The sequence below is a fragment of the Furipterus horrens genome, unplaced genomic scaffold (assembly GCF_987537825.1).
Source record: "Furipterus horrens unplaced genomic scaffold, mFurHor1.1.pri manual_scaffold_9, whole genome shotgun sequence".
In the NCBI taxonomy this organism is placed as follows: domain Eukaryota; kingdom Metazoa; phylum Chordata; class Mammalia; order Chiroptera; family Furipteridae; genus Furipterus; species Furipterus horrens.
In genome coordinates, this window is record NW_028327179.1 from 96,507,511 (window position 1) to 96,636,971 (window position 129,461).

General features: G+C 47.8%; 7 protein-coding genes across 8 annotated transcripts; 6 read left to right on the top strand and 1 right to left on the bottom strand.

The window, feature by feature from the left end:
- The first annotated feature begins 1,010 nt into the window (after positions 1–1,010).
- Positions 1,011–1,964, top strand: OR6B1 (olfactory receptor family 6 subfamily B member 1). The gene has a single exon (XM_090286917.1). The coding sequence runs from the start codon at positions 1,011–1,013 to the stop codon at positions 1,962–1,964; it is 954 nt and encodes a 317-aa protein (XP_090143043.1).
- A 24,175-nt stretch (positions 1,965–26,139) lies between these two features.
- LOC150002292 (olfactory receptor 2A5) lies at positions 26,140–27,072 on the top strand. The gene has a single exon (XM_090286842.1). The coding sequence runs from the start codon at positions 26,140–26,142 to the stop codon at positions 27,070–27,072; it is 933 nt and encodes a 310-aa protein (XP_090142968.1).
- Positions 27,073–44,179: 17,107 nt separating this feature from the next.
- Positions 44,180–45,112, top strand: LOC150002293 (olfactory receptor 2A25-like). Its single transcript, XM_090286843.1, has one exon. The coding sequence runs from the start codon at positions 44,180–44,182 to the stop codon at positions 45,110–45,112; it is 933 nt and encodes a 310-aa protein (XP_090142969.1).
- A 13,594-nt stretch (positions 45,113–58,706) lies between these two features.
- LOC150002294 (olfactory receptor 2A12-like) lies at positions 58,707–59,596 on the top strand. Its single transcript, XM_090286844.1, is given in 2 exon segments — positions 58,707–59,163; positions 59,166–59,596. Coding segments are annotated over 2 exon segments (888 nt in total).
- Positions 59,597–69,617: 10,021 nt separating this feature from the next.
- LOC150002295 (olfactory receptor 2A14-like) lies at positions 69,618–70,538 on the top strand. Its single transcript, XM_090286845.1, is given in 3 exon segments — positions 69,618–69,648; positions 69,651–70,164; positions 70,166–70,538. Coding segments are annotated over 3 exon segments (918 nt in total).
- A 9,511-nt stretch (positions 70,539–80,049) lies between these two features.
- On the top strand, positions 80,050–104,822 carry ARHGEF5 (Rho guanine nucleotide exchange factor 5). Of its 2 annotated transcripts, none has more exons than XM_090287625.1 (15): positions 80,050–80,372; positions 89,250–92,286; positions 92,812–92,869; positions 93,290–93,354; positions 93,552–93,805; positions 96,142–96,302; positions 96,705–96,857; positions 97,114–97,243; positions 97,383–97,457; positions 97,721–97,810; positions 99,183–99,340; positions 100,104–100,265; positions 101,866–101,936; positions 103,535–103,639; positions 104,288–104,822. In XM_090287625.1, exons 2-15 carry the CDS (start codon positions 89,262–89,264, stop codon positions 104,443–104,445), a joined length of 4,665 nt encoding a protein of 1,554 aa, XP_090143751.1. In that variant the 5' UTR covers positions 80,050–80,372; positions 89,250–89,261; the 3' UTR covers positions 104,446–104,822. The 2 variants fall into 2 exon arrangements, with proteins under 2 accessions (XP_090143751.1, XP_090143750.1); XM_090287624.1 differs by lacking the exon at positions 80,050–80,372 and adding an exon at positions 83,831–83,948.
- Positions 104,823–113,843: 9,021 nt separating this feature from the next.
- On the bottom strand, positions 113,844–119,114 carry NOBOX (NOBOX oogenesis homeobox). The gene is made up of 8 exons (XM_090286918.1): positions 119,078–119,114; positions 117,170–117,700; positions 116,662–116,768; positions 116,187–116,335; positions 115,836–115,921; positions 115,372–115,603; positions 114,789–115,063; positions 113,844–114,145 (listed from the first exon to the last, which is right to left on the bottom strand). Exons 1-8 carry the CDS (start codon positions 119,112–119,114, stop codon positions 113,844–113,846), a joined length of 1,719 nt encoding a protein of 572 aa, XP_090143044.1.
- Positions 119,115–129,461: the final 10,347 nt, after the last annotated feature.

Below are 129,461 nucleotides of genomic sequence, written 5' to 3' on the forward strand. Positions count from 1 at the left end.
CGCCGGGACCGAAAGCCTCCTGAGAGGAAGTGCTGCTTCCTTTTGCCCACTGCTCTGCTTGGCTCATAGTGTCGTTGATTCTCCTGCCTCTTACTAGTCCAAACCTATCTTCTTAATGCCTGTGTTGGGGTAAAAGTCTCTTTCACCCTGATTGTTATTTATAGTTTATACGATATAAAATTGCATTCACATTGTTGCTCTTGGGATTTGATCCACAATGACATAAGCTGAGTGGATATTAGGACTTCCATTCACAGAAGAGGAAATGGGGTTTCAGAGAGGGTCCTATTTCAAGGTCCCACGGGGCCGGGCAAAAGTAGATTTACCGTTGTGAGTATGCAAAACGGTTTATTGCTGTATGATTATTTATTAATTATTGTATTATTTTCCATACAAACAGCCGTAAACCTAATTTGCCCCACCCTGTATCGCAGGTGAAGGGCAGACGTGGCCCAGATCTTCAATACGCAGCTCGCAGCAATGACACCTGCAGCCACTCCCCATGGATGTCGAGGGAAAGGAAGTGATCGTAGGCGAGGGACAGCGAGTTGTAAGGAAGAACTTACCGAGCTCTGGGTAGGTGACAGGCAAGGACGCCCAGGTATATTCTTTGGGATTGGCAATGAGAACATGCACATGGAGGTTTGATCCTGTTTAATTTGGGGGTGGCTGTGAAGGACGATGTAGGGAATTCGGCAGCACATACGTTTTGGACTTAGACTTGAATGTGATTCCTGCCTTGCTACCAGTGGGAACTTGATAAGTTATTTAATACGTCCCTCTCCAAGACTTGGTGTTTTGTCATGAAAATAGGTATAATAACATACATAAAGAGGCTATGTACACAATGTACCCAGTGTACGGTCTAGCTTAGAATATGCTTTCACTAAGTGATACCGGTTACGGTCATGGCTAGGCAGAGAAAGTAAAGCGTGGATGATTCTAACTGCACCATGGCGTCTGACCGAGTGGCTTTTCTCCCCAGGAGAGCTAAGCCCAGTGTCTCCAATATGGAAGCGGAGAACCAGACGCAGGTCACCCAATTCATTCTGGTGGGCTTCCCCGGGACCCGGGGCGTGCGTGCAGCCATGTTCCTGGCATTCCTCATGGCCTATATCCTGACAGTGGCCGAGAACACCGTCATCATCCTGTTAGTGCGGCAGAACCGACCGCTGCACAAGCCTATGTACTTCTTTCTGGCCAACCTGTCCTTCCTGGAGGCCTGGTACATCTCTGTGACTGTACCCAAGCTGCTGTTTAGTTTCTGGTCTGTGCGCAACAGCATCTCCTTCACGCACTGTATGACACAGCTTTACTTCTTCATCGCGCTCATGTGCACAGAATGTGTGCTCCTGGCCGCCATGGCCTATGACCGCTGTGTGGCCATCTGCCGCCCACTGCACTACCCCGCCACTATGAGCCATGGGCTCTGCCTCCGCCTGGCGCTTGCTTCCTGGGCCCTTGGCTTTGGCATCTCCTTGGCAAAGATCTGCTTCATCTCTCGCCTCAGCTTCTGTGGCCCCAATGTCATCAATCACTTCTTCTGTGACATCTCTCCAGTACTTAACCTCTCCTGCACGGACATGTCCCTGGCGGAGCTGGTGGACTTTGTCCTGGCGCTGGTCATCTTCCTGTTCCCCCTGTGCATCACCGTCCTGTCTTATGGATGCATTCTGGCCACCGTCTTACGCATGCCCACGGGAAAGCAGAAAGCCTTCTCTACCTGCGCCTCCCACCTCGTGGTGGTCACCATCTTCTATTCAGCCACAATTTTCATGTATGCCCGGCCCCGAGCCATCCACGCCTTCAACATGAACAAAGTCATTTCCATCTTCTACGCCGTTGTCACCCCAGCTCTCAACCCTTTCATTTATTGCCTGAGGAACCGAGAGGTCAGAGAGTCTCTGAAGAAGCTCATCAACTGCCGGGTCGTCTGCTCTGACTGGTCCCTTACAAACCACTAGAAGCCAAGACGTGGTTTGGTTCACTGCCTGCCCTTCCGTCCTCCACCGTTTCCCCTCTGGTGCCCCAGCTGGGAAGGACTCCTACGCATCCAGCAGTGCCACATCTATATCCACCGCAGGCTCTGGCTTCTCTCCTGCTGCCTGCCTCTGCACGTGGGCTGTGCTCCATGGGAACAGCCCTGGTGTCGAGAAGTCTCTCTGGCTGGGGTCCAAAAATGAGGTTTCTAGACTGCGAGTAAATACGCACCTGAGTTAGATGGGGAGGGAGGTGGCAGGCTGTGGGTTAGCTGTTTTGGGATCGAGCATGAATGAAGGACTTTGAGACTGTAAGATTGGCGCTGGCTTCCTGGGTGCCCAGCTTCCCGACGGAGACAGAGGTAGCAGCTTTCCGACCATTCCTTTCTGGGTGGTGAGCTGGGAGTCGGTCCTGGTGGCGGAGAGCGTAGGCTGCTCCCCTAGGCCTTCTACCACATTTTGTTAGCACCCGCTTCCCTGTATTAAATACCTGCCAGCTTCCAATTGCAAGAGAGCTTTCTGTTACCTGTACGTGGGGTGTATCTGAAACAATTGCGTCCTATTTCGGACATGACTTATGCAGTTGGCTTGTCTTGGGTTCTACCTTTCTCTTCTGGATGCCACAGTAGGTTTGTTTGTATCCTCCAGTGGACGAGCACAAGATAGATGAGAAATAAAATCATCACATGTGCTGGTTGCTGAATGACTCGCCGTCGTCAACCATCTTTGTTTCTGAACTCGGTTTTTCTCCTTCCTCTTCAGTTTTCCTTCCCTTCCCCGGCCTTCACTCTCTCAGCACACATGTCACACACAAGCAATGAGGTCATTTTCAGATTTGACAGATTTTCATTCTATGCCACAGGGACTCTCGGTTCTCCTGCTCGTTTATCTGACTCCCCACATGTGTACACAGGTCCTTTTTGATCACACGTGCCCACATGCTCACAGAAGGGTATGCAGATACACCCACTCTCTCCCAGTGCATAGTTTTGCCAATGGCCCAGGGACTATGCTCTAAGCTGTATTTTCAAGATGGCATTTGGCATCTGCAGATTTTTTTTTAAATAATTTGCTTGTTTATTTTATTTTTTTATTTTTAGAGGGGAAAGGAGAAAGAGAGGGAGAGGAACATCAATGTGCGGTTGCCTCTCATGCGCCCCCAACTGGGAACCTGACGTGCAACCTAGTCATGTGCCCTGACTGGGAATCGAACCAGCGACACTTGGCTCGCAGGCCGACACTCAATGCAGATGTTTTTTTTTTAAGCTAAGAACAACTAATACTTTCAAGAATATTTTCTTTCTTTTAAAGTAAGAGGCTTTGGATGGGATTCTTTGCCACGTTTTACAAACTTCCAAAATAGAAGCTTAAGGAACTTCATGCTGTTCCGTCCCAGACGGTGGAGAGCAATGTCAGGAGCTTGGGTCTCCTGGCTCTGAGCCCTGGGTCCTGTCTTAGCTCACGGGTCTCCTTAGAGAGGAGATGTGCTTCTTCCGCAAGCCGAGTGTGGAAACTAATTGTGCAGTTACTACACCTAGAGAATTGCTGATAACATGCACATGGACAGATGTGAAGTACAGACCTCGGGGAAGAAAAGAAGCGCAAATAAAAGGCAAGCCTACCTCACTTTAGAGAATAAGTATTTTTTTAAAGGTTATGAATATATTGCCGTTTAAAACCCACACATATAGGCATCATTCAGTCCACTCTTATTAGGGATTTCTGGACCCAAGGGTAGGTAGGGCGACAACCATGCGCAGCTTAAAGCAGCCAGAGGAGCACGAGACCTTTGCCCATTGTCCTTTATGAGATTATAAAGGGTCTTAAGTCTGAGAGGAGGGAATTGTTATTTTTTATTGTTAAAATTAACTAATTAATTAATTTTTAGAAAAGAGAATAATATAGGAAAGGGTGAAGTTAAGGAACTTATATGCATCACCTGGACATGAACTAAGGGGGTGGGATTGCTGGGGGAGTGGGGGTGCCGGGCAGAGGGGAGCAAAGGGGAAAAAATAACATAAACAATAAAATATGCTTAAGAAATAAATAAATAAATAAAACCCACACGCATAAAGAAAAGTGATAATTTTCTGAGACAATTCATATGAATCAAAACACAATGGCCAAGTCATGTAGGCCCAGGAGATACGTGCGTGGAAAGCAGGCAAAGACATCATCGGCAGGAAGAAGGCGTAAAAACAACCAACTGGCTATCGACACTGAGTTTTAGTCCCAGATAGATTTTTATCACGTGACCTGGCACAGACTATCTCCACATTCCGAAACCCCGATTCTTCTTAAGCAAAATAGGGATACTAACGTGAGCACTGCCTCCCTTACATGATGCTTACATGGGCCAGCTGACATGTTGCAAACCTCGACTGTCCACGACCTGGGCCAGGGCTGAGACTCAGTGGTGCTTGCATGGGAAAACCAGCTGGGAAGGCTCCCAGGTCTGTCTGCAACCAGCCCACACCGACTGAGCTCCCCATTTGTAACCTGGGGGACGCCACATAGGAGGGGTGTTTGCCTCTTGATTACTTCCCGTAAGTGTCTGGGCGAGAGAGTGTGCGGAAGTAGTATTTCTCCATCGATTATGTTAAACTGAGTCTCAAAGAGCAGATGGGAATCAATAATGTCACCTTGACCTCTTCGTGAGAGGACTCAGAAGGCCCAGGTCAGCCCCGTGTGGGAAGCCGCAGAGAGAAGACCGACCGCAGTGTGATGGGCACCTGCACCCCGAAGAGAGCCACTTGCAAGGAAAGGGACATAGAGCGGGTCTGAAGCTTTGAACTGACCTTCTTGGGGGTAGGTAGCTGTGATCTAGGCTCTGGTAGTCACTTTTCGTGGATTATCCAGAGATTAAGCCTTCGGGCTTCAGTTATCACCAAACTCAAAGAAGTTAATAAAATAAAATAATTACACACATACTATGATTTTTTTTGAGTGACCATATTAACCCATTCATTCGGCTAATATTTATTGAGTATGTGGTACATATTAGGCACCATGTTAAGTGGTAGGGGTACAATAATAACACAGCACAAAAATGTACCACCCTCATGGGCAAGAACAGAGAGCAGAGAATATATTTGTACGTGCGTGATCCAGATACACATACCTAATGCAGTGGGTTGAGTGGTGGCTCCCAGAGGCTATGTCTGCATCCTGCACTTGGACCTTGTGGTGACGAACTTATCTGAAATGTGATTTATGTTAAGGATCTTGAAATGAGACCATCTTGGATGATCTGGGCCGGCACTAAACCCGATGACAAGTTCCTTAGGAGTGAGAGGAGTGGGCATTGGGAAGATATCCTAATTTTGCAACCTCGTTAGAGCAATTGAACCAAAGTTGGCAGGGATTACTGGGCTGTGTCAAGTTCACCAGGCTTCTATGGAACTCGGCTATCTTATTTTGCTCCTCCTTTCCTGACGGACTATATACATTTCTGTGCCTGAATGCTTTTGGGACAATCCCTTTTGTTTTCCTGCTCTTTCCCTTACTGGCAGGCTAGATAAATATTGACACACATTTGCGCTTTATTTGTCAGAGACCAGACGTGGGCAGAGGGCGGGGCGGGGCGGGTGTGGAGGGAGCAGCCTGGTGGGGGCCCGTGACCGGAGTTGCTCCCTAACAGCGTCAGCGAGGCCTAAAGCAGGCAGCACATCACACGGACCCTGGGTGAGAGGCGGCAGCCGATCGTGACAGTGTAGCAGCTGAAAGGCACAGGCTCTGGGGCTGTGTACGCAAGGCCAACCGTAACCTTTCCGTGCCTCAGTTTCCTCGTAGGTAAAACGAGGCTGATACGTGTACTTGTCCCACTGCTTTGTTTTGAGGGTTAAATAAGTAAATACAGGAAAACTGCTTAGACTGCTGCTTGGCATAGATTAAGTGTTTGATAAAGCGTATTTTATTTTTATTTGGGGCACTCGTTTTAAAAGCAGGACAGATACTGTGTGCAGAATCTTATGTCCATGAAGCAGGCTAATAATACTGGGAGAACAGTAAAACTTGTAATAATTCCAATCTAGACATTTATACTAAGGCGATGTATACATGTGGACGTGACTAATGAGATGCTCATTGTGATGGTTATAACAGAGCAAGTGAAAAAAAAACCTCTGGCATTTAGAAAAAAAGAGTTGGGTGGATTAAAATGTGGCGTGTCCTTATGAAGGAAAATGTTGTCGCTAGGAAAAAAAAAAGACATGAACAGTGGCTCATAAGATATTGCTGAGAAGAAAAAGTGGTTTACTAATAAGTATCTCCAAAAATGATGTGCAGTGTGAGCCCATAACAATACATGCGTGTGTAGGTAGCATAGGTGCGCGTCCATGAAAGGAGAAAGAAAGAGGAAGGAAGCATTGATAAGGTTAGAGATGCAGAGGAGAGGGTGGATGGGTCAAATACTAGTCAGCGGAGGGTGTAATAGTCCCGCAGAGTTTGAGGGGACCGAGGCAGTTTCCTCCTGAATCTACTGGTTCTCACATTTTACTAAGGATCTTGCATCAAGGCAGGTAACACTGAGTGGTGAACTACATACAGAACGATCTTCCTTTTGTCCTCTGTTCCCTGTCAGATTTCAGATTTCAGATTCTGGATGTGCGACAGAGGGTGCCAAAGGCTGGCTGGGGTGCCTTTGATATGAAGAATCCCAAAGAAAATCGAACGGCAAAGCGAAGCTTCCGGATCAGAGTAACTTCACCAACCTTGCCTTTTGCTGCGAAGGTTGTCGTGGTAACGGCAGGGCCCGGCACCCAGAGCCAGCCAGAGCAGCTGTTATTATTGCATAAAACATGTTTCACATTTCGAGCGTTTTGCTTATGTTGAGACGGAGACTTGGTATGCTATATGGTCAATAAGAATTGAATATGAAAAAAATGGGCCGATGTAGATAGAAATTTAAGAAATGTTTGTCTAGGAGTGGAGGGATTGCATGATTTCTGTATCTCTGCCTCCCCTGCCCCCTCTCCTTTTCATTTCCCTGGTATTTTCTGTCTGATAAGTGTTGTATTGCTGTTTTAAAAATAGAGTTTAATTCCCCCCTAAATTAAAATGCTAATGCGCTCTGTCTACTCGTCTTTAAGGAACATCGGTGTGCGTGGCCACCATCTGCAAAGACGGGCTTGTTCCCTCGGACAGTGGCTTTCGGCGACGCGCTCCTCCTCTGCCTCCTCTGCCTCCTCTGCATCTGCTTCCCCAGGGCAGTGCCTGGGCCTCTGCCAACACTTGCTGTTCTTCTCAGTCTTCCTCTCGTATCTCAGACACAACCCGGCCTCCCTGTCTTGTTTAGGCGATTTTCAGGGCTTGAGCCATTCCTCCATCTTCAGTTACGTGATTAGGTGTTTGTTTTTTTAATTAATTTTTTTATTCTTCTAATTCAATTTAGGCATCACCTTCTTCAGGAACTTCCCCCCCTCGGGCCTCCCACTCCTGCCAGAGGCACAGTCTGTGCCCTGTGTCTCTTCTCTGAACTCGAAGGAGCAGGAACCTAGCTTCCCTTTGTGCCCCTGGCGTGTGTCACGGCTGCTGGCACACAGTTAGAGCTTGATTAACATTGCTAATCTAAACGGGACTGAATTGAGGGAGAGTCTGTGCTTCTGAGGAAAAAGGAAAGGGACAGAAGGACAAAGATGTTTCCTGAGGGCCATGTAGGGTATTTCTTCAATACTCTCAATGTCTTGAAAAGGTTCCTTAAAAGAAGAAACCACAAGACTTACCCAATTCCGTGGCTGTTATAACAGATTCAACAGAGACCCAGCTGTGAATTACTGTATTTGTCACTCCATAAGATGTGCTCCCCCCACCAAAAGTGGGGGGAAAGGTCTGTGCGTCTTATGGAGCAAATATTGCATCACAGACCGTGATGTGTACTCCCTGACCTGTTAGCAGTGGCAACAGCTGTTAGAAGAGGAAGCAGTGGGCCCACACGAAACCCCCGGGGACGCTTAAATGTCCCACTTTACTGCTGAATCTTAGGGTGTCTGGTCAGTTGTCGTCTGCCTGTGCCCAGCACCCAGGACCTGGGAGAGTGCAGGGAGCCACCTGACGCTCCCAGCTACAACCACTGACCTGTGGAATCAGCTGGGGCTAATAACGGGTATGAGGCACAGGGCCAATTGCCAATTGTCTTTGACACTGGGCGGGGTCTGTGTCAGTAGAACCGCCTCCAATCACCAATCACTGCGTCTTAGGCTCTGCCAATCACGAGAGGCAGCTGGGCGGAGCTGAAGTAACATGTTCTCAGCTGGCTGCTGGCTCCCTTAGATGCTCCAGCTGTCTCGTCTACCTCCATACTGTTTCCTGTGCACCCCAGATTTCTGTGTGAGGAGGCCAGCAGTACCTGGGTGAGCAGCCATGAATGCTGAAGTTTGTGGTATATAAAGGGAGTTATGGTGGGGTCACTATTCTAGTAGTAACACAGGCACTGAGAGGGTTAAGGGGTATCACTAGCCATACTAGGCACTGGCGTCATTCAAAAACGGTGGCATTAGCAATGCCTTAGATGGAACTGAAGAGAGTATCATCTATGAAGATAGCGAAGAAAGGGATATCAGTGATTGTGAGCAACTGAGCTTCATAAATTCTGACACTAGCGATGATGAGTTCTTGGGGTTCCCAGAAAACTGGAAGAGCACTTGAACCTTCAAGTCTCTCCTCATTTGTTAATGACGGTGATGATGGTTCTTAATACCGCTGTTGACTGCTATTCAGTTTACATGGTTGAAATATTATTCTGTTGTATTTTATTAAATATTTTAGTACACCATTTGGTTCAGAATATTTTTTTTCTTGTTTTCCTCCTCTAAACCTAGGTGTGCCTTATGGTCAGGTGCGTCTTACAGTGTGAAAAATATGGTACTTGCTTTCAATGGTGCTACAATCATAACACTTCCTCAACAGACCTAGTAGCTTCTTAAAATCAGCAGCACATACGTAGCGTGCTGCTGTTACTGATCAGAAAAAAACAAACAGATTTATTGAGAGAGAAGCTGTCATGTCAGTTGTTAAAACTCAAGATGTTCAAAATTAATGACTTTTGCTTCCTTCATAATACATAAAACCAAAGCTGACTGCCACTTCCCCCAGTGGGGATCCGGTTCTCTCTGCTCTCAATTTCCTGCCCTGCACGTCCATCCATCCTCCACGCATGTCCTCGGTGCCCTCAGTCCTGCCTCACCGTCACCTTCATTCATCTTCAAGCCACCACAGCCTTTCAGCCAGTCGCCCTGTGTCCCCCTCTCATTCCCACCGAACGGCGACACCACCAGCAGCACCTTCTCGGAAAGACGCCACGGTACTGAGGTGTCATCAATATGAAAAAAGCAGCGCGTATTTCATGGGTACAACTCATGAAGCCACCACCACCGTGAAGGTCATGGGCATACCCTTCACCCCCCAAATTCTCTCCCAGCCCCCTTCATTATTGTTATTATTATTCATTGTGGCTTTTGTAATACGAGCCTTTAACATGTGGTCTACCATCTTAGACAATTTCAAGTACACACTGCAGTGGTGTTAGCTAGAAACACTGCTGTGTAGTAGATCTCGGAACTTTTCTGTTTTTCTAATTATTGAAACTTTGTACACTTTGACCGTCAACGCCCCATTTCTGCCTTCCTGCAGCCCCTGCCATTCGCCGCCCTGATCTCTGCCACCGTGTATTTGACTGTTTTACAGGTGAGATCACACCGCCTTTCTGTGGGCAGACACAGTTTTTACAAACACGGCTCTGATTATGAAACTCTGTGTGTGAAGTCTTTGATTTTGTCCCATCGTCTACAGAATAAAGTCCAAAGACCTTAGTTTGACATACAGCGTCCTCCACTGTCGGCTTCAACGTGCTCTTCATCTTATGTGACACAATTGAGCCCATAATTCAAAATTCATCTAAAATATCCCAGTTCCCACGGAGAGCCATGCTGATTTCTGCAGCGGAAGTCATATCGGCGCCCTCTGAACAGTCCCGCTTTTCACGTGTGTCATAGTTTCCTTCTAAGGACACCTGTGTGTGATCTGTCTTTGTGTGGCCCTCAAACATTATCGTGCTGTTGTGTACAGAGTAGGCACTCAGTGAGTATTTGTGAAATAATGTATTTTGGATTGATTTTATAAACAGCACTTCAGTGTTTTGTGGGGATAGTCATTAAATTATTTATTACCAAATGTCCCTCCAGTTAAAAACTAGAAAAAGAATCTATGATTCTCTACATTTCACAAATTATAACTTTTGTACCTAGCAGGCTATCTTTTCTGACCATTCTTACAACTCAAGAAAAGTCTTTTCTCAAGTAGCGTTTATTTGGTGTTGGCACCATCTAGTGGGCAGCGTGAGTAATGCTCCAACAATTAAACTGGCATTGGCGTTAGTCCGAGACAGGCCTTGAAAATCTTCATGTCTAACACTCTTCATTATATAAATTAATAAACTGGGATTTTGATAATTTAAGGAGTTTCTTAATGTCTGCGTAATTCAGAGCACCTATGATATGGAATAAACTTTTAGGTGTTATTATAACGCATGGTTCATAAACACGTAATTTACCACCGACGTGGGGACACAAGACGTTGGTATGTAAAGGGTGATGATTAAACACTTGAATTATTTAATATTAGCAAAACCTGCTTGATGAAACATACAGACAAAAACTTTTATATATTTATAAGATTAACAATGTGCTAGGAGTTCAGTGAATAAAAAAATGCACTTTTTAGAGGGGGTGGAATTTATGTTGAATCCTGAAAGCTGGGTAGGATTTGGGGAGCCAGAGAGGCAAAGAGTGTTTAATGTAACAGGAAGGACAGAGAAAAGACACAGTTAGGGGAAAATGGCCATAAGAATAAGATGACATAAGAAAGCATGGACTACTTTAAGTGAAATGAAGGCTGGTACAGATAAAATATTATAAAGTGCTTTAAATCAATTTGGTGTGAGAAGGTAAAAAAATAAACCATAAACCTGAATCACTAAATTAAGTCAGTATAGTACTCAAAGGTAGTATCTTGGAGCTTGTAATTTAAATTATTTTAAATAATAGTGGTTAGATTAAAAATTATAAATACATATTTAAAAAAGACAAATACTCTAATATTATATGACTGAGCCCTTATCGCTTAGAATGAGATTCACTAAATAATAATACATTAGTTCAAAAAGTGTACTTCAAATAACTGAAAGAAAAGTGAAAATGGTGTGCTTTAGAAAATTGTGTAAGATGATTTAAAAAGTAGCTCTGATGCCAAAGACAACTGATGCCAAAGACATAGAGTTAGAATGAAACTGTAGCATAAAACTGAGTTAAGGAGTATTATGTCAGCCCTGGCCAGGTAGCTCAGTTGTTTGGAGCATTGTCCCGATACACCAAGGTTGCAGGTTTGAACCCCAGTCAGGGCGCATGCAAGAAGCAACCAATGATGCCTCAGGAGGTGGAACAACAAATCAATGTTTCTCTTTCTCTCTCTTCCTCTCACTCTATGGCCTGCTCTCCTCTTCCCCTGCCTCTCTCTAAAATCAATCAATAAAAAAGTTTTTAAAATATTATGCCTAAATCATTCAATATTATTGAATAATATATTTGATTTAAATCAGTGCAATCATACTAAAGAGAAGCATAAAGGAGGAAATAACAAGGCTGTTTGCTTTTTATGGTATTTTCTGGGGCTTTTGTTTGAGTGTTTCCTACATGTTCTATAAACCTCACATTCCTATAACATGTTATTTTTATAATAAGAAAAATATACTATTTCAAAACAATATAGTAAAGGTCTCTTTTCATTTTATTAAAAAAAAAAAAAAAACCTCTATGACTTATATGGTTTAGAATACAAGAGTTTACCTTGCTTCTGCAGGTCCTGGGGATGTATTTGGTTATTTGGCAAATATAACTGTATGATGTGAGAGACATAAACTCTGTTTTATTATTTTTCCAGCACATTTAGTGGTTCCAGTATATTTATTGTGCAATCTATGTTTGCGTCACAGATTTGGGATACATTTCCATCAAAAACAAAATCCCAGTACACATTTGCCTGTTTTCAGTGTTTTTATTCTGACCTGTGATATATCTCTCTAGTCATGCACCAGTAACACCAGTCACACACTGTTTAATTACTAAAATTGCTCACGCTTTTGACTTTCCCATAGGATTTTATCATCATCCTCTCTGATTAAAGAACAAATCCTATTGCTACAAGGGGATTGCTTTGTATTTACCGCATTGCTCGGGGGGAATTAGAATACTTGCAATGCCCAGTTTCCCCTTTGATCAGGGGGTTGTTTCACGGAGTGCTCACACATTGTGTTAAATTTTAAAGATATTGCGGAATTCCATTGCTCTTATTTTAATAGTATTTTTCTATTTTTCAATTATGTTTAAAAATAGTGCTCGCATTAGTTCTACTTTTGAAACTAGTATTCTTTGGGGCTTGTTATATGACCCTTTCTTCTTTTGTTTTTCTTTCTCTTTCTTCTCTTTTTCAGCGGACGCTCTAGTATTTGGAAAGGAAGTTCATGGTCTGCTGCCAGGAGTGAGAGTCAGTGAAGTATCCATTATACCTGCTTTATTAATGATGCTATTTTTGATGCTCCATAGCTTATGTTTTTTCAATGCTCTGACTTGACTGAGCAGGGTGAATTAATGTCTCACTGCTGCTGTTCTTCCTTGTCATTTATACTCAATAGCTTGTAGTTTTTGCTTTACGGAGGTTGACCTTATTTTGTTGGAAGTTATATATAGTTATAACTGTAATATAGTCTGTGTTAATTTTGTTTCTTGGCATTATTGGTTCCCTTTAATGATTTAGTAATGTTTTGGGGTCTATGTTATACTTTCTCTGATATGGAATGACAGCTCATGCTTGACTTTTATTCATGCTGTTTCTCTGTTTGCCATTCCACACACTTTACTTTCTAGAGATTCTGGATCTCTCCGCTTTGACCAGGTTTCTTGTGAATAGCATAGAATTGACCTGTGTTTTCTTATTCAGTCTCTGAGTTCTTTTAGTAAGTGAGCTTAAGTCTATTTACATTTATTGCAATGATTAAAATGCTTGCTCTGGTTTCTATTACCTGATTTGATGTTAAGCTCGGTAGATTGATAGCTTTAAAAACTATGTTGTATTTTGCATGTGTGCAGATTATTTTATTTTTTTGTTCAAGCTTTGGGGGGACATTGGTTAGTAAGATTAGATAGGTGTTGAGTGTACATTTCTGTGATACATCATCTGCATAATGCATTGTGTGTCCCCCACCCCAAATCAAATCAGCTTCTGTCTCCATATATTTTCCCAGTTCTACCCTTTATAACCCCCATCCCCCTTCCCTCTGGTAACTGCTGCACTGTTGTGTGCCTGTAAGCTTTTGCTGGCTTTTTTCTTGTTTATTTGTTGCTGTCGGTTTGATAGGCCACCTATGAGTGAAATCATATGGTTCTTAACTTTTTCTCTCTGACTTATTTTGCTTAGTGTGATATTCTGAAGGTCCACCCATGTTGTCGCAAAGGGCAGTATTTCATCTTTTCCAGTGGCTGAGTAGTGCATTGTACCTGTGTGCCACATCTTCTATACCAGTGGTTCTCAACCTTCCTAATGCCACAACCCTTTAATACAGCTCCTCGTGTTGTGGGGACCCCCAACCATAACTAAAGCATAGTGATGAATCACAAAAACAATACGTAATTATAGATGTGTTTTCCAATGGTCTTAGGCGACCCCTGTGAAAGGGTTGTTCAACCCCCAAAGGGGTCACGACCCACAGGTTGGGAACCGCTGTTCTATAAGGCTTTAGAATTATGGTTTCATTCTAAAGGTTATCTTTTAGATCTATAATTTTGTATACCCTCTTTAATCATCTATTTCTTTGCACTGAGTTTAATAACCTGCCAAATGTAGGTAATTACCTAGTATGGGCAATGATGAAATTTGTCTATGAATTCTTTATCCTTCCTTTTTTCTTTTTACCTCCCCCACCTAACTTTTGTTGCTCTTATTATTATTCTTGGTACTTACTTTCATCAGTTAGATATACATCTATCTTTTTTACCTGATTTGTCATATTTAAGTGAAACACTTTTGATTTCACATATTAAGGATTAGAAATTCAGCATTATACGATCTCCTCTCTTTTCCTCTCAGCTTTTGCTGTTAATATTTGTTTCTACATTGTCAGGGCATGTTTTAAGCATTTGAATTCTGTTCTACCACCCTAATCCTCATGTTTTTATTCATCATTGTACAACTAAAAAGATTTAATGCTCACTGCCAATTCTTTTGCCATAGATTTTTAGAACTAATATTCTTCGAATTTTTCATTTTCTACACTACTTGTGCCTTTGCATTTGTACAAGCGTTTGGCTGGGTATAAAACTTGGATGATACTTTTCTCTCCTGAAGGATTGTGTAGGGTTCCTTCACAAACTTTAGCATTGAATATTGCTATGGAAATGTGTATATTCAGACTGAATTTTTATATTTGCTATATATAGCTTTTAATTTTTTTCCAGCTAACGACATAATTCCTCTTTTTAATCTTGTGATATTTGTAGGCTGTATTATCCTTCTATGACCATTCTGTGTCAGTTTACCAGGGACATAGTTTGCCTTTTCAATCTCTAAACTTATGTATATTTTTATACTTCAGGAAAATTTTCTTGAGTTAATTTTAACATATCTGTAGTTTATAATTTATATTTTCTAGAAAATGACTGTATTAACTCTCATTTACTATCTCCCATGCCTTTTATTTTCTTGCGATTTCATTTTCACTCCTTATTTTAACTTGATTATGCTTATTTTTATCATGTATATGCTCAATATTTCTTAGTGTGTTTCTACCACTGTCTCCATTCTCTTGTCTCCGTTCCAATTCCAACTTTATTTCTGGAGAATTGTGACATAGTTTTTCATTTCTGTTTTTAAGCTCTGTATTTTCATACTTCCCCTCCTTCAGCTACATGAACATATCTTTCCTAAATTCGTGATTCTCTGAAAAGTCTTGATTCTTTGCAAAGTCGTCTTTGTTTTTTGTTTTTTATTTATATAGAGAAAAGAGTTTCATTAATGCTTTACAAATGCATGGAGAAATGTTTGGTTACCGTGATCATGTATTATGTGGAGAAATTTCTTTTGTGAGTGTTCATTATCCACCATTGAATTTTCTAGGACAGATATTAGAAATTACTTCTCTAGTAATGCTACTTTTTTTTTGGCAGTGCTCACAGCCTGAATGTGAGGTGAAAGATGAAAAGACCATGGACTTGACCCAAGAATGGTGTATTTTCCAGGAAGTCACAGAAAGGACAATAAGATGAGATAGTTATTAAAAACACTGTTAAAATGATAGAACATGGAGTCTAAGCAGGCTAAGAGGGGAAGTGAACACTAATAGAAGAAAAGGGGGGACAATGGAAAGTGTGGAGATTCCTATATGCTCAGAGAACGAGGGTACGTGGACTTAAATGAGTGGGGAAAGCTGGTGAGAGGATTATTTAAAATTTCAAAGTTGTGGATGGTCACAGGGCTCAGCGTGTGGCAATGGCAGAGGGCGAGAAGAGGATGGGAAATGAAGGTGATTAAGAGGTAGGAAGTGTACCTCTTTGTTTTGTTTTGTTTTTTCTTTTAAAATCACATGAGTCTGATTCTTTAAAAAGCAGCATGACAAAATTATTAAGCTTAGCTTAAATGCCTGAATTTAAAATCAGCTGAAGATAAATCACCTTATCAGAAGCTTTAAATGTGGAAAGAGCCCTTGGAAAACATTTTAATTAAACTGAGGAGTTCCGTATGAGAGGAGAGATGGGCAAATGGGGAAAGCTGAGGAGACAATGTTAGCGGGAGAGGCCCCAGGCTGTTGGCCTGGGGGAGGTGGAGCCAACGATTGGGCTCATCCTTCATGATAGGGTTTCTTTTGTTTGTGCATTTGTTTGATTATTTTTCACAAATAGGACACTGTCTTCTAAAACCCAAAGTAGAACATGACCAGGGATGATGCCACTGGCCCTAAAAGTCTTAGAGTAATAATAACAGTTGACGTTGGATGGCCTCCGCCAGGTAACTGGTCTGTGTTGGATCATTTTTAAAAGTAAGAGATAGAAGATGTATATGTACAGATTTTTTTTTGTATGTTGGGCTACTAAAAATAAATCAAGGTCAATAGCGAGAGAAGAACCCTGTAGTTTATGAACCCCAAACATTCCCCTAAGCCTTGGGTATCAGGGCTTACAGAAGAACTGAAAGGGTTGAGTAATTTGGCGTCAATTTGGTATCTATACATTGAGAAAGATTCTATTGTCTTAGTGCACCATCAAGGCATCTAAGTGGCCTATGACAAGGACATGGTGACTCAGACCTGGGGTTAAAAGCAACTGGGACAGACACGTGCTAGCAGCAGGAGAAGTTTATGTTAATTTGAAGAAGTCCTAGCTTGTATCGTTGTCTGGAGTTCACATCACCCTTTTTTGTGTTCCTTGCTGTTATCATGGAAGAAATAAACAGGATGGTTGTTTCGGTAGCTGAACTAGGGACTATGAGTAGCTCTAGAGAGAGTTTGCTTGAATTCATGCTGAATTCTATCAGCTGAAAAACATAAAAGGCCTTGGACTCAGTTTTAAATTTGGGCGCTATCCCTTATATGACCTTGGATGAGGAGTTGTTGTTTTTAAACATGATGAAACTAGTTTCTTCTTTTATAAACAGGAAGGCAAGAAATATGCACTTTTAAATATTATTTTGATGATTGGTAATAAATAATTTATATACATGTCTTAGTATTATGCCTGGAATGCATTGCAATTTGTATAAATGTGTGAATGGGAAAAGAGCTCAGTCCACCAAGAGGAGGCTTGGAGCCTCAGCCTCCAAGGAGAGTGTCTCCAACCCCCCCATAAACATTAACTGTGGGCCTCACTGCTGAGCAACCAGGACTTTTCCCCCCAAGGCCAAGTGTCGCCATGGTCCCTTGAGCAGCTGCCTGCAGAGAGCGCTCCTGATGTGATTAACAGTGGCAAAGTTTTAATGAACCCCACAAGGAGATTGTTTTTCCCTGATACTTACTTTTTAGATCCTGAAATAGTTTCTATTCCTTTGAGATCAATTAAGAACTTTAAAAAAAAAAAATCTTTGTCAAGATGCCTGAGGCAACTTTCCAGCTGTTTTTTAATGAGTTCTCTCAATGGCTCCCAAGCCCTGAGGTTCTTTAGTGAAATAAGTGAAGTTACAGGAGCTCTTGGAATGGGGAGCGAGGGCTAGAAAACTGGGAAACCCTAAAGGTGACTTCCCCGGGCAGGCTCAGAGGTACAAATACCTGCCAATTTACCATCTCTCTAGATTCATGCACAGCCACTGAGCGAGGGAGGAAGGGAAGGAGAGAGTAGCCCAAAAGAACTGAGCAGGTCACTGATAGGTTGAGGCTCTTCAATTAGTTTCATGTTTGAGGTCAGACTTTGGGCCTCTCAGCGATGTCCTGTCAGTTACAAGCTTGAGCACTGGCCAGATCTGCGGTGAGGAGCCTAAACACTGTCCCCAACCCCGACCCCAGACTCAGGCTACCTGCCAGATCCATACCTTCGCCCCAGGAAATCAGTGCACACAGTCTGTGGATATAGGCTTACACGTTCACAAGCCAGACTGAATCTGTAACTGGACCAATTGATCAAGTGCCTCACGATGAGAAACATTTAATTCAGATTCTTTCATAGAAGTAAGTTAGGGTCCATGAAGCTAAGTAATGGAACAGACTGATATTGGTTACTGAAGTGACCCATTTTTTGGAGTTCCTTGACCTTATGTTTGCATTGGTTTTCACACTCACCATCTATCAAACATTCCAGAGAAAGTGTTGGGATAAATGGAAGAAGAACCTGGGATGGATTAGAGTTATTACAGACAGTTCAGACAGGAAAGGCATTGACAGGATATCTCTGATGGACTTGAATAGTCTTTAGTTATGACGTAAAGGTAAATAATTCTCCATTTCTCAAATCCCTAACCCCTAAAATAAGCCAGCAAGCTACTAATAATCTAAAGACTTTCCTGAATGGGCTAGGGCAATTTTCTTGTGTAAAAATTGAGATCAATTCAATTCAATTCATATTAGAGACAGAGAAATCTTTCAGAGTAAAGAAATAATTGATAGAAATATACAGTTTTTAGTGATAATAAGGGGTTTCTTAGCATGAGGAAAATACATTGTACACATTTATCTCTTCTCCCTTCCCAGATACCATTGAAATGGCAATAGAACAAAAGGAATAATCCAGAGGGGCAAATGGAATGGCAGCAGAGCTATTGGTGAATAAGAGAGATTGAAGCATGTTTTTTAAATATGGAAAGCACGCGGAGGAATGATACGTAACTTATTAGAGAAAAAGCTACCAATTAATGCGCATGCAGAAGGAGAAAAGCATAGGAAGTAAGGCAGGTTCCGTCTAAGAGCCCAGGGGCTCCAGACATGAAGTCGGGGGCCACAGTGGAGGGGTACACAGAAGGGCGAACACAGGGGATAAGACAAAAGTCTATTGTCACAGTGGTTGGATCTCTGACTTTGGCGCCACCCCCCACAGCCAGTCAGCACTACACCCTAGGCGGGAGCAGGAGGAGGCTCATTCTGTGGAGAAACTAAAGATTTTAGCATCCCAGACCAAGGAGAAACCAGTGAGGCTTGGTCCTGAAAACAGAGGAATTACTGTATTTTTCACACTATAACATGCACCTGACCATAAGATGCACCTAGGTTTAGAGGAAAACAAGAAAAAAAAATATTCCGAACCAAATGGTGTACTAAAATATTTAATAAAATATAACAGAATACTATTTCAACCATGTAAAGTGAACAGCAGTCAACAGCGGTATTAAGAACCATCATCACCGTCATTAACAAGTGAGGAGAGACTTTAAGGTTCAAGTGCCCTTCTAGTTTTCTGGGAACCCCAGGTCAGGGAATACACATCACGGTCTTTGACGCAATATTTGCTCCATAAGACGCACAGACATTTTCCCCAGTTTTGGGGGGAAAAACTGCGTGTCTATGGAGTGAGAAATATGGTAAGTGACAGTCTGAGCACTGAAGGATGAAGACCACGGCCCTTGTTACTCTCTGTGTACCCCATTCTCTCCGTCGGGGCCACTCTTCCCCTCCTGCTCACAATCAGACTAGAGGCTGATGAAGTCGTTGGATAGCTCATCATCCAAGAGACTTTCACACGGCAGGGAACCCCAACAAAACAGCCAGCCGGACCGTGCTATTCCCCACATACGGGTTCTCCAATGAGAGATGAAAACCAAAAGGAAAGAGAGGGTTCAATGGAGACATGAATGAAGAGAATATAACTATAAAATTAAATGATTAGCTAGTCCCATTTTCCCCACCTTCTTTTCCTGGAAGAAGTCAGCAGTTGGCCAGTTACTTGGGTGTTTAGTGGGTGATGATGCAGGAACCCACGGACAGGCACCGGCAACACCCAGGATGCAAACAAAGGATAGAGGTTGCAGAGTTGGGACATTGGATGCATTGAACAAATAAGCAAATACTTCGAGCACTTTCTGACAATTGAATAAGGTACTAATAACTACAGAATAGGGGTAAAAAGTACACAGAGGGGTACGGTTGGAATAGGAGCAATCAGTATGAAATTATTTTGTTTTTAAGCCAGTAGTTTTTTGAGGTATTATTTATATGCAATTAAATGTGCCTATTTTAAGAGTACAATTCCAATGAGTTAGAACAAATCAATATGGTCAGGATAGAGATGATTCCCTTCATTTAAAAAATTCTCCTAATAACCCTGTACAGTGGATTATGCCTCTTCACCCTCTGCCCAAAGCGACCACAGACATGCCACTGTAGATTTCTGTCGCTGTAGATTAGTATCGCCCGTTCCGCAGTTTCGCATGAACACAACCATACAGAATGTCTAGCGTCTGTCACGTAACTGTTGCTATGGCAACTCTAAACATTTTTGTACATGCCTTTGTGTCTCTCTCTAACATCGATGTTTCTCTTTCTCTCTTTCTCCCTCCCTCCCCCCTCGCAAAAGATAATAAATAAATAAAACCTTTTTAAAAAGCCCATAGGTCCATATAGAGAATACAACCAAGCAAAGTACACAAATTTAAGTGGGACGTTTTAAAATTTATTTCAGAATAATTTATAGAAGGAGGACTGAGGGGTAAGGAATTCGCTGCCACGGTTAATTCCCGCCCATCCTTAGCTGTTGTTCAGGTGGGAGCCGGAGCAGGGCGCATCGGATCTCAAATCCCTGACCCGCCCTGAGCAACGGGGATGAGTTGGCATTGGGCATATTGAAGATTCTGTGTGGGGGATGATTCCGCATCGGTAACCATTAAATCATGTGACTTTCACTTCAGAGCTCAACCTAGGACACTTAAAGGAAAACTTGCTTTGCCCTTCATGTCCTTGGCCCTCCTAAATTTCCCTTTGACTTGTCCCCATTCTAGTTATAAAAACATGAAACCCTCCTGATTCTCTTGATCAATGGTAAATCACTAGTCTTTGACTAATATAGAAGTGTTTCAGGATTTTTATATATTGTGCACGTTGTCGTTGAGATGAGGAAAAGGATTTTTTTAAAAATCTTGAGATTTATGGCTGCTACTCCACCTTAACCAATGGTAATAGCATGAGCCTTCTTGATATGGATGTGTTAGGTAGGGTGCATTAGCCAAGCAAGGCAGGGAGGAGAAGGGCTACATGTCCTACCCACTGATTCTTGATACAGAGAGGGACTACTGTACACTGAACTTGAGGTGCTTGGGTTCTTGTCTTAAATCTGCCTTTAGTCTTAAGCAGTCATACCTTTTCTAGCTTCAGTATTCTCATCTTCAAAATAACACCTTTGGTTACCGTGTTCTCTAAGGTTCCTTGCATGCATGAAAGATTAAAAAAAAAAAAAAAAAAAAAGACGACAACAACAGTACCTGACATTTACTTCGAGCTTCAGAATTTACAAAGTGCTTTTCGTTTCCTTATAAAGAGCGAAGTTCTCTCATCACACTGGTGGTCCTTGGACCAGGCTTTGAGAAACCCTTCTCTGTCACCTAAGGACTCTACAAGATGCTTAGCAGTTGAAAGATAAGAGGAGAATATAATGGTTTTCTTAAAAAACAAACAAACTGACAAATGAACAGGCATACAATTTGTCCTTCAGAACCATGTTTATCAACACATTGAGTACATAATACTGATTTTTCTGTGTTTAAAGATGTTCCTCCTTGTCTGTCCCCTTGAGTTTATACTGTGGTCCTGTAGTTATGAGAGGCCATGTTGAATTTTGTCTGCTAATTGGAGAAAAAATGAGAAGGTGTGGAATCCATGTCTTTCCCAATCTTCAGCCCTTTCTGAGTGTGTTGAGCAATTCAGAGCCAGGTGACACATTGCTGGAATACAGATGTGTGTCCAGGGCACAGACAGACATGGGTGCGGTATTGAAAAGTCGCATATTGGAAATCGTTGCTCATCTGCCCGCCCATCCTTGGCATCATAGTCTACCGGCTAAGTCCTCATTTTATGTAAGGCAAGATCTACTTTTCATTTTCACAGTGATGTTGCTGCCTGTTTGTGTGATATTTCTGGCTAACCTTTAACAGCTGGTTCTTTGTATATTAAAATATCCCATGCGTCTTGCATAATGTCACACTTGCACAGGTTAATGCAAAGGCAAAATGAAGCTAAAAGTGCTATATTTCTTTTTAAGGGTAATAATGTCTCTCTCGCTATAACTTTGGCTTTATTTTATTTTTTTCTGTAATATTAATGATACTGTAGCTCTGCAGAATTTCCTTGTGTCTAAAAAGTCGTCGGCAGCCGTCCGTCTCGAGAGACGATGGTGTAGCTTCTTAAGAGTCTATCTGCACCGCTGAGAATGGTTGTGCAGTCCGACTCTGGAGTGACACGGTATCTGTCTCCTCCCGTGTTGAATCGACATCTTGCAATGACGCTGGAGTGTCCTTTCCAGTGAAGCTGAAGCTACAGAGCCTGGGCAGGGTGATATGGAGGGTCTGCTGTTGCCCATGCAGCAGACGCCCCCTCTCTTCGCAGCTGAAGGGTCCAAGGGAAAGACGGAGTCAATACAGCTTGGCTTCAGGTGCGCCGCAGGAGTTGCCGGTGTTGACTACAACGTCAAACCGCCTTAGGGATTCCGGCTCCGGATTTTCTGTCGGGGTTTACTCCTTTAGCCTTTCCCCTGAAGAGGTATGCCGCAAGGCAGCGGAGGTTTTTTGGAATCAGAGTTTTCCTTCTCTGATGTGCCCTGACTGGAAGATCGAACCAGCGACACTTAGCTCGCAGGCCGACGCTCAATCCACTGAGCCAAACCAGCCAGGGAGTCTAAAAAGTAGACTGAGAATTACTTATAGGGTTAAATAAAGTATCTCCGTTTGTGTCCTGGGAGAGCATATAACAAGCAGAGCTCATCGATGTCCTTCATTCATCTTTTCTGGTTTGCTCCCCATCTCTCCTCTTGCTCTCTTTTGGAGATTGATCTTCCTCTGTCCCTCTATTCAATATTGATCATTCATACGTTACTGTTCTTGTCTTCTTGTCTTCTCACCGAACCTGCTCTCCTTAAATGACCATTTTCATTAACTTTGACTTCATCACCCTAATGCATGTGATTCCCAAACCCTTATCTTCGGCCTCGATATCTCTAATGAACTCTAAAACAGTTTAGTTAATTGCTTAACAGACATACGCAGCTATATATCCCACAGGCCCATCAAACCCGTCAGCTTAAAAACTATACTCTTTTTCACCCCCTGCCACAGATACTGTTCCCCAAGTATTGTCCACATAAGGGATTGAACCCACTCTTTATAGCCACATAAGCTAGAAACCAGGGAAACATCTGAGCTCTCCTTGTTTCCCCACCCCGCCATAAAAAGTCGTGAAATACTGATAACCAAAAGTCTCCTTTACATGTTGCAAGTACACTCCCTCCTACCTGTCCCCATGGCTCCTGCCTTTACGCGGGTGGTGATTATCTTCAGATAGCTTGGCCTCACAGCCTCCAACCTTATTCTTTTAAACGGTCCTCTACACTAAACAACGAGTCATCTTTGTGATCACATTTTCAGTCATTTCATTCTACCCTTGATTTAAAATTCAGTTCAATATCTATGGCATGGTACCGAAGTGTGTCTGTGAACACCCTTTCCAATGTCATTCTTTTTCTGTGCCCTTCTCATGTCCTCAGGTATGCCTGGCATGTCCCATCCATCGATGTCTTCCTGAAGAGTGTCTGAGTGTCCCATGCACTGGGAGGCCTGTCTCAACCCCCTTCAGAATAGTCTGGCATACCTTCCCTTCGTCCCATGGTATACTATGGACACTTCTAACGCAGCTCCTAAATTGTTGATTTGCATGGCTCACTCTACAGGGAAAACTGTAATGTCCTTGAAGTTCAAGACAGTATCTCATTAATGTTTGCTCCTCTACGTCTAAGACAATGCCCACATATAGCAGATACTCAATAAATGTAAAGTGAATTAATACATGAATGTCTCAGTTAAATTAAATATCTACATATAAATAATTATGGATATAAAGTATTCATATATGGAGAGATACTATGTAGATTTTGAAATTCATCTTGACAATATTTTATTTAATTCTCCAGTTAGATAGTCAATAAACTTGTCTAGTAAAGTGCTTCAGTTAGTTTTTAAACCACTGTACATGGCTTCTAAACTTTTCTTATCACTTCTTCAGAGATTTTTAGGATAATTATTCCTTGAGCTTCTTTATTTTGCCAATGGACACATGTGTGTTTTGAATTATTTATTAGGATGTGAATCAAAAACCATAGGCGTATTTTCTTTCCTTCCCTGTTGCCAGAGAACCATGCTGAATACATGTTAAAAACTGCTTTCTTTCTAAAGTAAAGAATGAAATGTGTTCTTGTAAATGAGTTTTGAATGTTTCTCTCCAAAACTGCCCAATGAGCAAGCACATAAATACACACATATACACACACCGGCCTGACCCATAAGAGAGGCAACCAGAAACATTATCAAGAAATTCCCTTTTTATATTTTGTGTTATATGAAATTGACACCTCATGCCAAGGCATCATTACATCGGAACATTCACTGAACTTCGTATCGTAGTAAAGATGTGAGTTTGACGATCCCTGTTTTCTAAACCCCAAGACACCTCTTCAAGGCCAGCTTTCCTCTGGTTTCCGTCTTCTCTTACTTCCAGTACTGTATACAAATGTCTCAGGTACCCCGTGGAAAAGTCTCAGCACCTTTCTAACCAAAGTGTGGGAAGGTTGATAAAAATGTTTTTCTTATTGGCAAATACCCAACTGAGAATTGTCTAGGAGAAAAGAAGAAAGAAATTAATGCCAGTGTTTGAAGTCATTATTTCATAAGGATGATGATCTGCCTCTCCCAAGCCCCACTAATTCCATCTGGGGCAAGGCTGAGATCCAGGAACCCATCACCATCCGAAGGCTTAGGGGTTATAATTTGCACTGTGGCCCCAGGAGTGTGTTTGTCCTTATTACTATACAAGTTCCATGTAGGGACCCCGCTGGGTATTAAGTCAATAATACCAGCTCCTTTTGTTCTGAACATCCATCCCCAGGGCCAAGAGAAATGGAGACAGAAAGACAAACCACTTCTGATTCTCCAGCTAGAGATGGTGTCTGTGTCCTTTGTGACCTGTGCCATCTCCCTCAGGGACCGTCAGGAACAATCCAGGAGGGTTTCGGTGGAGATGGCCTCACATAAGACCTTCAGAGCCGGCGCTCAGAGTGAGCAGTCCCAGTCCTTGTGTCAAGAGAACAAGGACAACTCCTACACCTGCAAAGTCCCTCTTTCTGAGATTGTTGGAGGGAACAGATCCTCCAGCTCCGACCTGCAAACTCTCTCCTCCTGTCCGTGCGATTTCCTCTATATCTAATATCTCTGAGCTAAGACCAGGCTGGAGCCACAGTGAGTAAAGGGCTCTTGGCAAAGTGCGGTAAGTCAGGGAAGCTGGCGTCTGCAGGAAGGAAGGGGTCCAGATCAGCATATCGAGTAGAAGATGCAGGGTCAAGATGCGGGCAGGCAGTTTTCTGGGCTTCAGACAGGGTTGGAATGTGCAGATCTGGGGTTATAAGCTGCCCATTGAGACTCATCTTGTTCATCATGATTTGTCAGGTAGCAGGTGTACACGTCTATGGAACATCTTAGGTTTTCCCTTTCAGTACCCCTGTGGCCATATGGCTGGTATAAAGGCAGCCAGAGAAAATGAAAGAAGAGTTAAAGAACTTGATTGAATTCCAAGACATATACTTTGGATGTTACTCCTAACGTAATGTCTTCTATCCAAGTATCCATCCATCCATCCATCCATCCATCCATCCATCAAACAAACGTATTGGTCACTATTCAAATGCAGTGGGGCCCAGAAATGTTATCTATTCAGAACCGAGGAGAAGCCCTGTAACAGGCTGGGATAATATTATATTGTTAACTCCTTACAGAGGTAACAGCTTGCCCTGACCATGTACCATAAATCACTTCTCTGAATGCCGACCAGATTAGCGATGTCGTTCTGCTTGTGCCCAGAAGGGAGACAGCCAGGTTTTCTTGCATAGTATCAGGAAGTAAAAAACTTACTGCGAACATTTACTAAAGTACTAAAGCCCTAAACCTAGTGGACACAGGGGAAAACAGAGCTCTTTGGCATTGCATTTGTAAATCTCGTTCCCTGATTCATTCATTCGTATATTTACTCTGTGATCATTTACTGAGCAGCTGCCACATGCAATGTACTCTGCACATGTTATATAGTAAGAGCAAATCAAATGGAAGGTGAATTTTAAAATGAAATAAATTAGGAAGTAAAACTGTGTGAGGATATAGCTGTGGGCCTTTCTCAAAAATAGAAGGGCTAGTCATTCTGGGAAACCATTCCTTTTGTGGCTGCCGTTATCATGGTGAAAATGTGGTTCTTGCAATCAAAGTTAACCGAATTCTGTAGAATTTCTACTTGAGTGTGGATGTAAGAAACTGACACAGTGACAAGGATGGCCAGCTGGGCCAACACACAGTGTTCCCCACAAACCCCCTCCTTCTGCTTGATAACTAATCCAGCTCTGCCTTTGCTCCTTAGCACACAGCATGCTGCAGTGACCCACACAGGTGCTGGCACCAGGGCATGATGCAAAATCAGACACGGGTCACAGAGTTCCTCCTCCTGGGATTCCCGCTCGGCCCAAGGCTGCAGTCGCTCCTGTTTGGGCTCTTCTCCCTGTTCTATGCCTTCACCCTGCTGGGCAACGGGCTCATCCTGGGGCTCATCTGGCTGGACCCCCGACTGCACACCCCCATGTACTTCTTCCTCTCCCACCTGGCCATTGTTGATATTTCATATGCTTCAAACAATGTCCCAAAGATGCTGGAAAACCTTCTGAACAAGAAGAAAACGATATCCTTTGCCCCATGCATACTACAGACCTTTTTATACATGGCTTTTGCTCACACTGAGTGTCTCATCTTGGTAATGATGTCCTATGATCGGTACGTGGCCATCTGCCACCCCCTCCATTATTCTGTCATCATGAGCTGGAGATTGTGCACGGTCCTGGCTGTCATCTCCTGGGCAAGTGGCTCCCTCCTGGCTCTGGTCCATGTGGTTCTCATCCTGAGGCTGCCCTTCTGTGGACCTCATGAAATCAACCACTTCTTCTGTGAGATCCTGTCCGTCCTCAGGCTGGCCTGCGCTGACACAGGGCTGAACCAGCTTGTCATCTTTGCTGCTTCTGTGTTTATCCTAGTGGGGCCCCTGTGCTGGGTGCTGGTGTCCTACACACGCATCCTCGTGGCCGTCCTGAGGATCCGGTCCAGGGAGGGCCGCAGGAAGGCCTTCTCCACCTGCTCCTCCCACCTCTGCGTGGTCGGGCTCTTCTTTGGCAGCGCAATTGTCATGTACATGGCCCCCAAGTCCCGCCATCCCGAGGAGCAGCAGAAGGTCCTTTCCCTGTTTTACAGCCTCTTCAACCCCATGCTGAACCCGCTGATCTACAGCCTGAGGAGCGCAGAGGTCAAGGGTGCCCTGCAGAAAGTGAAGTGGAAACAGAGAATCATGTGAGCGATGCCAGGGAGAGTCTTGAAGGTGGAGGATTTGTCCTTTGTGACATTTGGGGGACTGTTAATATAAATACTTAAAACGCTCATGTCTTAGCTTTCTGATATTGTCAGGTAGGACAGATAGTAAACCAAGGCAGGGAGGAGGAGGGACATATGTCTCACTCACTAACTAGCAGTCCTAAGCTGGTCTGATAATACTGCCAGGTGTTCCAGCATCACAGGAAACACCATGCTAACATGGGAGAAGGGGAGTCCTTGAAATTCTGTGAGTCCTTTCCACTACCTGGGAAGGAAAGCCTTTGAAACTGTGTCTTCATCCCAAGGTTTAGAAGAGGGAAGAGGAGGGGGTCCACAGTGCCCAAAGAAGAAGCCCACAACACTTTGACTAATTGCCTATCTCTGGTCACTATCTGTCTTATGAGGGAGTTCCTAGTGCTTACAGGAAGAGCCCATATGTAACTTTGGGTCACTGCCCCAACTTTAATTAACTGCCTCCTACCTTGTATCTGCTTTACAACAAGAAAAACAAATGGGGTCTGGAGTGAGATAAGGATTTGGGCTAACAGGCTCCCACACGTATCTAAGTTCGGGTAGGCTCATCCCCCTTGCCCCCGGGAGAAAGCTGGCACCGCCTTTACCACTCAATCAATATGTAACTCCCTCACCCCCATCCTGTCAACTGTACAAGTCCTCGGGACAAAGCACCTGATGCTTTTGCCACCCCAGCTCCTGCCCCCCTTGCCCTTGCCTCTTGCTGCCCTTACCTTGCCCTGCCCTGAACTCTGCCTTTCACCCCCACCTCGGCGAGGCCCGTTCTCTTCCATGAGAACATATCACTAATAAACCCAGCTTGCACACTAGCAGACTTGCTGATCTGTAGTTCTTCACTGTGTTGGCAAGAATAACCAAGTTTCTCCTGTACCAATATCAAGAATGTGTATTAATCAGGTTCTGTCCTTTTAAGATGGGGTCCTGTCCAGAATGTGGAGCACACTCAGGAAGTCACAGAGGGCACAGGCCCTGAGACAAGAGTCGTGTAGTGGGAAGCTCAGGGGCTGACAGCCACACACTCCAACAGCCAGTTCCCAGCACTGCCTAGCATCCGGTTTCTGTTCTGTTGGGGATCCTTCTCTCTCATCAGCTCTTAAATTCCGCTGTCATTCCCATCGCCCTTACTGCTGTGTGTATGATATGCTAACAATCGCATAATATATGCTCCTACAGGAGGGCACCTCTAACAAGATAGAATACTCACTTTGGGTAAGCGTCTTCTATAGGAAAATGCAGGAAGGATCATGCACTCCCTGATATAGAGTGTAATATCTACAGATGATATTTAATCTGCAAAAGCATCTGCATCTGAGCCTAGGGAATCTATTTCTGCAAAAAGCAAAGTTGAATGATACGAAGTTTTTATATGAGAGACAGAACTATCAGAATCTTTGTTTCATTCCATTTCATTCGGCACCGTCTGATTAGAAAGAGTTTGTGTAGAATACATGCGAGTCAGTTACCAGGGAGAGTTGTCTTTCCCAGAGTTCAGGTGACAGAGCTGCATGTAGGTGACAATTGCCCATTAGGATGATGAATACACAAGATATTATAGGAGTAAGAAAATATTGTGAAAGGAAGCAAGCGTCAAGGGAGGCTGATAGCTGCAAAGCGGAAAATACAGTCCTATCACACTTCTCCCAGAGCAGAGCCAGACTTAGTCAATGCAATGTATTGGTTTTCAAACCTTAGTGCCAGTCTGTGGGTAAAACACAGACACTTTGGTATCAAGCTTAGTGTGGATTTAAAACCAAGGTACTTTGCTGTAATGTCACGACAAAATGTAAATGTCACCAGCGGAAACAAACGCAAACACGTTCTTGACAGAAGTGAGTTGTACCAGGAAAAGGATAGCCAGAGGAAGTGTTGGGGCATGAACAGTCTTGTGCAGGGAGAGAATCATGGGATGAGGGAGAAACTTGATAAAACAAGAAATACCAATAGCTAATACTACTTGAGAGCTTCTGTGTGCTGGACACTAGCAGCTGTACATGCATGATGATTTGCATTATCATGAGCGGCCCCAGAGCACAGGGACTGCCCTTCCCTGGTCCACAGGGGGGGACACAGAGACACAGGAAGGTTAGGGGCTCATAAGCTAAAGGTCGAGGATTCCAGCCCAGGTGGTCCATCTGCAGACCCAGAGCTTCTAGCCTCAGTGCTACCACTTCCCTTATCAATAAAGGCAGCCAATGACAGGAAGTCACCAAAGAACAGCTAAATGAACCAGATGAGTAGGACGTGGTGGAGAGGAAGAGGAGGGGAAAGCAGTGAGAGGGAGGGTCGTCTTCCTCCCTGCGCTCGAATGACACAATGCCGCCTGTGGAAATGGCACAACACAGCAGGATGTTCAGAATGATGGGGTAACATCAACATAGGGAAAAGCTGTCTCTGGAGAGGGGAAGTGGGGGGAGAAGGGTTGAATTTCAGTGTTATTTGAGTTACTATCATGTTCATGTATTATTTTCATTAAAAAGTCGATTTCTGTTTAGAACTAGCTTGAACTGTGTGTAAGTGCATCAGAACATGACGTTAAAAATCACTTAAGCAACAGATTTTATTTTGTTTAGTTCTCGAGGCTAGAGAGTCCAAGATCAAGGCAGCTTCGTCTCCTAGTGAGGTTCCTTCTGGCTTGGAGATGACGACCTTCTAGCTGTGACCTCATGGGCCAGAGGGAGAAAGCTCTCATTTCTCCCTTTCTCTTCTTTTAACACGAGTCCCGTTATGGCAGCTCTACCCTTGCGGCCTCTTCTAAACATAATTACCACCCTAAGCTCCATCGCCAAATACCATCACATTGGGGGTAAGGGCTTCAACATCTCATTTTTTATGGAGGGACATAGTCTGTCACTGTACCTACTTACTACCTATTATTGATCTTTCAATCCATCTGTTCTTCTGTATAGAACGTTAACAACATGGCTTATAAGTCACTTCCCTACATTAATTTTTTATTTGTCCAAAAATCTTGCAGGCAATTAGGCCATAGAAAGTGCACCTAGTTAACCGAGGTCCGTGGAGGTGGAGTCACCTGGGATTCAGCAGAATAAACGGCGGTGCGGGGAATTCAGGCCACATCTTCTCTGGCCTCTCCTCCGCCCCACCTGATTCTGTTCCAGCCACATTTGTTCACTAACTGCTCCCTGAGGATACAGGCGTCCTTCCTCCGGGCCTTCGCAGGGATTATTCTCGTGGTCTGGAATGCCCTTCCCTCAGATATCTGACTCAGTCACCTCCCGACCTTCCCAGGGGGGCTTATCCTGTTCACTGTTTGGACTGAAACCCCTCCTTCTCTCTCCCCACCCTCTCAACCCCCAATGTACTGCCTTTCTTCTCCACAGCATTTGTGACCGGCCAACCTAGCAAATAACGTGCATGTGTTTGTTATTGTTTTTTCTCCCCTCCAACTAGAATATAGGCTCCACAAAGACAGGAATTTTGCCTTCACTAAGTCTGACCCTGCAGAACTCCAGATGTGTAGCTAAGACGAAGGGAAGGGGAGGGTCTATACCCATCATTGTCAGGGCTTCATTTTCACAGGACGGCCACTCTAAGGAGAGGGCTGAGGTCCTAGCAGGTGTGGGGTTGGTCAAAAGTAGCAGCTGTCGTGGTTATAAATGGATAATCAAGGGCTGCATTCCCATGCAGCAGAATTCCCAAAATGCGATTAGAATGAAGAGGCTCACTGGGAGCAGCAAGAGGAGAGTGAGAACGTGTCTCTTGTTTCCTGATCAATATTTAATGTCGGAGAAGATGGGGGACAAGCAGATACTGCGGGAGGCAAATAGGTGAGCCACGTTGTTGGTATCAGCAGGCACTGCCCAGTTTGAGTGACAGAGGACAGAGTGTGTGGTGAAGACAAGGAAGGGACAGTCAGAGTGGCACTGCAGTCAGCCATGCTCTGTTTTATTCTCCCACTTCTTGTTACACTGACGCTCAGTGTTCTCCCAGGTGACCAGGTTTTGGTCCAGAGAAATGCAGGGAAGTTGGGGAGGTGGGGCAGCTCCTCTCGATCCCACAGCAGTGGTGGCAGCTGTGACAGACGTGGTGTGGCCGTTGTTGTTTGCTTCCTGCTGGCGGGGGCCCGTGGACAATAGCCCCCCGATGGGAGGTCTGAAGGCTTTCGTGTGCATGTCCTTCTGGGCATCAGCCGCACTTAAGCTGTCCGTGGGTGCTTGGATGCAGATCCCGGGACCCGGGACTGCACTCTCAGGAAATGGGGGCTTTGTTGGTCTCCAGGGAACTGGATGTCAGTGGTAGGTCTGAACTGCAGTGGGGGCTCTACTGACTGTTTTGTCCGCTGGATTTTGAATGATCCTCTTGCTTCTTTGGGGGTTCTTCATGGGCCGTCCCTGGTATCTCCTTTGGGAAAGAAAATGGGATGATTCTGTATGGTCCCGGCTTTGCAATCTTGTTTAACCTGTTCCAGGTGGAGAGCGTGGGTGAGAAAATACTCGCCCTGGAGGAGGGATGGGGATAGTTCTTGAGCGTCCACACATCGTGGAATCAGGAGCAGACAGCATGGGCTTCTTGGGAAGGCTTTTCCGGGTCACTAAGGGGGGGGGGATCCCCAGAGGGGACCCCACGGCCTGCGGGCGAGGACGCCACCCCCCGGGCGGTGGATGTACGGCCAGGTGGTAAAGGTGCTGATCGTGGTGGTGCGTCCTGGGATCAGGGTCCAGCGCAGGTGCAGGGCAGGGGTAGGCCAGGCGCGGCGACATCGCAGCTGAAAGGGAAAACCACGAGGGGACGGCCACCGGGTGAGAAATGGCAGCCATGGCCCAAGAGAGCCAAGAGAGGCGAGACTCACAGAGCAAACCGTCCAGGCGCACCGAACAAGTGAAAATAGAGCAGCGCACGGGGGGGCTTCTCGTTCCCGCCCCAGCCAGCTCTCAGTGAGCCCAGGCAGCAACGTCTGCGTCTCCCTGGACAGCGCAGGAGACAAGTGCGCGCAAGTCCCGTGCAGAGAGAGGTCAAGGGCGAGGGGCGGGGCCTCAATAGCGGCCAATGACTCTGGGCTTTCCAGTACTCGGGACCTCCGCGGTGGTGGCAGGTGTTTGGCCCTCGATGGCCCGCGACGCGGGGACTGTGCCAGACCTCAGAGGCCCCCTCCCCAGAGCGCACCCGGCCTGGGCGCCGGCCGTGCGGCCCCTCGACGCCTCCCCGGGGTCCCGGAGGCCAGAGCGCGCTCAGAGCCCACGCTGGAGCCACCAGGCCCCTCCCGAAGTGGCCCACGGCCTGCGGGGACCTCCCAGCGTCCCGGGGAGGCCTGGCGCCAGGCGCACGTGGTATGTGGCCGCCGGCGACACCGGCCCCGGGGCAGAGGAGTCAGAGGAGGGGACACGGTGCCCTGAGCTGGCCGGGCGCTGCGCCCCACGGCGTCCCTTCCGGGCAGGGGGGTCTTCTCTTCTCCTCCCAGCGCCTTGGTCCTCCAGGTGCCCGTCTCTGCCTTCGGAAGGGGGACACTTCTTCCCAGGGAGAGGAGTCCTCACCCCCCTCATCCCAGGGGTCCTGGTTCTCTTCAAAAGTCTGACAAATGTATAAGAAACGAAAATGTGGCTCAGGGAACCCAGAATCGGAGATAACGGAACTGAACAATAGGGACGGTGTTTTCTCTAAACCGCAGGGAAAAATGACCCCCATGAGTCACAGTTCCCACAGCCAGACCCCGGGGGCTGCGGATCTTCTCAGTTCTCAAGATTCCGAGTAAAACGTCGAACTTTGGACCTTTCAACACACAATTACTCCGTGAATACAATTAATAACAGTTGATAATTATTTTCCATCAATTACATGATGCCATGACTTTTCTGAACATCCATTCACCCTTGAGTTGGATAGTTACTACATCAGTGAAAATCCAACAATTTGAAAACTAGTTTTCAGGTAATTTAGTTTGGGAGTTGTTTAAATGATCAGCGTGTTGATTTTTACTCATTCTATGTTCAGATAGAAAGTATATTCAAGTTCTAGAGAACCTGGCTATAACCATAACAGTTACAAATGCAGGTTGAAATGAGAGCTGTGATTACAGAAAATGCCCATTGCTGACAGAACATGTAAATACCTGAGAGCATATTTATTGCCGTTAAGAGCTGGCTGTGTTGTGTATGTTCAACTTTCCTTTGTATATATTTATGTTTGTACATGTGTATGTTTTACTCTGACCACTTTCGAAGTTGTCCCCAAGTTCAAGGGTTATCACCGTGATGATGCCCTAGAAGACATGTTATTTTGAGATGATGTATTTCCCTCGGTTAAAGATTGTTTGGTACCATAAGCATTTACAATTAATTTTTTAATGTCTTTATTCTAATTTTTTACTTTTTATAGTTGTCGGTCAGATGATAACAAACATAAAACTATTATATGTCCTAAACTACTGTTTTCACAGGATCAGTCTGGCTACTAATTTTGTCACATATGTATCAGTTCTCAGGTTTTCTGATTTCTGCAGACCACCTGTAACATGGAATGAAAACGGGAGAAGATAGATGCCGGCATGTATGGATTGCCTAGTATGCACCAGGTTTTTTGTACAATCAGAAGCCATTTTGGGTGTTTCTAAATGTGTGTTTCTTCTCCCCATGGTTATGTAGTTAGGGCGCAGGTGGACAATGTTCCCAAAACTTGATTAACTGCGCTCAGTGTTCCCAAGTTGATGTCATAATCCCAGCAAGTCAGGAATCACACTGTAGTGAATGAATTAGTCTGTAAATCGCATGATTTATTGATATGAGATTTCCAAAACCACACTTTGATTCCAGTATGTTCAGTATGAGAATACAGTAGAATACAAATAAGTCTGATAAAGTCTTAGGTAGCCAATCTCCCAGAAGAGGCATGGAGCCTCGAGGGGAAGCTGCCTTGGCGAGGGTCCTCTCCTCCCCTCCCCTGAGGGACTGGACTCAGAATCTCCCCACTTCAGAATGGAGACGAGAGGACACCTCCAATGGGTTTGCACCCTGGAAAACCCTGCCTCGGGCAGGTTCTAAGAAGCCCCACGGGGACAAATGGACCTTACTTAGGAGTCCCCAGTCTACCCCTGCCTCCCTAACCAGCTGCGTGCAGCATCTCCACACCTTGAGTTGTCACTTGGAATCAGCTAGGTTTGGGGGTTCCTTTCATGCCACTCCTGCCCCAGCACAAGGGACCCAGATTGCAGTGGGGAGAAGCTTAAATACCAAGGTTAATGCCAGGAACTTACTCATTGTCACACCTGTTCTGCTTCCTTATGGGGTCACCGGGACCTGATTTGGGGACGAGGGCCCTGCTGGGATTCATGAGATTCAAACAGCGCCGAGTACTGGGTTCTGTAACGAGTGATGTCATCTCTGAGGCGTGCCCTGTGGGCGCCTGCGTGTCTCCCTGCACGTCCTGCCGGGGGTGAGAGCAGAAGCAGGAAAGGAGTTGCTTTGTCTCCTTCCCAGTGGAGGTGACACACGCTGCATGTCACGGCCCACCCTCCAGTGAGCCTGTCAAAGAGTAAAACCCCCTTTTCTGAGGATTCTGCCCCATTTTCCATCAGGAACAAAAGAGAAGGTCTGCAGCTTTCACAAGAGCTCCCAGGAAGCAGGACCCTGCTGACCTCCAGGTGCTTCCCCTTCTGAGGTCGCTGAGTCCAAATGCAGGCGCTAAGTAGGTTGCCTCATTTTATTTTACCACCCTTTCCTCCTAGAGGTACTGTGGCACCTAGTCATTTGCTGACTGTCACTTTGGTACTGCCAGCCTTTGTTTAAGTATTGAAAAAAGTACTTCCTGTTAATGTTAAACATATAGGGTCATCATTCATAGTAGATATGAGTGGTTTCAGGGGAATACTAGATGTACATTTTATAGACCAACTATTTGGAGTTATTTAAGATTTGGTTAATTTTCTTATTGTTATTCTATTAAAATTTTTCCCCATTGCTCCCTCCTTAACCTCCCCCCTGCCAATCCCCACCCTGTTGTCCACGTCCCCGGGTTCTTTATACTTGTTCCTTGACGAGACCCCTCCCCTTCTTTCCCCCATTACCCCCCTCCCCTCTCCCCTCTGGTCACTGTCAGTCTGCTTCTTGTTTCCCTGCCTCTGGTTCTATTTTGCTCCTTTGTTTTGTTCATTAGGTTCCTCTTATAAGTGAGACATATGGTGTTTGTCTTTCACTGCCTGGCTATTCACTTAGCACAGTGCTCTCTAGTTCCATCCATGCTGTCATGAGGGGTAGGAGTTCCCTCTTTCTCTCTGCCACGTAGTACTCCATTGTGTAAATGTACCCCAGTTTTTTTGATCCACTCATTTACTGATGGGCACTTAGGCTGTTTCCAGCACTTGGCTATTTTAAATAACGCTGCTATGAACATAGGGGTGCACAGTTTCTTTTGAATTGGTGTTTCATGATCCTTGGGGTATAATCTCAGCAGTGGGGTCACTGGATCAAAAGGAAAGAAGAAAAAGCTGCAGTGAAGGGAAGTGATCCTGCAGACCTGAAGGGCCACCTGTCTACTCTCCCAGAACTGTCCTTGCCTGTTAAACACTGTCTCAGGGATCCTTAGTGTGTTGTGCTGCATGATGCTGAGACATTTCATGTGAAAATGATGGACTCCTGTTGGGGCGTGAATGAGCAGGCCCAGTGAAGGAGCAAAGTCAATACAAGGTGTATCGGGGAAAAGGGGGAAGGAGAGGCCCGCCGACGGCGTGGGAGCCGAGCTCATTGCTTACAGCCTTGGGGGCCAGTGACTGCCAGCAGCAGCCCAAGGGCGGAGCCGGGCCCTGGTGTCGAAGGGACAGTTTGGGTTGTTTGTCCCTTCTTTGGGAACCTCTGAGTGTTGAGCTGTGACCTGTGTAGATTCCCAGACTGTGTCCACGGTTCTCCAGGTCTTCTCACCTGCATGTTCACCCTGGTTAGGGCAGACCTGTGTCATCTCCCTCATTAGCATGCCTTGTCCTGAAATAGGACAATTTACCAGACACTGTATGTGGCTAGTATAGGGTAGCTGGCCCCTCTGCCTTGGTGGCAGATCGACTTCTACTGATTCATTCCAGTTCGCAAATCCAATGGTCGGGGATGTGCCCCACACACTGCAGGTGGCTTCTGAAGGTGTGACCTGTGACCTGGACTTTCTAACCCGCTTTGAGCTGCGATTGGCCACTTGCTTCCAGAGTCCTTCTCGATTTCACAGGAAGAGCGAACAGAAGACTTGATCAGAATAATTAAATGTGTGCCTTCACTTGGGGATTAATAATTACTCAGCACCACTCTTTTTTTTCCCACTAAAATTATTTTTAATAGTGCAAGTTGTAAACTCAATTTTAACAAAAGAATAAATTGATCAATTACGCCACATTAACTCAATGAACTATTATATAGTCATTAAAATGATGCTCAGAAAGATTTTACAGATACATAGGAGTTATTATAAAATTTAAAGGAAAGCGTGAACCAATAATTGCAAATGCTATATAATTACAATTATGGTACATATATAAGCATTAAGTAGTGAAATCTATGACATAAAATATTATAGTAATGGCTTTAGGGTGGTAGGATTATGATTGTTTTTAACTTTTAAAAATGATCTTTCATGCTATAGTAAGGTATGGAGATGTTGGCTGACTATGTTGTATACCTGAAATAATATAACCAATATGAACTTGTACACCAACTATACTTAAATTTAAAAATATATGAAAATTTTTAAAATGAAAATAAAGTGAGCATACTTAAATTCTTAAGATGTAAAAAATAAATCTCATTTTTACTCTGTCTTTATTTTAAATATTATAGTATAAAAGATAATTTTAAAAAATCAGCCCGACTCTTAATTACCATATGTGGGCAGCAGAGCTTATTGAATATAAAAATAAAATGGGCTTTTATAGTTACAGCCGCTCAGTGATTTACAAGCTGAGAGACCCTGGCCCAGCTCCTTCCCATAGTCCCTACACCCCCCCACCCCCACTATATTCTTGTAACTTGTTTATAACTCTTATAAAGTTATGTCTTACAGGATAGCTAGCCTTCTGCAAAGATAATTGCTTTACAGAGAATTCGACCCTGACTAAAAGCTGCAGATAACCTTACGGCCTTGCGAACCTCTGTTCCTGTTACTGCCAGACGATCCTACAGCACCCCCCAGCCCCCGCCTCCCAAAGCTGCCTCCCGCCGAAGAAGAAGCAAAGCCCCTATAAAACCCTATCCCAACTCCATCCGCCATCGGTGCCCTGTTAGAGACTCAGGTCTCGGCCCGGCCGCCGGCAATAAAACCCCTCTTGCTTGCCCTATTCACTACCTCAGAGTGTTCCGTCTCGCCTGTGAAGCCGCAGCATTATAATAACAGCTACCCAGTGCTGTATGCTACATACTGATCGTACTTAACACAGAACATCTCATCCCGTCATCAAAACAAATCCATGAAGAAAGTCCCACCGGCAGTCTATTGTATGCACGCACAGACCAGAGAGTAGCGAACGTCAGACTTGTATGTAGTCACTGTCCCTCCCAAGCCCTCCTCGCCTCCGGCCGTCAGCCATTAGCAAGCAGCACAGGATCTCCCCCGCCTCTCTGGGCTGTCAGTCTGACCGACCGGCTCTGAGAAGGAAGGCCCGTGGTTTAGGGTGCGGGAAGCTCAACTCAAGGCGAGGAATCGGCAAAACCTCCTTGTGTGGCACGTCTAGGCCTCATCCCCCAGGTAGTTCTTTGTCAGTAGTTCTCGTGCCTGTCCCTGTCCCTTTCTTAGTCCTCAGTATGCGTGATGTAGAGGTCGTTCTTTACTGATCAAGTTGAGAACTCTGGCATCCGGTATCCACCTTGTAATTTAGCTTAACCAAACTGGGACATTTGGATTATTGGTTTTTTTTTAACCCTCACCGCAGGACATGCTTATTGATTTTTTTAGAGAGAGGGGAAGGGAGGGAGAGAAGGAGAAGAAACATTCATTGGTTCCCTCCCGTATGTGTGCTGACTAGAACCAAACCCACAACCTAGGTACACTATGTGCCCTGACCGGGAACTGAACCTGTGACCTTTTGGTTTACGGGAGGACGCTCCAGCCTACGGAGTCACACCAGCCAGGGCGGATTGTTGACTTTAGTGGCGTACAGCTGCTTTTGATGTGTAGGTAGGGAGCTCTGAAGGAGCCTGGGAGCCTGGAATAGGGAACAGGACCTTGCTCCTTCTGTTTGCATCGCCCCAACTACTCTTGGCAGTGGCAGCTGACGCCCCTCTGCCCAGCCTTTATTGTTCAGCTTCCCAGAGTCGGCCTCATTGTTCCCCACTCGGGGCGCCGGTGCATCTGGGAAGCACCTTCTCCTCAGAGGGCTAAGTCTGAACCCTGACTCCTCTGACCTTCTCGTTCTAATCACACAGCCTCTGCTTTGTGTCGTTTAACCCAGGGTGGCGGCTTCATGCTGTTTTGTTTGTCTCTCTGGGAGCTCTGTTTTTACTGTTGTACTGCCCCGGTACCCTTTTAATCATGGTGCTATATTAAAATCCCTTCACCATTGTCAAATGCCAGCATGGTTTCTGTTTCCCCGCTGGAGTCCCATCTATTCAAAAAGATGTTAGGAAACACTCTGAAATTTAAGACAGGTACACAAATTATTACCAAAAAAATGTCTGAGCAGGTATGAGAGAGGAAGAACAGAATACTGTAAAATATTTCTAAAATTACCTGGTGCACTTCAAAGTGATCCAGTTCTTGTAAGTGTATGCATCTAGTATTTGTACCCTGACTGAAATATCCAAGAAATTTAGAAACTTAAACTCTCAGCAAAGGCAAAACAACAAAGGTAAAATTAAGTGGGAGCCAGGCCAGACACTGTTACAGCGTCTTTTTAGAGAGCTAACAGAAGAAAGAAGCATAAAAGCCAAGAAGAAGGATGCTAACCAGAAAACACAAATGCCAAAAGGTCTAAATAGCTCGATATTTACATTAAATAAAAATAGATTAGATCCTCTTATTTTCACATTGATTTTTAAAACTCATACAGCTCTATATAGTTTATAAGAGCCAAGGAAACACCATCACAAAGACAGGCTGGGATTGATGATAATGACCACACCCTATGCAAATATATAATAAGTTGATGCAACAATAGAAATATGAGGCAGATATTTGTATTTATGTTTATGTAAGGCAAGAAGAATTAGTGTAAAGAGACATACTAAATAAAGGTAATAGTCTACAAAGAAGATGTAACAATCATTAATATATATACCTATAACAACATAGTCACAATATAGAATTAAGGGAAAAAAAACCCAGAGAAGTCTAATGAAAAGATTTGTAAATCTAACTTCATAGTGGGGAATTTAGCAAAACGCTTTCAGAAACAAATTGATAATACTGAAAAAATTGGAAATAAAAGCTCTGAATAACAAAATTAACAAGCTTGCACTAAGAAAAATATAAGGAATCCTATGCCTGAGAAATAGAGAATATATATTACCTTCAACTTAATATAAAAATTGCAAAATTGACTATATACAAAGCAATAAAAATTGTGATTTTTCAAAGAATCAATATGACAAGGATTCATCAATTTATACCACAGTAATTATAAATTTAAAATTAACAGTAAAGATAATACAAACATTTGGAAACCTAAAAATGCACTGCTACATAATCAGTGTTTTACTGACGGTGTTCATGGTGAAAATTCTAAACATCAAACTTGACATGTGCAGCCAAAATGATAGACAAGAAGCAAATTTAGAGCCCAAATTACATTTATTAACAAAACAGGACAAATCTAATAAGTTAAATATTTAACTCAGGAAGATACAATGGTCAAGAATTAAAATAAAGATAGGATAGCCCTGGCTCAGTAGATTGGGTGCTGGCCTGTGAACCAATAGGTCATCGGTTCAATTCCCAGGCAGGGCACAAACATGGGTTGCGGGCCAGGTCCCCAGTTGGGGGCGCGCGAGAGGCAACCGATAGATGTATCTCTCACACATGGATGTTTCTCTCCATCTCTTTCTTCCTTCCTTCCCCTCTCTCTAAAAATAAATAAATAGAATTGTAGAAAAATAAAAAAATAATGAAGATAGGATATAATTTATATAAGAGCAAACTGTATTAACAAAAATAAAAAACCTATGAAGATCATTAAAATATAAACCTAGGTCTTTTTACAAACGGCAGTAAAATAGGTATGACGGATGGCAAAAAGGGGGAAAGGTGTATATTGAACAATGTCAGGAATAAATAGTTAAATAACCAAAAAGTAGAGATTTTAAAATGATACTATCGATGGGAGGGCACAGTGTCTTTCCAGTGCGTGAGGGTGCGGTCTGGACTCCCGTCACCGACGAGCCTCTTACTGGAGGCTCTTACTGGTTTCATGCAGACAAGCCCAGTTCAGAGCTACTGCAGCAGGTCATGCTCTCAAGGTACAAGATAGTCCCTCCATTATTTTCTCATTAGTTGGCATGTACACTAAAATAATTTTAGGAAATTATCTTCTACAGCCTTTATATGGGAGCGTAAGGATAGATGTAGATAAAAGAAGAAAAGAGAACTTTACATCACAAAGGCACCACCAAATTGTCTCAGTTGTATTCCCCAGGGTTGGAAAAGGAGGTCAGTTTCAGTTCAGGACGGGGAGAAAACAGTAGGGCAGTGGTTCTCAACCCTCCTAATGCCGCGACCCTTTAATGCAGTTCCTCATGCTGTGGTGACCTGCAACCATAAAATTATTTTCCTTGCTACTTCATAACTGTAATTTTGCTACTGTTATGAATCCTAATGTAAATATCTGATAGGCAAGATGTATTTTCATGGTTACAAATTGAACATAATTAAAGCATAGTGATCAATCACAAAAACAATACGTAATTATAGATGTGTTTTTCGATGGTCTTAGGCGACCCCTGTGAAAGGGTCATTCGATCTCCAAAGGGGTTGCGCCCCACAGGCTGAGAATCCCTGCAGTAGTGGTTAGAGTCCTAGGGGAAACTTATCTTTCTTTCCCCCTTGACTCGGAATCTCAGGAAGTGATAGAATAGAGATTATTTCCTGGTGAGAGTGTTCCTTCCCTTTTGGCACGGCAGTTACATCCTACCAAAAAGCGTTTACCAAGTGTCCCTGGTTTCCCTTATCCTATTACTGACTCCTTCCAGAGGCCCTGCTGCCTGGTCTCTGGTCTTACTTTATGAGTTGTATTCCTTTGTGGTGACTTGAGGAAAACATATTCAGGGTCCATGTTCCGGTTGGGTGTAGGATACATTTCAGCCAAGACTGGAGAGGATGGGAAAACCTAGGGGTCCCTCTGCCCTGGTCACCACTTACTCTACTTGGAAGGTTGGTAGTTAGGGAAACGGAGCTCTTAGACCATAATAAATGCAAGTGTGTGGTAATCATACTGTATGAAGGGGTCCCAGAAATCGTTCTAGAGCTTCTAAATGGGTGATCACGGACCCCACAGTGAGTGACGGAACCATCAACATCATTGTCTCGTCATAAGCGTCCCTCTGGAGAAAACCAGTGCTCAGTCCCTGGAGAGCCCCTCCCTTGGCAGGGAGCAGGTGGCAATGTGCCTGACATCCCTGTACCCCTGCCCTCCCCCCGACACTCAGAAGTATCTGGAGAGGTGGGGCAGCTAAGTAGAGAATAAATCATCTGTTCTCGTTCTTCTAAGAGAGCCGTGTGAGACAGGAACTCCAGCACTTAACTGGGAGGTACTATCCCTTCATTAGTGTAGTTTTGCTTAAACCAGTTCACAGTCACCCTGTCTTCTCCTTTTCAGCTCTAAGTCTGTGGTAAGTTTCTTATAGCGTCCAGTCTTTGATCACTGTCCAATCTCAGACAGGCTGTAATGAAAGTCACAATGCCAAATGGATTTGTTCTTGTCTCTCAGTGCCAGATGCTTGCTATTTATAGACATAGCTAATAGAATAATTTAAGTTACCATCTCTTTTTGATACACCTAATATGGAGCATTTACTTTGGTACATTTAGTGTTAAATTTCTTGTTTAAATTATAAGATACAATAGCTGTTTGAGAGACCTGTTTGAAAATCTTCCCTTTGTCCCATGAAATTAAGTCATGTTTTTATGAAATAATGGACCTAATTGACGACAAAATGAGTTTATTATAGAAGAGTGTCCCGAGGGTTTTGTTTTTGAAAGTGGACTTCCATTTGGTGTTATTTAAACATGAGAATTATCATCTTTTGAGTCCTTTTCACAGACCTGTCATTCCAAGCAGGTGATATACACCAGCAGACAGGAATTGTCTTGGTTGTCCTCAGCCAAAACATTGAATATGTTTAGTAAATATCTGTGGATTTCATGTTTTGTGTTTTAGCTACTTGCAGATGGGAGGACGATGAGATGACACTCATTGGTCCTTCTAATTTAGTTTATAGTGTTCCTTCATTATATGACATTTTAGAAATAGCATTGCTATCTTCATTTACACCAAGTGTTGCTAGAAAGTTGAAATGAAAATGGCTAACACTTTTCTAGACATTTAGGGCCAATGAATCCTATAGTTGGAAGAGACCTCAGCATTCTTCTGGCTCAACTTCTCACATAACATGGGAATCCAAATCTCTGATTTAAAACATTCACTGACATAAAGTTCAGTCCTGATAAAACAACCAGGTTTCTTCAGGAAGGTGATCCCAATAGTTATGAAGTTATTTCTTGGACTAAGATAAAATCATCTCCCAATATTTCTGTTGTAAATGCTGATTCTTCCTTTGAAGCAGGGTAAAATCTTCACACTTTTGCAAATATTAACTTATGAGGAAATTTGGATGGAGAACCTGATATAGGAACTCAATTGTGAATTTTTCTGAGATTCTTATTTTAGTGAAATTCAGATGGATTCTGGACTGAAGAAGGATACAGACTCAGACAGACAGAAAACAGAAGCAACGGTTTAATAGTTACAAGTCAAACCCCAGAACACCCACCCTGGCAGAATTACTTTTTGAAAGATTGATAAGCCACAAAAAGTAAAGATTCATGATAAATAATATTTTTATATTAGAGTTAAGCTATAAAATATGTTAAAGAGCCTATGAATGTGAGTATGTAGTTAGAGCTTTAGCTCTGGCCTTGGATATTGATCAGTATTTTTTAAATCCCAGGCTGTGGCCCATCAGGAAATCATGCAACCAGCATTTTTACTAGTGAAATAGAGTAGAAAACAATATAGAAAATACCAAGTACTATGCAGACTTGCACATAATAAGGATTCAAGTGCATGTGTGTGCGTGTGTGTGTGTGTGCGTGTGTATATATATATATACATATAAAACTATATATATAAATGTACAAATATATATATACATACACACACATATATAAATATACACTATCCACACACACACAGGCATAGAATTTAAACATTCGTATAAGGATAAGAGAGTGATGAGCAACACCCGATCACAAAACAGCATGATCAGAGTAGACCGTCTGTGGGTACAAAAGTCAGAGGACAAAGTGCTCCCTTTTAAACCCAGCTAATAAAAATAAAATAAAATAAAATAAACCCAGCTAACGTTGTGGCAGTCTGCCTGCCATTCTCTCAGCTTAGTTCAAGATCATGCTGTCAGTGAAAATTACCAGGCTAACAAATAATTCACGTAAGGAAGGCACGGATTTGTGAGATCACCTGATAGAAGGTCGCCCTTCTTCCCACCCTCACGCAGAGATCCAGGCACGGGACCACAGCCCCCACCCCCACGCGTGGCTGCGTGTGCGCTGCGGTGCGGGAGCCCTCGCGGGCAGGCGTCCAAGGCCATCACACTGGCTGAGGACAGTGTCCACTGCTAGGGAGCCAGTTGGAGTGTTAACGTATTTTGAATCGTGGAAGTTTAGAAATAAAGGTGAGATTTGCTGAACACTGTCAAAGGACCCTAGCATTTAATGTACCGTGGTGAAAAAAATTCCTTCTGTGTCCTGTGCAGTGCATAATATTCACTTAGTAAGTGACTAACAGGACAGAAATGTCACTGGAAGTATCTTCTGTGGAAAGAAATAACGACAGCCACATCTTCCACGTGAAACACGTCCCTCAGGCATTGCGACTTGGTGAGCTCCCTTGTCTCTCTCCCAGGAGAATGGGGGGAAACCAGACTTCTGTCACAGAGTTCCTCCTCCTGGGATTCCCGCTCGGCCCAAGGCTGCAGTCGCTCCTGTTTGGGCTCTTCTCCCTGTTCTATGCCTTCACCCTGCTGGGCAACGGGCTCATCCTGGGGCTCATCTGGCTGGACCCCCGACTGCACACCCCCATGTACTTCTTCCTCTCCCACCTGGCCACCGTCGACCTAGCCTATGCTTGCAACACAGTGCCCCAAATGCTGGCCAACCTTCTGAGGCCGAACCAGCCCATCTCCTTCGCTGGCTGCATGGCCCAGGCCTCTCTCTTCTTGACTTTCGCTCACACCGAATGTCTTCTCCTGGTGGCGATGTCCTATGATCGGTACGTGGCCATCTGCCACCCCCTTCGGTATCCTACCATCATGAGCTTGAGAGTCTGCATCGCCCTGGCAGTGACCTCGTGGGCTTTCGGAATCCTCCTGGCGCTAGTACATACAGTGTTACTCTTGCCGTTGCCCTTCTGTGGACCCCAGAAAGTGAATCACTTTTTCTGTGAAATTCTAGCTGTTCTCACACTTGCCTGTGCAGATACCCACCTGAACGAGACTGTGGTATTGGCTGGGGCGGTGTCTGTGCTGGTGGGACCCCTGTTCTCAATCATGGTGTCCTACGGCCACATTCTATGCGCCGTCCTGAAGACCCAGTCAGGGGACGGGCGCCGGAAAGCTTTCTCCACCTGCTCCTCGCACCTCTGCGTGCTCGGGCTCTTCTATGGCACTGCCATTATCATGTATGTTGGGCCCCAACACGGGGACCCCAAGGAGCAGAAGAAATATCTCCTCCTGTTTCACAGCCTTTTCAATCCCATGCTTAATCCGCTGATCTACAGTCTGAGAAACAGAGAGGTCAACGCTGCTTTGAAAAGGAGGCTCGGAAAGGAGCGAACTTCATGAAAGCCTTATAGAATCACAAAAGAACTGAGCTTAAAGGGCCCGGAGAAGTCACCTCCTCCAGTGCACACACAGGATGCAGACTTGCGCCGGGGCATCCTCTGCATCTTCCTGAACTTCTCACCTCTTCCAGGTGATTGCACGGTGCATGCATGTGTAATACGGTCCTGTAAAATATTCTGAATAAGAGGAAACAAGTTTGTATTTTCCAGAATCGGGACTTGTAGACAAAACTTTATTGACTAAAACAAGGTATTGGCAGAATACTTAAACTATAGGAGCTGAGACTGATTCCATGGTAATTATCTAAATGTTTTAAATTTAGCAACTGTCATCTTCAAAAAAGTAGGTCTACATTTAAAAGATTTGATTCCTACATATTTCTAGGGTAGTGATGTTGTCTAAGGTATCGTCAACATACATTAGGAAGAGCACAAGCCATGACTTCAAGGTAAAGAGAATTAAGGATGTGGCTCTGACGGACCCAACAACAAGCAGGAGACCCTGAAGGATGTCATGCTAAAAACATACAGACATAATGGGGCTTTCTCTGTCGCTGTTTTTCTCTGTTCCTGGAGAGTAGGTGGAGACCCATGGGTGGCAGAGACGGGAGAAAGAAGGAGAGTGGACGTCGCTGAGACTCCTCAGAAGGATATCCATTTTCTCTCATTGGTTCAGTCAGTGGTCTCCTGTGGAAAATGACCAAAACTTAGAACATTCTGGCAAATGAGAACAGACTGTATCATTGCTGTGATGACTATGTGACCAATGACACTAGAGCTATAAGTTATTGGTAATAATTTGCTCTTTAAGAGATATAAGTTAACCATTTTAATCAAACATGAAACTCCAACATAATTATGAAGTGATAGAACAATTAAGAAGTAGAAGGAAAAAATACAGAGATTTTTTTCAAAACTTTCCTCAAATTATATACTAAACTAAACCTGAATACTTAAACCATATCAAAGGGAAATATTTAACTTTTAAAATAATGTTTTGTTTGTGTGTGGGTGTGAAGTGTTTTTAAAGAGGAAAATATGTAGATTTCTTTCTTACAAAGCATCCGTTTGTAAGGAAGTCTGCTATCTAGACATTACTCTATGACAAAAAAAAAGTTTAAAATCTGATTTTGAATTCAGTTAAAGCTAGAATTTTCATGAAGTTCTGCTAGTTGCTAGATGTGTGGGATTATACAATATACTTAAATTCTTTGGAATTTAAATTTGTTACATGTAAAATAAATTCACTGAGTAAACTCACAGGTTTGTAGAGAGGAAACATTGTGTGCAAAATGCTTAACAGAATCCACATATTATAATAAGAGCTCAATAAATTGTAATTATTAATATTATACTACATACATTTATCATTTTTAAAGAACAAGGACTAGCACTTAAAAATGAAACAATGTAAAACGAGATTTGCTACTATCCTAGACAAAAGGAGGAATATTACAAAATGTAGCCCTTTATGTGATACATGCCAAGATTTCAAGTAATCTATGAAGTAAATGACTCACAGAGTCTTTCCTTTGCAGTCTGTTCCCTAAAGAAATAATACTTAAAAGTACATGGATAAATACATTTCAAAATTGTAAAAATTTATATCTATGTATATGTATATACACAAAATGGCATTCTTTGTTTCCTTTTTTCACTCATTGCTGTTTGTAAGATTCATTCAGGTTGTTACAAGTAGCTTTATTTCATTAATTTAATTGTTCCATACCATTACATTGTATAAATCTATCGCAATTCTGGTTCTGTATTTCTGGTTGTCTACAATTTTAGCTGTACTAAATAATTAGTCCATGAATGTTATTACACACATACTTTGGGGAACATATGCAATCATTTCTGTGGGACCTGTACTCGGGGAAATTCTGGGTCATGCGTGCCCTAGACTTGGATCTGCGTTAGCTTGAACATCTGATAGGCTGCCGATATCATTTATTCTTACCACTTACTCATCATTTACCATGTTCCTCACACTGAGCTGGATATTGGTAAGACAATCATGGACTAAATACGGCTGACCCTCGACCAGCACAGGGTTGTGCTGCTGGGTTCACTTTTATACAGATTTCTTTTCAATAAATACAGTAAATGTATTTTCTTTTCCTCATGATTTTCTTAATAAAGCTTTTTTTTTTTTTTTGCTTAATTTATTGTAAGAGTACGGTATATAGTATATATAAGAGATAGGAGGGGGGACCCAAAACAACCCAGAATTTATTTATAAAAAACTTATGTGTTTCTTCTTCCGTGTTTAAACTTCACTCACCTTTGAAGCCCTCTCCATTTGATGTAATACACCTATCGAGAGGTTTTTTCCACTGCTCAAAATTTTGAACTCATCGATTTTGATGCCGTTGAGTGCTTCTGCCTATTGTCACTACCTTAATATTCTTACTTAGCAGCACTAGAGGTCTGGGGAGTGGGGAAAATGAAGCTGTATGACATGAATTTGTAAGTGTTTCCACGGAAGCTCTTTCGGTCTCGCTTGCCCAGTTTAAAGAGCCTTTTTCTCAGGTCATTTCACCCGGGGCCGTGTGTCTGTCTCTCTGTGGGACCTGCTGTACCCTCGGTGAGGGCTGGCTGCTACCTGCTGAGATCTGGCCTCCCCGGAAGCATTCCAGGGCCTGCCTTGTCTCTGATCCTGGGGCGTGGGGTTGTGGGAAGTGTGTTCTCTTGCTGCATTGAGTCAGCCTCGGTTATCCATCCTTATCCCCATCCCGCCCCTTCACGGACGCCACAGACCTCTGAACTGTGGCCGTGCCTTTCCTTCTGACCTCGGGCCTCTCTGGACCAGCCTGACACCCTCGGGTGCAAGCTGTTTCACTGGCACCGTGGCCATTCCCCGTGGAAGCCACAGCGCTGCTTCTCCAATATTTGAACCCACCATCACCATCTGGGGACACGCAGACTGAATTCCTTCCGGAAACTATGGAGGCAGCAAGGAGCCAGGAGAGCTGCCTCGGGCTTGGCTGTCTAGACAAGTTCGTTCTTCAGCACTTGCCTCTCCTTGCTGTGATGTTTTATGCACTTGACCTGCACTTGGTCTCCACCCAGAGACACTAATGGGAGGTGTAGAGAAATACTTGTATGCTTCTCAGGTTCACTCCCATCAGCCCTAACAAGCTCCTATCTGTCATTTCAGACCCCCGTGGGAAAGCCAGGGTACACATGCGTCTGACCACTTACTTTTCTTACCTGTCTTCCTTTTCCCTTCTGCTTTATTGGGGCCAGAGAAACAGAATTTTTACCATATTAAGTTGGCAGAAAACACCCTTACATCTTAGGCTGAGTTCTCTCTGCCACTTGGTTTTGGCCACATCCGTGGTTTCCTTCGCCTGGGTTCTCCCCCAAATAAAACCTGATGTATGTAAAAGCTTAGGTACCAACATTTAATAATAACTGAGGAAAGAGTCAGACAAAGGAGTAGGGAAGGCAAGCTTGAGGGTGACTTACTGATGCTGCTCCCTGTGTGGCGTTAGAAACAACTAACTGTCCTATCTCATGGGATTCTCTTACGGGAGGCCTTAAGCAGCATGCGACTTCAGGCAGACAGTTACATTCAGAAAGAGTTAAAGTGAAAAACTTAAGCCCTGACTGGTGTGGCTCAGTTGGCTGGGCATCATCCCACAAAGTGAAAGGTCGGCGGTTCGATTCCTGGTCAGAGCACATGCCTGGGTTGTAGGCTCCGTCCCTGGTTGGGACACATACAGGAGGCAACTAATCGATGTTTCTCTCTCACATCGATGTTTCTCTCCCTTTCTCCCTCCCTTCCCCTCTCTCTCTCTAAAAAAAAAAAAAAAGGTGGAGAGCTTAACTGCTTAATCTTACCTTTCACCAGTAAAAGGATCATTTTACTCCATGGTGTGTTAATTATTCCACAGGACAAATTGTATGTACACTGTGGCCACCAAGTAATCCAGAGTGACTTTCCCCAGGGACAAAAGGAAAGCCTTGGGTCAGAAAGGAACAGGCATGAGAAGTGACATGAAGTGAGGTGGCCGAGGTGGGACAACTGAGTGAGGGTCCCAGAGAAATCTCGGAGGCCAAGAGACCTGAGGAGGTGAGAGGCGTCTGCTCTAAGGGTGAAGTCCCAGAGACACAGATCTTGATTTACTCATGACACGTGACAAATTTAGAAATCTTTCCTTTAGACAAAGCCTGCATTTTATGGCTTCTCTATAGGTATGAAGTCAAAATTTATTTTTGGTTGTCAAAAGCAGAATATAGAATGATTGAGGAAGTTTGCCTCAAGCGGGTCAGTTTTCTTTAGTAGAACATACTTGAGTATTTACATATGAAGTGAAAGGCTCAGTATAAACTATGTGGATTGATGTATCAATTTCAGAACCTTTTAGAGGAAGTCATGTTTATTTTCCAAAACAGTTGCAAAAACAGAGAAAGTCATGAAAAGGGGATCGCACAAAACTGTGAATATGGGGACCCCTGGGGGGCCACCTGAGATGTTGGCTATGGCAGTGTCCATACAGTTATGCAACTTAAGTTCTTCACTTAGTGATGCTCTGTGAATATTGTTCCATGTTGATACGAACAGGGATGCCTTAAAAACAGAGGAAGCCAGCACCATCCCCAGCAGCAAATAGACTCTGTAAGACCTCATGATAATGCATTCACGGTGGCAAATAGGAAAAGGGAACTTTCTTAGAAAGAAAACTGCTTGCCCAATTAGCATTTCCATATTCTTTCTTAAGCCTCCAGTTCTTAACTGGTTATCTCCTCTAAGTGAAGTTTTTGAACAACTAAGTTTCTTTCCCAAAATGTTTAAAGAGTTTCAAGAGAGAAAAAAAAAGACCAAACTTGATTAGAACACAACATTTAAGTTCCTTTTTAAGGATTTTCAGAACACTTTAAAAATAGTTTCCCAAATTACCAGGACAAATATAATAGTAAAGATTAAAGTAAAAAAGAAGATACAATTATCTGTAATTAATATTGATAACTTTTTCAGCTTTATTACCTTTAAAAAATTTTGTAATTGAATTTATTGGGGTGACATTGGTTAATAAATTATATAAGTTTCAGGTGTACAATTCTTTAATACATGATCTGCATACTGTACTGTGTGCTCACCACCCCAAGTCAGGTCTCCCTCCACCACCATTTATCCCCCCGTTACCCTCTCCTACCGCCCCCACCCCCTTTCCCTCTGGTGATATCCACACCGTGGACTGTATCTTTGACTTTTACTTATTTATTTATTTTTGCTTAATCCACCTTTTTCACCCAACCCCCTAACCCCCTCCTCTCTGACAGCTGTCAGTCTGTCCTCCATCAATGAGTCTTGTTTCTATTTTATGGTAAAGCTTTGAGAAAAACAGGTAATACCACACAGTGCTCATCTTGCCCAGACCATTTTGCTACATACTAACAGAGATGAACACCACAAGTTAGTTTCAATCCAGTAATTTCCATTTCAAGAATTTATCTAACGAAATAATTATGTGAGCAAAGATTCCTCACTGTAGTGTTTGTTTGTAGTAGCTAAAAATTGAAAACATCCAAGATTTCCAATTTTAGGAGACAGATAAAATATATATTTATATGGAACATACATATTAAGAAATATCTTCTTAAAAGTCAGATTTTGTTGTGTATTTATTGTCTTGCAATATATTTATAATTCATATTAACTGATAAAATGAAGATTACTAATGCCACATATATAATATCTAATTGTTGAGAGAAAGCTCAAATTGATAATAAAGAAAAGATTTTTCTCCTATTTGTTTATATGAATTTTCAGATCCGACCATGGTGAACTGTCTATATAATAAATAGACATATGTAATATATTGTCTATATAATAAATAGAAAAATTTTGAAAATTATAGTTTTGAAAGTAGGAAATCTATGAAACAAATTGAGGTTTATAAATCTGAGCATGTAGAGATAAGAAAAGATTATGGACTGGAATAATTGGAGAATACAAGAAAATAGGTATTGAGTTATACATTGAAGATGAAGACAAGACATTTGGAAAAGGGAGGTGATAAGGATCCCATGAAATAACACAAGTCAGAAACTGGAACGGGAGATATGGACAAGGGTAAGGAACACATGTCAGCTGAATAACAAGTGTTTGTAGGCAGGTACTAAGAAGGGAGCTTGTATCATTACAGTGCAGCTCTATTTCCATCAAGTACTTATATGCGAAGGGAAATAGCAGTTTTTTAACTCCCTCCCTAGAAAGGTTAGTTCTAGGATTTTTAGAATAGAAGCAATACATGGTACAGCAGAGTAGCTGTCCTGAAAACCATGCTAGGACAAAGCCCCTCAAAATACTGGATAAACAATTTTAAAAACTATACCTTTTAAATGTATAACTGGACTTGAAAGAGAGTAAGTAAAACTCTCCAAGGACAAAAGTGAGGCAGAGTCACCAGCTGAATGGTGAGATCAAAAGCCAGCACCTGGCTTAATGTCACCTTCAGCCCCTAAAGTCCTAGGCTGAAGTGATGAGACTGGGTGTGAGACAAGCCTTCCCTTGTGCAAGGCAAGGAATCAGAATAGGGGGCCTTCATGAATCTGGGCCCTCCCTCCATTACCATCAGGAATGCAGTAGTAATAATTACTACTGACTTCTGTGATGGAACTATGGAGGTCAGAGGACAATGAGTAATATCTGTGAAGTGTGAAAAAAAAACTGCCAATCAAAAAATTCATATACAGGAGAATATACTTCCAAAATTAAGATGAAATGAACATGTTTTCAGACAGAAACAAGTCAAAAATAAAACTAGCAAGCAAACAAATCAAAGCAAGCAAGTTGAAATCTTCATTGCCAGAAGGCTTGCATGCAAAAGATACTAAAGGATCTATCTTTTTCCAGCTAAAGGAATGAGTCCTGTTGGTAATGGGTAATAAATAGGTGTTTTTTCCTCTGAGTTTTAAGAATATTTGCTTTATCCTTGGTTTTCAGAAATGTCACTATAATAAGATCATATCATTTCATATAAATTTATTCTACTTGGTATTTGCTGAGATTTCTGTGCTTATGGGAGCAGAGCCTTCATCATAATTGGGAAATTCTCAGAAATAATGTCTTCAAAATTTTCTTTGTCTTCATTTTATTTTTATTTCTTCTTGAATATACGTTAGAATATTTTAAAACACTTTCCAAGGTATCTTTCTGACTCAATTCCATTTTTGCACTTTATGCCTTTATTTGATACTTTTCTATTAATCTTCACATGAGTTCATTGGTCCTGTTCTCTTTTGGGGGTGGTCATCTGTTCTATTTGATGTTTTCTTAATTTAAGATATTATATATTGCTGTTTAAGAATAAATAATTATTTTTATAGACTCTAATACATCACTGAGATATTTTATTTTTCATTCTTTATATCTTTGTTCCCCTTTTGACATAAATTATAGGTATTTGAAGTCTTGATTTGTAAGTTTCTCATTACCTGGGTTATGTCTGGATTCCCACTGTTGTCTGTTGTGTTACATTTGTCTAAAGATGAGCAAAGTTTGGTGATTTCCCTTGAACAAGCACTTTCTATGGGACCTCTTCAGTCCCAGAGATTTAATACATTTTATATGCTGATAGCACACAAATTAATATCTCATGCCAGGCCTCTTTCCAAAATGTAGGTCCCAGATCAATGCTTATTACTGCATGTCAATGGGAAACAGCCGTGCCCGCTGACTTCCAATCTCAAGACAGCAAACCAGCATCCCTGAAGTCCCCTAAAGGGCTCCAAGTATAAGAAAATAGGCTCAATCTCTACTGAGTTCCCAAGTAACAATAAATTTGCATTGGAAGTTTTTGAGAATTTATTTCGCAATAACACTTTTCAGCAAAGATTGCTCACTCCCTAGGGAGGCCACGGTCCCTTGAGGTGCTCACCTTAACAAGCTCCCTGGGTCCCACACACATCACACCATGAAACTTAAGCCATTCTCAAAGGGGCTACAGAGGCAGGCGTGGCCTCAGACCAGTTACTCAGAAGTCCAAGTGCAGACTGTGGAGCTTGTACTGTAATATCTGATTTATCTATCCATTACATTTTCATGCCAAGGTCCTCCTGGATAGGATCAGGCCAGCCACTTTTCCTGAGTTCTCAGTTCTCTACATTAGCACCACACACACACACACACACACACACACACACACTCAGAGAACAAGGCTGGAGTCAAGAGCAGAAGGGCAGCTTCGTTCTGTTCAGTAGGGAAGACAGAATGGTGGGGAGATGCGCTGTGATTAGTTCCCTGGACTCCACAGGTATGTGTCTAGGGAACTGGTTGGCTTCAGGGGGTCAGAGTGGAAAGCCCTCTCATGTAGAAGCCTCCTGGCACCCTGGCATCCTGTCCTCGCCACTAGGACAGAAAAGGTGGGTGGGATTCGTCACCCACTGAATCCACTTCAGGCAGCAGATGCTTCAGCTCCAACCCCCCTGCCCCCCGGACATTCAAACCCAGTCCGAGGAAAATACCACCAATAGTACCCTCCTGTGTACAGACCAGCATATATGAACTGGTTCGTGTCTTACAGAAGAGCAGGATAAAAGCCTGGCCGCAATCCTCAGGTTTAGGAGGAAGAAAAAGACACCTTTCTGAAGACCCTTTCCTTGCACTCTGCTGCTGGGGGTGTTTTGACACCCGTGCTTTCAAAACATAGGTGTCTTACTCCTCTTAGTCAGAACCCCTCCCTGGTCACATTTATGGGGAGCGACCGGTTTCACTACCGGTCTCTGTCTCATGGTATCAATCTGAAAGGGACCTAAAAGCCATCTGATACTGTTGTCTCCTTTCACAATGGAACGTGAAGCCAGAGGTGTTACACAATTTCCCCTTCATTTCTTCCTGGGCTGAGAGCCATCTGCTCTGCCGCCTCCTAGAAGTATCCTTTAGCTTAGAAAAGAGCACATGGGGTCCTTTTCTTTGCTGCTCAGGGCCGAGGGGTTAACACACGGCCACAAGCATCCTATAGGGAATTGTGAATTCCCGTTGTATGACCTTGTGCCGGTGAGGCTGGTGGTGATGCCAGCCCAGCTCTTCGTGACCCGGTGTTTCAGGCTTACTGTCCACGGACGGTTGTCCTGATCCCAGGGGCACCCTGTGTCCGATCCTAGAATGGGGTTACATGGCTACCATCGTCACTCACCCAAGCTTAGGGGAAAGGATTAGCTGGCAGAAATATGGTGAAACGATTCTACTACAAAAACAACTACTCTGTTTCCCTTCCTTTCTGTACCTGGCATCATCATCAGTGAAGATAATTGCTTTATAAAAGAATTTTAAATGTAAATGCAGTCTTATACTCCCTTTACTTTTTAAGTCATTTTTAAGAAGGGGTTTTTAAAAAATGCTACAGTGAAAATGTATTATTCCTAAATTTTAAAAAATACAAAAAGAAACGTGAGAGAATCCAGCCTGTGTGTGCAATGCTGTAATGAGACCATCTTTTCCATGTTTGGCTTCTATTTAAGAAATATCGCTACTCTCTGATCCTCTAGTTTGTATCCTGGAAGGTTTGTTTTTATCTTTTATATTTAGCATGAAACCCTGCCTGAAATTTATCTTGGGCATCATGTGTGGTAGGGGCTGAGTTTTCATCTTCTTTGATGGATAGCCAACTGACTGAGTGTAACTTATTGAAAGCAGTAGCACAGTCTCTGTATTTTTGAATTTCTGAGTTAACCAAGCGGTTTCATTGGTTTATTTGTTTTATTTTTGCCCCACTACCCCAGTGATTTAATCATTTTGGCTTTGTAATTACTATTAATAGTCAATAGGGTAAGTCCTTTTACTTCATTCTTTCTTCTCAAGGTATTTTGGGTATCCTTGACTTTTTACATTTTCATATTTGACATTTAGAATAAAACTATTAATTTCCACACAATAAAAACACCTGCTAAGATTCTGACTTGAAGATTCTGACTTGAATTTCATTGAAAGTATAGGCCAATTTGGAGAGACTTAGAATCTTTACAAAATTTCCAATCCTTAAACATATATACTTTTTTTTCATTTTGCACATTGACCTTGAATTCAGAGTTTTCATAAATTCACTTATGAATTTCAATAGTTGACCTATGGCAGTTTTTTCTATGTATGCAACTGTGTTTTGTGAATAACGACATTTTATATTCTCCATTTCAATTCTTATGCCCTTTACTTCTTCTTTTTGCCTAATTGCTGGCTAGCTGTTGAGTCAACATTAAATAGAAATTGTGTTAGTGGAGCATATTTTCCAACTCAGAGAAAAATCTCTTAATATTTCACCATTAAATATAATGTTTCTATAGGTTTGGGTGATACTCTTTCTCAGATTGAAAGTGACTTTGTAATTATAATTTTCTAAGTCTTTTTGTAGGGACTAGATCCTCAATTTTATCTTTTTGGTGGATTATTCCTTTTATTATTATTCTAGAGTAGCTCCCATATACCTATAAACGTGTTTTTGAATTTGAAATGATATCAATAATGCTGCTTCCGGTTTCTTTATGGCTAAACATGTTTGTTTGTTTGTCTTATTTCATATTTAACCTTTGGGTGTGTGGCTGTGAAAGAGAGAGAGAGAGAGAGAGAGAGAGAGAGAGAGAGAGAGGAAGACGGAGAGAAAGGGAGGATTTACGTATTTCAGGTGTCCTTTTTGTTAAGATTTTGTACCTTGACTTTTTTCTTCTACTGTGATTATCTCTTTATTTTAGTGTCTTTCATTAATGTGGTAATCAATATACATAGATTTATTAATACCAGCTTTTTTGTGTTTGTTTATCAAAAAGGTTATCTGCTTCTTTATTTCTCCTCTGTTGCCTTCTGCCTGCTTTTGGCTTAATTGTGCTTTTAGTTTCTTCCATTTTGAAGACCACAGATTCTGTATCTCTTTTTGATGAGTTACACTAACTGGTAATATCCCAGTTGAAGAAGTTATGCTAACAAATTGAAAGTCACTCACCGTTTCAGTTCTCATCATGACTCTTAGAACTTTTTACTGAATAAACATGCCTTCCTCTGCTTACTTCTTATTTTCAGAAGGTTTAATTGCATCCTTTTTAAATACCACAGTAATTATTTTAAACTCACAAGGTGTAAAATTTGCCAGCCTACTTTTCAAGTTATATTTCTACATTGTTTTCAGATATTGATTTGCCTGTGGCTTCACTTTGAGTCACACTGAGGATTATACTTTACAGATACACTGAGGGTCTGGAGGTCCTCAGTGCGTCCTTATTTGCATATTTAATAATCCCTCACTTTGCTCTCATCCATTCAGGAGTATTCTTGACAACTTAGAAATTAGAACGGCGGCTTACCCCTTCTTGGGACTTTAACGACAGTAGCTGATCGCCTTCAGACCCTTTCTTATTGATGAGAAGTCACTGTCATTTGAATTGCTGTTCCTGTAAACACAATCATAGTTTACCTTTGGTAACTCTTAGTATTTCCTCTTAATCCTGGAAAATGTAAATTATATAAAACTGTTGAACAAAGACTGCTTAAGAGGCAAAGGAAAGTATAGCTTCCATTAAATATCATAAAACTGAACAGACAGGAAAGGGACTGGAAGGAATCAAACAAAACTATGGATGTAAAAAGAATCCACTTAAAACTCTTGGAAAGCAAATATAAAGTTATTTTAAAATGTTCTTTTTTTTTAAATTAGGAAGATGAGATGGTGTCTGTCAGTCATGGAATAAGTATACAATTAGAATAAAGTTACGAAATGTCTAGAACAATGCAAAGACAGCAAAATAGAAAAAAATCTGAAAGGGTAATTAATTAAGAGACATAAGACAGGTTGATTGACTGCATCATTGTTGGAAGAGAAGTTCCAGAAGGTGTAGACACGGTGAAATGTAGAGAATTAAAAAAAAAAAGATGCTAGTCAAGGAGAAACTGTGATGAATTTACATTCATTTACAATTTATTTTTTGTTTATCCTATTCTGTCCTCAGAGTACATTATTATTTAAATATTTATGTTATCTTCAGTTATAAAAAAGTTTTGAGTATACGTTTTTCTTTCTTTGTTGCACTCATTAAATAGAATAATTTTTTGCAAGTTAAGGACTTAGGTCTATTTTCAGTTTTGTAGAGTTTTTGGTTAAGTCTCTTCAAGGAATGTTTCTTTACCATTTTCTTTATCTTTTGCTCTAAACTTTATAATATCTACGTTTAGTCTCTCCACCTAGTATTTGTGTCTCTAAACTGCACTTTCAAAAGTGTATCCTTTTGTCTGTGTGTATTAAATCTAGGTGGATCCTTAAATGTGACTTTCCAGTATGCTACTGCCCTTTTAAACATTAGATGTAGAAATTATTCTCTTTATTGAGTTTTTAAAAATTGTGTGGCTATATTCTCATTTGAAATGTCTTTAATTGATTTGTTTTTATACACTGTGTTTTCACGGCTACCTGGTTTATTTTTCTTAACCTAATGAGTATTTTAGTAAATATTATGCCTTTTTTAAATCTGTTGGGACATTCTCACCATTCTGTGTTAGAGTCTTTGGAAGATTATCCTATGCATTTAATTACATCTTGAATGAATTCAAGGTTCCAATTGTTTACTTTATTTTTCTTCTTTAACATGAAATTTGTGGGTTTTCAAATGTGTTTTTAGGCACACGTTTTGCGTGAAAGACTTTTTGTTTTTATTATCATTTGCTTTTGCCTTGCTTTTTCCACCTTCTCTTTTTCCCTGTCTCGGGATTTTGAGGTTTTGTAGTTTCTGACCAGGCTCCATGGCCCCTCGTGTAGAATCAGGTTCTATAATACGCATTAGGTGCTGTTGATGTGATGGGAGAACCAGAAAGCACGCTGACCTCTTTACAGTCACCACATTCTGCAGCCCCATAGATGCTTTCTACCCCCTTCTATGGCCCCCGCCCACGTGCTTGGCTTCAAGGAACCATATTGGTCCCCCGTCTCCCAAAGGTGCCTCGACTCCATACGTGCTGAGTTCCAGGTATGACTGCCTTCATACTGGAGCATGTTGAGTGTCTGATTCATTTCTGGTGTATGAAAGAATTGTCCCATTTTAAACTGCCACTGCCTCTATTTGGGGCTTTGCATTTTATATTTTGATCTGTCATTTTCCTGGGTTTCAAGTAGCGGAGAACTAAAGAACTCATCTTGAGCATAAATCTTTTCTTAAAACTATAGTATACAAACAATAGTATAAGTGCAGTGATAAAATTAAGTGTCATTAGGCTTCAATTTCTGGGAGAAAATAGAGAGCAGTAGAAATTGTGGTAAGTGAAAGGGGATCACTCTTCTTTGGCTTCAGCTGATTATTGCTTGCAATAAATTTCAAGGAGTATCAAATCTTCTGTTTAGTTAAAGGAAGCCAGAGACCCTAATTTTTATGTGAAATCTTTCAATTTTGATATTGGTCAACATCTACAGTTTTTAAACATCTCTAAAAGCCAAATTTACAGGTCAGCATCACGGGACTGTGGGCTGGATTAAATCCATGAATTACTGATTTGTGGCTTCTGGCATACATTCTCACTGTGTCTGAGCATGTCATCTTTTTTTTCCTTTTCTGCTTCTCAGCTCTGAAGTTTCTTTCATAAGTAAAGCATTGTTTTTACCTGTCAAAAGAAAATGGGAAGCAATCAGACATGGATCACAGAAGTTATCCTGCTGGGCTTCCAGGTTGACCCAGAACTTGAAGTTTTCCTATTTGGGTTCTTCTTGCTATTCTACAGTCTCACCCTGCTGGTCAATGGGGTCATCCTGGGACTCATCTGCCTGGACTCCAGACTTCACAACCCCATGTACTTCTTCCTTTCAAACCTGGCCCTCGTTGACATGTCGTATGCCTCAAGCACTGTCCCTAAGATGCTGGCCAATCTGGTGACACACAAGAAAACCATCTCCTTTGCTCCATGCATCCTTCAGACTTTCCTGTATTTGGCATTTGCCATCACTGAGTGCCTGATTTTGGCGGTGATGTCCTATGATCGGTACGTGGCCATCTGCCACCCCCTCCAGTACTCTGTCATCATGAGCTGGAGGGTGTGCACGGTCCTGGCCGCCACGTCATGGGTGTTCAGCTTCCTCTGGGCCACAAAAAAATCAACTACTTCTTCTGTCAGATCACGTCAGTATTCAAATTGACTTGTGCTGACACTAGACTCAATGAAATTGTCCTCTTTGTGGGCTCTGTGCTTGTTTTAGTGGGGCCCCTGTGCTGGGTGCTGGTGTCCTGCACACGCATCCTCGTGGCCATCCTGAGGATCCGGTCCAGGGAGGGCCACAGGAAGGCCTTCTCCACCTGCTCCTCCCACCTCTGCGTGGTCGGGCTCTTCTTTGGCAGCGCCATTGCCATGTATGTGGCCCCTAAGTCCCGCCACTTTCAAGAACATAGGAAGATTCTATCATTGTTTTACAGCCTTTTCAACCCCATGCTAAACCCAATGATCTACAGCCTGAGGAGTGCAGAGGTCAAGGGTGCCCTGCGGAGGTGTATGGGGAAAAGGGGGTCACTGTGATGGAAAGTTGGCAGGGTTTCGAGTGGATTCACTTGTCCTCATCATCCCAGGCCCTTGAATGTCCTTTTGAATCCTTTAATTTAACCAACCATGACTCTTTGTCCTTGGACTTCTTGTAAAATGAGAAAATAAATACTCTTACTGTTTAAGCCACTGATACCAAACCTGAGATAAAGCATGAAACAGAAAATCATGAAATAGATGCAAATATCTTAAAGAAAACATTAATAAAACAAGTCCATAAAATAATTTTACATTTTGATAGTTTCTACTTGCTGAATGCTAGAATTGTTTAACGTTAAAACAATGAAAGTAATTTGCCGCATTAACAAATTAAAGATACATGTCAGCAGATCTAATAAAGTGTTTGACAAAATTTAGCATTAATTCATGATAAAATTGTTTACAAGCTAGTAATAACAAACCATAAGCATTTCTAAAGAGGATCTACAGGAGAAAAGAAAATCCACACAGCCACCATCATATTTAATGATGAAACACTAACCTCTTTTCCTGCAAGTAAATAATGAGATAAATATGTACACCATCACCTTGTTTTCAGCTTTTTATTAGAGATTGTAACTAGTACAGTTAGAACAAACACACACACACACACGCACCCATATCTACACACACTCATATTTGTGAAGGAATAAACAAATTGTGATTATATGCAAATGACATGATTATATATGTTGGAAAACCAAAGCAATCTTTTTATATATTACTATGACATAAGAAAGTTGAACAAGGTAGCTTAACACAAAATCAATATGAACATCGATTGTATTTTTATATAACAATAACAAATAATTAAAAATGAAATTTTACAAAATGAAGCCATAAACAGCAAGACTTAATTTTTAAATGCTTATGAGTAAATCTAACAATGAATATACAAAAAATGATAAAGAGACAATTAGAAAAATGTATTGAGGCATTATGGTAATGAAATGCACAGGTACTCAGTGTGAGATATGTTAGATTCTTGCATTGGGAAATATATTACAAAGATTAGTGTAAATATATTACACTAATACATTTAGTGTAAACCTAATCAATATCCTACACTGTCTCAGCAGAATGTGTGGATATGTGCAGACCTTGACACGCTGATTCTGAAATGCAGAGGGCCAAAGCTAGCCCAAATACTATTTAAAAAATATGGGGTGGGGGGACTTCAGGCCAAGATGGAGGTGTAGACAGACACGCTGCATCTCCCTCCACTACTAAGAAGGAACAGAACTACCTCACAACTAGAAACAACCAGAAGTTCCAGAAAGTCAAGCTGCATGGAAGTCTAACAAACAAAGATATAAAGAAGGAATACTCATGCAGACAGGAGGGGTGGAGAGGATGTGGTGTGGTGGCAGCAGCAGCAGCAGTGGAGGCAGCAGCAGTGGCAGTGGCAGGCCAGAAGAAAGCACAGTCACACATTTTAAAAGGTTGGGAGGAACACCTGGGGAGCGTTCCCAGCTCCTCACCAGATCTCACAGCACATGGTCCTAGTGTCGGGGAAAATCAACCCTCATTGCTTCTGACTGTGCAGACCAGTGGGGGCTGGGGTGGAGGCAGAAACTGCCGGTCTCTCAGCAGAGTCTGCTTGTTTAAAGGGCCCCACGGTCCTAGAACATCTGTAGACCCACCCTCTGGGAATAATGGCTAGGGCAGCTAGAGGGGCGCTAGGCCCAGACGGAAGTGGGAGAGGTGCCTGGAAAAGGGGCGAGTGCTGGACAGGCGGCATTGTTCTCTCTCTGACCCCTCCCCCACATACAGCGCCACACGTGGTGAAATAGGTCGCCCGTTACTGACAAATTCCTAAGGCTCCATCCCTTACAACATAGTAGGAATGACAGCTCTCCCTGGGACACAGAGGCAAACAAACACAGGAACCTGTCAGAATGAGAAGACAGAGGAGTATGGCCCAAAAGGGGAAACAGATCAAGGTTCCAGTGGGAGAACTAAGCGACGAGGAGATAGCCAACCTCACAGATGAGAAGATAGCCAACCTAACAGATGCAGAATTCAAAACACTGGTGATAAAGATGCTCACAGGCTTGACAGATATGCTTGAGTATGGCAAATACATAAAAGATGAAGTGAAGGCTATGCTAAGTGAAACAAAGGAAAATCCACACAAAACCAATGGTGAAGGGAAGGAAACTGGGGTTCAAATCAAAGATTTGAAACATAAGGAAGAAAAAAACAGTCAACCAGTGCAAAAAGAGAAAGCAAGAATTGAAAAAAATGAGGAAAACTTCCAAAGTTTTACAAAAGAGATGGATATACAGGTCCTGGAAGCACAGAGGGTCCCAGGCGAGCTGGACCCAGAGGGGACCACACCAGAATGCATCATGACTGAGATGCCAAAGGTGAAAGATAAAGACAGAGTCCTGGGGGCAGCAAGAGAGAGGCGGAGACTTGCCTACAGGCGGGTGCCTATAGGACTATCAGCTGATTTCTCAGAGGACACTTTGCAGGCAGGTAGGGACTGGCAAGCAGTATTCAATGTGGTGAAAGGTAACCTGCAACCAAGATTACTCTATCCAGCAGAGCTCTCATTTGGAATGGAAGGGCAGATGAAGTGCTTCCCTGACAAGGTGAAGCTAAAGGAGCTCATCATTACCAAGCCATTATTATATGAAATGTCAGAGGGACTTACTTAAGAAAAAGATCAAAACTATGAACACTAAAATGACAACAAACTCACAACTATCAACAACTGAATCTAAAAAATAAAAACAAAATCCAACTAAGCAAACCGGAATAGGAACAGAATCATAGGTACGGCGATCATCTGGAGAGTTATCAGCTGGGAGGGGGGAGGAGGAGAAATGGGGAAATGGTGCAGGGACTAAGAAGCAACCTTTTTGGCCCCAGGGACTAGTTTCGTGGAAGACCATTTTTCCATGGACCCACGGGGGCTGGAGGGGGTTGTTTCTGGATGATTCAAGCGCATTACATTCAAGCTCACCTGCTGTGCGTCCTGGTCCGAGACTGGGACCAGGAGTTGGGGACCTCTGCTCTAGAGAGCTCAACTAAGACACACTTAGGAAGTTAGAACGGGAAGGAGCTTACAATCACCAAACATTATCAGTGAAAGAGGGAGAGGGAGCAGGAGAGAGAGGTTCATTTTAACCATGGGCTTTAATCCACGAAGGAATTAAAACGTGGCTCAGAAATCCGGAGATATTTGCAATGGCGGGCAAACTATAGATAGTTAAGGTAGAGGCCTCTCTCAGCTGCCAAGTCAAAAATACGTGTGAGAGATGTGCAGTGATTTTTTGGCACTCACGTCTTCTCTGTCAGGAGATAATGATTTCTCTGAGATGATGTCTTGGCAGGGTCCCTGGGGCCCCTGCCGTGAGAGATCAAGAAACCCCAGCCTTTCCTCTACAATGAAACAGGAGGAATCCGGGAGTGGAGTAGTTTGAACACTGATAAAATAAGTATTGAGAAAAAGTCATTTACAACATGATCTTGAATTTTCATTTTCTGTGCCAGGGCTTGCATACATCAGAGATCCTGGCCACACGAGTCCCACACGTGCACACGTGTACATGCAACTCCCAAATAAACACACGCAAATTCCCCTGGGCCTCTGAGAGAGTGGAATGCAAAAACATGGGAAATACATTCATTGGTTCACCCCCGTAGGAGCATAGCAAAGCCTTTCAATGTCTCTGGTGATGAAATTCCACAGGGGCTGTCCCCAAATCATTATTTATGTCTGTGGGGAGGGAGTTGGATTCAAGTGAACATGGAAAAAGCCTTCGCTTGCAAAAGCAAGTCTGTCATCAAGGTCTCTGATGAGAGCTGTGTCTGGGCATCACCTCCCGGTGAGTCCCCTTTAGAGAGGAGAATCAATCCCAGTGTTTTTCTCTGTGACGTCTCCTCTAAGTCCAAGGCCAGGTTTGGAGAATAGAACAGAGATTATGCCACTGTAAGTAATGAGCGCTCATTCGCCCTGAGGAGGGGTTCTCGGGTGGGCAATGGGAAAGGAGGGGTGAATGAAATCACCAGCTTTGAGTGTTGGTGACAAAAATGCCTTCCACGTGTGGTTCTAAGCCTGTCTTCATAACAAGGGCCCTGAGGGGACCACTAGGGACAACTCCCTCTCCCCCTGGTGTGGCCATGATGCCTCTGACCCTCTAAGACCCTCCTCGTCATCCTCGCGGAATCCGCTAACCACCCATGGAGGATATGATCTGGCTAAAGGGCCACAAAGGACTTCGGGGCCACTTCCTCTAATGAAAACCCCTGCAGTCAGAGATGAGGGGGTTGCTCACCCCTGAGACTGGCCTTCCTTTCCCACCCGTTTCCTGCTTGTCTCTGCAGACTCACAGGAACACTGTCTGGCTAAACACGACCCGCTTCTCACTTGTCCAGGAGAGAGATGGCATCTCTCACAGGTAAAGCCCAGCATCTGCTGGCATTAAGATTCTCTCTTTTGCTTTTATTTTTGTGGCAGGATATTAAGCATGTACCATGTTTCCTATGGTTATTGGATCCAGAAATTACTCTCCAATGTTGGCTTTTAAATTCCCTAGTAATATAGCTCTATGCGCTTATTAAGTGTCTTATGTCAGTTAATTCATTTTATTCCCTCAACTATCTTATGAGGTCTGGTCTATTGTTCACCCTGTTTTGCGGATGGAGAAGCTGAGGCACAGAGAGACCCAGAGGGTAGTAAGTAGCATAGTCGGGATTTGAACCCAGGCCGTTGAGCTCAGATTCCATGTTTGTTCTTTAAACTATGGTACTTGTTAGGGTCAAGCTGAGTGTCAAAGTGACTGCTGCATGTGGTAAATAATTTCTGAGTGTGAACATGTGACCCATCTGTACTGGCCCAAAATACCATCTCTGACGGACAGCCCAGGGCCCTCACTCTGAGTGACCCACAGACCCTTGTTCTTAAATGGCCTAAATCAACCCCCCTTTCCATTCAATAAGGTTTCCCCCTCTCTGCCCACACGCCCCACCCCCCCCCATTGGGATATTTTGTGTAGTAGAACTGCCTTTTGAGTTTTAAATCCTGTAGTTTCTTCTCCAGTCCTGGAGTGAGGTCACTTTAAATGATCCCCCCACTTCTTTAAATTCCTTTGAAAACTAACATAAAAATTCACATATAAAAACATTAATAGAAACAAAATTAAAATGGCCTGCTTTTTACTTAAACTAAAAAGAAAAGCAAGAAAAACCTGAAAGCATTTATTATACCATGATTTTCTTGGCTCTTTAATCCCAATGACTTGGGTTCTTCCTTGAATTTTGTGGTTTCTTTGACGCTATTAATAACAGCTAATATTTAACATCTACTATCTAGCAGCCCTTTAACTCCCAATCTGTAAATTTCATTACCTGTATCCCTCACACCCGCCCTTTGGACATCTGTTGTCACTACTTTACAGATGAAAACAGTGGGGCTTAGACTAAGTGACCCCCGTTCTTGGCATTCACCTTGCAGAATCGAGATCTGAATGACGGTCTGACCCACACTGTTAACCACGCTTAGTCAAGGGTCTTGCCCTTTTCAGCTCCGGCTGATTTTCATGCCATGAAAGAACAGAGAAATAGGTTCATGAAACTTTCCCCCTTGTTCTGTGCACTGTCCATCTTTCTTCGGTGTGTAGCTAGAGCGGTCGCTGAAATCTTCAGTTCAGGTACTTGTCTCCAGGCTTTTTCTCAGATTAAAAAAGAGCAACACCTGGCTTCTTAAATTGGGAAATTTTAAATGCAAAATCATGCCAACGTTTAAAAGGAAAACAAATTACTTTCGCCTTAGCCTGTCTTTTTCTGCCTTCCTCATGCTCACAGAGGAGCTGATCACCAGCCTGTGTGTGTTGATAGCCACCATGACAGGTGTTTCCTCCTGACCTTCCTACAAACCTGTAACACAGTGCACCTGACCTTCCGTAGCACCTAGGGCTTGTCTGTGGTTCACCTCAGACGAAACACGTTGTCTGACTAAGACTTCCCTTTGCCTCCTTATTTACCCCTGCCCTTTAGAAATAGTTTTTTTCTAGGTTATTGGCTGTTTCTTTCAAAAACATCTTACCAAAATATATGCAAAACTCTGTGATTCTACATTGTTTTAATTATGAACTTTGATTAGTCGATTCTAACCGTTTGGGGAAAAGAAGCTAACGACCTTGCTGTGCTAGGTCACTGACCTGGGTGGGGCAGGAACGCAGGTGAGCCCTCCAGGTTTTGCCTCTGCTGTGCTCCCAGGGCTCCATCCCAGGCTCATTCTGCCTGCCTGTCCCCTTCAAGCTCTTACCCCGCTTCACCCCCCCAGAGGTCTCCTAGGACTCATTCACCCAAGCACCGTCCTTGGAAAGAGATTTAGTCTTTCCAGCTTCCTGCATCCTTATTTGCTCTAAAGACACACAGGCAGGACTTTTTCTGAAGTCATTATCTAAGTTTTTACCATTACTTTTGTTCCTTACTTTCCATGCTTTTGTAACTCATCGTCCCTCTTTGAGTTTCTATCAGCAAGGTATGGACATTTCAGCTGCTCCACTTCCAGTCAGGGCACATCAGAGAAGGAAAACTCTGACCCCAAAAAACCTCCGCTGCCTTGTGGCATACCTCTTCAGGGGAAAGGCTAAGGGAGTAAACCCCGACAGAAAATCCGGAGCCGGAGTCCCTAAGGCGGTTTGACGTTGTAGTCAACACCGGCAACTCCTGCGGCGCACCTGAAGTCAAGCTGTATCGACTCCGTCTTTCCCTTGGACCCTTCAGCTGCGAAGAGAGGGGGGGTCTGCTGCATGGGCAACAGCAGACCCTCCATATCACCCTGCCCAGGCTCTGTAGCTTCAGCTTCACTGGAGAGGACACTCCAGCGTCATCGCAAGATGTCGATTCAACACGGGAGGAGACAGATACCGTGTCACTCCCGAGTCGGACTGCACAGCCATTCTCGGCGGTGCAGATAGACTCTTAAGAAGCTACACCATCGTCTCTCCAGACGGACGGCTGCCGACGACGACGACAAAACATAAATCAGATCATATTGTACATCTATGCTTTGGCTTTCTGCGGAAAAGTTTTATTTCACTGTGTATCTTATATTATCCTTTTTGTTCCATATTGTCCTTTTTAATGCCTGGTGGTATTCTGTGTTATAAAAGTAGCTAAATATTTTTATTCATCTCCAATTTACCAACTTTTACATCAATTTCAACAAATACTTACAACCTTGGTCACTATGGTTTGGATCCCCTGGATTTCTTCCTGTTCTGGGCTCCCCAAGTCCTTCCTGCCTGGGGGTTGTCCCTCTAGCACCCCCTGGGCAGACCACGGTCCAATGGGGCTGGAGGCAGGTGGGCGCCCCTTCGCCCTTCAGATTCTGCCCCTGCGTCTTCTCTTTGGGGAGACCTTTCCTGATAATCCCATCGAAAGAAGCCCCCTTCAACCAAGTTACTTTCTATCATTTTGGCCTGTTTCTTTCTTTCATGGTGCTTTTTACTCTCAACAAATGTCTCGTTGATTTGTTTACTCCTGGTGTTTGAGGGGTGGTAATTAACCAAGACTCTCCTTGTTCCAAGGCTGAAGAGAGAAACTGAGAAATAGACGCGAGCCTTGTCCCCAGCCTCTGGGCCGTGGACCGGTCCTGGTCCGAGCCTGTTAGGAACCTGGCCTCACAGCAGGAGGTGAGCTTCAATGTAACGCGCTTGAGTCATCCTGACTCCATCCCTCCCACCCAGTCTGTGGAAAAATTGTCTTCCACGCGACCAGTCCCTGGTGCCACAGAGGTTGGGGACCGCTTATCCAAGGAATCAAGTAGAAGTGCAATATAGGTCTTACTGAGGCTTATTGGGAAAACATGGTTTGAAGCTTTGACACAATTTCCCTCCAAATCACACCCTTTAGCTCACTCCTGCCCTCAAGCAGGACCGAACGTGTCCTTGTAGGCTTTCCTCTGAGGGAGCAGACATGGACGTGACCAAAAATGAGAGCAGAAGAGGGGCAGTATCATATCCTTCTTCCTGTTCCACAAGTCACATCAATTAGAGGACAGAGAGGGGCAGGTGTACCCCAAGGTGTCTCCCTCCCTGCAGAGAAGCTTTCCCCAAATGGAGAGGCGCAGACGACAAACACACCTCTTTCCCCTTTCACTGTCTGTCTCCCCTTCGGAACATGTCGCCTTTATCCACTGCTGTCCCCCCAGAGCCTAGAATGGGGTTGGGAGAGATGACGCACTCAAGGAATACTGTCAAGGAATTGTTGAAATATACACTTAAGCTGTATACAATTATTCACATATCCAATTCGCCTAGGGTGTAGATGCTAATACTTAGCACTGATAACCGCGTGCAAGGCAGTGGCATGGTCACAGCGCCACAGGGAGAAAGTGGTACCAAGGTCCTGCCGGGAAGCCGGCAGTAGGTACCAAACACTCCGAAACATCTGCATCTCGAGCATCTGCAAATTCACGTTCAGAATACATCCTAAGGGAACAGTCATGAGGCTAGACAAAACCCCAATTTGAAAGAATATTCATCTCAGGGCTGTTAAACATTAGAGAAATAAGAATATAAAAATGTCCAACAATAAGAAATTAAATAACTTGTGATAAGAGAATTTTGTACTAATGATAAACAACATCTGTAAGATATTCTTTTAATACATAAAATTATTCATTATGTTAAGTAAAATGGTCGTTAAAAAATAGTCTGTAGAGAGTAATCCCGATTTTCAAATATGAATCTAAGGATCTAATTTTTTTCTTAAAGAAAAATTAGAGTTATTTTTTCAATATTCTGCTGGATGTGAACCTGTAGCCTAATTTAAAAATAAAGATCGTTCAGGCTCTTTCTTGGAAAAAAAAAAACAATGTGAGAAAAGTGTAAGGGGACAGCACCAGGTCACGTGGCTCCTCAGCGTGATGACGCTGTCCAGCCCTTTTGTGACCCTTCCTCCCTCAGCTCCTGGACAGACCCGGGCACCTGCCAGGAGGGGCTCCTTAGAAAGAAGCAGCCGAATGATGCTCCAGCTGCTCCCACTCGCTGTCAGTGCTCAGAATCCGTCAGAGCAGCTGTAGGCGGTCACCATGGCGACAGGTCGTGAGGAAGGTCTGCGGGGGGTTTGACAACAAGAAGGCGCTGTGACGACAGAGGAGCGTGGCGCGCCGGACAATGAGACCAGCTCTGAGATCTGCCTTTATATTAAGTCTGAACGCAACACGGTGTTACACAGCTGCGCTCTTTCAATGGACCCACGGTTAACGTTAGTCCGCTTCCCCCTCTTGCTTTTCACTCTTGAAACGGCTGCAGACACGTCATCAGGCCGGACTGAACTTGAGACATGTGCGTGCGCTCCCTGCACGGAGCCGTGGTGCTCTTTCATCCAGGGCCAGCGGAGAGGCAGCCAAGACGCAGAGCAGAGCTACTGGGGGCGCCCAGAGGAACCAGAAGCTGCTTCTAGGAAATCCTCGGCAGCTGTTGAAAGGAGGGGCTTGCAACGTTGGAAAGACACTACAGAACGGAGACGTTGTCTCGGAGGGATTTCAAATCTGAAATAAGTGCGTGGGGAAGTAAGCAACTCAGAAAGAGCAGAGCAGCCTAGCCTCTCCGCACCTTGGACCAAGAAGGCAAGCAAGCCCAGAAGGGCAACTACTCCTATTGCAGGTCAGGGTCATTTCCCTTCTTTCTACCTAAACCATCCAGACTCACGCCCTCGAAGGGCAGCCGGATCCCTGAGTTCGCCAAAACAGAGCATGTCTATAGGCGTGCGCATCCTATTAGGTAGAATACATATAATCATGTATTATATTATCTTATATTTTATTATCTATTACTCTATTATTCCATTGATATGGGGGAATATTTCCTGATTTATATGAGTAAAAGTTAGCTTTTTACAGCATACCTAAACCCAAATGATAGAGAAACCATTCCAAGTAGTGCATTGCTAAATGGCCCGCAGTAACACTTGGTAAGCATTCTGTGTCTTGCTTGCCCTACAGCGGTGACCTTCCCGTCCTGGTCGCGGACGTGTGTATCTCTGCCACAGGAGCATGAGAGGCAACCAGACGTGGATCGCGGAAGTCACCTGCTGGGGTTCCAGTTTGAGCCAGCCCTGGAGTTTTTCTTCTTTGGGCTTTTCTCTCTCTTCTACACCCTCACCCTCCTGGGGAATGGCATCATCTTGGGCCTCGTCTGCTCAGACTGTAGACTGCACACCCCCATGTACTTCTTCCTCTCACATCTGGCTGTCATTGACATGTCCTATGCTTTCAACAATGTCCCCAAGATGCTGGCAAACTTAGTGAACCAGAATAGAGCCATCTCCTTTGTCCCGTGGCTTATGCAGACTTACTTGTATCTGGCCTTTGCTCACGCAGAGTGCCTGATTTTGGCGGTGATGTCCTATGATCAGCACGTAGCCATCTGCCACCCCCTCCAGTACTCTGTCATCATGAGCTGGAGGGTGTGCACGGTCCTGGCCACCACGTCCTGGGTGTTTAGCTTCCTCCTGGCTCTGGTCCATTTAGTTCTCATCGTGAGGCTGCCCTTCTGCGGGCCTCGTGAAATCAACCACTTCTTCTGTGAGATCCTGTCTGTCCTGTGCTGACACAGGGCTCAACCAGCTTCTCATCTTTGCTGCTTCTGTGTTTATCCTAGTGGGGCCCCTGTGCTGGGTGCTGGGGTCCTACACACGCATCCTCGTGGCCGTCCTGAGGATCCGGTCCAGGGAGGGCCACAGGAAGGCCTTCTCCACCTGCTCCTCCCACCTCTGTGTGGTCGGGCTCTTCTTTGGCAGCGCCATTGTCATGGACATGGCCCCTAAATCCCGCCGTCCCGAGGAGCAGCAGAAGGTCCTTTCCCTGTTTTACAGCCTCTTCAACCCCATGCTGAACCCACTGATCTACAGCCTGAGGAGCGCAGAGGTCAAGGGCGCCCTTCGAAGGGCACTGTGCAAGGAGAGGCCCACTTGAGCGGCATCAGAAAGCAGTGTGGGGAGAAGGCCTTTGCTCCCTGGGAAGCATGGGGAGAAGCACTTTTTGCCTCGTGCTATGATAAATGCCACGTTGAAATAGACTATTAGAGGCCTAAGCTGATCACCTGAAACCATACAGACTTCTGAAAATAAAATGGATGAATGTCTCCATGACCTTGGGTAGGCAACGATTCTCAGAGATAATCCAAAAGCACAACACATAAAATTTGAAAACTTGATAAATATTGGACCTTTTAAAAATAAATCATTCTGTTCATCAAAATCACTATTAAGAAAAAAGGAATGCAAGTCACAGACCATGTGTGTTATAGATATACAGTAGTGTAAATGGGATGCTCAGTCAAGTGCAGCCACAAGAGGAGGTACAGCAGAGCCTTAGGAACAAACCAGCTTTATCGTAATCACAGGTCCTAGAGACAGCTGGAGCAAGGGGAAGATTTAGACCCCGCAGCAAACACCCGGGGAAGGGGGTGTATATGAACAGGTTGGAGTTCTTCTAATAGAGAAATCTTTACCGTGAAAAGAAAGGGACCGTGGGGACAGATAGTGCAGGAGAATTACTCTAACACTCAGAGCCCGAGTTCTCTTACACTTAATAATCTCATTTTAAATCTAGCTGGCCTCTCTTCTCCCTTGAAACGTCAAGTGTGTCTAATAGCATATGCTGTTGTTTTCTTCTGCTTTTCTTGGTTCTTCTCGGTTTGAAAACCCACATGCACATTTCTGACCTTCCTGCAGCGGCACGTGCATCTCCTCTCCGTCTCTGCCCATTCCCTGGTATTAAAGTACCCCTGACAAACTGCTTCGTGATCCAATTAGAAATATCGCTTGCCCACTTCTAACAAAAAGATTGGGACATTTCTAGCTTCCATTGGCCGTACTCAAAACATTTATTAAAAAAGAAATATAATGAACAAATTTGTAAAAGAAAGAACAGTTGGCAATTGCAAACTTCAAGCCCATGAAACGGTGAATCCCTGTTCTCTAAAAGCAAAATAAAATAAAAATAAGTAACTCCTATAATTTTTACTTATTGAATTCTGACAAACTAGACAATATCTTAAAATCTCAAAGCAAATTTCTAAAATATACTGCTTCCCATTGTGAGAATAAAGTTAAAAAAAAATAACCTTTTCTGTTACCAAGTTATAGTTACTAGAGGGCCAGACGCGAACGGGGACTTTTCAGTGTGGCTGCGGAGAGAGAGGGAGAGAGGCGTGTGAGGGACCCCCCCCAACCCCCAGCCTCGCAGGCCGTGGCGGTGGGACCGCAGGCCTTGCTGACTGGCTCTTCAAGGTGCGGCAAAGCTCTAGAGTTCTTACGATGTATGAAGGTCATCAAGACCAGTGCACCCAAAAACCTTGTCACCGAGGATGGCTGTGAAATCACTACTAAGACCCCAACGGCATGCCACGAGGGGTACCAAAGCTGACACCCTGTAGGCAGCTACGGATGAATATGCTGGCCCTTGGCTGTGGTACCTAAAGACCTTTCGCTTCCTCCGGAGAGGCATACATCAGTTTATGGAGGGAAAATGAAGACTTGGTTAAGAAGACAGAAGAATAGAAGCAAGTGATGAAAACTCATCTTTTATTTGACATGACAACCTTATCTCACCATAAATTATGTGGAAAAAAATGAATAGGGACTTCTCATGGTATGGGAGTGTGACAAGCTCTGCGGACATGCTCCTCAGTGAAACGGGGAACAATGGTTTTAAACAACCAGTTAAAGTCTCTGGAAATGTCCCTGAGAATAAACAGCAAATGAAGAAACGTTTTTCAAGAAAATCTCCTAGAATTCAGTAAGGAGAGCGAGAGTCTGTGATAATGAACCAAGAGCAGCTGCCTCCTTCACCTGCTCGGCTGGTGGAGAAGGATATTCCGGGCACAGGCGGCCGAGACCACAGGGCCCCCCCTCCCTAAGTCCCCACCAGAGGGCTGTCTCCCAGGAGGGGCGGGGTATCAGCACTCCTCACCCTGCTCCCGAGCTACTTGCTGAGAGCTCAGTCCCTACAATGGAGATCCCACTCGGGGAGAAGTGGGGCCGGTCCCCACACCAGGCCAAAAACAGTGTCTCCGGAAATTTGACTGGAGGTAAAAGTAGGCCAGTCATTCAGAGCTGGTCATCTCTCCTAGAGGAGCTGACTTCATGTGCAACAGACTGTCGAGAAAATCAAGTCTAAGGGCTCCCTCAAAAGCAGCCGTAAGTTATAGTGAAAGACAGTCTACTTGTAGCTGGTAATTATGGACTGCTTTCTCTGTGGTAGACTCAATTTAAATGCTTTAAGATAATCTTCACATCAAATCTGCAGAATGGGTACCATTACTATCCTTATATAAGGATAACGAAAATGAAGTTTAGAGAAGTTTACCCAGGGTCACAGAATTATTCATTGATAGAAACATAATTCAAGACCAAGTGGTCTGGCTTTAAATGAACTCTGACCCTCTCTGTTACAGAAGACGCACGGACGTTCGTAACCCGAATGGCTGGTGTCAGGAGTTCATAACATGCACTTGATAAACTTCGAGGGATGTACAAATGAACAGTCACTGTGTCAAAATTTCTCCCCATAGTTTATGGGCCTGGGCATGTGTTCACCTCCATTCTTTTAAGTTAGATATCTTATTATCCATTAGATTTATCCAATTCTTGCTTTTAGTATATTCTTTTTATTTTTAGTGATTTGGGAGAGAGAGAGGAAGAAAGGAGGAGGGAGAGAGAGATTGAGAGAGAGGGACAGAGAAGCAGAGAAACATTGATTTGCTGGTCTAGTTATTTTTGCATTTGCATTCATGGTTTATTCTTGTATGTGCCCTGACTGGGGATCGAACCTGCAACCTTGTCATATTGGGATGATGCTCTAACAACTGAGCTACCCAGCCAGGGCCACTTTTAGTGTATTATTATGTGATGGATATTAATCATCAAGAATATGTTACTGCTCTATGATCACAGAGAAGAAATATAACACTTTTAAAAACATGCTGAAGAGCTTTTTATTCACTTCTATCGTCGAGAGCAGTGGTCATTGGCCTCTCAAAGGACTGTACCAAATTGCTAAGCCTGTAACTCAGGAAGGCCAGGATGGGCTGGTGTCTGGCGGGGACCTGTGTTAGGGTGTTGCCCTTGAAATCTCTGGCAAGAAGGTGGAGACAATTATGGGCAGAGACTACGGGAAATGATAGGATGGGAATGTGGACGTGGTAGCTGGCTCACCTGCTGCCTGAAATTGGCACCTCAAGCATCTCTGGCATGTGGACCAGGGATCGCCACCCACCGAGCTGTAAGATTAGTATTTACTGTTTGCTGCGAGTGTAGAATATTATTGTTAAGTAGGGGTTGTTGAGACAGAAACAAAAGGGGAGGTGGAGTGGCGTCCCACTGAGTGAAAACGTGTTTTCCCAACCACCAGGGAAGTGTCTTGTACTCCTTGCTTTCTTGGCCAATATTCAATAGCACTGTTTCATTTTGATCTTTTTTTTTTCTTTTTTTAACCTGTGTTTCTCTGTTTGTTTGCTTTTAATTTTTGAAATTACATTGGGCAAAAAAGAAGAGCTGGGTCCTTGAGCCCACTGTGACTTAGTCAACAGAATGCTGGCTCAGAGTCCAGATGTCTGGGTTTCCACCCCAGTTCCCCACTAATTCACTGTGTGACCTTAGAGAAGTTGCTTAACTCCTCTGGCCTTCAGTTTCCTCACCTGTAAGATCAAAAGTGGAACTAGACAGCCTGTAAGGTTCTTCCTTTTTTTCTTATTTTCTGTCTCTCTGTTGGTTTCCTGACTTTATATTGGAATTTGGGTTTTCACTTTTTGAAAGGAATATAGAATAAATGTCATGCAAAGAAGCTGAAATGGACTCTTAAAGATAATTGAACATCTTTGGCCTTAAAGACAGTAGGAACTCAAGAGTAACTGCTGAGTTAATAAATGACTTGGCTGTTTTAGACTCTAGGAAACTGGAATTGCAGAGGACTGGCTGGAGCGTAAGGGGAAATGCCCACCTAAGAAAAAGGAGTTTTACTGGACTTCTTGAATCTTATTAAGAGTAACTTTCACTGGGAAAGAAGGATTCTAGCACGTGGAATAAAACTCACACGTTTAATTCTGTGCCTGTATTGCCCACACTGTAAACAGTAATTTTAGTATCTACAGTTTATTGAATGCTTACTAAGTGTCAGGCATTGCGCTGAGATACCTGCCTTATTACCTTGTCTGTTTCATGACAACTCTCTGAGTTCAGTACTTTCGTTGCCCTCATGTGAAGCATGAGAAGGAAACAGAGGCAGCAGGATGGTAAAAACCTTCCTCTGCTGACAGGGGTGTGAGTCAGCGAGGGTTGTGCCCCAGGTCGGCCTGACTCCACGGACCACACCCGGAGCCGGGAAGAGCCCTGCCGTTTCCCTGTCTGTCGTCAAGCGAGGGGCAAGAAGTTCATCTGGAACGTTCTGAAAGTCCATTTTAAGGAAAAGAACAAAAGTATAGCCAACAGAGTTTTCAGTATGCAAGGGTGGGTGAACATAGGTTTACAGTTCGTGTGGCCAAGGGCATGCAGGTGACGATTTTTACAGGGGCTTTATTAACTCGGAAGAACGTCACAGTGGCCCAGTGCACTTACGCACAGTCTCATCAGCGGTCCCCTTGCTGGCCTTCGTTCCCTACATGTTCTCGGAGTCTGAAAATCAGTCAGCAAGCCTGACTTTCAGTGACTGCTTGGGTTTGCCCTGCTGCCCTACCTTTGCCCACCCCTGTGTGTGTGTGTCTGTGTGTGTAAACTAGTAATATATTAACCAGTTTATTATTGGGCAAAAATTACCTGGCTATAAGTAGAGACAAATGAACCAGGCAGAGTAAAACGAGGGAAAAGCACTCAAGACTGTGAGAGATGTACAGCCCCCTGGTAATTAGAGACACGAATTTTAAAGCACGATACTTTTTTTTCCCCCAGATGGTCGAAAATGAAAAGATGGATGGATTCTTTCTAGTGTTGCTGAGCATGTGGGCAAAAGGATATTTCTCCATAGTCTTGGTGGAAATATAAGTTAATTTGGTGGTTATTTGAGAATATATCTTTAAAAATTAAAAATATATACACCTTTTGATGCAGCAATTCTAATTCTAGGAACATAGCCTACAGACTTATTCACACATATATGGGCAAAATATCTACACAAAGGTACTTTAAATTGAAGCATTATTTATAACAGCAATGTCATAAGTTAGCTAATATCCTTCAATAGGTTGTTAAATAAAACATTATCAATCTATAATATGGACTATTACGCAACTGTTAATATAATCACATTTTATTTCTATAAGGTCCAGAGAAGAATCTCATAAAATAAGTAAGAAAAAGAAGTCATATTGATGTAGTACTTTATCACTCATTCAATTTTATGTGAAATACAATCCAAATAGTTCCAAGGCAGACCCCCTAGACCCCACTATAGAAGAGACATTTTACATTGCTACTGCTCCCCAGGCCCCTTCCTGAGGGACCCAGCTGGAGTCAACTGGGAACCATCAAATCTCTCATAGCGGGGAATACTGTAGACCTGGGTTCAGTATGCTGTGATCAGTTGTATCCTTGTTCTGCTCCCTCATGTATAAATGTTGGTAAGATACCACCCACCCTGTCTGTTCTCAGGGGATGTTGTGAGCTTCGAAGAAAGGCAACATATATGTCAACACTTTGTAAGTAGAAAAGTACTGAACAGGAAGGACTCTCAGTCCTAAAGCGCAGGGACTCATCCGTTCTCTTCTCTCACCTTCATCCCCCGCCCTGACTTCCCCAATTTATTATTTACCTGACCCCTTATTAAAAAGATAGAGGTCTTGGAGGTGTGCTCCCTTGAACTAAAACCCATTACAGTTCAGGTCTAGGAAAGATACTGGGAGAGCCAAGGGGAGTGTCTGAGCAAAAGATGAAACTGGGCCAAAGAGTTGGTTTGGGGCAACGATATTAGACAGGTGTGCGATGCTTTCCTCCCCAAAAGTAGGTGGTGATGGAAATAAGACAGCTGATAACGTAAGAAGGTGGGGAGAATGCAAAGGCTGCGTTTCCAGCTACTCCAAGCGTTACCCCCACGGCGTTTGCATTGAACTGGAAGAGCAGAAGTAATGACTGAAGTTGGTAAGGAGTCAAAACAGTAAGTGAGTGATTTTCTGGTGTGCAGAAGACACGTGGCACCCCATACCGTGGCACATTATCGTGGGTGGGTGAGCAGTGGGCATCTTTTTGTGGGCCGTCGTGATGGTACTGGCAGAGTGATATGACCTTTTGTAAAGCCAATGCCTGTTCTATATGATCTTGGAGGCACTCTAGGCATACAAAGGTCTCTCCCTCCTGCCTCCGGATACTCAGAATTTCTTTAGCAAGACGATCATTTGTTTCGCAATTAGAGATAAACTCAACATGCAGGTGCACGTGTTTATGCTGGGTTGTAAATAGCAGGTACTGGGGGACCTGTTTTGATAAGAGTTAGAGTCCTAGATACCTAAAGAGGGTGGGGAGTAAGGGAGGCTGGGACAACCCCCGCCAACGACACCTATTTTAATCCTTACCTCCTCTGCAACCTGTGGCCATCCCATAGTGTTCATTTCCACTTAAGTCTCTGAAACCTGGTAGGAGACCTAAGAAAATGGCAGAAACAAAACAAATATACACTATGTTCCCCCAATGGGAGGTCGATTAAGTAAAGCGCAGTGTCTCCACCCCTGTGCAATGAAGTGCTATGCAATTACCAACCAACCAACCAACCAACCAGCCAACCAGCGTGGTCATTCTCCATTCCTTGTGTCGCCATGATACATTAAGAAAGCAGGTGTAATAGAGAGATGGGTGGACAACCTGTGTGTGTGTGTACGGACTGACATGTATTCTGGAGGAAGACGTAAGACACCAAGGAGAGATGCCGGAAACTGAGATGATGGTGTCAAGCAAGAGAATAACTGGGCCTAAAGCTTATAAAATTTGGGGCAGCTTCTTTAAGAAAAAAAAATGTGCATGAATGACTACAAAATTAGTGCAGGGTCTTGCTGGGGGTCCTTGGCCGGGGCTTTGAAACTCCAGGTTTGCTAGCATCCTGCTAAATCCCGCTGGGGCCGAGCAAGGGAGGCAGAACGTCAAGGAATACTTCTGAAAGCTCCTAGAAATTTGAGCCATTTTACCTACTCAAAAAAACTGAATAAAAAAAAAAAAATCAGTCTGTGTGTCAAGGTAGCTTTGGAGAAAGAGAATTGACCTAGTGACCAAGCCTTGTGAAGCCTTGAGTTCCTTTAATCAAATTTATAACAAGTTGTGAAGACCACAACAGTCCCTACACTGATGTATCATATTTCACCTATCAGACTGGCAAAGATTTAGAAGTTTGAAAGACACCATTAGGGAGAGCATCGGGTGTACTACGTTGCTGTAATTTGGTATAAATGGCCTCCATGGAGAACAAGCTGCCAATGTCTCCCACAATTACAAATGCGCATACCACTTACCCAGCAATTCCACCACCAGGAATAGATCCTGCAGGTCGGCTGGCACACGTGCCAACCAACAGAGGTAAAGGTTACTCATTGCAGCATGGTTCGTACTGCCAAACCATTGGAGACCTCGGTAGGTGAACGGCCAACTCAATCATGGTACATCCATTCAGCACACGACTGTACAACTGAAACGCAAGCCAGCTTTTATGTACTGATATGATGGAACAATCTGCAATCTGTATTTTAAGTGAAAAATGCACGTTTCAAAATACACTGTGGGCTGTCGTTGGTGTGCTGTGTTTCCTAAATGCAGGGACTAGTTCTGGAAGCATTTCACCAACGACTTGCATTATAGGAGTGTGCAGGAAAGAGTGCTGGACAGAGGAGGAACGCGTATAAAAGGGAAAACGCAGACTTTGTACTTTCAAACTTTGAAACACGTCCATGTATAACCTTTGCCAAACACGATTTTTTTTTAAAAGTTAAAACAGGTGTTTTTCTTTTTTAATTCTTCAAAATGTCTAGTGACCTTAAACTCTAAGGAACCCTGAGACTGTTTGGAGGGCATCCTGTTCAAGTCCACGCCTTTGCAGGGAAAGCAATTCCACATTTCATGGAATACCGGGCATTTCCCCTCCACTGGAGCGTAGAGTTTAAAAGTCTCATTAGTGATTCAATGAATTTATGATCTTAATGGAAGCAGTTTCCCGGGAATTTTTGTTAGCGGACCTACTCAAAAAATTTCTAGGAAATGGTTGTGTAAGTTTCTGGCAGATATGAATTCCTCTCTGTAATGTACCCCATTACAGCACTTCAGCTCCTAAAAATTAAAGGACCCCCTTTGCCCAGCTCCTCTGGGGGAGACAGAACAGAACCGCGACACCGGTATCTCTTTCTTTGTGAGCCTTGTTCTCGTTGGGGACTTGGAGTTACTTTGCTCGGTTCAGAGAAGACTAGATCTCTCTGGACATGGTTAAAACTCCAACCTGAAAACGCACAGCGAAAGTGAATCAAGTCTGAGATGGGAGAATATTGGATCTTAAATATGTGCTATTATTCTGAAAATAGGAAAGCTGGCATTGACTGGGGGCCACTGATTCGGCCATCAGAGATTGAGAAGATGGGAGGAATCTTTTGTTACCCACAAACTGCATGTTTCAAGAATTAGTTAGAGCCAAGAATGTGTTTCAAGATTGATTTTTGTAAAAGATAACCCTTCTTTTCAGGACAAAAAGGCTGTGAGCAAAACCATTTACTTCCACAAGATGGTGCTCTAACTTCTGCCAAGCAAGAAATTCCCATTTCCTTCAGGAGCCAGAAATCCAAGATGGACTTCTGACTGGGGACCGAATCTGTGTGTGCTTTGGGGAATCCATCAAAGCAGCGCATTGGGCAAAAATGCCCTGGTGGAGGTTGATTTGGGGGGTGAGGGCAAGGGTTGTTCCAGGTAAGAATGCCTTTCGCTGCCTCCGCACATGCCCGAGTTGATGTCTCAAGGCTTCATGCTCAGCTTTCAGCCCACTCCTTTTCCAAAATGCTGCTCTTACCGCTGTCAGAATGGAACCTGGATACTGGGGAGTGGCACAGAGTGTCAGCTGTCATGGAAATGCATCTCCCACACCCACCCACACCCACACGTCCTACCTGGGGGCAGCTCAAGATTCAACTCTTCAGTAAAGCCTTTCTTACCACTCTGGCCCCCATTAACCATACTTTCCTTTGAGTTTCTTTGGCATTATTATTTGTGCCTCTTTCTTTAGAATGGGATTTTATCATTTCCATCTAAATGTCCTTTAGGGAGAGAGTCTATGTCGTAATTGTCTTTGCATAACCCACAACACGGAGCACCCTACCTTGACTGCATGCATATTAATGATGTTACGAATGCAGGCAACCTAAAGGAAGTTCCCGGCAACCTTAGTGGGCAGCCTGAGTAATTGGGAGGGTGCTAACCCCGGCTGGCCACTGCATAGGAGCTAGGAGTATGATCTTTAAGTCACATCCTCTCTGGCTGCTTGGCCATGTCGAAAAGGACAGGATTGAACTGTCCTCCGAACTTGGCTTTTCTTTTTAATGTTTGCTTCTCTTACTTTAATGTCTTCAGTGTCCCCGTCCTGAGGGAGCTGCGGAGGCAAGAATCTTTGCATCAGAAGGGAAACAGGAAGATGTTCCTACTGACCTGAATGGCATCTCCCTCTCTATTCATCTTTATTCTCATTTCCATTTCTGTGTCTTTGGCAATGAAACCTGTGACACAGTGATCAAAACAGGGCACTCCCTCTATCTTCTGTCACCGGGACCTCTCTACTCGCACTGGGAGATGAGGGCAGGTAAGTGGAAGCCTAGGGGCCCAGGGACCACAGGATCCTCTGGGCCCTCCCTTGGGAGCAGGACAGAAAACATGCTGCGTGGGGCAGGGGTCGGGACTGCGACTGGAAGGAGAATAAGTGATGTGGGTGAAAGTGAAGAAGGGATGCTTGGACGGCCTCTGGGACAGCCGCTGGGGACGTTGATAGCTGGAACAGGACACTTCCAGAAATAGGTACCAAGGACTTGCAATCAGGGACAAAGCCAGTAACTCTCTAGTGAAGGGAAAGACTGCGCTGGACCAAGCAGGGAAGGGCTAAGATCCTTTCTTTGTTCACAATGACCAGACACGGGGAAAGCGTGGTCAGGCAGCCCGTCATGAAGGGGCTTGTAGGCTGTGCGTGCTGCTGCTGCGTTGGGACTTCATACTTCCAGAGAGGTGGCACCTCTAAAGGATTTTTTCCCCATTTTATTAAGGTATAATTGACAAATATTATATGTATTTAATGTGTCCACCTTGATATTTTGAAATACACGTATGTTGTGCAATGGTCACGAGTGAGCTAATTTAACATGGCCGACACCTTACATGGTTGCTATTTTTCTCCCTTTCTTCCCTGCCATGTCTTCACCCGCCCCATGTTGAGCCCACACTCTTTGCTCTTCCCTGCACAGAACGTGCTCAGGCACCTACTTTTGTACGCCCCACTTCCGCTGTTGGGGCCCCTTTCCTCTGTCCTCTCCACCAAGGAACAATACTTTTTTAAGACAAGTCAACTCAAACCTCATCGTATCCCGTAAGCCTTCTCCTGTCCTCCAAGCAGCGCTCTCTCCTTTCTGCCACTATTGCACTGCGTGTGGGTCTCCGTGTGACACCACACTCTGCTGTCATTATTTGCTTCTTGCGTCTCTCCTCTGTTCCTTGGGGGCAGAGACTTGGTCTTTGTTAACATGCATACTGAGTAAATGAATACAGGACAACGGATGAGGCAATTCCTACTCACCCCCTGACTAGCACTAAATTTAGGCTCTTGACAATGTGCAAAGGATGAAAAAAAAAATACGTTCATCCGAATAGACTAGATAGTTAAGAACAACAGCAGCCAAGTCAAGGTGGACTTCAAGGAGGAAGATGGAGAGACCATGGTTAGCCAAGTTAGGAAAAGAACTGAATTTAAAATCAGTCCAGAAGGTTCGAATGTAGGTCACGGGATCAGGCAAAACACAGAGCCAGAAAGGCCAGAGCAGCTTCCAAAGAGCTAGCACTGGGTCTGCCAAGAGCCAGTTAACCAAGTGGGAGAGCACACCACCAGTAACGGGCTGGTGTCACCTGCAGGGTATCTGGTCAGGCAGTGCCCGCCCCGGGATAACACTGCTGAGTTTTAACTCTTACAGCTCAGTGCTACTTGGAAAGTCAGGTCAAGCCTTGCATGCTTCACTCTCTGGATAAGAGCCCAGAGGTCATGGACTCAAGGGTGGTGACTTCCAAAAACAGAAACAAAATGCTGATAGGCCAGAGCTGGCAGAGCAAGGGGAGGTGAAACCTACGAGACCTGAGAGGGGACACGAAAGGACAGAGAGCTGTGACCCAGGAGAGCCAAGCAGAGCCAGAGCAGAGCAGCAGGAACAGCCAGGCTGGCGTGGGAGGCCGCTCCCAGTAGGCAGCACCAAACAGCAGGTCTGCAACTCCTGCCCAGGGATCGGGGGTTCACTGACCTTGCAACGTGACCATCCCACTAATTCTAATAATCACCTGTCCCTGTGCAAAAACCATGATATTATGGGCAATATTCCCCTTCACCTTTTCCACTCATCTACCCAGGCCCCTTGTCTCCGCCAACCATCGCTTTGGACTCTGCTTATATGAATCTGGGTTTTTATTTTTTATTTTTTGTCTCATTTGTTCATTTGCTTTCTTTTTGGCGATTCCACATATAAGCGAGATCATACAGTCTTTGTCTTTGTTTGCCTTATCTCACTTAGCATGCGACCCTCTAGGGCCATCCACGTTATCTCAAAGGGCAAGATTTCATTCTCTTTACGGCTGTGTAATATTTCACTGTGCGTGTGTACCATCTTTATCCAGGTGTCTATCAGTGGACACCTAGGCTGCTTCCATGTCTTGGCTACTGTAAATAATGCTGCAATGAACTTTTGGACTCACTGCGCCTGCCACTTTTGTCCCCTTGCTGAGCTATGACACGTGGTGGACCTGCCCTTTGGTACCTGAACCCCGAGTCCTGGTTTTCCCCATTGCTTCCCACACCCATATGGAGTATAGCGTAGGCTGCTCAGGGCTTCATCCCAGGGTACTGTGGCCGAAGGAGCACTTCCTTTGAACATAGAGATGCTTCCGGACTTTATTAGAGAAGACACCTTAATTACATTCTATTCCAAAGTCCCGTTCAAAAAAACCTGGTAGGCACGGTCAGGGGCATCAGTGCAGCAGCCGATGGGCACAGTGATCGGGAAATGGTCTGACCCACTAGCTACTGCGGCTTATAAACTGTGGCGCTCCCAAGACCAGAACAGCCAGGGAGCCCATGAAGATTCCTCTTGACTTATGTCAGTATGAAACCTCTGGAGTAACGGGGTGGGGGGTGTCTGACTAAAATACCAAGAATCCAGGTCCCCTAGGTGAGAGGTCCTTGCTGTGTGCGTGTGGCTGCACCACAGGGACATCCTGGCATCTGTGAAGTCTGCGGAGAGGCATTACCCACTCCGGCCCGTACCCAGACCAACAGAACGCAAGCTTGCCCTGCAAGGATCGGGAAGAAGTATTGGCCAGGAGAGAAACACAGGCCTGAGACCCAGGCTGAGATCCTTCCATACAAGCGCACACGCACCCCGAGGTCCTGGGCAGAAGAGGGGAGACACACCCTGAGATGTGTAACCAAAGGCGGACTCAGCTAATACATGGAGGAGAGACGGGCAGGCTGTCTTAGAGATGCTCACTCCTAGGCACCAAGACGTGGCCTCCTAGGGAGGGAGCTCAGGACAGAGCTTCCCCCGACAGGGAGTCACGGGGGGACCTGAGGAAGGGAAGTTAGCATCAGGCCCGAAGATGCGCGCGCGCCCCCGCGCACGCAGTAACTCCGGGGGTCGGAGACCCCGACAAGCCAGCCCGGCGGGAGGCAGGCGACCACGTTCCAGCGTCAGGCTCAGGTGAAGATCTGAAGACGCCCGCGGGGGAAGAGACTTCCAGGCAGATTTCCGAGACGCACAAGACACGGGAGGCCTCCCCCTCCCTTTGTCCCGCTTCCTCTGGTCACTCGCGCTGGCCGCTGTCCCCTGCCCCGGCCGCCAGCCCGGGAGCCGCGCTCCCCTGCGGGCCGCCGCTGCCCCGCTGCGCCGGGACCTGCTCTCCGCACCAATGAGGCGGCGGCGCCGACGGGCCCTGCCCCTCCCCCAGGAAGGTGTGTCCCCGCTTTCCTCACCTGAAACTTCCTAGGAGCGCCAGGTCCCTCCCTCCCGGCCGGGCGGGGAGGGGCGGCTGCGGGTGGGGCGGCCGAGCAGCCAGGGCCTGCGCTCGGGACGGCCGGCGGGCGCCCGGCACCCGGAGGGACCCTCGGGTCGGGACAGCATGTGACATTGCTCAGGTGGGTGCCCCCCTCCGGCGCGGCTCGTGGCCCCGGGCGGGCGGCTGCAGAGCCCCCGGCGGAGGTGGGGGACGGACGGCGAGGACGGGGAAGCTAGGCCTTCACCCCGGGGGCCGGCCCCCGCTGGGTCCCCGGGGCGCAGGCTCCGGAAACGGGGGGGCGGCTGGGCAGATGGGCAGAGTGCGGGGCGTGGGGCCGAGGATCCTGGCCTGGAAGAGGAGGGGAGCTGGAGGGAATGCTCTTGCCTGAAAAACTCGTTTCCGGCCTGGTCCCGCCTGGAAATGGGCACCGTGCCCCCAGATGGTCCCCAAGCCAATCAGTAATAGGGCTCTTCAAAGTCTGGGTCCCCGGGCAAGCCGGCCCTACGACACGCAGTGACTGAGACCCCCTTAGGGACGCGGGCCCACCTGTAGGGCTCTCACCGCTCCTTCTGCTTCCCTAGGCCTGCGCCTCCCCTCACTTACCTCCCTGCGGCTCCGCAATGTCTAAGTCCTCACCTCTGCCCTGCTAGCCCGGTGCTTCCACCCGTGAAATGACTCCTGTCCCCCTGCCCAGAGCCCCCCCGCCTGGGGAGTACCTCCAGAGCTCCTCGTCTATCACAATGTTGCGTTGGGAACTTGGGGAGGCTGGAAGGGAGCTGTTTAGAGTTGGGGGCGGCTCTTGTTCTGAGCATCCTTTAAAATTGCCTCCCAACAAGACAGTCCTCCTTGAGCTAGTCCGGAGGCCTCTGGGTTTTCAGACCTCAGTCCCTTCTCCCCTTCCCGGATCTTGGGTTCCCCAGACAGGTTTGCCCTCCTGTCCACCTAAACGCGACCTCTGGCCAGGACTTGTCAGATTGAGGGAGAGGGGTGTGTCAGACAGACAAGGAAGGGCGAGAGGGTGGCTTTCGCTCAGTCTGTCCTCTCTGGCTCCTCCTACGGCTTCCCAAGGCCCTGCACCCTTGCCCTGGCCCAGAAATCCCAGCTCCTCGCTCTTGAGAGGCTCCGGATGTGGCCTCCTTCCCAGACTTCCTGTTTCATCTACATCGGGAGTGTAAAGGAGCTCCCGGCCTAGGTGCTAGCAAAATGGGGGGCAGTTCATAACCAGTCTGTGGGCCCGAAAGTGAAGCCATGTCTGCTGAGGGGGCTCTCGGGGGGTGGGGCTGGGAGGAGGAAGGATGTGGGTGTGGATCTGGAGTGTGACTGTGTGGCAGGAGGCGTGACTGTCATTATCCTGGCAGGGAAGAGAGAGAGGTCGGGAGGTGAGCAAATCCCTCCTATCAAAGGACTGCAGTGAGTCTAAACATAGCCAAGAGTCTTCAGGTAGTAGGGGTCCCTGGGGTGGATGGCTGCCCACAGCGCTGTCTCTCTGAGGCCGTCTCTGGCCACATCAAGTACAGCGTCTGTGGAACAAACAAGAAGGTGGCATTTGTGGTGTCTGGAGTGGCCAGTCACTGTGGTTTGCACAGGAATGGGTCACTCACAGGGTCATGGTTGCTCAAGTGTCAGCAGTGTAGACCAAGCAGGCGCAGATAGGCGTTGGCCAGGTGCCTTGTCTGTGGGGTGAACAGGAGCTGGTCATTTAGTGTCTACAAGGTGGGCAGGATCAAGGTCACCCTCAGGGGCTATGCTAAGGACGCAGGTAGGTCCCTCACGTTGGCTGCGTGGGTGGCAGTGGGGCCACAGTGGGCTGGTGGGCGTATGTCTACACTGCCACTCGTGATGTTCTGTGTGAGCCCATCTGGTCTGCAGGGCAGTGGCTGTCGGTATTTTCAGACATTAGGAACTAGATAGGAGAGAGATGTTTATTACAGTTTTCGCCGGGATGGTGGGGCTCTCCTCAGGTGGGCAGAACACGGGTCTCTGCAGTTACTTTTTATACCTTTGTAGTGCTTTTCTATCTCTTATTTCTGTGTCTTTGTAGCATTGGGGGCAATAATGTCAAACACTGAGTAAAGGCATCCATCTGGGTGGAGTCTCATTTTCCACATCAAAATGAGAACCTATCTTCTGATTTGGGGGTCTTTTCCTAAAAGGAGCAGCAGTGAAGACGATAATAGTGTGAAGGCAGAAGTGCGGTGATCTTGAGTGTCTCAGTGATTTGTGGTGTAGCTCAGAATCCTTGAAACTGACACCCCTAGAAAATCCAGGAAGCGTGGTCCTCGGAGTTACATACAGCAGCCCGCATGGGCCCGTGGGCCCGAAGGAGAAGCAGCAACATGATGGGGGTGGGGGCTAGCTGTGAGATACGGTGTCATGTCTGCAGACAAGACATGGACAAAAGCCACGGGGTGAGGGGCTCCGAGGGAGATGTCCAGCTCTGTCACACAGAATGTTAATGGGATGCCTTGCCGCTCGGTCTCCCAAGGAGTCTCACGTGGATGTGGAGAGGGTCAGCAGCTGCCGCGTTTGGTCTTTCCCTGTGCTCGGTTAGCGATATCCACCCCCTGTGGAGAAGCGGGTGAGGAGGCAACTCTAATATAATGGGCAGTGCAGGAACGCTGTCCTGATGGTTTTCCGTGGGTTAGCCACGCATTCAGACTTACTCTAATGTGGTTGTGCTCTGGGTTTGTGGTGCCCGACTGCAGTAGGGGTGTCATAGGACAGGATCAGGTCCAGGGAGTGCTGGCTGAGCCGGTGACCCCAGTATTTCCAAAAGGATAAAGACAATGTTGGAAATAGTGTCAGTGGGGTTGCAGGAGGCAGACGTGCCTCGTGTCCCTAGAATGGAACTGAAGGCATCCACGTGGCACATGGTGCTTACAAATATAGTAGAAACGCGCTCGTATTTTTAGAGACTGCTTGTTTTGAGCACATGGTAGAATATGTGGATACAGGGCCAGGACAGTGGGTGAGGGGGAACTTCAGGTTTAGTTACACCGTCTCCTTAGGCAGGTACGAGCCAAGATTCACAAAGTGTTTATGTCGAGCAAGTATATTATTTAACGTGTGGTTCAGAATATAGGGTCCTGTCCCAGTATCTTCCATAGTGATGATAGTGTTTTGTCTTTAGGGTTAGGTATAGGGAGCAAATCTTGCACTGTGTCACTCACTGGGAAAGGATATTAAAGCCCTTCTACATAAGTATGCTTACATTAGACGTGGTGGCTTTTTGCCCCTTAGAGATGGCATCTGTGTCTATAGGGTGATCAGGAACTTGTCACATACCTGTCACATTTGCGAGGTGTCTAGGGACCTGCTTGTTTGGTTATGGCAGTCTCTGCAAGGTTGGCTCATTATGTGTGCACGCGCACACACAGGCACGCACACGCGTGTGGATGTGTGCTCGTGCAAGCGTGTGCGCATGTGCAGTATCTCAGCAGGCGTTTTGGGTGGTGGGCCTCCACATTGAGCCGAGACCAGACAGGGAGGTGCAGGTCCGGGGGCAGCTGTGGGGTCCATAGGCCCAGGAGGGCTTCTCCAGGCTGGTGACCTTCCAGCTTCCTTACACCTGGACTTCTGGTTGCTTGCAGTGGACCTTGGTTTGAGTTCACCTGTGCCATTTGCTTAGGAAATCTGAGTAAGTGTCTCGATTCACTGACCTTCAGTTTCCTCATCTGTAGCTTCAGCCGAGTTTTAGATATGGGCATCGTGGGCCAGCGGAGAAACAAGAACTTTATTCTGTAATTGAATAATCATCGAGCACTCAGTATGGGCCAGGTATTGAGCTATGTAGAGAGAGTCTTGAGCAAGACAAGTCATTCTTGATCTCGTGACGTTTATCACGATTGCTTGAGACAGATGATGAATCAGAATACACAAAGGATTGTGTCATTATGATCGTGTAAATGCTTCCAAGGAGAAGGAAAGTGAACTGGAGTTGCTAAGTGCTACAAAGAGGGGTCCACTGGTCCCGTTAGAGGATCGGGGAAAACGGAAGGGGTAAAACTGGTAAACTGTTGTCTCACAAATAACAGGGGAGCGTTTCTAATGTCACTAGTGTCAAATACTGACAAGAACCTCCAAGATAAGCAGCCATAGAGTCCCCTTTGGCGGTAGCAACTTGACCAGAGGGGCAGGCAGCAGGTGTGAACAGCTCCTCTTACAGGTTAGAAAAGGAGGAAGGCATGAGCGTGCTTCAGTGCGGTGGGGCGGTCCTAACAGGAGAAGGGGAGGGAGAGGTCGCCCACCACCTGAGGGACCCCTGCACTGTCGGGGGGCCAAGGGGGATGGAACGTCTGTGGCTCTGAATTGCAAGAAACGGAAGCAGTCCCTCTCCTTCGGTTTCTCAGTGTTTTGCGAAGTATTTGCTGGAAGTTAGAAGAGGGGCGAGAAGGTCAGAATTTTGAGAAGCAACGGGAGGGTTGTTGGGGCGAAGGGGAGGGAGAATAAGATAATGAGGGTGACAGTTTTACTGACCCACTTGAAACAGGCAACCTCTGTGTCTACACGGCTCTGATCTAATAGGTCCTTCTGCGTTGCCACAGCTGCCTCTATAATTGGAAACAGAACTGTTCATGAGGTACGAGGCTGTGCTGGACGCTCTGGAAAATGGGGTGCGTACTACCCAGACCCTGGGTAAGGGCGCTTATACTGCACTTGGCCTCCGACCGGACCTGTTTTAATGCCCGGTTGGCAGGTGAGGAGGAAGATCCTCCCCCAGCACTGCTGCTCTGGGCCATTAGATCCAGGGCTTGCTACTGACAGTGTCCGGGAGTTACAGGGACCTGAGTCACTCATGGTGTCCAGGGAGCAGACGGGCAGACACAGTGTGACACAGTCCCATCTAGACAGTAATGACCACGGGAGCGCCTGGGACTCTGACAATGAGGCTCTAAGTCGGTCACTGATTATCTGCCTCCTATTACAGACTGCGGGCTCCAGGCCGTTGTCTTGTTCATGGCTGAGTGCCCTGCACATGAAAGGGTCGCTTGCTAAATATTTATTAAACAGACAAATAAATGACAAGTTTTGGGGTTTTTTGTTTGGTTGGTTGGTTTTTAGAGATTTTATTTATTTTTAGAGAGAGGGGCACGGAGAGAGAAAGGGAGGGAGAGCAACATCAACGTGTGAGAGAAGCGCTGATCGGTTACATGTGCCCCAACCAGGGACCTGGCCCGCCACCCAGGCATGTGTCCTGACGGAGATTCGAACCAGTGACCCTTTGGTTTGCAGGCTGATGCTCAACCCACTGAGGCATGCCAGCTGGGGCTAAATGACACGTTTTATAGAGGCTATTGCTTATTCTGTTGAGTAGCTTTTGTCTCCAAGAATGAATCTCTGTGGAACCAAGGGTATGGCCCACTCTTGTTCTCTGTGGTCTGCCCTTCTGACAGGTGAGAGCAGGAGAGGTGATAAAACCTTGTCTGTCGTTCCTCTTTAGGATTCAGCCCCGATGGAGGCTGAGGGGCCCCAGCACGGAGCATCGGCTCCCGTCCTGGACACAGAAGAATTCAGTGTTATCCCTGAAGCTCTCATGAGAACCGGCCAGGCCCCTGCCATGGGGCCTGAAGCTCAGGAAGGCCAGGACCCGTCCTGTGAGTGGGCAGAGGGACGCCAACCCCTGGGGACCCAGCAGGGAGACGTAAGAGACGTGAACGGCTACAGAACTGAGAGTGTGGCCGCCTCCCCCAAGGAAGCCCCTGCGGATGTGGGGACCGACCAGGAGAACCTTGCGGCCGAGGCCTGGGACACGCCAGTGTGCCCGGCAGACATACAGGCAAGGACACCAGCTCCCCCTGAGCTCCCGGGTGAACGTCTGGACATGGGCCCAGTACCCGGCGAACTGAGCAGCAGATTGGAGGTGCAATTCAGACCAGAACTCCCTTCTCTGATGCTGGGGACTGGACACGTGCAGGAACAGGGGGAGACTTCTCCACACGCCTCTGCGCAGGCCACAGGCTCGCCTTCCCGTGAAGAGCCCCCCGTGGAGACCAGCCCGCTGCCGGGCCCCGAGAGGGGGATCGTCAAGCAGGGGGAAGAGCTGCAGGAGGCCCCGGGACTGGAGGAGCAGGGGCAGCAGCAGGGGCAGGAGCAAGTGGGATTTCAGGAGGGGCGGTCTCTCAGGGGGGCTGTGTGTTCTGGTGGGCTTTTCGGGGAGCAGGAACAGATGGGGGAGCAGGTTAATGGTACAGAGGGAGGACAGAGGCAAAAAGAGGGGCCGATGCAAGACAGTGTGATGCTTTCAAAACAAGGAGAAAGTGAGGGGCTTGATGAGGGATTGGGGGCTCAAAATTGTGATGAGTGGTCGCAGGGGCCTCGGGGCCAGGAAGGTCTAGAAGAGGGTGAACAGGGGAAGAGGGAGTTGGGGGGCCTGGAAGAGAGTGGGGTGGATGCTCAGGACCAGGGGAACCAAAGCTTAGTAGGGACATCGGTGAATGTCCCCAGAAGACAAGAACATCAGGGCCTAGCAGAGGCACTGCTGCCGGAGGAGGAGGGGGAGGAGGAAGAGGAAGAGGCAGAAGACTGGGATGGGGCTGTGCTATGGGGAGAGAGGGGCACAGAAGAGTGGGGAGAGCATGACGGTCCTCCCACGCCAGCTCTGGCCACCCCTGAGCTCTCTCCTCCCTGTGACTTGTTCCCAGATGCCCTTAAGGCCGTACGCAGGATTCCTGAGGCTCACGCAGGGGTTCAGGCTGAGCGACTGTCTCCCGCGGCTCTGACTCCTGCACCAGAGCCAGTAGGAGGTTCCCGTCAGCCCGTCCCTTTACATAGCTCCTCTTCTACTGTGGGGTCCCTTGACCAAGGCACAGCTCAGGACAGCCATCAGGAGGGAGCTGAGCTGGGGACACGGGATTCAGCTCCTGTCAGTCCTGCGGAAGCCTCCCCCAGCACCACTGCCTTGTCATCTGCCAGCCTCCCAATCGCCATCCCCAGGAAGAAGGCCTCTCCTGCTTCATGTTTTCCAGAATCTTCCAGAGCCTCTTTCTCGATCAACAGCCCATCTCCCTATGGGGCTTCCGAGGCTCTCGCCCTCCATGGCTTCCCCTCTGCAGAGGCCGCCGTGGGCCCATGTGGCAGCTCCGACTGGGCCGGCCACCAGAGCTCCCTAGCCGACTCCCCGGGGGCCGTCCCCCACCTGAGGAGCAGCTCCTTCCCGGGCTCTCCGAGGACACAGCTGATCCTGCACCTGGAGGGAACATCGCTCTCCTTCTCCCAGTCAGAGTTTTCCCAGAGGCCCCCTGGGCCTGCCACCTGTGACTCTGTGACTCCAAGAAGGGACAGGAGAGGCGGTAGGGGCTCCTGCACTATTCCAGAATCCCCTAGTTCACTGTCCACTCTGTGGCAGGACTCTCGAGAATTCACCTCAAGTCCAGACGGGCCTGGCAGTCCGCCCGGCCGCCAGTCCTGGGGCTCCCCCCATAACTCAGTCTTTGTCCCAGGCTCTCCTGCCTATGACTCTTCACCCCCATCTGCCTTCGCAGATACCAGGCTCCATGAACCTCCACCCCCTGCTCTCCCAGAGAAGCAGCATGTCCGCTCCCCCACGGCGGAGAGAGACGGCTGCCAGGGCGTGGCGATCCCCACACCGAGGCAGTGCAGCTGTCCTCTGCCGCTGGCCCCGAGCTCGGGGCTGCGCGGCCCCCCCAAAGCCCCCCTTCCCGAAGTCCCCGACCCCCTTGTGGCCAGGCAGTACCGGCCTCTGCCCTCTACCCCGGACTATCCCCCGGTCACTTGGACCTATCGCTCCCCGAGGCAGAGGTACAACAAGCCGTTACCCCCAACTCCTGACTCGTTCCAGCCCCACCGTCCTGGCGCAAGGACCTGCAGGGCGGCGCGCCCTGTCCCTCTCCTAGAGCCTTTCACCGAGCCTCTGGCCAAACCACCCCCGCTTCCCCCGAAGGCCAGGGGCTGGAACAAGAGCATCCAGGGAGCACTCATGGATTCAGGGGTTCAAGCCAAGCCGAGGCCTGCGGGTCAAGAGTGGACAGTCTCCAGCCCCCACTCTGCGGGACGGACCTCCTGGCCCCCAGCCACGGGCAGATCTGCAGACTCGTTGGTTCCCACCGGCAGGAGTAAGAGTGAAGTGTCCCCGGGCATGGCTTTCAGCAACATGGCCAACCTTCTAAGTCCCTCTTCCCCGACCGCCCCCGGGGCCCTGCGACTGCAGGGATCCCCCACTGAGCCCCGGCTGGAAGAGGAGTCAGCGGCCCCTGCCAGAGGCTCTTTGAGAAGAACAGCCCCGCAGGAAGGAGCCAATGGCCCGAGGAGATCGGATCTCCGTGAAGGAAGGCAGCCTGGCAAACCCAGCCACCCCCACCTGGAGAAGGCGTCTAGCTGGCCCCACAGGGGGGACCCAGGGAGACCTCCCCAGGGCAGCGGGGAACAGGCTGCGGCCTCAGGTGAGGCCTCAAGCAAGTCCAAGGGCTGGCAGCGGCAGGGCCTGCGCAGGCCTTCCATCTTACCCGGGGGTGCTCCAGGTGAGCGGTTGCCTCCCCGGACCACGCCTCCTGCAGCTCGCGCCATCTGCTCCGGCTTTTGTGCCCAGGGCCCCCCTTGTCCCCCCCTGTCCCCCCTCCCCTGTGTGTCCCTCCCCGACACAGGGAATCTTTTGAAAGCCTCTCTGGGCTCAGCGACGCTCTTCCTTCTTCCCCTTGGCCCCCGTCCCCGTCTGCCACGCAACCACGCTCTTCCTTCATCGTGTATCTCTGTTCGGGACACCTTCCCCTCCCAGGCCCACCCCACCCTCCGGTTCCCAGCACTTGCCTGGTGTCCTGCTCGCAGTGAGAAGACGTCCCCTAGTTGTCCAGTTTACCGTGTGCGGGTACCTGGCAGCAGTGTCCCCAAATGCTCTCTGCTTTGGCACGTCCCTCCCTCGCAGCTCCAGTTGAGCCTTTTTGTTCCCCTCCCCGGTGCCTTCCTCTCCCACACTAGGACTTACCTTCTCGGGCTGTCTCCCCGTGTCCCTCTGAGACCTCAGTCACTTCATCCATTCCCCTTTTCAGATACAAGAGGCCCAGCCGTGTCGAAGTCCCCTGGCTCTTCAGACACCATTGTTTATAGGTGAGTCACCCTCTCCCCCAACAAGCCCACCTGTACTCTCTTTTCTTAGGGTCCTGACATTTCTATCAGTTGACAAGGGTTCTGAGACCCTGTCTCTTCCAGGGGGAAGAGAAAGACGCCAGGATTCCAGGGTAGGAAGACCTTTGATCTACCTGGTTTTGTTACCTGAGTCCTGATTTTCCATCCTCCTAGGCCTTTTGGCCATGAACTAGACCCCTTGTAAAAGTTCAACATGACATCAAAGATAAAGCTCCAAACTACCCCCAAGTGGGTCAGGCTAGAACTTGCCTCTCCAGGGGCCTTGGCCCTGACCTCCCAGCGCATGTCCCAGCTGTTAGAGATGACCTCATCCACAGTCACCGAGGGCTTCTCGGTGTCTCTTGGCTAGCAAGCACCCCAGAGCCCTTCTTTGCTCCACAGGGAGAAGAAGCCCAAGGAGGGGATGGGAGTCTTTTCGAGACGTTGCTCGAAGCTCATCAACTCCTGTGAGTACCTTGAAACAGAACGAAAGCTGCATGGGGGTGTCTGCCGGGACTGGAGGGGGTCTCCTGGCTGTCCTCGTGGGGGGTGAGGGGTGGGTACCTACAGGAAGAGGAGAGGGCCAGGACAGCCGGAAGCAGTCTGGTGGCTTCTGCCTGCACCCCCATCTCCCTAAGTCTCTCCCTCTCCCACACTTCTCCAGCCCAGCTGCTGTACCAGGAATACAGCGATGTGGTTCTGAACAAGGAGATTCAGAGCCAGCAGCGGCTGGACAGCCTGACGGAGGCCCCCGGGCTGGTGTCCCCACGGCAGCCCCGGAAGGCCCTGGTGTCCTCAGAGTCCTACCTGCAGCGCCTCTCCTTGGCCTCCAGCAGCTCCCTGTGGCAGGAGATCCCCGTCGTGCGCAACAGCACGGTGCTGCTCTCCATGACCCACGAGGACCAAAAGCTGCAGGAGGTAGCCGGCGGGGCCAGGCGGGAAATCACCTCATTTGCCCCATTCTGACCTCCGCTGACCGCTGCCACCACCCACACACACTCGTGCACGCCGTCTCTAAGGCGCTTGACTTGCTCTCTGAAGGTCAAAGCCATCCTGCCTCTCCACTTCCTCGGGCCACGGGCCATCTGCCTGTACCTGTTATTGGTGCAGACTTGCACCAGGGGCCTGCCTCTGAATTTGTTGGGGGCTGTGGAATCGACCCCAGCACTACCGTTTCAGGCGAGGCTAAAGTTTTCTTCTTCAACCAGAGCTTCAGCCTCCAACAAGGATTTCCTTCTCAGCCGAGGCATGGCCAGGGGCTGTCTATCAGGTCCCTTGAAGACGGAGTACCCCTTGCTCCTATCCTGTGGTCCATTAGACCGTGGAGGCTTTTGATTGCCCCTCGGCCTCTGCTTGGTCCTTACTCCCAACAGTAAGACTATAGTAGGGGCTGTTTGTATGATGTTAAGTTGTTACCATTAATAGGCTGTACATGGAGAGCTTCTCTGATAATCAGTCTGAACTATGGGAGAAACCTTTCTTCCCAGGAAGACAGTGTGGCACCGTGGAAAGTTGTTATAGTATAATGTTGAAGTGTTCAGGTTCTAGACTAAATGGCCTGGGAGTCCACTTGAATATTTGCTAGCTATTTAATTCTGGCTGAATTACTTTCTCTAGGCTTCTGTTTCCTCATTTGTAAAACTGTGTTGGCCAAGAGGTACTGGGAGAATTTTTTTTGGAAAAAAAAATAAGTTTCTAATATATAGTAAGCATTTACAATGTTTACTACTTTAATTTCAAGTCAGGCCAACGTGGTTTGAAGCCTGGCTTCACCGTTTACTAGCTGTATAAACTCAGGCAAGTTATATTAAACTTTGCTCAGTCAGTTTTCTTGTGTTAGAATTGAGGAAGGTGAGTACCTGCCTTTCAGGGTTGCCATGCGGTCTAAATAAAATAACACGTGTCCATCCAGCTCTCACTTAGTGTGTGAGACACAGCTTGATGTGTAGGAGGGCCACACTCTACCCTTTCAGAGGCGGGAAGGAGAGAGATTCGGCCAGAAAGACTGACGGATTAACGATGCTTTTACCAAGCCAAACAGAGACAGGTGTAAGTTTTAGTAGTTTTGAAGCTTAGACTTGGGACCCTGTTCTGACCTCAGCTTCTAAAGAGCATATTGAGAACATCGCTGCTCTGCCCCAGATTTGTGGACCAGACAGTGGGGACACGGGATGAGCCTGTCTGTGCTCTCCTTCACCACCTCCAGCTCCCTCGCGAGTCCCCGGGGCTCTGGGGCCAGTCCAGTCTCCCACCCAAGAAATCCCCTCCTGAATCTGTGCTCAGTGCTGTCATGCGGGGGGCGTCACCTTGCCCTGCCGCTGGTTATCCGGGCCATCCCCCAGGCGCGCTGTCTCCTTCTCGGTTCTACCTTTTCATCTGCCTTGGAGCTGCCTGCTTGGGTGGAGGGCAAGACCGGCCCAGCTAGAGGGGGGCAGGGCCATGGGTCCTTGCATGCACACCCCCCCCCCGCCCCTGGCTGGAACCCCCAGTGCTGGACTATTTCCATTCAACCCCAGCAGCACCATCTCATTCTCAAATCCTGCTTCCTTCCACTTCTCACACCCAGATCGCCTTTGTCCCCTGAATTTGTTCCTCTTTCAAAGTTCTCCGGCTCAGGATGTGACTCCCTTGTTCCCCGGGTTCCCGAACTCAAACACTGAGGCATTAGCAGGGACTCTTCCTGTTCTTTTAGACCCCATTTCTAGTAGATGACTGGGTCCTTCCCCGTGTCCCTCCTGAAGAGTCATGCACCTGGCCTCCTCTCCCCGTCTCCATGGCTGTTCAAGCCTTCATCTCGCCTCTGGACAGTTTCCTCACATGGCTCAAGATCTTGCCCCTCCTCATCTGTCCTCCACGCTGTGCTTAGGGACATATTTACGATCAAGCTATTCCCCTGCCTAAAGCCTCATTTTGTTTTCCCGTGGCCTTCAGCCCAGATGTGCTCACACCACCCTCCCGAGCTCCACTCCGGCTGCCTCTCTGGCATCATCCCCTGCCACTGCTTTAGGGCACAGTTCCACACACGCTCAGGTCACGTCTCTTGAAAGCAGAAAGCATCCTTTTCTCTTACAGCTCTGGGCGTCGGCACCCGTCGGGCCCCTCCTCAGCCTCCATGTTCTTCCCTTGATATCAGGCTAGGTCCCGGGGTCGCGGTAGGCGACGGAAGGGTCTGTCTTGCTTGCCACTCAGCCTGTCACACATACACCCGGGACTCCATGGTCTCTTAATTAATCTTCCTCTTCCCCACCTCCCAGGCCAAATTTGAGCTGATTGTTTCTGAGGCCTCCTACCTGCGCAGCCTGAACATCGCCGTGGACCATTTCCAACGCTCGCGCCAGCTCCGGGCCATCCTCTCCAACCAGGAGCACCAGTGGCTCTTCTCTCGTTTACAGGATGTGCGTGGCGTCAGCTCCACGTAAGCTTCCTCCCCTCCCCCGCCCGCGCTCACACGCCCTCGCTGTCTGTAGCCTGGACCCTGCGCGGTGGGCGGACAGATGATCCGCGGGCGGATGAACACATCAATCAGAGATGCCTCCTGGGGTGACATTTTCAATGTACTGTGACATGCAGTGCATTGGAGATGAAGCATCCAAAGATTAGAAAACCAAGACATATTTTTAAAAAATTTAAAAAAAAAGAGCAAGAAATGCAATGTTAGGACCAGAGAGTTTTGCGCAGCGAGGGGCGCGGAGCCGCGGGCAGGTGAGCGGGCCGTTTGCTGACGCAGCGTGTCTTGCCCACGAGCGCGGGGAGGGCAGGGCCCGCGGCGGCTCCTTGGGGCCCGCAGGCCTCAGGAGGCTGTTTGAATGCTGCGCAGGTTCCTGTCAGACCTGGAGGAGAACTTCGAGAACAACATCTTCGCCTTCCACGTGTGCGATGTGGTCCTGAACCACGCCTCCGAGTTCCGCCGGGTCTACCTGCCTTATGTCACCAACCAGACCTACCAGGAGCGCACCTTCCAGAACCTGCTGTGAGACCTGACCCCCACTCACCCATCCTTTCTGTGGGCCCGGCAGTGACCTTGCACCCAGACCTCCAGCCCCCAGCCCAGAGCGCTGCCGCCGGGGGCCCCAGCCCACCTTCCAGACCAGAGGCCCTCGGCCATTCCATCCGGGACCCGCGTACCCGGGGGCCACCATCCTTGCCTGACACACACAGTGGGCTGCCATCGCTGTGTCCCCACGGGTCCCCCGCCCCTCCTTACCCGAGGCTTGCGGTCTGCGCAGGAACACGAACAGCAGCTTCCGGGAGGTGCTGGAGAAGCTGGAGAGCGACCCCATCTGCCAGCGACTGTCCCTCAAGTCCTTTCTGATCCTGCCTTTCCAGCGGATCACCCGCCTCAAACTGCTGCTGCAGGTGCTGACCCCACCCCGGGGCCGCTCCCCTCCGCGCGGGTGGCCTAGCCTTTCCTCTGCCGCTGTCCCGCACCCCCTCCCCCTTCCTGTTCTCTGCCCTCCCCCCATCATCGGGCTGCTGTCTGCTCTGTGTCCCCTAGAACATTCTGAAGAGAACACAGCCTGGCTCCTCAGAGGAGGCAGAGGCCACGAAGGCGCACCACGCCCTTGAGGAGGTAGGCAGCCCAGCCCGCCCCCCTGCACACTGCTCTCCCTGCCACAGCCCCAGCCTCAGTCTCCCCTTCACTCCGCCCAGGAGTACGGATTCCATCAGATCAGAGTCTCGAACTTCAACCCGACACCGCCGCGTGCAGTTCAGCCCGGGGTGGGGGGAGACTGCGGTTGTCACAGCGACTGATGTCCAGATTTCTTGCAGGGCGCTTAAAGCTCAAAGCCTCTAACCCAGCTCTTCCTCTTCCCCCGGCCGCCGGCCGCGCAGCTGATCCGGGACTGCAACAGCAACGTGCAGAGCATGCGCCGCACGGAGGAGCTCATCTACCTGAGCCAGAAGATCGAGTTCGAGTGCAAGGTACCAGCCGGGCGCCTGCGTGCGGGGGCCGCTCCTCTCACGGTCCCCTCCTGTCTCTGGCCACCCGTCCCCACGCCCCTGCTCTGTCCTGCTGCATTCTCCACAATACCTTGTCAAGTGAGAAGGGAGATTTACCGAACAGTGTGTCCTGGCTTTGATGGGACAGCAGGAGGGTGCAAATCGTGCACACTTGCTTGTGTGTATTGAAGAAACGTGGAGGAAACATAAGAAATAGAGGGCAGAGGTTACCCGAGGGGCAGAGTGTGCATTTGGGAACTGAGCAGATGAGAGAGAACTTATCCATGAAAGCCTTTATAAAGATACGCTTTTGGTGTTTCAATCAGTCAGTGTTTTATCATCTCCATCTAGAGCAGCGGTTCTCAACCTGTAGGTCGCAACCCCTTTGGGTTGAACGACGCTTTCACAGGGGTCACCTAAGACCATCGGAAAACACATCTATAATTACATATTGTTTTTGTGATTAATCACTATGCTTTAATTATGTTCAATTTGTAACAATGAAAATACATCCTGCATATCAGATATTTACATTACAATTCATAACAGTAGCAAAATTATAGTTATGAAGTAGCAACGAAAATAATTTTATGGTTGGGGGTCACCACAACATGAGGAGCTGTATTAAAGGGTCGCGGCATTAGGATGGTTGAGAACCACTGGTCTAGAGTAACAAAAGCGATATAAAATTGAATCCAAATCCGGGGCCAGAATCTCCCATCCAAACGCAAATCTACACCATACACATTCCGCACTTAAATTTCAGCTCAGAACAGATGCCATTCTTATCTCCTTGTGAGAAGGAGCACCCCTTATCTGTGTAGCGATCATAGTTTCTACCTTATCTTTACCCAAATTGCAGCTCCAAGCAGATTCTACTTAGTTCTCCTTAATCTCATCCCCACATCTGATTCCAGCTGCTCCTCTCTGCCTCTGTTTGTAATCAAAGAAAGAACAGATGTCAGAACTGCCCAGATCTTTGAACTTCCAAGACACACACACACTGTTCGCTGCCTGCCTTCATCACCTGCCCTAACTGGGCTTTCCCTCGTCTCCGTCAGTCCAGGTCTCTAGGGCTGAGCTTTCTCACATGGTCACTCTGGGTTGGCCTGCCGGTGCCTTCCATTGCCTGAGCTGTGGATGTGGGAGCTGTACCCCAATAGATAGTTATACTTGGACGGTTCACAGAGAAACAGTCTAAGGGGGTGGGTTATGAGCAAGAGGGAAGGTGCAGAAGAGATGCTGGTCAGTGAAGCTCCTGAGGAAGGGGCGTGGTGAGGAGGCCGGGCTGAGAGGGAGCCCTGTGGCTGGCCTGCCCGTGACACGGCCTTCTCCACCGTCCCCTGCCCTGCAGATATTCCCGCTCATTTCGCAGTCACGCTGGCTGGTGAAGAGTGGAGAGCTGACAGCCTTGGAGTTCAGCGTCTCCCCAGGGCTGCGAAGAAAACTGAACACGCGGCCAGTCCACCTGCATCTCTTCAATGACTGTCTGTTGCTGTCTCGGCCCCGAGAGTCAGTAACTGGAATGGGAGGGAAATGGGAGAGGCAAGGTGGGACGGGGGACGGAAAGGGACAGAGAGGGGTCGTGTTCCTAGAGGAACCCTTCTCAATGGCCCAGCCCGTGGCGTCCAGTTGTGGCACAGAGAAGAGAAAGAATGATCCAAAGCGAAAAAGGGGATCCCACCAAATTATGTCACAGGTCACATGCCCGGACCTGTAGGTACCATGTTGCAGACACAGCAAAATGCAGCACGCTCACTGTGGCATTCCCAGTCGCTCCGTCTGTGGCCGATTGGAGCCAGGCTCGGCCTGCTGGCCCAGAGACACCTAGCCAGGTCCTACCTCTAGTCCTAAGGGCCTTACAAAGTCCATATTGGTTCTGTCTCTGCAACTCTTAAAAGTGGAGAAGTATCCGTGAGGCTAAATACGTGGTTTGCCAAACTAGTGACCAATCCCTGGGGACGCTGGAGCTACCATCTTTTTATTTTTTAAGTATATTTTATTGATTATGCTATTACAGTTGTCCCAATTTTTCCCCTTTGCCCCAGTACCCCCCTGCCCCCCAGCAATCCCCCTCCTTAGTTCATGTCCGTGGGTCGTGCATGTACGTTCTTTGGCTTCTCTGTCTCGGGAGCAAGTTAGCACGAGCGTGGGGTCTCTATGAGAATGTGCGGGCCGCAGATGCTGAGGTCAGGGATTTGGGACCCAAAGCTACGAGCGCAGATGAAGTACCACAACGGTAGGATCGGACCGGAAAGCGGCGTGTGTTTCGCAGGGGCAGCCGGTTCCTGGTATTCGACCACGCGCCCTTCTCCTCCATCCGGGGCGAGAAGTGTGAAATGAGGCTGCACGGGTCCCACAAGAACCTCTTCCGGCTCTTCCTGCTGCACAACACCCAGGGCACCCAGTCCGAGTTCCTCTTCAGCACGGAGACTCAGTGAGCCAGGGCCGGCAGCCGCGTGGGGGTCGGGGGGGGGGGGAGCGGGCGGCCGCCTGTCCAGCCCTCTGCGGACTGGGGGTGTCCACAGGGAGACCCAGACTCCTAGAGCCAACGGCAACTCCAGGAGGCTGGTGGGCCGGGGTGGAAAGTCACCTCCAAGGCTCTGTAGCTATTGTGTTCCCAGAAGGACAGAGTCTGGGAGGGACCAGAAAGCAGGTGGACCCCTATGGAGTCCCTAAAGAGCTAGGTTACTGACACCCATGGGTGAATGCCCACGCGTGAAAGCCAGGAATTCCTCGGTGCACGTGTGTGAGCACGACAAGCACTGGGGGGCCTTGGGCTTCCTGTCTCCCCCTCCTCACATGTCTGCATGCACGCAAAGCCTGGATTTATGGGTCTCCTATGAGCAGCCCTGGTCCTGGGATGAACAGATTCGTAGTGCTGAGGACTCTCCTTTGCTCATCTTTTATCTAACAATCAAAAAGTGCACTTATATATACATGCATTTTGGAGAATATTAGAAAATAATACCTATAAAATCTGGTGCACAGTGTCAATGAACAGCTACAAGACTGTACCTATTATTATTATTTTTAAATCCTTACCTAGGATTTTTTTTTTTTTAATTGAGTTGAGAGAGAGGGAGAGAAACATTGATTGGTTGCTTCCTTTATGCACCCTCACCAGGGATCGAACCTGCAACCTTTCGTGTACGGGATGACCCTCCAACCAACGGAGCCACACCAACCGGGGCTGTACCTATTATTGATGTTATAAAAGACATCTGAAATTTGTTCTTTAAAAAGTTTAACATGTCACCTAATAGTCTGAGGAATGTCATATTTCAGACGTGTTTCAGTTTTGTCCCTTGGAAGACATTTCAGGGTGGGATCAATAGTGCTTGTCTTCACTTACGGGGCCTGATGTGGGAGTCTGTGCAAAAAGTCACCTGCATCAAGGAATCAGGTCAACCTCCTGCGCTTTGGTTGCTGCTTTGGGCGGCATCTTCCGGGAACAGTAACACTGTCAGCTCTCAGGGACTCCGGTGTGTTTGGAGGCCGAGGCCAAGATAATGCAAAAACCTTTAGAAAATTACAAAGTTAGGCTTGGATTATATTATAGGACAAAGAAAATGAGAAGGTGTGTCTGCCTGATCTAATTAGGATTACAGACTGATTTTTATCTCTGAGACATGAATGGAAGGGCGGTGGGCAGAGGCGTGTCAGGAATTAACACAGTGACAGAGGGAACCTAAGCTGAGGTTAACATTTTGCTAGCACAGTTCCCAAAACGGAACATCTACCTGGCTACAATTGACCATGGACTTTAGGCCCCCACCGGAAAAACATGAAATGCTATTAACACAATAAACTTGGAGAGAGATGCAGGGAATACAGAGAGACAGGACATTATCTTACAGCTGAAGCTCCTGCCCTGCCATCGACTTCTGCCCTGGAAACCATTGAACTAGACAGCTTTCTGAACTAGACAGTCTTTCCCATGGTCAAGTTCGTTCCCCACCATCACCCCTGGCCCTCCCCCCACCCCACCCCTCAAGAGCTGCCACTGAAGCAATGATCTTGATTTGTTTTCTCAGAAGTGAAAAGCTGCGGTGGATCTCAGCCTTGGCCATGCCAAGGGAGGAGCCGGACCTTCTGGAGTGTTGTGGTGAGTGAGGGTCGAAGAGGAAGAAGAAAATGGCGGGGTCCGTTTAGAGGCAGGGGTTTGGGGGGCTCAGTGGTAGCTCTGGGAGGCTTCGGAGGATTACTTTTTGTCCAGGATTTCAGGGCCGAAGACTGGCCCCTGGGGGTTGAACACCTGAGATGCAGCTGCTTAACACCGCCCGACACCATAGCAATGCCTCGTCCCCGCCCCCCAGCATAATCCCTGCCTGCGGCGATAGTTTACTCTTTTTAAGTATTTGGCTCCTTAAGTCTGTCCTGCTGGTTTTTTGCCTGGATGTTACCTGATTGAAGGTCTGAGGGACAGAGGAGGAGAAAGTAGGGCTGCAGCGGGAGTCAGGGGCCAACAGCCACACGGTCCTTTTGTTTTGAGCATGTCCCCTCCTGCGACCACGGCCCTCGCCCCAGGCTTGCAGGTACTCACAACCACAGACGCTTGTGTGTGCGCGCGCGCGCACGCACACACACACACACACACACACACACACACACACACACACACGGCAAACGTGTCTGCGTGCACGTGAAGCCTGGATTCATGGGCCTCCCGCAGCTGTCCTCCAGCAAGGATTTCCTGCTCCGTATCCAACAGGAACTGAACTCAAAGGAAGGCTGGACTTCTGATGACTCAAAAGAGCAAACAAATACAAGGAAGTCTGGAAAAGGAAGTCGAGAAGCCCGCAGCAGACTGGGCTCTTTCAGCCAGGCTCCCTGGGAGCTCCATCTGCTGGGCTTCAGCTCCTCGGGGCTGGGGAGGGAGGAAGGGAGGTAGCCCCTCCTCCTTCCCCGTGACCCTGTGGGTGGCAGATGGTCATGCGGTGTCCTGTTTGCTTTCTGAGCAAACCAGTGCAGTGCGGGAGAGTAGGACGAGCCAGAAAGCCCTGGAAGACGGAAAGCTTGTGGGCCAGGAGTACTCTGGAGTGTTGTGAATTTTGAGCTTCAAAACTGTAGGAATTTCCCCTGAGTCACAAAAATATAGAAATATAGGAATTCTGGAATTTCCTCGGAAGTCTTCTTGATCAGCTGAGTCACGTACAGCTGAGGAAACGGAAGCTGGAGGGGATTCAGGGCCTTCTTGGGTCAGACTTGGAGCCCACCTGGAACCCCACTGGTGAAGTCTCTCCTAGGCCCACGCTGAGCGCCTCGAAGAAAATGAAGACGGAGTCGCACTCTCATGGCAGACCCAGGACATGTACACGACACAGTTAGATCAGGGATGCGTGGTGTGGCCGAGGCGGTCAGTTTTGAAGGAGTTCAGAATCCACTGAGGACAAAAGAGTCAGGGAAGATAACAGAGGGAAATGGGTTGGGAGTAGTTGTAATAATGAGTCACTAAAGGTGTTCACAGTGTATTTCTCAATTCATCTTCGCCAGAAAAATACAATTATTGATTTGCGTCCATTCTGGCTATTTCTATTTTCTCGTCAGCCATTGAGTTCCCTGGTGGAAGATGGAGACCTATCCAATGATCCATTTCGTCTGTAACTTGCTCCATCCCAAGGCCTCCAGCCGCCTACCCCTCCGCCCCCCACAATTCCTCCTCCCGGCCTTTCCTAACCTGTCTTCATGCTCTTCTCTTCCAAGAGTCCCCACAAGTGCAATGCCTCCGAACCTACAAACCCCGGGAGAATGACGAGTTGGCTCTGGAGAAGGCAGACGTGGTCATGGTGACCCAGCAAAGCAGCGATGGTAAGAGGGAGAACCCGCGAGGCCTGGGCTGGCGCTGGAGGCGGGACACTGGGTGGACGGGTCCCTTTCCTAGGGCTCCTGTAACGAAGCACCATAAAACAGTAGCGAGTCATTCTCTCCTGGTTTCGGAGGCCGGAAGGCCATTGGCAGGGCCGTGCTCCCTCTAACGCCTCTAGGAAGGGCCCTTTCTCGCCTCTCCTAGCGGCTGTAGTTCCTTGGCTTGGGGCAGCATCACTCCAGTGTCTGCCTCTGTCTTCCTTCTGTGTGTTTGTGCCCCGATTGCCCTCATTTTATGAGGGTGCCAGGTATATTGGGTCCATGGCCCACTTTGCTCAGGTGCAACCCCACCTTAGCTTTACTGGTGACATCCGCACCAACACGATTCCCAACTAAGGTCTCACTCTGGGGGGCTTGGGGTTAGCGCGTCAGCATAGATTTTGGGGGGGACACAATTCAGCCCATCAGAGTAGAGCAAGAACACCTAGAGCAGCCAGGGAGGGTAAACTGGGAGGCTGGATGTCCCATGCTCCGGGGCTCTGCGGTCCCCTCAGCCTTACACTTCAGAAATGCTTCAGGAAAGGGGGTCCAGGGGAAGTGATTGTGAGTGTTTTCCAGATAATTCTTCTTCCCACCACCCTGTGCCCATAGGCTGGCTGGAGGGCGTGAGACTCTCTGATGGGGAGCGAGGCTGGTTTCCTGTGCAGCAGGTGGAATTCATTTCCAACCCCGAGGTTCGTGCGCGGAACCTGAAGGAAGCCCAGCGAGTCAAGACGGCCAAACTACAGCTGGTGGAACAGCAGACCTAGCTCTTCCCGGGAGGGGCCCCTCCGAGCTTCGGGACAGGTGTTCTGGGACAGGGCTGGCCCTACAGCCCCGCAGCAGAGGCCTTCTGCGGACCAAGATCTAGACTTCTGGGAGCCCAAGCACTAAATCCTGCAACCGGTTGCTAGACCCAGGCCTCCTTGCTTGTGCTTTGTGCTTGGTCGGGGATTTTAAGGGACTTTGCACTGGACTTGGAGAGCTTTTCTCGTAGGAAAAGGGACCAATGGGTCTACCCCAAGGAACTTTACTTCTTGTACTGTACAGTACTCAACACTCTGCCTCCAGAGAGCAGATTCAGAGCTGACCAGCGTGTCCTTTGTGGGCGCATGTTCGACAGAACCTGACCTCAGTCCCCTGGAGGGAGATGTGTAAGGGAGATGAACACACCAGATGGGAGGGCCAGGCTGGTGGCCTCGGGTGTCTTCCGGCCCTCACTAACGCATTTCCTTAATGTTCAGCGTGAGGTCAGTGCCTGCACCCCTGGGGTCTGGTGGTGGCAATGTGAGGGTCACCCTCTCTCACTCTAATAAACCTGGCACTACTCTGAGCGTTTCCTCCTCAGACTCTTGAGCACTGAACCAGGTTCAGAACGTGGAGTCCTGTGAGGCTTCCCGGCTATGTGATTTGGGTCATGAAAGACCAAGGTGTCGCCTAGGTCATGGTGTCTGTCAGTCAACTCTTGCTTCATGACTCCCAAGAATACAGGTGGTTTCTCTGCTTGCTGTGGCCTGAGAGGTTGTATAAGAAATTAGGAGAAATTGATGGGCAATGAAAACCCTATTCAGACTTCCTTTTTCACTGAATCTTACGGTACAGCCTCGTTTGGGTGGCTTTGGAAATACCACTCAGACCATTCACGATTTTCCATTTTGACTTGAATTATTGCGAAGGTCTCTTCCCAGCCATTTGATGCCATTCGTGAAAAGCAGTACGGGGTGCTGGAAAGAGTCCTAGGACCCAAGTCAGGAGACCCAGAGTCCAGTTACCGCACCGCCGTGACTCAGCCTGTCCGTCCCTCCCTCCTTAAATGTAAAACGCAAGGTCAGACCGAGGAGCCACGGGAGTCCTATCCAGATTCACAGTGCGATTGTCTGTCTCTGATCAGACCGCCTTTCTCAGCTGAAGAGAGTCACTGTGCACTATTTCTCACACTGAGCCGGCACACAGCAATAGGACAACCATCTCCCAAGCTGGGTCATCCGAGTCCTTTCCTGGACAGTCTACTCCTGCGCTACCTTTACGGTATGGCATTGCCGCTTTGTGCAGAGGTCAGAACAACACTACACACTTTGTCCTGTACCAGATAATGGTGATATGCCACGACAGTGTCACTTCTGATAACTCACTTTGTTTTCGGTCCATCCAAAAATGTAGGTTAGCTTGCTTAAGTTTTAGAAAAGTTATCACTATCATAATAAAGCTAGGACTTAATATTAATTTATCCTAAACAGATTGACACTACTGAGCCATCTAAAATAAGATGGTTTAGGAAAATTCTGATGGAGTTTTTCACTATTTTTATAAAGGCAGCTTCTTATTAGTATATGGTATATTAATATGTATATTTAATATGTAAACTGTTTTTTCTTAACAGCAATCACAGAAATTATAATCCAAAGTATTTGTTCAAAACAATATTTGACTACTGGCTATATGACTCAAACCAAACTTATATTTTCCAGGCAAGTTTTCCCAGCGGTAACTATTAACTTCTGAATGATACACATGTGCATAATTTTTTTAGTTGCGTGACTTCTTCTTTGCTTGAAACTGCTAAGGCTTTCTGAGCATATTTGAAGCTAACTTTCAAAAAGACTAAATCATGCAGCAAAGCTATCATTTAGAATGGAAGGGCAGATACAGTGCTTCCCAGACAAGGTAAAGCTAAATGAGTTCATCAGCACCAAGCCATTATTGCGGCTTTAGATATTTAATATGTTTTAGATGTTTAATATGTTTTTGTTAATTGGGTTATTCTCACCTAATCTTAAGTTAAAACACAGCAGGCAGGCCTTTTCTACCTGTCTTTAGGTGCTGGGTTTTAGAGACAAACAAACAAACTTAACAAAACTTATATATGGGTAATCTCTCCTCCACTGAATTACTAAATTTTCTATACTTTGGATTTCCCAAAATTGGGTCCAGGTCCCCTCATTTTCCTTTCCTTCTGCAGATTTCCAGAACTTGACTCAATTCTTTAATTGTGACGAGCATCGTTGTCTCAGAGACACAGCGGTTTCTTATGAGAGGCTGTGAAAACCACCATTAACCAGCCCTTCTTGGGCACCGCTGCGCGGGAGACGTACACAGATGTGCAGGGTTTGGCTGGCATTTTTAACCAAACCCCACACAGGGGCAGGGGCTTCAGGAGACACCAGCCTCAGCCCCAGTCGCAGCTGCTTGGCTGGACTGCGACGTGCTGGGAGCGGGGACGCAGCACCTGCCGTGCTAGCTCCGGCGGGCGCGGGACCGCCTGGCACGCCTGTCGCTGTTGCCTCCCCTCTCCGCCCAGAGCGCCATTCCTTCCAGTTCATTTTCAGCATCAGCTTTCCGCTTAGAGGTAACCACGGTCTTACGGTTTTTACTGGGCACGACTGATGGGCTCCGTTGTGGTCCTTTCTAATCCTTTTAATAAGATCAGCCTACCTGTTACTCTCTGGAAGGCTCACAGGGTGAGATGTGTTTATCTCCCTTTATTTCATCTTCCATCTCTTAAACAACTTCTATATCCATGATGCAAAGAAAATGATTTTGGTTCTATGATGACTTTTTTTTTTTTTTTTAATTGGCCTTTGGGATAGAAGTTGTTTAAAGATCTGAAAATCTAAAGGTGTGCCATTCACTGGCCCTTGCTTTCACACACATGTTCATGCCCCGACATAAACCCGGTTTCCTTCAGGAGCCTGTGGAGCTTTACCTGTGACAGCCTGTGTGCTGCTAAGTGTTTAGCGATGCTGCCCGTACCATAACCTCTTCTCCTTAGTGGGACCAAGTCAGAAATCTGGCCTTCTGGTTGCGTGACCCTCTGTAGGCACTCTGCCTCACCCGCCCGTCCCGAGACACGTCACGGAGCCTCGTGCATGTTTGTACGTGCTTTTCCGTCCTGTGCGTAAATGCCTCGGTGTGGTGGTGTGGCTCTCCCTACCACAGCTCAGTGCCTCTGGAGCCGCAGTTGCTGTAAACATGACTCAGTAGCTGCCTCTTGTTCAATCGTCCGTCTCTGAAATCAGGTGTGCAGAGGGGTCAAATTTATAAGGAAATGAGCTCAAGAGACACTGATGCCAACGATTCAGACGTCCTGAGCACAGTCCCCATGGGAACTTCCGGCCCGCTTCTTCCCACCCGCATGTTCTAAGTCACGGTTACGGAGTCGGGATTTCTCTGGCCTCTTCCTGGGAAGAGATGCAGGCCGAGCAACCATTCAGTCTGCCGAGCTCAGCCCCTGGGAAGATGCAGGGCACACGGGTGAGTGGGCGCATTGCTCATTCTTTCCGGGTGGGTGGCTGGTGAGCGGGTGACCGGGCCTGCGAGAGGGAAGGAGCTGGGGTGGTGTGTGCCCTGAACGTTCTCTGAGCTGGTGAGGCAGCTCCCAGGGAGGAGCTACTGAGTCCTGCTGCTTACTTCGTGAGTCATGGGCCCCAGGGCAGAGCCTGCTCCAGGGAGGGGCCCCGTCTGGCCCACAAAGTTCTCCAGGAGCATCAATGGGCAGATAAATATTTTCCTGGCAGGTACATGAGCATTTCAGAGAGGCAATCACCTCTGAACAATGCAGCTGGTTATTCAGTAGGGTGGGAGTCAGGTCAGTGTCCTGCACTGACTGACACAGACCACAGACCAAGGGGCTCCCAAGCGCCAGAGACAAAGTTCAGATTCATCTGGGAAAGGTGGCTGAGGGTGATGGGCCATGGGACGCTGTGGTCGTGTCCACAAGTCCAGCAAGAGAGGCGTTGGTGTCACAGAAGCAGACAGCCTCAGGGAGGAAGGGGAGCGCAGCAGGCAAAGGAGTCCCTTGGCTGGGACTCATCCAGCCAGTTCTGGAGTGTTTTCTTGTTGAGACCAGCTTGCGGAGGGGCTGAGAGATTCACCCCTTATTGGAGGCGACAGAACCCTACAGATGTTGGTTGAGACACTATTACCTGTCGCTGTGGAGCCTGGAGAGGGGAAATGGTTTGCCTGATGTCACCCAGCCGGTGTGCTATAAGCTGCAGGCGAAGACAGCCTGGTGGTCACCACTAGTGCCTGCGTGGGGGGATCTGCTGCGTGTGTGCTCACCCCAAGGTGGGAGGTGGCCTGCCATAAACTGTGAGGACCGAGTCACCACAACATGGACAGGCAGGTTCTTCCTGCGAGAGCGGGAGGAGCAGGCGGTGAGACGTGTGGAATTGTTAATAAGCAGGTTTTGGGGATAGAATTGAGCTTCACAACCAGCTGGAAACAAAGGGAAGGTGTGGTTCGGCCTCAGAAGGCTGAGGAGCCTCAGGATGGAGAGTGTGCAGGCCCGTGCGTGCGCATGTGCGGGAGGAGGTGGCGCTTCAGCTTTCGGGGGGGAGAGGACTGGAGGATCTGCGCTAGAAGACGGAATGCATGCAGGGAGACGGGACTTCCTCCCTGAAATGGAGCAGGACAGGCCGTCACAAGTAAAAGGGGGAAAAAGAGGAAGGAGGGATTTTCCAGTTGAAAATCAAGGAAAATGGATGTATCAAATGACTTAAAAAACATTTTCAGTAGTCTTTTAAATGGGTTCTGGGGACAGTCTTGAGTGCGCTGGGAAGGAAAATAGGAAAATGGGCTCGAGTCCACCGATTCGAATAATTACTTGTTATAGGAAGCAACAGAAAAGTGAAACGAAAGGGAATAAGGGGCAAGAAGGTAAATGAAGAAGTGGGCAAAGCAGAGTGCGGGCAGTCAGTGCAGGCTCATCGCTGCGGCTCGCTAAGGATCTCCTCCAGGCAGGCCACAGGGATTTGAACGGGCCAGGGCGCCCGACTGCGAAGGACACATGGTGCCAGACTCGGGGGAGGGACGGCGGGAGCAGCCACAGGGAGCAAGTACACGGGGAAGGACCGCGGCATCTCCTCCGTGGGTGGGAATTCCATTCGCAGACAGTGAAACCGCGGCAGGAGGGATGTCCCTGAGGCCACGGGGCCAGGGCAGTGAGGCTGAGAAAGCCACAGGCTCAGAGGCAGGGGCCGCCATGACTCCCGTCCCGTGAGTCGTACTCCTGGAGGCCTGGGCTCAGAACCAGGACTCCGCTGGCCCCTCTCCGCTCCATGCTCCCCGTCAAGTCCTGCTGATTTCTTCACTGCTCCCCGAGATGGCTCCCCTCTGTTCCCCTTCCAGGACTTGGGTCCCAGCACCTCACTCCTGGGCACGGGAGACTTCCCTAGGGCTCCCTACCCCCACTGTTCTCACCTGCCTTCTTTCTGGAGGATGACGCTATGAGGACTCAAGTCGGAAGGTCTGCGCCTCTCTCAGCTACCTGGCGGTCGGGTTGGCCACACAGCGGGGCCCCGGGCGGCCCTCCGGCCCCAACACCTGCCTCGTTTTTCCCGCTGCCCCCACGGGCACTTCCCTTCCTTCTCGGCCTGTTCTTTTCACACATTCCAATTCCCCTTCCAGTTCCGGACCATGCCTCCCTCCGCTGGTTTCCCTTTGTTCTCTGCCCCCTCTCCTCTCTCAGGACAGTATCCCTGCTTCTTTTCAATCCAACGAAGCAGTGCTGTGTGTTATTTAAACACAGACCTAGGGCCGATGGAGGGTCCTAAATCTCATCTAGAGCATGCCTGTTGTTTTACTACCCCCACGCCCACCTTCTGGCCTTCGTTAGCTCCCTCCGAAACTATCAAAATCCACTGCTTCTTGAAGGCGGCACCTTCTGAGCAATATTTGTTTCTTTGGCCACTTTGGGTAAATGCTTAAACCTCTCTGAGTCACATGAGTAATAAATACCTTATGGGGTAGTTGTGAAATGAAATGACCTATTCTAGAGCGACACACACAGTAAATGCTAAATAAGTGATTGGCAACATCATCAGTATTTTATCTGAGGACCAATTTCTGGGTGAACTCTTTCAGCTCCTTCTATAGTTGTGTAAAAGATACAGACACACAAAATTAACTGGCATCGTAGCCATTCACCTAGCAAGGCTCTTCCAGTTTCTTACGTGATAGATATATTGGCCTTCAGGAAGCAAGTGTCCCTTATCCGCATTTGACAACACGGAAAATAAACTGACAAGACTTGACTTAAGGTGTTCTTAGGAAATCATTTAAACCTCCGTGTCCTCCTCTGTAAATTGGGATAATTATATTTAATTTGCACAATTACTGGTCCACCCTCCTCTCCAGACCTACTGACCCAATTGGGCTCCCGTTCCCACCCAACAGCCCTTCCAGCTCCTCCCCCCTGCACTGGGCAGTCCCCCCCCCTCAGGCTCAGTGCCCCCTCTCTTCCGCCCAGGAGCCCCACCCCCCTTCTTCATGCCACATGCTCTGCCTGAGCAACCTGGTACCATCTCTTGACCTCAACTAGCATTTCCTACGCTGAAGGGGCCCGAGAGACCCAGCTACCATATTTTTCCTGCTAGACGTGACCACAGCGGTCACCACCAGAGCCTCGGCCTCAGCGTGCACAGCCCTCCATTTCCTTTCTCAGTTGCCACCACCGCTTAGTTACCGAAGTGCCCGTTCTCTTTCCTGCCTCTGCAGTGCCTTTCAACCGATTTCCTGTCCTACTGGGCGGCTCTGACTCTTAGGTATTTCTCCAATCAGCCCTCTTCTTTCTCCATCATCCCTCACTGACACTCACAAGGAGCCCTGTCTTGCTTCCCAGCCTGCCCTCTCCAAGCCTCCGTTCTTATTTTCCATTTGTCTTTCTACAGCACAAATTCAAGCAAGTCACACCCACTCGTTACACCCGCCAGGGCCTCTCTCATTTTCTCCCGCAGCCCCTCCCGCCCCCCCACTGGACTCTTCCAGGCAGACCCAGCCACTCTGAATGTCTCCTTAGTCCTCTTTCCTTCTCAGTGGCCTTGCACTCAGCCTACCTGGTGCCTGAAATACCCGCTCCTCCCTCTGCTTTTCCGCAGGCTGCCCTTCCCGCAGGGGTGAGGCCCTGGCCTCGGAAGCGGTCTCAGCCCCAGCAGACACGGCTGCCCCCCACCATGGGACCCCGTCACGCTTCATCCTCGTGGCTGAGTCTCGGTTGGCAGGGTAATTAGTTGGTTGTGTGGCTCCTGAAAGCTGGAGGGACATTTTATTTACCTGCGTCTGCCCAGTACTGTAGGTGCCTGATCATCCCCCCTGAAGGCCCCAATGAGTACCTGCCTTTTTTTCTGAGGACTTTGTAATGAAACTCAAATGAGAGGGTATCTTTGAAAGAACAGCATAAACTAAACCGCAAATATAAGAACCATAAATCTCCAAGACTGTCCCTCTGCACTACATTAACACCGCTTCTGGGTGAATGAAGATGTTTTACTTCCAGGAAATCAGAATTACTCTTAATTTATAAAGACCATTAAAGACTTGGAGTGGAATAAAAAAAAAAAAGCCAAATTGTCCTTTGCATTCTGTTTCCCTGTGCTCCGTTTACGCAAATGATATGGAAATGGACGTTTAAAAATAAATTCTAATGGGCTCTCTCAGAAATATGTAAGTAACTAATATCAAAAATTTAGCTAACAGCAAATAGGAATCCAACAGATTTTAGAGCATATTTTCAGACGCGTGTGGAGCCTGACCAGATGGTTCCCATGGCAGGAGGGAGCAGAGTCCCCCGTGACCTGGGTTCACACCGTGGTCCCAGGGCTGCTCAGGAGCCCGAGCTGCCGGAAGCGGAGCCAAGACACAGAGGCCAACTCTGGACAAGCTCTGCCTGAATGGAGAAGCCGTCATGGTGTAGAGTCCTCAGCAAGTCACTACAGCTAGGATGGCTGGCGTGAGCAGACATAAAAACACAGCACGCACAGGTATCGTAGGAGCATACTTAGCCTAAAAACCTATGTGTTGATCTGCAACGCAGATGTAACTGGACGTCCTATATTTTATCTGGCAAACCAATCTGCAATCCAAATGACTAATATTTTTGCATCTGATGTTAGTGGCTCCAGGGCCTTCTGAAAGAATTAGCACGGACTTTCTTCCTGTAAACCAGAGATTTTCAGCCGGTGTGCTGCAGGAATCTTTAAAACACACAACACCTGACTCGCTAGCCGGGGGCATTGACCTCCCTTCCCTCAGATTGTCAAGTAAAAAATGAGAACAGCCAACAACAACAGCCGTCCGGTGTGAATGAACTAAAATTATACCTGGTTTTTGCCAAGTCGGCAAAAAATATATATTTTTGATGTGCTGCAGAACTTCAGTGATCAGTGTATGGGTGCCCTGAGATGAAGATTCAAAATTGCTGTCAACAACCGGAATAGTGGAAGGCCATGGGGGCACTGGTGGTAGACCGCCATCTAGTGGAAATGTTGTGGTAGTGAAAATTAAATTAGCCGGGGAGATGTTTTTTCTGTGGAGTCTGCAAGGAAGGACTCAGCCTGGTCCTGCCAAGCCTGGAGGGTGCAGTGGTGAGAGGGTGGAGTCTTTTCCCACAAGCGGAACAGTTGGGGTCCAGGGCGGCACCCCCTGGGGGCGCAGGGGGTGCTGCGTGTATACGGGACAGCCCCTCTCTCGGTGTCCCTACCCCTCATTCCTTCACCACCGCGCTAAACAAAGCTTTGGGAATGTAACTCGTGGCTCGCGACACTAGACTTACCCGAAAACATCCTGGGGCCTCTCCTGGACTCCTGTACTTACGGGGCCCAAATTCCAGGGAGGCCGGGCCCAGCGGCACCCGGGTTCCGTTTGGGTTGGGGAACAGAACCGGGTTTCATGGGGAGACTGAAGACAAGGCCCCGCTGCCCAGTGCGTCCTCCAGCCGGAGAGACAGGCCAGGGCGGAGGACGCACCCGGGACGGAAGGACCGCAGCGACCAGGGTCCGCTGCTGGAAGGAGCGAGGGAGACGCAGCGCCTAATGAGTGGGAGTGGGCAGACGCGTCATCACAGAGGGAAGCCCGCGCGGGGCCGTTTACTGCTCACAGTGAACACGCTGGCGCACGCGTCCAGCAAGGAAAGCAAACAACATAAGCCACACGGCCTTCGGAAGGGACACGGGCCACCCACTTTCTCCAGCACCAGCCACCCTACCGAGGCGTGGAGAAAAGGGGGGCCAGCCTCCCCACCTTCTCGAGCAGCGTCCAGCAGGATGGCCCACAGAGGGGGTGCAGTCAACTCACCCAGTGCACAGACCCACCCGTCTTTCCCAGCGTGTCCCCGCTGACTCCTGGGGTCCCAGTGCCCTCCCTCAGAGCAGCCCCTGTGGCCGTGGCCCCAGGATTAGGGGCCCTGGCTGCCTGTGTCCTCTCGGACCTCCCCAGGGGCTGCGGGCTGCTCCCCGCTGGCCAGCGGCTGCTTCTCGGGGGCCTCGCTCAGGGAGGGCGCGGTTCCCAGGGGTCCTGTCCCCTCGGGCGGCTGGCTGGGCGCGGGGGAAGGCTGCCTGCCCACAGCCTGAGCCCCGGGGGCCGGAAACAGGTCGGGGAAGTAGCCATCGCCTCCTGGAGGGGGGCTGAGAACCTGTGACCAGAAGGGGCTTGGGAAGGGCAGCTCCGGCAAGCAGGGGTCATTCCAGGGCACGGGGCCTGCGGGGTCAGAGAATACAGGGAAGATTAGACCAGGCTGAGGGCGGCAGCCACCGTTCGACCTGTGCTGTGACAGAGTCTGCCTCACAGGAACACTGGCAGGACCCCGGGCGAGCCTAGGTGACGTGCCAACTCTGGAGCTGTCCTCAGGACCAGGGGTGTCCCCGACTCGGTCCTCTGGTCTGGTAGCAGTGGCTCTGGTCAAGGGCCCTCACACGCAGCAGCAAGGAGACTGGGAGCCAACTGAACACGCCTCCCTTCCCCTTCTGCTGGGTGTCAGCTGTGAGACGTGGCGCGTCCCATTCTCATGCTCACTGCCACCTGCCCCGTGCCAGCCACACCACGCCTGCCGTGCCTCGTCTCCGCGGAGCGCCTCTGTGGCAGGGGAGCAGCGGTCCCAACTCAGAGCCCAGGGCATGGGCTCGGGAAAGCCGGACGCCACTGAGCCGGACCGCAAACCTGAGTTCTCCTGACTCCGAAGCTCTCTTGCTGACACTCTGCTCCAGAAAGACCCCCAGGGGCACGGAAATGATTCCCTCGCACCAGGCCTGGCCCCGGCCTGCCCCCCAGTAACTAACGGGGCTCTGTCCCTGCTCCCCTTCCTCAGTCACCCAGGCCACCTGCTCTTCCAGCCCCGACTCACCCAGGCTCCCGACAGCTGGCTGCGGCGCTGGGGGCGCGGGGAAGTAGCCCTGCGAGGCACCCCCACTGGGGCCATAAGACAGTGGGAAGAAAGGGTCCTCCGGCAGTGGAGACGTCAGCGAGCTGGGCGAGGGGAAGGGGTGCAGGTATGAAAACTGGGGCTGAGGAGGCGGGAAAAGCTGGGTCTGTGGCGCCTGGGAGACGGGGAACAGCCCCTGCTGATAGTCCTGGGGTTCCAGCTCTTCCAAGTAGGAGCAGGCGCGGTGCGGTGTGACACTGTGGGAACAGGGGAGCCTTTTGTGAGGACGGGGGGCTCCTCATTCCTACCACACAGCAGGTGAGTGCCTTTCAACCTGCCCCCCCTGCCCCGCCCCCCACTCTCCCTGCTCCCTGACCCCAGACTTGCCACCTCCTCCTCTTCCGCTTCCTGCTTCGTGACTGTGATGTCCTAGGTCCTTCCAACCCTCGTCCCCTGTACTGCTGCCTGCTGCTGTCAGCTAACCCTCGGCCCTCCCAAGCTCCCATCTTTGCTCGTAACCCCTCCCCAAGATAACTCAAGAGGCTGTCCCCATTGGGTCCCATACCTCGTCCCCCAGGGCCCACACAGGCTGTCCTTGAGGCTGCTGTCACTGCCAAGAGTGTCCATCAGCAGAGGCATCAGCTGGGGGGCGTGGCCAGGGCCCAGGGGGAAAGGCAGGCTGGCTCTTCGGACAGGCGGGGGGCTGAAGAGCGATGGGGTCACTGCCCCGCTCGGAGCGCCCTCGGTCGGTTGGGGTGGGGCCAGAGTCTGGTCAGATGTCAGCAGCATGGGGGCCTCTAGGAACAGAAGTCAGGGGGGTTGTGACGGTGAGAAAACGGGGAGGCAGGTTTGGGGGTGCTGGACGGCAGATGCAGGTGATGCCCAGGTGCCCCCGAACAGGCCCTGCTGGCCCACAACAGCAGGGGGGCTTTGAACCGCTCCCCGGTCTGTCAGGAAAGACCGTCTGCCTTCACTGTCTTCCTAACTGGCACTTGTCCCCAGGTCACCTGCGGAAGGTGCTCAGCTCACCTGCGAGAGGGTCCAGGGGGGTTTCCTGGGCGAAGGTGCCCGTCTCCGGCTCCACGGGCACCATGGGGGGCAGCTCAGCAGCAGAGCTGCGGGCAGACAGAAGGAAGCTTTGAGCGGGACTGGTCCCTGGACATCGATGGGGCTTCAGTGCTGGGAAGGGACCGCAGCATCCCCAACTCTGGTCCCCTGCCAGGCATTAGCATAGTCCCCAGCCCAAGCAGCCACCCCCTCATGCCCAGCCTTTGAGCCTGCCCTCCTTCTAATGCCCGGGGTCCCGCTTGGACTCCTCTTCCTACCTCCGGGGCGGGGGTGGGGTGGGAGGGGGTGATTCAGAAGGGGAGAAGCTCTCACCTGCACTGACTGCTGGGGGGGGTGGGGACGGGGGCGGGGACGGGGACTGCGACAGGGACCAGGCCGGGGCCGGCAGGACTGTTCTGGCTCTCCTTCCCATTCAGTTTCTCCACTTTGCGCCACTTTGCCCTGCGATTCTGGAACCACACCTGCAGGGAGAGACACCTGAAGAGCTTGAGAAGAGGGACAGAGGCTGACCCGGGTCCTGCCTGTCCCCCCGGTGAGCTGCATCACCACTTGGTGCAGGGAGACGCCTGCCTCAGCCAAACTGGCTTTATAAAGGTCCATCTAGAGGGCCTCAGTCACACTTCCCTCATGCAGGGTAAAAACAGGCCAGAACACAGGCCTAATGAGATCGCACGTGAACCCTGAGTCAGGAGGTGCTGAGCAGGTGCCCTGCTCTTCCGAGGTCCAGTCATGGATTCACCACCACCCCTCTCCCCCGCCCCGCCCCACACTGACCAGCCCCCTTTACCATGATGCGCTGGGGGGTGACCCCCACTGTCTGAGCGATCTCACGGCGCTTATCGCTGTCAGGATAATGGTCCGCTTGGAACAGCTTTTCCAGCTCCTCCAGCTGGTCTGGAAGAAAGGAACTCACATGAAGACCAACACCAGGGATGAGGCAGGAAAGGAGAAAGACAGATGTCTTCCAGGTGGAACCCCGGTCCCCTGCCCATGGGCCTTCCCAGAGCCTTGGAACTAAGTGTCCCACTGGGCAGGGGCCTCCTCCCTCTTGGGCCTGGTGGGTGGGAACCCGGTGGTGTTCACCTTCCTGACTTTTCTAACCTGTTTCCAATTTCACTTTCTGATGAGACAGCCCAGCCTTCCCCTTGGCGAGGCCATGGCCTTGCCCCAGGTCGAGGGGGGTCTCGGACAAGGTGGTGTGGTGTGCAGACCCCAGGGGCCACACTCTCTGTTGAGCGCACCTTTCCCAGAGATGACACCAGGTTTCGGGGTTCCTCTCACCTTCAGGGACTCACCTGAGCGGTACAGGGTTCGAGTCTTTTTCCGGGCTTGGTTGGCCACCTCAGGGGGCGTCTTCTGATCTATGTTCTGGCTGTTCTGGGCCAACGTGCTGAGGAGGTTGGCTAGGTGGCAGGGTCCCCGGCCGGACCCGCAAGGCACTGGGTTGTGTGTGGCCCGGGTCAAGGGCGGTGAGGTGGGGGCTGGGCCCCCGGCAGTAGACTTCTTCCGCTTCCTGGAGCCGGGGCCGGGAGAGAGGGGCCTTTTCCCGGCCTTTGCCTCTTGCCCGGAGAGGGAGCTGCCTTCTCCCTGGGGCTGGGCTCTCGGTGGGACAAGAGTGCTCTCCTCCTGGTGGCCAGCCTCAGAGCCCCCCGCTGCATCAGCCGCACTGAGCGCTCCAGGGGCCTCTGCGGGCTTCTCCTCCCCGGCGACAGGGCCGGAGGTGGGCAGCTCCCCGCTCGGGACATCCTGAGAGTCGGGCGCTGGGCTCTGCGGGAGGCCCTCCTTCGCTGGCCCAGCAGCCAGAGGCTCCTCTCCACCTTCCAGGCCTGCGGGGAGGCAGCACCCAGTGACCTTAGCCCCAGGGAGAAGGAAGAGTCTGGACTACGGGGATCTGCTGCTTCCCGCTTAGGCTGGCAGGTGCCCACGCACAGAATGGGGCCACAGCTCCAGGCATGTACCCTCACTGCCGTGAGGATCAAATTAGCTGACCTGCTGCTTTGGAAAATGCTAGCACCTCTGTGCAGCCCTCAGGGGGCCTTGCCGCATGTGCATGGAGGGTAGAGGGGCCATCCTAATGGGGGGCGGTACTTCCCTGTGAGTTCCCTGCCATTTTCCCAGGCACCTGGACTGTGAGTTGGAAGGACAGGAATCGGTTCAGGTGTTTCTAAGGGACACATGTCGGGGTTGGGGTAGACGGGGAAGAGAGAGAGAGGTTGAGGCTGTGCTTCTAGGACAGGCTGCTGTTCTTGCTGCAGACAGAGACATGGCTTAGAGAGAAGGGGTGAGGCAGGGGTGGATGGCCTCCGGAAGCCCGGGCAGGGACATCCCAGGACCTTCCAGGAGCGACCCCCGCCCTTCCCACAGAACCGGCCAGCTCTGTCCACACGCAGCCCCCACTGCTTCCCTGGAAAGCAGAACCTCACGCAGGGGCCCTGGGCCGAGCCAGCTGACGCTGAAAGCCCCTCTCCCCCTCCCCGCTTGTCTGTCTGTCTGTCTGTCTGTCTGGGAGCTGCGGCTGGTGCACCAGGGGCTTACCCCATTCCAGGCGCTGTGCTAGGCACCTTCCCAAGATCAGTGCCCTCTGCAAGGAGGGCAACATTCACATCTCCTCCTAAAAGATATGGGGACACAGACCCCCAACCCCCCTCCCACCGCCACCTCCCCGCTTACTCAAAAACCCCAAATCCTCAGCTCAGAGGCTGCATCCTCATTTCCAAATAAAGTGGAATATTTTAAAAATGAATACTGACTAGCGACTAAGTACTATTGTTATTTTAATGAAATTGCAGGAGATACAATATCCTAAGGAGTAACTTCCTCCCAGGGCTGAGGAGCCTCTCACATTGTTCACTTGGGGGCACAGGGGACCTGCCCTGCAGGAGGGACCTGAGGCGGGAGGAGGGGGACAGGCCTCTCCAGAGGTGAGGGGGAAGGCAGAGCAGACTGGTTTTACAGTGTTTTAGGAGAGCTGGCAGCCTAGCAAACGTGCCACACAGTAGGCGCACAGTAAATGCCACATTCTCACAGAACCTAGACTAGAGGAGTCCCGGGACTCCAGCCCAGATGGGGTCCCGAGGAAGGCAGGTGTGGCGTGGAGAGGCCTCCCTGGCCCCCCAGCCCCTGGGTCTCGCCACGTCCTGCAGCCTCCTAGGGCAGGTGGTGTGGCCGGCGCCCGCCCGCCCGCCCCCGCGCGCCGAGCTCACCCCGCGGTTCCTGGCAGGGCTCCTGGGTGGACTCCATGGTGTGGACTGCGCTGCGAGGCCGGCGGGCTGCACAGGCGTGGCCTAATGAAGCCTCGCGGGGCGGACAGGTGTGCCGAGCGCACGGGCACGGGGGCGCCTGGGCCTGCGCCCCTCAGCCTGCCTCCTGGTTCGTGGCTCGTGGGTCAGCTGCAGGGCTGGGAGGGCCCGCGGGGTGGGGGTAGGGGTGCAGTGCGGGTAGCGTCAGCCCCCGCTGCGCGGCTGGGAGCCCAGGTGTTGGCTGGTGCAGGCTCGCTCCCCTCTCCTCCCCTCCCCTCGTGGGTTTACAGCTCCACGCGGAGGTGGAGGCGGGGTGGACCCGAGCTAGCTGCCAGGGTGGGGAGGCTCGCCCTCCGACGGCTAGGGCCGGACCTGGGCCCCGACCACCAATACCCCGGGATGGGCTTCCTAATGGACTTGGTCGTGGCTGGAGGCTCGGACCCAGAGAATCCTTCCCCGTGAACTGTGGAAGGCGACTTCCGGAGCCACTTAGCAGGGCAGTCCCAAACGTTGGGTTGTCTGTCCCCAGTTTCTCTGAGACTCCGAACTACTGAGCCCCGAGACCCTTGGCGCAGGTAGCTGACCTCGGGCGGTGAAGAACTCGCTGGAAGCAGCCCTGACGCGCGGTGAGCCCCGCGCCACCGTGGCGGAGCAGCCCTCTGCGATGGGGCGCAACCGCGCGCGCACAGGCGGGCACAGGTAAACCGCAGGAAGGCGCTAGGAGGTCAGGTTTGTCCTCGTGTGTCCACCCAGCTGGCCTCAGAGATTTATTCTTCGAGAATGAGGGGGAGTTCATCAGGGAGACCACCCAGGGGTGACTTTATGATTGCTCCTTCGTGGAGTGTTTCTTGCCTTCTTTGTAAGATAATTTCAGATAGAGAACTGATTGCCTCTCCTTACATCGGCCCTTGGGCTTGCGCTGCCGGTCAGATCGAAGCAGGTGCGCTGGGCTGGGGGGTGGGGAGGGCCAGCGGGGCAGCCAGGTGTTTTGCTTTTTGAATTTAAAAGACTGGACGCCACAGGTTTTGAACCTATAATCACCTGTTGGTACATTTTCTTGTGCCTTGAATTCCTTTGAGGGGCTCCAGAGGCACGTGTGGACCTCGGGCAGAGTTCTGAGAGTTTTAGGTCCTTCTGAAACAAAAAATTTAAACGATTAACTTTGTGACGATATAATCAACACCCCAGGCATCTGATGTTTCATTCTGACCCTTAAAAATACCCCGTGGGAAACGAGGAGTTCAGAAAGAGGTGCCAGTTTCTCAGCTAAAAAGGAAGCGTTCTGGGCCAGGGGAGCAAGGAGTGGCCTCGGACTTCCTGTGTGAAAAATCAGGGCCATTCGGTGGCCACATGGTTGCAAACGGAAGTCAGCAGTCTGCTTGCTAAACATTTCAGGGACACCTCCTGCACCCCGGCACCAAGCATCAGTCACTTCCTTACTGGTGGAGGGGAGGTCAGACAAATAAAACGAGTCAATGGGCCATGTTGATACAATGTGGTCGGTGCTGAGTTAGATGTGTGTATACATAGGTCATAAGGAGCACGGAGGGGCAGGAACCTCTGGTGGACAAGGATTGGGGGCCAGGGGGACAGGAGAGTCTTTCTTGGAGAGGATGACACACGAGTTTGGGGTGAAGGTTGTTGAAGGGGCGGCCAGGTTAAATGCCCAGCTCACCGTGTTCCAGCTCTGCCTAAAACCTTACGCTGGTGCCTGCCTGCCAGCTAGATCCAGACCAAGCTCCCTGCCACGGGTGGTCGGACTCTTCCTCTGAAGCCTGGGCTCGCCTCCCCATGCTCAAGCATTCCAGTTGTATTGTCTTTCTGACCTTGTGTTTCTCAACAAGTGTTCCCAAAGCTCCCTGACTAGCATTTCTTAGGGAATTTGTTTAAAAAATACGTGGCTCCCAGGCTCCATTCCCAGATGTTTTAATTGGTAGGTTCAGAGAGAGACTCAGGAGTGGCCATTGTAACAAGCCTCTCAGGTGATGCTTATTGGTGTTAGAGTTTCAGACGCTTGTAGACTTTCAAAACCAGTCCATTAAAACCGACCTGGGGGTGGGAGAGAGGGAAGTGACTGGAGGGGCCTGTGTGGGGAAGGATCTGACCTTTTGTCCTTCGCTGAGGTGTCTGCTGCCATGAACAGGGCACAATCAACTTCTTAGATTACCCTTGGGCCTAGATTCCCCTTCGGCATTCAGTTAAGACTACATCGTCCTTTTCTGCCACCATTTCTGTTGTAGCTCGCACACTGTCTGGTTGCCCTGCTCCCGGGGAAGTCAACAAAGCAGACTAGATTCACCCATAGACCGGGCAGCGTCCTCACACTGAACAGTGAGAAATACAGGGTCCGCTGGCACACCAGGCTTCCCTCTGGGGCTTAGGGCACTGAAGACGTTGGCGTTTTTAAAGACAAATAATTGAATGTCTTGGGCTTGGGCTGTGCCATTAAAGAATTCAAGTTGTCTCTCTTGATGTTCTTGGCTGGCTGTTGTGTAACTTAAAAAATAATAATTTTGTTTATTTCTTTACATAAAAACTTGATTTCATGGTGACAAATGAATTTGGCCTAAGAAGGCTTGGGTGAGTGTCTTGATGTGTTTTTTTTGGGGGGGGGGAAGGGGTTGCATTTATGGTATTTGCTGTTAAAAGTCATCTTTGATGGATCACCTTCAAGGGAAGAGCCCGGAAGGGAGACTACATTTGTGGGAGGACGAGACAGTGCTACTTTAGGGGTTTTGGGGAATATTAATTTCTGTCTTGCTTGGTTACATTTCAGCTGCATGATCTTCAGGGAAGCTCGTATGCTCAACCTTGTTTAGAGGGGAGGGTTTTAAATTTTTTTACCTTTTTGGGGTACCACACTGGATACCACACTACCCACCTCTTAGCAAGAACTATCTATTCCAATATCTTGTTCTTCTCATGGGTATGTGAATAACAATAAAAAGAAACATGTTTGATGTTCCTACCGAATAAAATCAATCATTGTTCTCAGCCTCTGTAGAGCTGACCATATAATTAGGTGAAGGAAGGGAAACAAGCGTTCTTTGTCCCTCCTCTCTTTCTACAACAAGAAAAATAGCCAGAAGAAGGCAGCTGACTGAGACAAATTTCAAAGCAGAAACACAAGGTAATTTGTTCTTGTCCTATATGCCACGCCCGGGTGTGGGTGGTAACAGGTCACTGGAACTGTTGTCCCTGAGACCGGAGAGGCAAGAATCAGGTTGTGAAAGTCACACAGAAATCTGAACAGGCCTTGGGTAGGGGAATGACTGTCATAACAGGCAGGGGAGATGGGGACCCCAGGGAACCACCAGGAGGTGAGGCCCCTGGAAGGCCGGAAAGGACAGAGGGAAGCCCGATGCAGTCACATGTTCAGGGACGAGGACAACCTGAACCTGAAGAAGCAAATGGCCAGATGATCAGAGAAAAACACTGAGGGCTCACGGGGATGATGCTGATGCTGCCAGTGACCAGGAGGGCCAGTGGGAACCGCCCAAGTTCCTGCCCAGTGACTTCCTTGGAAATCCTGGAGGAGGATGGTTTGAGGTTGTCAGTGAAAGGCACTGGGGACCCTTGGCTAACGCAGACACTGACCTGGCAGAGAGGACATGGTTGGTGGCGTGAATTACCCCGATAACTCCTAACCCCGCCTGTCCCCCCAAACTCCCAGCTTTATGCTGCTACCAAGAACAGTGACCGCATTTAGGAAGTCATTTCTGCTGCCTGCCATCGGTCTTCATCACACTGCAGTAATAGCCAATCGCCTTCGCTTGTGTTTTCTGATGTAGAAAGTTCCTTCCCGTCCATCCTCCCCCCGCTGGACGGACTTGGGTGTGGGAGGCAGCCCCTCTCCTTTCTGCTCCAGTCTAGTCTTCTCCAGCATTGGAAACTGGTGCTAATCATAGAGTGGCCCTTGGGAACCCCCAAACCTGGCCCCCACCTTCGCTGGGGCTGCCCCTCCGGGCTCCTCACAGCCCACCCTTTTCGCCTTTCAGTCAGATCCCAGGCCCTCAGAAGGACCCCGCCTCCCCACGCGCCAGGGCCACGGAGCCCCCTGTTCGACCTGCAGGAAACAGCTGCCCCTCCCCTTTTATTTCTGTCGAAGTCTTGCTCATGCGTCAAAGCCCACCCCGAACATGCCCTTCCCTGGGAAGCCTGTCCCTGCTTTCCACGGCCAGCTCCCTCCCGTGTCCTCCCACTGTGCTGTGTTGACATTCTCGCACCGAACGCTGACGGACCTGAGCGGAGTTCTGGGTCCTGCCCCACACAGTGCGTCCCCTGGGGTTCACACGCATGTATTCAGACCAGGACCCTTCTCCTTGCCTTACCCATGCCAGCTCGTTGCATCCTCATGACAACCCTGCGAGAGTCTTTAGCCCCATTTTGTTGAAGAAACTGACAGAGTTTCAGTTGCCTGACAAAGGTCACATGGCTGGTGAGTGGCACACCGAGGCTCCGAACCCAGCTAGTCTGGTTCCCGCCCTTACTCCTAAGTGTTAAGGATGCTATTTGTTTGTTTCATGTTCGTGACACAATCCTCCAGGGCTTGGCGCTGTGATTTGCACAAGAAGGATCAATAATTGTTCATTGACCAACACTTGATCGCTGCCAGGGGTCAGAGAGCAGGGCAAGGAGGGGGAGGGGGCCGTGGCACGTGCGGTAGAGCAGCTCAGGACTGAATCTGCACATGTGCACACCGCGTAAGAGTGGGTTCAACTGCGTATGAATCTAGTATTTCAAAATAAAAAAATTAAAAACAAATGTTGGCCCCAGTGTTCTGCCAAGTTCCGTTCTCCTAGACTTAGCTAAATTGAATTCACAGAAATGGTATTTTTCGTGTAGCAGCAGGACTAACCTTTCATTGACAGTCATTTTAAAACATTGAGATTTAAACTATAACTGTTCCTTTCAGCGGGCTGTAGACGGGCAAGCAGAGAAGTTTACATCTAATGTGCTTTCAAAGTAAAACAGCAGCCGTATCTCTGTTCTGATAAACATGCAAATTTCTTAGGAAATCATTGGAAAATATGGAATGATTAGAAAAGGGAAAACATACAATGTCCCCTCAGACAACGGTATCAGTTATCACTGCCTGGTGCGTTTCCCCGCAGTGCGTTCGCCTGGACTGTGCTTGGCGTGCGTTCGCACGGACGCTGCTCGTGTGCCTGGGCGCACCCCTCCCCTCGCCCGTGGAAGCGCAGCTGTCCTGCATTCCCTCGGTCGCAGAGTTTATGGCATGGCAGGGCCATCCTTCATTCCCCGCCTGCTGGAAAACATTTTAATTGAAAGTTCTACGTTTTTCAAAATTAAAAAGCAAATTTGAAATAGAGCTTCTCTCTCTTTTTTCCTCTCCCAGACTTTTTAAAAATCTTTTGCCGTTGGTGATTGATCTGGTCTGTGATTTTACAGCCTCAATCCTATCAGAGTCCTGAAGTTCATGGCCAGGCCGGTGGGGTCTGGGCCTCTGGTCACAAACTCGACAGGCCAGTGGGGCAGCTTTAGTCAGAGTAAGAGGAACCCCAGAACAGGGGTGTCTGTTCCTCTTGTGGCCTGGGGTGGTTGACAGACTGTCCTGGTGTTCAGACCAGGGACAGCGGCTCCAGGCAGAGGGTCCTGCCAGGAGACCCCCGTGTGTGGGAGGAGAGCTCTGTGCTCTCGCACGTCCTCCTGGGCTCTGAAGCCTTCCTTGTCCCCTGTGACCCAGGCGCCCCCAGATCTGGCGAACAGTGTGAAAGGGCGGTCAAGCGACGGTCAGCTGGCCCCCCTCTCCTTTCAGGCTCCAAACTTTTAGGTGCACAAACATTGGGGTGACCATGCTAGGTCTTTGGAATGGAAGACGACCTGCCTTTGTGTTTAAAAGTCTCCTTTTGCTTTTTATCAGCCAAGGGCAAGGTCCCCGGTTCGTGGGTTAGAAGCTACAAGTGACTTCCTTTGCCTGGCGGCGGGAATGGCCAGACGGCAGGCTTGCGTTTAGTGAGTCTCTGCGGTGAGATGAGAGGAGGCCACTCTGGTGGCCGGAGAAGTAACCTGGCCGGTGAAGCCTGTCACTCAGTAGCGGGGAGGACAAGGGGGCCATAGCAGAGGCGAGGCTGCTCTCAGCCCAGTGTTTCATGAAAGGCTTCTGCTCACCAGTCCTCCTAGCCGCTGGGCTGCTGGGCCGCTGCGTGTTATGAATTAGTGCGGGGAAAGCGGGGCTCTGACCCGGCGCCCCCTGGAGCAGCCAGGCGGGTGTTCAGAGCCGCCCAAGGACAGGGAGGAAGGAGCAGCAGAGGAGGACAGGCACAGCTGGGAGCAGAGACGTGCCAGATGCAGTTAGGTTCACCTGGTCAGGAGAGCTCACTTCTGATCTGACACCGCGCCAAGGCCCGGCTGCTTGGCTTCTCTGCTGATTCGAGCTCCCGAGCAGGGGCAGGCCCTGAGGCACGTCCAACCAAACCAATCCCCACTCCCGGGCTGGGTCAGTCACCCCGAGTCCCACCTGTGTCACCCACCCAGTCAGAACTGCCCGTGTGTCCTCAGGAAATGCATTCTGCTGGATTGCCAGGAGGCCATGAAGGTGCAATTTGATCTTCAAGCTATTCCCTGTTCCTTGTTTGGTGCAGGAGCAACGCACCGTGTTTTAGTAAGTCTTGGCTGCCACCTGGTGGAGAAAGTTCTCCAACGTCTCAAAACTGAACCTGTCAGATAGATGCATGTGTCCTCAGGAGGCAGCTGTATGCTTGGGTGCCTGGAGAAAGATTCTGGAATCGCTTGGCTGCTTAGGGGAAGTAAGGATTTGCATGACTATAGCTGTGTTGGTGGTATGTATGTAGAGTTCAGGGTATGTGTGCGGAGTCCTGTCTTATCTGGACATGGGATTGCTCATTAATCAAATAAGCCCCGGGCAAAGTCAGCGCCTTCTAGGGGTCTGTCCATCTCTGAGGTTGTGCAAGGCCCTCTAGCTCTGCAGAACAATTTCTGTTACTTTATTTTATTTAAAGAAATCTTAAGGTGAGAAACATTTCTCATTTATTTTTCAATGACAGTTGACATTCAGTATTTTAGGTCTACAGCATAGTGGTTAGACAATGTTATAACTTAAAGTGTGATCCCCCCAATTCTGGTACCCACCTGGCCCCACACACGGTTATTACAATAGTATTGACTCTATTGCCTCTGCTGGATTTTACATCCCTGTGACAATTCTGTGACAACCAATTTGTACTTCTTAATCCCTTCAACTTTTTTGTCAACCCACCCCACCCCACCCGTACTCTTCCCATCTGGCAACCATCAAAATGTTCTCTGTATCTATGAGTCTGTTTCTGTTTTGTTTAGTTTGTTCCTCTGATTCCACCTCTTAAGTGAAATCATACGGTATTTGTCTTTCTCTGACTGACCTATTTCACCTAGCATGATACGCTCCAGGTGCTTCCATGCTGTTGCAAATGTTTTTCTTTTTTTATGGCTAAGTAGTACTCCATTAAGCCCTGGCTGGTTTGGCTCAGTGGATTGAGCGTCGGCCTGCGAGCTAAGTGTCGCTGGTTCGATCTTCCAGTCAGGGCACATCAGAGAAGGAAAACTCTGACTCCAAAAAACCTCCGCTGCCTTGCGGCATACCTCTTCAGGGGAAAGGCTAAGGGAGTAAACCCCGACAGAAAATCCGGAGCCGGAGTCCCTAAGGCGGTTTGATGTTGTAGTCAACACCGGCAACTCCTGCGGCGCACCTGAAGCCAAGCTGTATTGACTCCGTCTTTCCCTTGGATCCTTCAGCTGCGAAGAGAGGGGGGGTCTGCTGCATGGGCAACAGCAGACCCTCCATATCACCCTGCCCAGGCTCTGTAGCTTCAACTTCACTGGAGAGGACACTCCAGCGACATCGCAAGATGTCGATTCAACACAGGAGGAGACAGATACCGTGTCACTCCCGAGTCGGACTGCACAGCCATTCTCGGCGGTGCAGATAGACTCTTAAGAAGCTACACCATCGTCTCTCGAGACGGTCGGCTGCCGACGAGTACTCCATTGTGTCAATGTTCCACCGCTTTCTAATCCACCCGTCTGCTGATGGGCACGTGGGCTGCTTCCCTAATCTTGCTGTTGTAAATAACACTGGAATGAACACAGGGGGGCATATTTTCTTTCAAATTAGTATTTTGGGTTTCTTCAGATATATACCCAGAAGTGGAATTGCTGGGTCAACAGTAGTTCTATTTTTAATTTTTGAGGACCCGCCATACTGTTTGCCACAGCGGCTGCACCAGTCTGCACTCCCACCACCACTGCACTGAGGTTCCCATTTCTCCACATCGTCGCCAGCACTTGTTGTTTGTTGATTTATTGATGATGGCCATTCTGACAGGTATGAGGTGATATCTCATTCTGGTTTTAATTTGCATCTCCCTGATGATTAGTGATGTTGAACATCTTTTCATAGGTCTGTTGACCCGCTGTATGTCTTCTGTAGAGTAGTGTCTGTTCAGGTCCTCTGCCCATTTTTAAAATTGCATTGTGTTTTTGGTGTTGGGTTGTGTGATCCCTTTATAAATCTTGGATAAATTCTTATCAAATGTGTCATTGGCATTTTTTTCTCCCATTTAGTAGGTTATCTTTTTTTGTTGTTGACAGTTTCTTTTACTGTACAAACACTCTTCAGGTTGATGGAGTTCCATTTGTTTATTTTTTCTTTTGTTTCCCTTGCCCAAGGAGATATAGCAGGAAAAAATATTGCTAAGAGAAATGTCAGATGATTTATTGCCTATGTTTTCTTCTAGAAGTTTTATGATTTCAAGTCTTACATTTAAGTCTTTAATCCATTTTGAGTGTATTCTTGTATATGGTGTAAGAAGTTGGTCTGTTTTCACTTATTGGATAGACTGTCTCTATCCCATTGTATGCTCTTGCCTTCTTTGTCAAATATTAATTGACCATAAAGGCATGGACTTATTTCTGGGCTCTCTGTTCTGTTCCCTTGATCTATGTGTCTGTTTTAATGCCTGTACCATGCTCTTTTAATTACTATAGCTTTGTAGTACAGTTTGATATCAGGTAGTATACCTCCAACTTTGTTTTTCTTTCTTAAGTTTGCTGTGGCTATTTGGGGTCTTTTTTGGTCCCATATAAATTTTGGGGTTATTTATTTTAGTTATGTGAAAAATGCCATTGTAAGTGATTGCACTGATTGTATACATTGCTTTGGGTAGTATGGACATTTTAATGATATTGATTCTTCCCATCCATGAACATGGTTTATGCTTCCATTTATTTCTATCTTCCTCAATTTCTTCAGTGTTTTACAATTTTCTGAGTCTAGGTCTTTTACCTATTTGGTTAAATTTATTCCTAGGTATTTTCTTTTTCTGATGCAATTGTAAATGGGGCTGTTTTCTTAATTTATTTTCCTGATAGTTCATTATTGATGTATAAAAATGCAACCAATTTTTGAACATTAATTTTGTACCCTGCTACTTGACTGAATTTATTTATTAGTTCTAGTAGTTTTCTGGTGGAATCGTTAGGGTACCTAAAGGTTCTTCTGCCAGCTGGAGCTGGAATAGAATCCTAGTGATTCCAGCCCAGGTCGGGAAACGCCTGGAAAGCAGGACCACAGGGGACAAATCTGAACAGGGTTAAGAGGCCTCATTGCCCTTTATCTGACCACAGCCTGGAGGGGAGGAGCACATGAGGGTAGAATGGAAATGCAGGAAAGGCAAATTTTAATAATGGAAGGCCTGATAGTTTTGCCTTCAGTTGAGTTCTTCCTAACCAATATCTAGAAGGACCACGCAAGCCAAGGGAGCATGATCCACATGCCTTTGCATTCTGGAACCATCCAGGATATGAGAAAGATACCTTGATAGTGTAGAATGATTACTATAATAATATATTGGATCAACTTGATACCCCTTCCCAGATCTCCTTGCCCCCTTTGCCCAGGCTACTGGCTTCGTGGTCCAGAGGAGTCCTCTCCCCTAACCGCATGTCCAGCTGTCTCCCCAAGGTGAAGGCCAGGTTCTTTGAGCCTAGTCAGATCAGGCACGGGCACTGGGGAGGCCATGGCCGACCTCAGGGAAGTGCCAGGGTTTGGCTTCCATAGTGGCTCCTGGAAAGCCTGGTGACAAGGGGAAGTGCAAGGGGTCATGTCGGGGTCAGAGGCAGGAAGGCAGCTCGCAGGGAGGCCTGGAGAGAGCAAGTGGAGGTCAGGGAACTGGAAGGGGTCAGTGTGGCCGGAGAGGGGTGAGCGGAGGGGAGAGGGAGGCAGAGGACAGATGCCCCAGGCCGTCAGGGCAACCGGGACCTTGGCCATGCATGGAAGTCAAACAGGGTTGCCTTGGGAGAAGATCAGGCTCACTGCAGTGTGAGAGAC

Coding starts and splice junctions, on each gene's coding strand:
- OR6B1 (XM_090286917.1), top strand. CDS start 1,011: ATGGAAGCGGAGAACCAGACGCAGGTCACCCAATTCATTCTGGTGGGC.
- LOC150002292 (XM_090286842.1), top strand. CDS start 26,140: ATGATGCAAAATCAGACACGGGTCACAGAGTTCCTCCTCCTGGGATTC.
- LOC150002293 (XM_090286843.1), top strand. CDS start 44,180: ATGGGGGGAAACCAGACTTCTGTCACAGAGTTCCTCCTCCTGGGATTC.
- ARHGEF5 (XM_090287625.1), top strand. CDS start 89,262: ATGGAGGCTGAGGGGCCCCAGCACGGAGCATCGGCTCCCGTCCTGGAC. Junction 97,244..97,382: donor GCCTCAAACTGCTGCTGCAG/GTGCTGACCCCA, acceptor TGTGTCCCCTAG/AACATTCTGAAGAGAACACA. Junction 100,266..101,865: donor CTCTTCAGCACGGAGACTCA/GTGAGCCAGGGC, acceptor TTGTTTTCTCAG/AAGTGAAAAGCTGCGGTGGA.
- NOBOX (XM_090286918.1), bottom strand. CDS start 119,114: ATGGAGTCCACCCAGGAGCCCTGCCAGGAACCGCGGG. Junction 116,336..116,661: donor TCACCCCCCAGCGCATCATG/GTAAAGGGGGCT, acceptor CTCTCCCTGCAG/GTGTGGTTCCAGAATCGCAG. Junction 115,064..115,371: donor TGTGGGCCCTGGGGGACGAG/GTATGGGACCCA, acceptor CTGTTCCCACAG/TGTCACACCGCACCGCGCCT.